General features: G+C 40.6%; 12 protein-coding genes and 1 long non-coding RNA gene across 23 annotated transcripts; 7 read left to right on the top strand and 6 right to left on the bottom strand.

Annotated features, from left to right (window-relative positions):
- Positions 1 to 5110: 5110 nt before the first annotated feature.
- On the top strand, positions 5111 to 6281 carry LOC126774511 (TAR DNA-binding protein 43-like). The gene has a single exon (XM_050496073.1). It carries the CDS (start codon positions 5290 to 5292, stop codon positions 6190 to 6192), a length of 903 nt encoding a protein of 300 aa, XP_050352030.1. The 5' UTR covers positions 5111 to 5289; the 3' UTR covers positions 6193 to 6281.
- A 1676-nt stretch (positions 6282 to 7957) lies between these two features.
- LOC126774269 (serine/threonine-protein kinase MAK) lies at positions 7958 to 10036 on the bottom strand. Of its 2 annotated transcripts, none has more exons than XM_050495703.1 (6): positions 9886 to 10036; positions 8927 to 9791; positions 8792 to 8854; positions 8472 to 8579; positions 8183 to 8397; positions 7958 to 8092 (listed from the first exon to the last, which is right to left on the bottom strand). In XM_050495703.1, exons 2-6 carry the CDS (start codon positions 9763 to 9765, stop codon positions 8031 to 8033), a joined length of 1287 nt encoding a protein of 428 aa, XP_050351660.1. In that variant the 5' UTR covers positions 9766 to 9791; positions 9886 to 10036; the 3' UTR covers positions 7958 to 8030. The 2 variants fall into 2 exon arrangements, with proteins under 2 accessions (XP_050351660.1, XP_050351661.1); XM_050495704.1 differs by having other exon boundaries at positions 7989 to 8103.
- A 1306-nt stretch (positions 10037 to 11342) lies between these two features.
- On the top strand, positions 11343 to 13979 carry LOC126774442 (uncharacterized). 2 transcript variants are annotated; one of them, XM_050495971.1, is made up of 3 exons: positions 11343 to 11818; positions 12941 to 13058; positions 13606 to 13979. In XM_050495971.1, the coding sequence occupies exons 1-3, from the start codon at positions 11606 to 11608 to the stop codon at positions 13929 to 13931; spliced, it is 657 nt and encodes a 218-aa protein (XP_050351928.1). In that variant the 5' UTR covers positions 11343 to 11605; the 3' UTR covers positions 13932 to 13979. The 2 variants fall into 2 exon arrangements, with proteins under 2 accessions (XP_050351928.1, XP_050351929.1); XM_050495972.1 differs by having other exon boundaries at positions 12941 to 13040.
- LOC126774441 (tryptophan--tRNA ligase, mitochondrial) lies at positions 13973 to 17108 on the bottom strand. Its single transcript, XM_050495970.1, has 6 exons — positions 16925 to 17108; positions 16649 to 16849; positions 16326 to 16565; positions 16018 to 16162; positions 15720 to 15871; positions 13973 to 14399 (listed from the first exon to the last, which is right to left on the bottom strand). Exons 1-6 carry the CDS (start codon positions 17048 to 17050, stop codon positions 14052 to 14054), a joined length of 1212 nt encoding a protein of 403 aa, XP_050351927.1. The 5' UTR covers positions 17051 to 17108; the 3' UTR covers positions 13973 to 14051.
- A 298-nt stretch (positions 17109 to 17406) lies between these two features.
- Positions 17407 to 21499, top strand: LOC126774103 (reticulon-4-interacting protein 1, mitochondrial). Of its 2 annotated transcripts, none has more exons than XM_050495432.1 (7): positions 17407 to 17526; positions 17919 to 18109; positions 19553 to 19761; positions 19840 to 20040; positions 20115 to 20227; positions 20309 to 20600; positions 21135 to 21499. In XM_050495432.1, exons 2-7 carry the CDS (start codon positions 17932 to 17934, stop codon positions 21348 to 21350), a joined length of 1209 nt encoding a protein of 402 aa, XP_050351389.1. In that variant the 5' UTR covers positions 17407 to 17526; positions 17919 to 17931; the 3' UTR covers positions 21351 to 21499. The 2 variants fall into 2 exon arrangements, with proteins under 2 accessions (XP_050351389.1, XP_050351390.1); XM_050495433.1 differs by having other exon boundaries at positions 21147 to 21499.
- On the bottom strand, positions 20506 to 31291 carry LOC126774108 (uncharacterized). Its single transcript, XR_007669791.1, has 3 exons — positions 31039 to 31291; positions 21645 to 21726; positions 20506 to 20631 (listed from the first exon to the last, which is right to left on the bottom strand). It is a non-coding gene; the product is annotated as an uncharacterized LOC126774108 (long non-coding RNA).
- Positions 31292 to 31401: 110 nt separating this feature from the next.
- On the top strand, positions 31402 to 53031 carry LOC126774097 (fatty acid synthase). Of its 3 annotated transcripts, none has more exons than XM_050495417.1 (23): positions 31402 to 31656; positions 37570 to 37772; positions 40531 to 41297; positions 41488 to 41718; positions 41905 to 42222; positions 42302 to 42611; positions 42682 to 42875; positions 42949 to 43177; positions 43359 to 43840; positions 44596 to 45543; positions 45630 to 46247; positions 46322 to 46531; positions 48290 to 48423; positions 48642 to 49062; positions 49143 to 49330; positions 49403 to 49545; positions 49618 to 49738; positions 49822 to 50021; positions 50154 to 50561; positions 50644 to 50972; positions 51065 to 51295; positions 51720 to 51884; positions 51977 to 53031. In XM_050495417.1, exons 2-23 carry the CDS (start codon positions 37607 to 37609, stop codon positions 52331 to 52333), a joined length of 7170 nt encoding a protein of 2389 aa, XP_050351374.1. In that variant the 5' UTR covers positions 31402 to 31656; positions 37570 to 37606; the 3' UTR covers positions 52334 to 53031. The 3 variants fall into 3 exon arrangements, with proteins under 3 accessions (XP_050351374.1, XP_050351373.1, XP_050351375.1); XM_050495416.1 differs by lacking the exon at positions 31402 to 31656 and adding an exon at positions 37336 to 37473; XM_050495418.1 differs by lacking the exon at positions 31402 to 31656 and adding an exon at positions 37348 to 37479.
- A 4069-nt stretch (positions 53032 to 57100) lies between these two features.
- LOC126774099 (unconventional myosin-IXa) lies at positions 57101 to 75903 on the top strand. 5 transcript variants are annotated; one of them, XM_050495421.1, is made up of 16 exons: positions 57101 to 57668; positions 57738 to 57841; positions 69892 to 70149; positions 70392 to 70570; positions 70655 to 70820; positions 70932 to 71104; positions 71358 to 71557; positions 73068 to 73257; positions 73334 to 73591; positions 73671 to 73907; positions 74019 to 74203; positions 74317 to 74518; positions 74622 to 74891; positions 75004 to 75267; positions 75340 to 75558; positions 75634 to 75903. In XM_050495421.1, the coding sequence occupies exons 1-16, from the start codon at positions 57505 to 57507 to the stop codon at positions 75901 to 75903; spliced, it is 3339 nt and encodes a 1112-aa protein (XP_050351378.1). In that variant the 5' UTR covers positions 57101 to 57504. The 5 variants fall into 5 exon arrangements, with proteins under 5 accessions (XP_050351378.1, XP_050351382.1, XP_050351379.1 ...); XM_050495425.1 differs by lacking the exons at positions 57101 to 57668; positions 57738 to 57841 and adding an exon at positions 59126 to 59545; XM_050495422.1 differs by lacking the exons at positions 57101 to 57668; positions 57738 to 57841 and adding an exon at positions 61376 to 61886.
- A 2091-nt stretch (positions 75904 to 77994) lies between these two features.
- Positions 77995 to 98257, bottom strand: LOC126774105 (uncharacterized). The gene is made up of 4 exons (XM_050495435.1): positions 97933 to 98257; positions 96865 to 97109; positions 81203 to 81299; positions 77995 to 80987 (listed from the first exon to the last, which is right to left on the bottom strand). Exons 1-4 carry the CDS (start codon positions 98084 to 98086, stop codon positions 80785 to 80787), a joined length of 699 nt encoding a protein of 232 aa, XP_050351392.1. The 5' UTR covers positions 98087 to 98257; the 3' UTR covers positions 77995 to 80784.
- Positions 98258 to 99284: 1027 nt separating this feature from the next.
- LOC126774104 (proteasome subunit alpha type-6-like) lies at positions 99285 to 101180 on the top strand. The gene is made up of 5 exons (XM_050495434.1): positions 99285 to 99531; positions 99635 to 99811; positions 100027 to 100182; positions 100616 to 100889; positions 101068 to 101180. The coding sequence occupies exons 1-5, from the start codon at positions 99456 to 99458 to the stop codon at positions 101123 to 101125; spliced, it is 741 nt and encodes a 246-aa protein (XP_050351391.1). The 5' UTR covers positions 99285 to 99455; the 3' UTR covers positions 101126 to 101180.
- On the bottom strand, positions 101176 to 103469 carry LOC126774102 (uncharacterized). Of its 2 annotated transcripts, XM_050495431.1 has the most exons (4): positions 103307 to 103469; positions 102437 to 102513; positions 102260 to 102328; positions 101176 to 102108 (listed from the first exon to the last, which is right to left on the bottom strand). In XM_050495431.1, exons 1-4 carry the CDS (start codon positions 103368 to 103370, stop codon positions 101218 to 101220), a joined length of 1101 nt encoding a protein of 366 aa, XP_050351388.1. In that variant the 5' UTR covers positions 103371 to 103469; the 3' UTR covers positions 101176 to 101217. The 2 variants fall into 2 exon arrangements, with proteins under 2 accessions (XP_050351388.1, XP_050351387.1); XM_050495430.1 differs by having other exon boundaries at positions 102260 to 102513.
- Positions 103470 to 106380: 2911 nt separating this feature from the next.
- On the bottom strand, positions 106381 to 110560 carry LOC126774106 (ras-related protein Rab-10). The gene is made up of 4 exons (XM_050495436.1): positions 110355 to 110560; positions 109944 to 110143; positions 109770 to 109859; positions 106381 to 107789 (listed from the first exon to the last, which is right to left on the bottom strand). Exons 1-4 carry the CDS (start codon positions 110479 to 110481, stop codon positions 107595 to 107597), a joined length of 612 nt encoding a protein of 203 aa, XP_050351393.1. The 5' UTR covers positions 110482 to 110560; the 3' UTR covers positions 106381 to 107594.
- Positions 110561 to 111008: 448 nt separating this feature from the next.
- LOC126774098 (cohesin subunit SA-1) lies at positions 111009 to 121155 on the top strand. Its single transcript, XM_050495419.1, has 13 exons — positions 111009 to 111732; positions 113161 to 113331; positions 113877 to 114081; positions 114158 to 114383; positions 114458 to 114581; positions 114652 to 114830; positions 115395 to 115866; positions 115952 to 116110; positions 116186 to 116870; positions 118068 to 118198; positions 118267 to 118626; positions 118703 to 118838; positions 118920 to 121155. The coding sequence occupies exons 1-13, from the start codon at positions 111253 to 111255 to the stop codon at positions 118979 to 118981; spliced, it is 3390 nt and encodes a 1129-aa protein (XP_050351376.1). The 5' UTR covers positions 111009 to 111252; the 3' UTR covers positions 118982 to 121155.
- Positions 121156 to 121896: the final 741 nt, after the last annotated feature.

A 121896-nucleotide genomic window follows, 5' to 3' on the forward strand; every position in this document is an offset into this window, starting at 1 on the left:
ATACTTGGCTCTTGATATTTGACACTTGACACTTGACACTTGGTGCCAAGCTGAGCCCAGGCGAGCCGAGCCGAGCTGAGTCGAGTCGAGTTGAGCCAAGTTTAGCTGAGCTCAGCTGAGCTAAGCACATATCAAAAAAAAAAAAAAAAATGTAGTTTCTGATGGTCAAAAGCTTATAGGGCATTATTCGAAATTATTGAAAATATATTAAGGACCTTATGTGTCAAAAGTATGTAAGGCAAAATTCGAAAAAATATAAGTTGTATTAAACTTGACTCGATTTGACACTTGACACTTGATACCTGACAATTGGCACTTGACACTAGATACTTGGCACTTCGCACTCGACACTTGGCACTTTCAGCTGAGTTTAGACGTGTCGCGCTGTGCCAAGCTGAGCCGAGCTGAATTGACCTGAGCTGTACAAATAGTATATAAGGCATTATTCCTTATGTACAAAAAAGTATGTCTGCTGAGGTGGTACCCTTCAGGCTCTAGATTTGATCGAAAGGCGCTAGGAGGCTAATAGAAAACGACACATTGGTCAAGTCCAGGCTCCAAAGTCTCTACATCGTCATATATATAATACAACAAAGATATATAAAACAACAAAAAATACAAAATACCCAAAAAAATAATAAACAAATAACAGGATCTCATCACACTATTTTGATGATGGACTCGCTGACAAAAAGTACTCCATGAGCTTTTTTTTAAAAGTAATTAAGCTGTCATGAAAGATGTCAATGCCATATAATTATAACTTTTGTCAATTCATTATGTCGACCACATAATATGCGCGCTATCGGAGCCAGTTTTCCATGACGACTTTTCGTGATATGGAATATTTTAGTTATGAAGCTTCAGGGATGTTTGCGAGGAACAGTAAAAGATATTCGATAAATTTGGTCGCTGCACTAACCTTATTGTGAATAATTTTATGCAAAAAACATTGATCAAGAATATCCCGCCTATTGCAAAGAGACCTTAATTTATATTCAGCTAGTCGCTGATTATATGGCTGGCTGTGTGAGAAACCGCTGGCTAGGAAGGATAAATATCTAGTAAAAGTACGTTGTATTCCTTCAACACGTTGAGAGTTTGAGCTGTAAAAAGGATTCCAGATGATGCTGGCGAATTCAAGATGTCTTCTTACGAAAGCGTTATATAAATATATAAAATTTTAGTCCTGGACCAAAAATCCTTTAAATTGCGTTTAATGAATCAAGCAAGAACTTTGCAGCTTTGTCAACAATATTATTTATGTATGATTTGAAATTAAATTTTTTGTCAATAGTAACTCCTAAGTCTCTTATCTCAGATAACTCTTTTAGGGTCACATTATCAATAAAATAACTGGAGACAAGCGGTTTTTTCTTTCTATTATTTTATTTTAATCACTCAATCAATCAATTATTTATATGGAAGCACTTGTTAGTATTAAGAGCCATACTATTGACTTTATATCAGTTAGTAACAATATTAAGGTCATCCTGTATTCATTAATTTCCTGAACTAATTTTACTGTTTGCTCCCTTGTTGAGCTCCCTTTTGGAGATCCAATGTTTTGATTCGCTTAATAACATCCTTTTTTAATTTGTTGAGCTGTATGATGTTATAATTTTGTTGAAGGTTCGCTGGTGTGAAATTTATCATTTCAGTATAGATGGATAAAAAATGATTAGCAAAAAAATTAGCTATTTCAGTCCCAGTGCTTGCAACGTCACTGCCCAGTTTCATAGATACTGGTAGAGGATTCGTTTTTATTTTTCTGTTTAAAATATTTACAAAAAGCTTTTGGGTTTTTGTAAATATTATTATTAACAATATAAATTCCAAAACTACCCACATGTTTTCATTATCAGTTTCCCAATTCACAATACGAGAGGATGAAATCTCTCGTCAGACTGCAATGAGAACACCGCCATCTGTTTTCGGCGTAGAGCACATTCGATTCTTCCTGCAAACTATATATCGTGAATCAAAAATCTCGTTATCAAATATGTTACGAATAAGCCATGTCTCAGAGAATACAACAACTTTGTAGTTCGAAGTCAAGATGTTCTTAAGCACATCATTGGTCCTTAGTTCTAATCAGCGCACATTCTGGTGATAAATTTCTAACACAGTGCGGATTAAAGAACTACAACATTTACCATTTAGCTGTAACAAAATTAGGTTATAAGCTTAAGACTATCTTCATTTTTAATGACTAGGGCTTGACTAAATTCGTCTTAACGAACATAGATTTTGCCATTTCTGATCCATGTGAAGCGGTATTTCATTTCCTTAGCCTTGATGCGCGTAGCAGTATGTAGGGATTTGTTGGTTGCAGTTAGATAATGAGCTTCGTTAATAGGTACTCGAGATCCTTCAATTCCCAGATGTTGAGAGCTCAATCTATCTTCAGGGTTCTTTTTGTTGAATTGAGCTACTGCCGCTAGAATAGCGTCTCTGTGCTTTATTGTACGCAGCTTGACAATGGCAGACCGCGGTTTTACAGCGCTTTTGTTAAGCTTAGCAACTCGAGTGACGTAATGAATTTATCCTCTGACAGAGGTTTTTAACTGCTTGACTTAGTTTTACTATGGTTTTGACCAAGTTTTCTGATTTATATTCAGGAATACCCCTAACTTCAACATTACATTCTCTCATGTGCGGTTCGAATATATTAAGTCTGGTTGTAAGGTCTTTAACAGACTTTTATTCCTCTGCAGCTTTGATTTCTTCAAATTGCGATTTTATAAATGTCATGGACTTAAAAAATCCCGCTATTTGTTCATTAATTGTATTCTGCCGCTTTAGCCAAGTTGACATTCTACAATCGTAATCGCTAATAGAAAACTAATCAAATGTATGGGCATGACGTCATCTCAACGTTAAGTCACGTGGTCAAAACAAACGAATAGAAAAGTCGTATGCAAGTTGACAATCATTCAAAGTGATAAAATGGAATGTAATCGTTTCTACAATGATAATCGCTAACTCCATATAAATGGTAGCCAAGTTATAGTTTTGACAAAACGCTGACGAAGTTTTGAGCGATCACTAAGCGATCTCGGAGACTCAAGAGTTAACGCTAAAAAAATTATGTCGTATATGATGACCGAGAAGTGTTTTGTTTATTTAACATAATTTTGGACTATATTTACCATTTAAAATGCATACTTTAAATGTGTTGTGGTGCGCTCATAATGAAGAAGTGTGGCTTAGGCACTGTAAATGTACTTAGCTAATAAATTATTAATAAAACAACTTTATTATTATCGGCCTCGTTATATCGCCATGATTAGAAAAAGTTAAAACTATATCAGAGAAACAAAGGGTCTATTGATTAAGTAAAGAATCAAACACAATTATTGTTTTGTTTGTTTCGTAAATAGTAATATTAGTTCACGTCGCGTCATTCATCACGTCATTGTTTATGTTTCAAACTTTCAAGTGCCAGAGTATGATAGATTTACAAATAACAAAGGAAGATATTTACGAAATAACAAATAATTTACGTATCTTTCTATGAATTCCAATAAAGCTACAAATTGTTCTGGACTTGCTCGAGATTTATATTCCATTCTATAAAAGTTATCACATCATTTAAGGTATCCTTAAAATTACATTGCGCTCTGTGATATTATTATAAACCAATTACAAGAAGAACGTGTATTTCATTTACTTACTTTTTTTATCACTTAATACAAATATTCTTCCAACTTCAATACAAACCAAAAGTTCGGCCTGCGCATAAACTACACAACTAACACAACTGCGACTTTGACAACACAAACACTGCACACTCACGATCGTACTTTGAATTGCATATCGAACAACTGACAAATTTGTGTAACTCACGACAGTTTTGATTTTTTTGGGGACTAATAAACGGTTATATCTTTCTAGTTGTTTTATCAGAACTTTTGAAGAGATAAATTTAACAAGGTTTTAGATGTTGTTGTTAAGTTTTTCAAATCCACTTTTATCTATAAATCACTAGATTGGTTTTCACAATAATGTTTACACTTAACTATTGCACATTAATAAACGATTTTATAATACTTTTATGAGATATTGAGCACTTTAATAACTTTATAGCACGGAGCTAAAAGTTTTGTTTGTTGACATGACGAGTGACAGTGACAGTAATAAGTTTTTAGTTTAAGGATCAAACATTTAATTTTTACAAGCTAGTTATAGGATATCGTTTAATATAAACATAATTCAGAATGTTTGTAATAACGGCCTTGATACATAGAACACCGACAGTGTTGTCATAAGAGTTTGTATCGATGAAAAATGCATTTCAACTTAAATTTTAAGTTTATTGTTAATCTTGAAGATGATTTGTGAAAAACATCGTATCACCAAAGACATAAGTAAAAAATTCTAAATGACTGTGATCCATTAAAATTGATTTGTACCATATTATGTTTCTTTGAAAGGGAAATAAGTAGTCTAATAAATTACACCTGATGTAAATGAAATCAAATAATTCTTTATTCATATAGGCTTATATAGTCACTTTTAAATCGACATGTTACAGTATTGAATTAAATATAAAGCTACCACCGGTAATCTTCTAGTTTACCTGACTCACCGATGGGCTGAAGCAGTTGAGTAAGTTTGGACATAGAGAAAGCCTTTGATCGCGTATGGCATGGAGCGCTTTTTTCGAAGCTTTGTTTTTATGGGCTTCCCATCATCCTAAATATAGTACATTATATTTACAAATACAATAAGAATTGTCCAATAAGCATAGTGTTTATAATATGTATTTACTTTCTTTTTTTAAATGAAATGACGATGATGATTAAATGAAATAGCCAAATGCCAACAATTAGATAGAACTTTTATTCTTTTATATATATTTTATACTTAATACATATTTATTCACTCGAATTTTCAAAATAGTGGCAATGACATAAGATAATCAATAATTAAAATATGTTAATCAAATTAGTCATTCTTAAAAATAGCGTTTTAGAAATATATTATTATGAAATATATTTATAGGCTGTTTGACTAAGATCATAAGCATAATTTTGACTTCGTGTAGGTAGGTACCTATATTTTTATAAAGTAAAACTATTTTTATCCCTCAGAAAAACGTCACGGTCACGTCATACGTCAAACGTCATTTGAATACTAAATACTATCACAAGTCAGAAATACAAAATAAGTTAATTTTACACAGAAAACGCAAAATCATTTTTTCAGGACGACTATTGTCCCCTTACGATTGATAATGTTAACAACGATGATGTGTACGACGGTCGGTGACTTTCGGTGAGCGCGATGTCGATAGAGTACGTGGTAGTAAGCGAGGGCGAGCAAGACGAGCCCATTGAGTTGCCTACTGAAGAAGACGGCTCATTGCTTCTAAGTACAATATCGGCTCAGTTTGCAGGAGCCAGTGGTCTCAAATACCGAGCTGGTGGAAGATTACGCGGACTTCGCCTGGCAGACGATAGAGTCCTTCCACCTGCTGAAGGCTGGGCGACCCACCATTATTTTTGTGCTTTTCCTAGAACTGATGCTCCAACACCCACACCACGTCCACGCTGCTCTGATCTAATTGTGCTCGGATTACCTTGGAAGACTGGAGAAGAGGCTGTCCGTGACTATTTTGCTGCATTTGGTGAATTACTCATGGTACAAGTGAAACGTGACGCTAAAACCGGTTTATCTAAGGGATTTGGTTTCATAAAGTTTGCGGACTATGATGCGCAGTTGCGTGCCCTAGGCCGCAGACATATGATAGATGGCCGCTGGTGTGATGTACGCATCCCTAATAGTAAAGATGGTGGCTCAGCAGCACACAGAAAGGTATTCGTCGGCCGGTGCACTGAAAGCCTCACTGCAGATGATTTGCGAGAGTACTTTGGAGCATTCGGTCAGGTGACAGATGTGTTTGTACCAAAACCATTTCGTGCATTCAGTTTTGTCACATTTTTGGACCCAGAAGTGGCTCAGTCACTTTGTGGACAAGATCATATTATTAAAGGTGTGTCAGTTAATATCTCAACAGCATCACCTAAACGTGAGCGTGGGGCACGATCACAATTGCTGGGATGGGGTCTACTGGAAGGTGGTGCTCCCCGTGTGTACAGTTGGCCGCCAGATGCCTGGCAACACTCTGCCCACTCTGCACATTCAACTGCACCACCTGATGCCAAGCCTTACCTCAAATATGAATAACAACCCCATTGCCCTCCTTGTTAATAACTCACAGATTTTATATGAAAATAAATGTAAATAATAATATAATATAGAATGATAAAGTTGTTGATTGGAGTTTTCATTCAATTTTCTTTAATGTCTAGACTCAAATATATAAATATAAAGGTGGTACAATTTCAAGCAAAAAAAAGTGTAACAGTTGTTTTATATAACATTCTTTATAATAATGTTTCTGGTTACTCATCTCAGTTCCATTACCAGTTTCTTTCATTCTTTAACAGATAAATATGGTGAGTAGGGAGTAGTAACATTTAATCCAAAAAATACATTTATGCCAAAGCATAAATTTAAATTATTGAAACTGTTTATTTTATTCACTGTTTTACTGAAACCTTCAGTCCTAATTTTAATTGGAAAAGTCAATTCAACAAATTTTTTTTTTATTAATTATATTAACTTGGTCCATTTTTGCGTGTGGAAATCTTGACTTGCCATAGTTTTTTATTTTGGTAATGTAGATTGTATTTTTCAGACATCTTATAAGTATACTTAGGTTGTTTTTAGAAGATTTTGTTGAATTATTAAGTACTGTAGTAAACTTGGTGGTACTTTGAACAATAATCGTTTGATTTGACTTATTTAAGTAAAATTTAATTCATATCAAAATTTATAAAATATATCATAACATGCTAGGGAAGATTGCAAAAATATATCACCGCTTTACTATATTTAGTAAGTAGTATTATTTTGTATAACTTTTATTTTCTCTCTAGTCAACTTTTCGGGATAAAACAAGATAATAAATTTCAATTGTAAATTTCGACAAATATCTTGATAATTTTTATTAAACAAAGTGGCCCATGTGCTTTTTTGCGACTGTGTCCGGCTTCAATAAACGATTATCTTGGGGATAAGTTACCGAAAACTCATTTCTTGAATCGTTATAGGCTACAGATTTGCATAATGCAGTAACTTTTGATCGCACATCTGATCTGTATGGACATATGTACCAATTAATCTCAGACTTCTTGATTGCACTTCATTGACATTTTCTTTATGTTCTTTATGTAACTTAGCAACTAAGCGACGATGCCCTGGTGAATGTATATTATTATGTTGTATGAGTTTCTTAGTAATCGTCGCTGAATTACAGTTGGTTTGTATTTATAGTACAAGACGGGTATAACATATTCGGGTGGCGTATTCGGATTATATATATTTTTTATGGTATTGGTGGCAGACGAGCATGGGCAAATTTGTATTCATAATTCATCTCGTGCTTTACGGTGAAGGCAAACACCGTGAGGAAACCTGCATGTATCTAATTTCACTGATTTTCTGCTACGTGTATTCCACCTACCCGCGCTGGAGCAGCGTGGTTAAATAAGCCCCAAACCTTCTCAAAAAAAGGGAGAGGAGGCCTCTAGCCCAGTGGTGGGACATTCACAGGCTGTAACGGTACGGTGACGGGCAAATGAGCCACCTGATGTTAAGTGGTCGCCATAGATATTGACGATGTAAGAAATATTAACCATTCCTTACATCGCCAATGCGCCACCAACCTTGGAAACGAATTTGTTATGTGCGCGTAGTTACACCGGCTCACTCACCATTCCTGCCGGAACGCAACTATATTGTGTGTGGCTGTTTAGCGGTAGAATATCTGATGAATGGGTGAAACCTACCCAGATGTACAAATATTAAATACACTTCAAATTTACCATGTGTTTTAAAACACTATTATAAATAAATATTACATATTTTTCACTTATTCTCTTTATTATAATCGTCTCGTACAAACAAAATTTTGCCTAGGGCATGCTATTTACATTAAATAACTAATGCTTCTAACGTCACTAACGCAGATATTTAGCCGCCCAGTCCACTCTCGCGGCTCCGCTACCCACCGCGGTCGTCTCTGTAATCATTCTAATCGTATTAACGCCATCACGCTGTCTATGGATAATATTAAGCACTTCTTAAATTGAAATTAGATTGAAAACCATACCTCTATGCGTCCGGAACGCGAGTGGATGAAAAAGCGCGGTATCAATCCTAGCACCGGCTACATAGCGCGACGTGCCGAGGTAGGCGGCCGCCGCTCCCGCGCCCGGGCGCGTGTCGTCTGGCGCGGCGCCGGCATGCAGCGCCGCCAACACGCTGCGCCCGCGTGCTGCTCCTCCACCGGCACGCGAGCGTCGTGCCGAGTGCACCACCTCACCTCTTTTATGATAAAGTGGTAATGTAGAAATCCAATTTTGGAATAAAAAATAAATATATACTAGTTAAGGAGATACCCTAAAATGTCGGCAAAACGATCATGTAGAGGCGTCGGAACCGTCGGTTGCGTCGTTGAATTAATCGCTGAAGGAACTACGTTTTCCACCTCGGCGCGAATTCCGCTCCTTTATTGGAATAATTGTATGTAGGTATATTACGTAGTAGGTTAAAATTCGCGTGCTCTAACCACTAGGTAGATGGCTACTTTATAAAAGATTATAATTATTTTGATAAATCTATTTATGAAGATAGCCCGCCATATGAGTAGAGACACTTTATATTAGAAAATAAGAGGTCCCTAAAATAGCAGATACTTTGTCTGTCTAAAAATACAAACCGACGTGTTCTTGATGCCGGTGGTGGAAGAACGAGCGTGGCGCCGACCGCAAAATAAGGGAATCTGATGAGAAGTAAATCATATTGATATTTGCAATTGTTATTTCCAACTTTTCGTACTTATTACATTTCCTACCTAAGAGCTTGGGGCGCTGTTGGACGATCGCGTGGTGGATATCGCAGCAAGGCTGCAAGGAGAGCCAGTGCAGGGGGCGAAGCCGTCGGTACTACGCGTGTTAGAGCCACGCCTGCACACGTCGGAAAACGAAAGCGTAAAGTTTCTGCAAGCGTGTAACCATCAGGCCACTCTTCGCGTGATGGTGTCCCTAATACTGCGCTGATTTTATACAGTTGATCGATTTCTGAATTTCCAGGAAACAAGGGACGACAAGTATACAATTCCGCCATAATGCAGCCGACTGCCCAGAGATCAATAGGAGCACCGTAATGTGTATCGTGCAGTAAGACTTCAGGTGCACGATACCATCTAGTTGACACATAATCAGTATAAGGCGGCCTTGATCGCACTTCACGAGCAAGTCCTAAATCTGCTATTTTTACTAACTCTGGTCCCGCGCACAATAAATTCTCAGGTTTTAGATCTCGATGAAAGAAGCCATGCCGATGCATGTGAGTCAAACCTTGAAGCACTTGGTACAATATGTTACGCAGAATTGGCTCTGCGAACGGCCTCTCGGCGTCACGTATCAACTGATAGAGATTTCCACGCATATACTCAAACACAAAATATAAAGTATCATTTTCTCGAATAACTTCACGTAATTTAACAATGTTAGCATGGTTAAGTTTCTTGAGCGATTTAACCTCTCGTAAATTCATAGCTTCGTCCCAAGAATAATATTTTCGTTTCATTCTTTTTATGGCAACTTTTTCACCAGTGTCCCGGCGCTGCGCCAGTGCGACTGAACCGTAAGTGCCATCACCGAGTTGTTGCAGTACCACATATCGGTTCATTTCACCAGCCCCTAATAATTGCTCGTCTATATTCATCACAAAAAAAAAAGTAAAAGCTGCTTAATAGTATTAGTTACTTACATATATTATGGCATGTGTATTTTATTAACAATTTCTTACCTTCCTTGCAATTACAATGTTTATTCAAGAATTCTCTGCAAGATCACATAACATCAGAAATGTTGATGTATTGTACTTTGCATAATACATACAATATGTGGCATGTAGCAAAAGATATTTTTAAAGTTTTACTTTTTATTTGTACAATTTATTTAGCTACAATTGAAATTAAAATTGAGCAATATATGTATATTTTATTGTAAATTCGAAGCAGTCAGTGTTTCCATGGTGATTTACTACCAAATAATGATTGCTTTAAAATAAAGCTCGACTACACGCTACTACCAATTAACAATGCTTTATATGTTCAGTTGAGCTAATTTAAAGGACAGTAAAAAATAAGCTACATTAATTTATTGGGCAGCCAGTCTTAAATTGATAGATGCGAATCACATTGTTTTTTTATGCAGAGTAAATCTTAGAATTTTATCTCTCCAAATAAGCAAAAATTATCTTTATGTATAAAAAGGATTCCTCCAAACAAATATTGCCCACTTTACATTCGCGACATTCCTCAGTCGGTGTCGATTTTTAGTCCCGAGACAAAAGATTCGCAATGGATTGAACTATTTTTCTGTAAGCGTTAGGTGTAAGTTCTCGGCCGTTAAGTGTAAAGCCGGCTTATGAAATATATATTATACATTGGCGCTGATGGAACGAGAGGAATTTAACTGAACACGCTAATACTTGATAAAATGGGAAAAGAGAGAGAAAATTAAATATTCTTCTTCAAAAGCTGCTATTTTCAAATTATTATCTTGAATCAAATTTATAAAATTCAATTAACAAACTCGTCAGTAGACCAAAATATACAAACAATTGTTTTGCATCTAAGGTTAAATAACAATAATTAATTTAGAAATCACAGGCAGGGCAATTATTAATACAAATGTAATAAATAAGTTTATTATAATAAGATTGTCAAAATTTAGAAAAAAAGCAAATATTATGTCACAATAAATAATTTTATTAAGAGATTTTTATATCATAAATAATAAAAAAACATAATAACAATCTTGTTATGTTTTGTGACAACTGATTTACTGGTGGTAGGGCTTTGTGCAAGCTCGTCTCGGTAGGTATCACCCACTCATCAGATATTCTACCGCAAATCAGGAGGTATTGTTGTGTTCCGGTTTAAAGGGTAAGAGTGTTTTATTACAGGCACAAGGAACATAACATCTTAGTTCCCAACGTTAGTGGCGCATTGGCGATGTAAGCGATGGTTAACATTTCTTACAATGCCAATGTCTATGGGCGTTGGTGACCACTTACCATGAGGTGGTCTACTTGAGCGTCAACCTACCTATACAAAAAATTTTAAAAAAATATGATATGAAGAAATTGTAACATTATAGATATATGTTTACACAACAATTTCCAAAGACAAACATTACACTTTTTTATAATCTATTAATGCCAATAATTGACATAATAAAATACAAATATGACAATAGGTACCGAGCCATTGGCTTGCAAATCAAAATACTTGTGACTCCTAACCTACTATTGTGTCGTATTTTACAAGATTAGCATGAAAACATTAAATTTCATTATATTTAGTTCGTGCGTTATGTAAAGTTTTGTAACTGACAAGACTATTAATGTTACAAACTAATAAATTATGGTGTACACTTAATTTAATAAGAATCTCGAAAACAAAATATTTGGTTACTGTATACTAGAAAAATTTTAGAACACCGCGATATGCATCACAGAGATGAGTGGCGTGTTAACTAGGTGCAGAGTTAGCTCGGAGCAACTGCATCTCCTTCTATCGTTTATGGAAGAACACCGCGATTTCGCAGCCGGAAAACAATCCATATACTCCAGATTCAGTGCATGTAAATTGTGGCGGCTATTAGCTGAAAGGCTTAACGCGGCTGCTGAAGAGTCAGGTGGCGCTCGAAAATCACCTGACAAGTGGTGTCGGGTCAGTGATCTTTAAAATTTGTCATATTTTTTATCCTGTTATAATTATAACTATCAACTCCAGACAGATACTGGACTCAGACAGTGCTATTAATTATTATAGTTATGAATTAATTAAAAAAAACCACACATTCTATTGGCTAGTGTTCGATTGTGAGCTAGTTGTTATTATGTAAGACATAATTGAAAGATATTATATTGACTGCCTCATTAGTCTAGTGGCTTGATATAAGGCCGCAGACCCGGAGGTCCTGGGTTCAATTCCCAGGTCGGGCCAATAAAAAGTTATTGGGTTTTTCTGTCAGAAAATTCTCAGTAGCAGCCCGGAGTGTGGAAGTTTGGAAGTGTGTACACTCCCGTGCCTCGGAAAGCACGTAAAGCCATTGGTCCTGCGCCTCAACTCTTTCTGGTCGTGTCGGATTGCCGTCCCATTGGATTATGAGAGTTAGGGAATAGAGAGTGCACCTGTGTTTGCGCACACACTTGTGCACTATAATATCTCCTGCGTAGTTGGCTAATCTCTCTTGAGATTTGCCGCCGTGGCCGAAATCGGTCTGGAGGACATTATTATTATGTAAGGGAAACAATAGTCATACTAATGGTCAATAAATATTTATAATAGATTTGTGATGAATTCACAACACACTAAAGCCATCATACAACTTTAAATTATTAAAAGTTGGGGATATATATTAATATATTTTAAATTGGACATGACCGCATTCTACTGCAGTTGAACAATCATTGAGAAATGTAATATAAGTAGTCTGCAACACAGATAAAGCTCGTCAAAGCCGAAATTAGCTGATTGTCTCTTCAAAGATTGTTTTGCATTATTTATTGATGGGTACTATAATACCATACCAGTTAAATTTCTACAGCTTTTAGCACATTTATTTTAAGTAATTTTTTTTCTTAAGAAAAAACTTGAAGTTAAATTGAATTTTTGAAAAAAAGATTAACTCTTAAGACATTTTATCTTTTCATTTCAAGTTATTAATTAATTTCTGTTTATATTAATTAAAGTTTTAATTTAGTCTGTCGGTCTAATATATTAAAAAAAAGGATTGCTGAAAACTACTTAGTTTATAAAAAAATAATTATATTAATTGGCACATTTCAGTTTTGGGCAGATATAAAATATAAAGCACGTAAGAAGTCAGCTGCTGGAGGAGCTCTTGGTGATTTATCCAGTGTTGAAGAACGCTTACAGAATCTTCTTGGTACTAAATCAAGTGATAGTTAGTATTTTCTATTTGTGAATTTGTATTTTATTTTGAAGACTTTCTGTATATTCTTCTACCAGAGCCAAGCTATCCTGCATGACAAGTGTATGTAGTGATAGTTACAAGGGACAGTGTGCATACTTTTAGCATCCGATTTATCTGCAAATAATTATCTGTTTGATGCATGTTTGTAAAAATTATTAATATAAGAGCATTACCTACTTACTAATAAATGAATGTGTAAAATCTACTCAGTTTTTCTGAAAGGATCACATAACATAAATTTCTTGAAAAATTAAAATAAACTGCCTAATCAGTCTAGTAGCAAGATTATAGATTGCTGTCCCATGGGGATATGAGATTGAAAAATATACACTGTAGCTCATACATACTCTTGCATATTCCTTGTAGTTGATTTATTAATATACTAAAAAATTGCTGCATTATATACTACATATAAATAGTACATTTTTATTTGTATTAAATAAATTGCCTTTCTTTATTTATTAACTATATTTCTGTATTAGTTTATAACTTAACATGACAAGTAATGGTATGACAGCTGGTGCGGGCACTCGCGGCGGTAGTCACTCGGACGAGGAGCGCAAGCCGGCACTGGACGAGGACATGTACTCGGAGGGGTCTGGTGCAGGCGCAGCGGACGCTCCGCGACTCGCCACCGAAGAGCTGCTAGCCGAGGCAGCCATGCGCAGCGCACTTGCAGCGGAGAAACAGGCCGAGGCCGTAGCCCAGGCCGTGGAACTGTTGCGCGACCTCGTCGTGCTCCTGCGCGAACGCACCGCGCCCGTCGCGCCGTCCCACGCGCCACACGCGCCGCCCGCTCCCGACCACGCACTCGCCATGCAGCACCACCACCATCGACTCTGATCTATGTAGTTACACGCGATCGGTATAAATATAGCCGTTTAACGAATAGCTGTGTAGTTTTCATTAATGTCCCACGTCACACGAACTAAATCAGGTATACTAAAGCAGTCATCATCTCGACTACGCGAGGCGGAGAGCGTGAGTGAGCACTCGCGGTTCGGGGGCGACGGGTGCCAGGCCCAGCCTGTCGGCGACGTCCGCGTAGACGACGTCGGCGCGCCGGCGCGCGCGCGCGGCGCCGTGGCGCAGCACGTCGCGCAGCGCGGCCGGCCGCGCGCGCAGCTCGCGTGCGCGCTCCCGCACGGGCGCCAGCGCCTCGCACAGCGCGTCGCCCACCACGCTCTTGTAGCGCGCGGTGGTGAGACCGTCCGCCTCCTCCACCGCCTCCTCGACGGTCTTGTCGGAAGCGAGGCAGTGCAGAGTCACGAGGTTAGAAACGCCCGGCCGCGCATCAGGATCGAACGTTACCTGCAGGCGGAAAATAAAAATTCATATTTAATACTTTATTTTACATAATTCACTTCTGCCTGATATATAATATATTTATATTTATGCTGTCTGATTGTTCTAGTGCGAAATGCAACAAAAAATAGAACAGTACTCAAACTCAAAAATAGAACTATTTTATTAAGACATAAAAAAATCCTAGGCAGGCTGTAAAGTGAAAAAAAATTATAGTTTATTTTTGGGGTTGCCTGGACCTTAAGGTTCACTTTACACCACGTTATTTTTTAATGCCGTCTACGAGCGTCAACAGCGCGAGTAAAAGTCGTCTTCATACTACAATTTTACGAATGAGTGAAGAGGTAAATTTGTTGCGATAACGTCGCGTTCGTAATGCGTTAGTTGAGTGAAACGCGCGTCGACGGCGCCTTTTTTTTTAATAGAATAGGGAGGTGGACGAGCATATGGGCCACCTGATGATAAGTGGTCACCAAACGCCCTTAGACATTGGCATTGTAGGAAATGTCAACCATCGCTTATAGCCAATGCGCCACCAACCTTGGAACTAAGATTTTATGTCCCTTGTGCCTGTAATTACACTGGCTCACTCACCCTTCAAACCGAAACACAACAATATCAAGTATTGCTGTTTTGCGGTAGAATATCTGATGAGTGGGTGATACCTACCCAGACGAGCTTGCACAAAGCCCTACCACCAGTAAAAGCCACAGTAAAAGCCTTAAAAAAACGTGTTAATGAGCCCTAACTGCAACTTTGAAATAGAGACAATTGTGGTAATGAAAGTAAATGTACTTAATGTTTTCTATGTTTGTCTTTTATTGGTCACTCCATTGGACCACACAATATTTATTAAGACCACGAATCGCAACGAAATACTGTTTCCTGTTCTTTAACTTACATGTATTTCATTATCTATCTACGTGACGGCTTCCTAACCGATTTATTTGAGCCACGGTGGCTTGAGAGACAAGAGAGATTAGCCAACTGCATATATATTATAGTGCAGAAATGTGTGTGCAAACACGGATGCACTTTCTATTCTCCCACTCTCATAAGCCGATGGGACGGCAATTCCGACACGACCGAAAGTAGTTCAAGCACAGGACCAATGGCTTTACATGCTTTCCGAAGCACGGGTGTGTGTAGTATACACTTCTAAACTGCTGGCTGCTTCTGAGAATTTTCGACTGAAAAACCTTATAACTTTTTATCGGTCTGACCTGGGGTTTGAACACAAGGCAATCACAAGAGTTGTAGAGACTTGACTGATCAACAAAAACTCCATCAATATAATAATTATCCTTATTGGAATGGAGATTTTACCTGTGGTGTGAAGTCTGTTACAGCTTTCCTTATTTTCAATTTAATTATTTCATCGGAATCACTTAATAATATTCTAGACTTTGCATCTGAATCAGATTTCGACATTTTCTTAGTTGGATCTCGCAGACTTCTAACCCGATCACTTCCATCATCTGTACAAGATCAAGTAAAAGTACAAATCTGTCACCAGCCACTACTTTCACACTGTACAAAATAATGACAAATTATAATTAATATTATTAAATACTTTATAAATTTATCTCATTAATGACAAATTTTAAATCTGAAACACTATTACCTGGTAGGATGGGACGGGGTGTGGGGAAAAGTTTTCCAAAGCGGTGGTGAAAGGTTCGCACAAGCTGTGAGGCTACCTGCAGATGTTGTATCTGATCTACTCCTACAGGCACATGAGTACCTCGATAAACTAACACATCTGCGGCCTGCAATACATAAAATATAAATCAAACAGTCTTTTGATTGCTTCAAATTAAAGTGAAATAAATATCACAATAATTGGAATTCATTAGAGTAATTTAAAAAGAGAATACTTTAATATTATAGTGTTTAAGTGAGTTAAGTTTTTCAAATCAGTTTATACTAAACCTGAAGCACAGGATAGAGCAACAAGCCAAGTGGAACTTCTTTCATATTAGCAGACTTCTCTTTAAACTGTGGCAGGTGAGCAAGACGTGCATGTGTAGCGAGGCATGCCAGTAGCCAACAGAGCTCTGCATGCCGAGGCACAGCTGACTGTGCAAATAGAACAGTTCTTTCGGGATCAACCCCACTGGCCAGCAAAAATGCAGTGAGTTCTAGAGAGTTTTCTTGAACTGTAACCGGATCCTAATAAGCAGATGAGAAATTCATTTAATTATAAAGGAAACTTGATAACCATTTTTAATATGTTTTCTATCCTAAATATATACCTGTGGAATTGTATGTGCATGAAGATCAGCAATGAATAACATGAGATCATCTCCTTGATCCTGTAGACGGACACAGCGACGCACAACGCCGAAGTAGTTGCCGACATGTAAAGCTCCCGTCGGTTGCAATCCCGAAACAACTCGCCGATTCCAGACTTTTGATTCTATTTCCTTACTATCTGTTTTACTACTTTGACAGTCCTAAAAAGTCCGTATTCCATATTCTACTGATTTCAAAAATATATCTTTTCATGAAACATTTCTCTAATAACTAACCTTAACCTGATAACTTATATCAGATACACTACGAAATTCCCATTTTAAACGTCTTTTACAATATACAAACCCGTTTCTTGCGAATGCCATAGTATTTTTAAAATTAAAATGATTGTAAATAATCATTTAATATTTTTTTATTCAGTTCTACTGTTAATAAATCTTATTTTCTTAAAATTTTCAATACAATTTAACTTTAATATTAGACATTTGACAACTTGACAAGATGAAATTACGGCTGGATGCCAGTTCAAAAAATAAGAAATATATTATATAATTTTAACTATCCACATCACATCATTAAAATGTAATAAAATATATGGACCAAATTGTTATTGAATTATAGTTACGATCTAGGGATAGCTGTGTAAAAATTATACAGAGTTATTCATAATTCTGTTTAAAATACAGATTGTTTCTAAGTTGGAAATATTCTTATTTTATTCACTTCATCTACATGTTAAAATGACAATCAGGGACAGGCATCAGCTGTTTAAACGTCAAAGTTTGACGAAATACAAATGCAATCAGAAAAAAAGTATTTTTAACACCAATTTCTAATCGAACTTATATTAAATTTAGCGGTATAGAATATAGAAAAGGTAAGAGATACCTGTGGCTCTATCTAATAATGAATTGTCTAAATTATTAACGACATCAATAAGGTGTGATATGATTACTATAGTTATGTTGAAACTAAGTATAACTCGTGTTTATATTCTAATAATAATATAATAATAACTACTATTTCAGACCATAGTCCATAAATAAGTTGGTAATTTTTTTTATTTGTTTCCTTTTAAAAAGAATGAAATGACATTAATATTTTGGTTAAGTAAATTAAAATTCCTCTTATGCCTTTAGCCGTGCTTTATCTTCACTTGACACAAAACGAAGAAACCTAAAATTTAAAGGAGGCTGACAGAAAACTTTCTGAATTTGCATTTGAACCTAAATAAACAAAAACTAGTGTCTATTAAAATATTTTTAATAGAATACACTAGGAAATGTCTGGTTGGACCCGCGGCATTAGCGCCGGCCGCATGCGAGCCTGGCGTGTGCACGCGTATGGCCCCGGCGAGTTGCGGCTGGAGACGGCGCGCGTGCCGACACTGCGTGCGCCCGACGACGTACTCGTGCGCGTGCGAGCCGCGTCGATCAATCCTCTCGACCTCGGCATGATCGGTAATTTTTTAAATTGAAGACCAAAATTGAATAACTATAATCAAACTGTACACTACCACATTAACAAAGTCGCATGTCCTTTTTCCAAAAACTGTCTGAAAGAGATCTCTCACTTAGCCATCAGCTATTAAGACCACCTTTTGTGAAACCAGTAATTTTGTTGTTTATAACTGTATTTATATTTTAGTCTTTTGGAGTACAATAAATCATATTTTATTCTGTTCAAAGCCAGTAATGTTTTGTTTATATGTATATATATATATATTATAAATAGTAAGGGTAAGTGAGCTAGTGTAATTACAGGCACAAATGGCATAACATCTTAGTTCCCAAGGTTGGTGGCTCATTGGTGATGTAAGCAAACATGTGATCCACGAAAGAACTCTTAATGTTCTTTACTATAACATTAACTAACTTTATACATATAAATAAACCAAGTTATAATTAGTTTATATCTTCTCAAGACACATGTGTGTAAAATATTTTAGAAAGCAATGTTAATTTGAGTTATAGGCAATACATTAATAATTATCATAATCATATCAATTTAAGGAGCTATATTCAATAAGACACTTGTATAAATAAAAATCTATATACAAATACTACTGAACTTCTAATATGAATCGGCTTATATTTTTTCACTTCATCGATATCTGTTCATAAGGTACATTTTGGCACTGATCATTGTGCTACACTTTTATTACCTTTAACACTATAAACACGAGTCACACCTTCAATACCTTACTCCTGAACCAGGTGTGTTCTTTTTTTGCAATTCACACAGATTCAATTCAGAACGATCAAATTCACAACTTTAGGTTAAGAGTTTCTTTGTTTCTTCCTTTCACATGTTTTCTACTTTTTATTCGCTTGTTGTGTTTAGATAATATGTTTGTATTAATTAATTTTATAAATGTATAAGTGAAGTGATCGTAAGTAAATTGTAAGTAAAATAAATAAAATAAAACATATCTGGGTGCTTGTTTAAGGTGCGACCTGGCAAAACACCACTTAGCATAGTTATTGTGACCTTCCAATTTAGATACAATTATTAAATCAAAATAGTACCAAAAATAGGTCTTCAATTTTTAGCGGACTGTAAATACACATGTGTGTTGACAATGTGTTTTATTTTGTGAAAACAGAGAACAGCATTGTTTTAACAGAGATTGCACTATTATTCTGCTGTTCATTTGTCGCTTGACTATTTCTTGTATATTTTTCAATTTGATTTTTGTAACTGTGTTGAGCTCTTAAAACGTGAACAGAGTGAAACCTTAATATACAAGCTTAGTGGTGACAACGAACTGAATATTATATAGTTATAAGCAGAACATGATTTCTTAAATATTAATAATAACTAAAAGAACGTGTTAAAAATGTCCCTATGTTTTGATACTAGGCATAACAAAAGTTATGTAACTAAATAGTTCAATATTATAGGAGGTTACGGTGCTCGCGTTTTGAATACTCTACGAAAACTGGAGGGTGCCGACGTCGAGTTTCCTCTTGTGGTGGGACGTGACTTCGTGGGAGAAGTGGAGCTCGCTGGTGCAGAGACAAGTCTCCGTCCAGGCGACCGCGTGTGGGGAGTGGTGCCACCGCACTGGCAAGGGGCTCATGCACAGTACGTCCTCGTCAAGAACCGTTGGGTGAGTGTACCACAATTCAAAGCCCGAAAACATTACGTTTCGGTGGATCGGACAATTTAATGGATGTTTAATCGACAGGTTGGTCCGGCGCCGCGCGCTCTGAGCGACTCTGAGGCCGGCGGCGCGCTGTACGCGGCGCTGTCGGCGTGCGCGGCGCTGCGCGCGGCGGGGCTGGAGCCCGCGCGCCGCCGCCCGCGCCGCGCCGCGCGCGTGCTGCTGCTCGGCCTGGGCGGCGTCGGCCACGCCGCCCTGCAGCTGCTCGTCTGCAGCGGCGCGCAGGTCGTCGCGCCGATTCATCTCAAATTTTCCTGTGAATTCGAAACGAAGACATAAAGCGACACATCTCGATGCAGGTCGTCGTAGGATGTTCCGACGATCTTCGCGCGAGAGCCACGGAGTTGGGCGCGGTGGCCGCACTCGACAGAAATTCACCAGATTACGATCGTCTGCTCGAGGAGTCCGGCCCGTGAGTCATTTCATCTGCTGCGCGAAAATAGCAGAAGTCCACCTCGGTCTTTCCTGACTTTCGTATCCGAACATCTCGCAGGTTCGAGGTGATCCTGGACTGCGCGGGTGTGGGCGGGGCGGAGGCGGGTGCGCGGCGCTGGCGGTTCTCGCGCTTCGTGACGCTGAGCTCGCCGCTGCTGCTTGAGACGGACGCGCACGGCATGCTAGCGGGCGGGCTGCGGGCGGCGGGCGCGCTGGCGGAGCAGTGCGCGGGCGTAGCGCGGGCCGGTCCGGCGCCGGACGGGTCGTGTCCGCCGCATGTGCGCTGGGCTTACTTCATGCCCTCCGCCGAGCACATAGAGATGCTGAGGCGACTGGCCGAAAGGGGAAAGGTTCGTTTTCTTTTATTTCACCGATAACCTCCTAAACATACATAATATAGTTAATTTTGACTACTTCGTTGATCTAGTAGGTAGATGTAAGGCCGTAAACCCAGAGGTCCTGGGTTCAATTCCCAGGTCGGGCCAATTAAAAGTTACTGGGGTTTTCTGTCGAAAATTCTCAGTAGCGGCCTGGAGTCTGGAAGTTCGAATTGTGTATACTCCCGAGCCTCGGAAAGCACACAAAGCCGTCGGTCCTGCGCCTGAACTCTTTCCGGTCGTGTCGGATAGTCGTTCCATCGGATTATGAGAGTTAGGGAATAGAGAGTGCACCTGTGTTTCGCACACACTTGTGCACAATATGTAATATGCATATATGTCCTGCACAGTTGACTAATCTCTTGAGATTGGCCGCAGTGGCGAAGACCGGTTCGGAGGCCGTTATTATTATAGTTAATTTAATATAAGATCATTTACATCTAATTAATTTAATTTCGTACGTACTATGCACGTCGATCAATGAGTACGTTTCGAGCCGGAGCACAGTTCTCAGTGCAGGTGGCGCGCTCGTACCCGTGGTGGGAGGGCGGCGCCGCCTACGAGCGCGCGGCCGCGCCCCACGCGCGCGGCAAGCTGCTCATTGACTTCGCCGCCTCGCCGACACCCTCGCCGACACCCTCGCCGACACCCTCGCCGACACCCTCGCCGACACCCTCGCCGACAGACTCGCCGACGATCTCGACGAACCCACGTGTTATGTGATACGAACTGACGCCCTGACCGATTAGTTTAATGTTTAGTAATTTTAATATTCGTATATAAGATGTGACGCAATCGTATAATGGCCGGTGCAGCTGTAGGTTTCATTGTGCCGTGACGAAGAGCTTGCATTAAACGACACTTGGAGATGTGATTGTTTTTTACTGATGTATTAATAGTCCCCATGTCACATATCGTTACATTCATGGCAGCGATCTCAATTGTTTGGCTCTGGAAGCCAAGTCAAGTGATTCAATTGTCAGTGGGTAAGAGCAAATTTAAAAGTAACTTACTAACTCAAGGTTTGACGCAGAGTTGACGCAAGGTCTAACATTGGTGACCTGACGGTCTGATTCACCTACGCCTGTAGACATTTGCACTGTAAGTAGCCCAACAAACAAATAAACAGTACAAATAAAATAAATATATACATACTTTCTTTCTATTTAAAACATAGTTTTCATTTATAAACTCTTATCATATCAAAGAGAAATAATGTTTTCTGGTTTTCTTATACCATTTTAATTAATAATTTGAATTCAATTTTGAGGCAAAAATTAACGCCTTATTGATAGTTTAATAAGTTCTATAATAAGTGAAAAATCATTTAGTTAATAAATATAATAAAATTCAATTTAAATTCATAAAACATTTATTTACATTGTATGCGAGAATAAGAAATTAATACATTTTAATCTTAAAACGTTTAATTAAAATCGAAACTACACTAACAGCCCTTGAATGTCCCACTGCTGGGCTAAGGCCTCCTCTCCTTTTTTTTTTTGAGGATAAGATTTTAAAATAGACTTTATACATAATTAACGGTTCGAATTATGGTAATAAAAATACACGTTACTGGATGTTTAGTTTCTTCAATATTTTTGGAAGTTTATTATATAATTTAACACTTTAAAATGTGATTTTTTTTCCATAGTTAGTCTTTGATGAGTGAGCGTAGTATTTTTCGCGGTAACTGCCTCGTTGGCCTAGTGGCTATATGTAAGGCCGCGGACCCAGAGGTCCTGGTTTCAAATCCCAGGTCGGGCCAATAAAAAGTTATTAAGATTTTCTGTCGAAAATTCTCAGTAGCAGCCCGGAGTCTGGAAGTTGGAAGTGTGTACACTCCCGTGCCTCGGAAAGCACGTAAAGCCGTTGGTCCTGCGCCTGAACTCTGTCCGGTTTCGGATTTTGAGAGTTATGGAGTAGAGAGTGTACCTGTGTTTGCGCACACACTTGTGCACTATAATATATACTGCGCAGTTGGCTGATTTCTCTTGACATTGGCCGCCGTGGCCGAAATCGGTCTGGAGGAATATTATTATTCGATTATTTATTGCTAATACTTATTGGTATAAATGATGTCAATTACCACATTGTTTCGATTTTCGTTTAGGTTTTCCTATAAGCTATGAGTAAAGCCCTATTATAGTTACAGAGATAAGGAAGAGAGGATGAACCGATTTCCGTATACATGTTTACTTAATTATATTTTAAATTTATTTGCTTTTCTCATAATAAGCCTTTAATTTTTTATGCGTTTTTAATAAAGCGTTTTTGAATTATTATTATTTTTAAAAATGAACCTGCAAAATCAGTGTTCGGTTATTCTTTTTTATGTAAGAGGACATAACCTCTTACATAAAAAAGAAAAAAAAGGGCGGCTAACCTGATGTAAAGTGACTACTACTGCCCATGGACATATGCAACATCGGAAGGCCAGCAGATGCGTTTCCGTTTCTTCTTGAAGATTTCCAATTCATATATGTTTAGAAACCGCCAGCGAAAGGCCTTAAAAGCGAGCTTTTTTTGGATGTCCAGATATCAAGGTGGCGTGGATGGATTTGGAATTTTGACGCGATATCCGATAGTGAATTTCAATGGTCGGGATGAATTCAAACAATTCCTCGGAACACTCGAACTGACTCGAGAGAGATCCTAAAAGGGTTCAGTTTTCGGAGTCTACATAGCCCTAAAAATAAAAATTTACATTATTCAAGTAGGTTCTTATAAGACAAATGATTTTTTGAGGATGGTATAATTTGGTGTAAGTGATCGAATTGCGTGATTTTGTATACGTTTTAGATATGCGTAACAGATAGATGCAAATAATAAGGTATATGATTAGGTTTACGAGAGCAGTTGGTTGCAACGTTTTTCTTCATTTCATGTACTGCACTCTACTACGATCCCGTCCAACTTGATTATGGAAATACGTACATATATTACATTACTTTATTTATGATTAAAGGGATCGGCCGCAGAGCCTTTTTAGCATATAAATAAAATCTATCGTGTGTCCTATTATTTTTATTTTTTTATGATATAGGCAGGTGGACGAGCAAAAGGGACACCTAATGGTAAGTGGCCACCACCGCCGATAGACACTAGCGATATAAGAAATAATAAGCATTCCTTACATCGCCAATGCGCCATCAACCTTGGGTACTAAGATGTTATGTCCATTGTGCCTGTAGTCACTTACTCAAACCGGAACGTAAAAATACTAAGTCTTGCTGCTTAACGGCAGAATATCTGATGAGTGGGTGGTTCTCACCCAGACCGGCCTTGCTCTATCACCGGGGGATCCTATGGTTACAAATACTCACTTGGTTACAACCTTAACAATAAATTTATCAACCAGAAATTTCTGGTTGATAAAGTTAAATCGCGCGTGTTTGTACGTTAATGTGATTAAAACAAAATACAGTTAAGGTTCATACCTGCTTCTGCAGGTTTTCATTTCAATCATCGGTAATACTTAGTGTTGATACTTCTCAACCGTCGGTAATATTTCTAAACAAACGTAATAATAATAAAAGCAGTAATGTGATATAAAATTATTGTTTTTTTTTTATATGCGCCGGGATAGCAAATGACTACTCCACCTGATGGTAAGTGGTAGTAGAGTCCAAACGCGACAACGGCCAGTACAGTCGGGAAGAATGTTCTGTACTAGCCGTCCCCGCCTTGCCGGCCCGCAAGATCACGCCTCGTTTGAAGGAACCCGAAATAATATAATTATTATACCGTTACACGGCATTATCTATATTAATAAATTATTCGTACTTTAAAATGTAAATTATAATTGAAATGTAAATTATTTCGAACAAAAACTGTATTGATTATTTTAAAAACAAAAGTGAAATCTAGTTTATTAATTTAGTAGATATTGTATGCGTATTCTACTTCTGGCGATGTTTCCTTAAGGTCATCGCAATGTCAAATTCCACCATTTAAGAGTCGCTTTCTTTCATCAATGAATTTAGTGAACACTTGTAATATAAACGGTTATTTTATTCAGAATATCCTAAAAAAAGAGGTAATTTTGATAATGACCCACTGCTGGCCTAAAGTCTCCTCTCAGCAGAATTTTATTAGGCACATACAGGGTTAATCCCGTTCACGAGGTGAATAATTATAAGCACAAATGAAGGACATAAAACTTATCGTTAGTGGTGCTTGCCCGGATTTGTAACTACGTTCAGTAAATGTACGTGACATGGTCACTGGGTCTTCTCGGATTTGAAGGATAATTACTATAACTATAAATAATATTGGATAACATATATAACTACAAATAATGATTTAGATAACAATATGAATGACCTCGACCTCGACCTCGACCGGACAACTGTCACTTGATAAGTTAGGAAAATAAATTTGCTCCACTATTAAGTTTTACATGTCTGTTTTTTAATTAGATGTCACCCCTCGTGTATTACATGCAGTACCTTAATATATATTAAATATATTTATCAATTTTTTTTTTGTAAAATATATTTAATTAATCAAAGTATGCACCGCACATGCCAAAGTATGCATAGATAACAATCTATGCACTTTTGCCATCTCATAGGTAGTTCATTGATCCCTTTACTAAAAAAACCATGGGGGCGAGAATCAATAAATTCTTTGAAGGCGGTTTGGACTGCCGCATCGGAGTTGAATTTTTGTCCTTGTAAGAAGTTTTCCAAATTCCGCAAAAAATGGTAATCTGTTGGAGCAAGGTCTGGGGAGTACGGTGGATGTCGCAGACATTCCAATTGTAGTTCATCTAACTTAGTGGTTGTTTGTTGTGCAGTGTGTGGTCTTGCATTGTCGTGAAGCAGCAGTGGCCTAGAGCCATTGACTAATCTCGGTTGTTTAGCAGCTAGTTCTCCCTTCATGGCTTGCAGTTGCTGACTGATAGATATCTGCCGTAATTGTTTGGGTAGATTTTAGAAAGCTGTAGTAAACGACACCGGCGCTAGTCCACCAAACACTCACAAGTAACTTTTTCTGACTCAATTTTCGTCTAGAGCAGGATTTGGCTGGGTCTCCAGGGTTCAGCCATTGCGACGAGCGCTTCCGATTATCGTACAGTATCCACTTTTCATCACAAGTAATGATTCGATTTAAAATCCCTTCATTATTGTGTCGGTTGAGCAAAGTAGCACAGCAGTCGACGCGTGTTTGCAAGTTCGATTCACTCAAATGAGGTACCCATCGTTCAAGTTTTTTTACTTTCCCGATTTTCTTTAAGTGGATTAATAGAGTTTTATCACTTACCCCGAAGTCTGCAGCTATCTCTGAAGTGCTTTGTGATGGATCCGCTTTCACAATAGCCTTTAATTCTTCATTTTCCACTTTGGTCTCCGGCCGTCCACGGGGTTGGTTCTGAAGGTCGAAATTTCCAGAACGAAAATGTTGAAACAAAAAACGTACCGTGCTTTCTTTTGCGACACCAGCGCCGTACACATCAATAATCCTTCGAGCTGTTTCTGCAGCACTGGTGCCACGGTAGAACTTGTACTCGTAAATATACCGATATTTCATGTTTTCCATTGTGCGGTAATAAGCGACGCCAAAGAAAAAAATTAAGGGGGAAAAAACAAATGAATGATTGTTTTTAAAACTCAAATGTACCATGTAAATGAATTATAAATTTGAATATATATATATATATATATATAGATAATGAGATAAAATACAAGAGAAGGAAAGGGAAGATAATATAAACTAACAGATAAACGATATGCTAAAACGCCTACTCTTAGCTGCAACATCAAATGGATGTCGAGACAGCATTCCTAAATTGTAAAGTTGTGTCTGAAGTTCATGTACGACGGTTACGAAGATGGTACTAACATTTTATAAATTAAATAAATCATTCTATTATTTGAATGTATGAATGTGAATGTATTAAAACTTTTTGGTAACCCTTAAATATCGCAGAAGTAAAAACGACTTGTCTGTGTGTTAAAAAGGAAAATGACTGGACTGTTTACATTTTATTATTAATTTGCTGTAAAATTTAACAAGTTATAGGCTGACATGAAACACAAATTATCTGACAAGTTTAAAACGAAAGACATAGGTAGGGTAAAACTACTTTGATATTGAATATGTTTATCGTCAAGATAATGTCTCAACTCTTAGTCTTTAGCTAAACGTTATAATATTGAAAATGCGAAATTGTATAAGACACCTACGTAAATAAATGAAAAACTGTAACAATGTTAATATACGAGTATGTGAGGATATGAAGTATATGCATTTTATTAGTACTGGTACTAGATCATATCTTTCAGCGTAAATTATTTAAGCAGATTCCAAAATTGCTACGATGATACATATTTCAAATATGCTCTGCGAGTTCTATAGTATGTGTACTTGACAAGAGACCTAAATTAAAAAAATATATCAAAATAATAATGTTATAAATTTTAAATTTCGTCGTGGACGATTACTGGACAGAAGACATTCTAGAGAGGAACACTACTACAGGATTATGTTATTAGACTGTTTGGAAATATTGTTAGTTGGAAACCAAACGAACAGAACATTGCAACAAAGTCTTCTATAATTGCCGAGTACATTGCCTTATCGGAAGCCGTAACAGAGACAATTTTTCTTATTTTCTTCTTCTCGGTAGAATCTACAGTTTTTTTACCATCGAAAGGCCAGGCAAACGCGACCATAGGTACACAGTGGAAATTCCCAGAAAAGAATATCGCAGATATATTTACAAAAGCATTAGGAAATGTAGTTCATTAAATTCAAAGAAATGTTAAATGTACAAGAATAAAATAAGATGTATCAAGTTAAGACATGTTATAAATAGTTTTGCCAAGTTGGACTGCAATGTTACTGTACTGTACTGTAATTAATTTGTGTTGTGTTGCAATATTAACCACATCTTACATGTGTAAGTTATAGTACATTTATATTGGCAACCTTTTATCCAACTGTAGAAATGTATGTATTACAGCGGTAAGTAGTTTCTGCATCTATCAAACGCCCAATGGCGAATGAATTATACGCAAACGTATAGACAGTGCTTTTATTGTGACCCAGTATAATGGACCAACGTCGGCCGAACACGCTGGCCTAACTTGTACAATTCTTGTACAAGTGACACGATTTTTTACCAGATTATCAGTTATTCGAAGATATTTTTGTATCAATTTTTTTGTCAGATTTAGAAAGATAGAGAAAATCTTTTACAAGAACTACTTGAACTAACTACGAATATGAACGTTTTTTCCTATCTATAAAAATATACAGATCATATTGTGTAGGCCCCTATTTTGTGGGGGCCCCGGGGCTAGAGCCGCTATTGCCCTCCCCTAAATCAGGCCTGAATTTCAGTCTCATTGTTGATGTGATACATAATATGTTTTTTTAATGAATATCATCACTATTCTGATGTATTAAAACACTTCCCACGTATTTTTGTATTTTATATGTACTTTTGTTGGAGTTCCTTATTGATAAGTAAATAAATTATAATTTGTATTATATATTTCGGTATAGTTCAGGCAATGCTCGCTAAATAAATATTTCCGGAAAGATTTTGCTATAAACGATTACGATTTTTTATATTTCTTCTTAGCATAAGTTATGCGAACTGTGTCAACCATGTTCAATAAATAAAATATTCAAATAATAAAACAACTCTCGATCCATCAAACCAAATATTTACTTCAAACAAATAGTAGGTACTTCAAAACTTTACCTTCGATATATCTATGTATAATATTAGAACATGGTTTAAACTGTCGTACATACAAATGTGTGTATATTCATGTATGTATGTATATGATATTGATAATGTTATTACATACATAATTATGGCGGAGTCTTTTTTGATACGCAGCAGCAATGACTTTCTATAGATTAAGATTTTATATTAATCTTCGTCTAAACTTCGTACAGGTAAAATTACATTACCCGGTAAAACCGGGTGCTTTTGTAAATAATAATTTCAGAATCAGATTAATATTATTTACGTAAGAGTAAATATGTCCCTGTGTTCATTACCTCATGTCTCCGTCTGCAGGGAAAACACATCAATAACCACACATATACAACTTCCGCCGTATGAAACGCAGACCGCAGCTGGTGATGACATACCAACAGACGTCACGATAAATCTACGCTACGCTCTCCACCCGTCCGACCACGACCTCAGACGAAAGCGTTTTCATGACCACGGTAGCCTGCGCAAGCGATCCCGTGGCGCTTCTCGTTAAGACGGAAAGGGTACAGCTGGTTTTTTAGTGGATTCCAACATTCGGGGCGCACTCGGCGCCTTGGACACCGGCGAGCTTCCTTCCGGCGGGCTTGCCGTGAAATTGTGCAAATACATCGTTGTCGACGGTGCATGCTCTGACTTAAGATTCGTCCATTCTGGTGTTCCACAAGGCTGTGTGCTATCTTTTTTTTATTATAGAATAGGAAGGCGGACGAGCAATAGGACCACCTGATGGTAAGTGGTCACCAACGCCCTCAGACATTGGCATTGTAAGAAATGTCAACCATCGCTTACATATCCAATGCGCCACCAACCTCGGGAACTAAGATTTTATGTCCCTTGTGCCTGTAATTACACTGGCTCACTCACCCTTCAAACCGGAACACAACAATATCAAGTATTGCTGTTTTGCGGTAGAATATCTGATGAGTGGGTGGTACCTACCCAGACGAGCTTGCACAAAGCCCTACCACCAGTAAATATCGCCTACTCTGTTTCTTCTGCATATCAACGATGCACTGCTATGCAGATAACAGCACTGTGGACGCCTTGTACACCGACCGAGCTAATATTTCTCGGGAACACGTCGACGAATATCGGAACAAACTTATGTCTAAAATCGAGTCTTTATTAGCCAAAGTCTCGGACTGGGGACGTCAAAACTTAGTCCAATTCAACCCTAATAAGACTCAAGTTTGCGCGTTAACCGCTAAAAAGTCACCTTTTGTCATATCTCCTCATCTTCAGAATACGCCCCTCGCTGCCTCAGCCAGTATCGCGATATTTGGCGTCGAGATTTCGAACGTTGTTCAGTTCCGCGGTCAATTGGAAGATAAAGCCAAATTGGCTTCTTTAAAGCTTGGTGTGCTGAACAAGGCGAGACAGACAATTCAAGTCGGCTCATTGACTAAAACTCAAGCCTAAAACAAGCCCTCGGGTGAGGCAGGTGTTCATAGGCGGTGGTAGTCACTTTTCTTCAGGCGCGCTTCCAGCTCCGCTCTTATATAAAATAACTAACGAGTAACGACGAGGAACAGAGTGAGTAACGAGACGTCGCAAAAAATCTCGTAATATATATTTTTAATGAAAAGGTATAAACACTTCATTTTCCCTGCAATCGATGCTTTTTCTGTAGCTATTAAGGATTTTTCAAATACTGTACAACATTATCTAAAATTTCAAATAAAATGACTGACAACGCAACGCGGCTTACACCGCTGGGGCCAGAAGCGTGAAGCACAGAAACAAAGCGAAACTCTTATATACCGCAGGTAAGTAAAAGTTTTTTGAAAATTTTATGCAGAAACATGTTTGAATGGAAGTTTCTCAATTATGAAAACTATGACATTGTGTTTTTTTTTACAAGAAAATGATTTTATATTATGGATTAATGTTTGTATGTGTAGATGGAAGCTTCATGGACCTTTAAATAGTATTGTATTGTATGTGTAGGCAGAGCTAATTGCTTACCTAAAAAGGGGTGCAAAAGTAGACATAGGCTAAAACTCACATTTGAGGTAAATCGGATCGTTACAGGTATGTTACCGATGGGAAACGTCATGAGGAAAATGTTATAAATACTAGACAAAAATAATTATTATATTCAGGCATTTAGTACTTTGTAGAACATTCCAGTTAAGTATATAATATATGTATGTTTATAAGTTTGGTAAGTATCTATTACTGTCGAACGTGTCAAATTATGTTGTAGCGCTTGACGATTTACAAGTACTTGTAAGTCCATTTGAATCAAAATAATTTGATTTGAACCTTAAGTTAATTTGCATTTACGTTCAAAGTTCAGTATACGGTTTCAGGGAGGTGTGGCTAATCGATGTCCAAAGGTGCCGTTATAAGTGCTTTGCTTTATTATTTAAATTTTATAGTCAATAATATTCATTAAGAGATTCATTAAGATTAACTTAAACGAAATATGGTGGGACTAATTCTTTTCCAAGTGGTTAACTTGTGGGTAACCTACTATGCATTTATATACAACGCAAAAAGCTTTTATTTCTTCCCAAGTGTTTTGCAGTGCGCACACGCTATATGTATAATAACAATTAACTGAAAAAAAAACCATTATATAATCTTATTATAACATATACAGCCACACATACACTTTTTATTTGTAATAAAAAAACTATCGTTGATACAGTTAGAGGCATAATTAACAAAAGTTCATACTGTCGATGTCATTAGTAGAGTGACAAGTGCATGTCGCCAGCGTGCAAGCTGTTTTGCGAACACGGTGACCGATCGTCTCGTGAGGCCGGAGAGGCCTACTATTCCGTACAGTCCGACCGGTCAGCCGCGGCGCAGGTGATGCGTCACTAGTCTCGGACGACCGCCGCGAGCGACTCGGTGAGCGTCGAGCAATGCGACACGACGGCGCGGCGTGGCCGGCGCGGGGCGCGCGAGCCGCGGAGTTCCGTCGCCTGCCATTGGCCGCGTGCACGTGGCCTGATCTCGCACCATAGCAACGTGCCTCGCCCCGGCCCCGCACGCCCCTCGTTAGATATTCGCGCAAGGAACCGTCTCCTGACTCACAGTCGTGCCGCAGTTCCGCGCTGCTTTGACGTTTCGTTTGATAATTTATACTTCGTATAATAAAAGATCGACTGCCGGTCGATAAATACGAATCCTTACAGCGCCGGCTACGCTATTACATTGTTTACTTTTATTACAAGTGTTAATTGGTAGTTGCTTGAATTCCCATAGCATATAATTGTTTCATTCTGCTGAAGAGCTGAGGTCTAAGACCGCATTCAGTGGCATTTTTGTAATTATTGAGTAAGTAGTTCCAATTTTTATTTAATATTTCATCATAAAATGTGTTTAAAAATATGGTATCAAATAAGCAAGTATTATCTTCGGATTCGGTATAATTGTTAACATTCTAGTCTAATGCAAACTTTTAAGTTTATAATATAAATTAAACCACGCCATTGTTGTAATGAATAATTTGTATTCCTTTCCTTTCAAATTATTTAGTATCTATCTTTAATAACAAATCAATATTTCAGTCTTAAGTACCTTTTTATTTTTATTACTTTCTAGAAACAAATATGTTTTAAAAAAACGTCTCGAGTTGTGTAGTAAGGAAAATATTTCAAACGAAAATATTGTCTTAGTTTCTTTTGTTGTCAAAGCAAAAAATAAATTATAATAATGAAATATGATTTAATATAAGAAAGCCATGGTTCTAACGAAGTTGAATAGTGCCAACCCAACCCGTGGGTGTCGTAAAAGCTTGACTAACGATAAGAGAATTTTGAAGGATTATTGAGCATGTAAGTTCCTTAAATACCACTATGGTGGCGGTGAATCAACGCACCAGCAAAATAATTTCGAGGGAGGGTTCAGGGTTCGTCTTAGGCAGAAGGCAGAATGCTGTAATTTTTTTTAAAGTAGCGTAGACACCGCCCCGACTCCAAATAATTTGTTAAAGCTAGCGAATAGTTTGACCATCTAATGTTCCATCTATGTACTTTAGATGGTGTAATCATTATACTTATACTCACAGAATATCAATATAGTTAGCAATATTGTAGTAACTTGATTTAATAATATTTAGTTATTCACTTGGTTTATTAATATGCCATCCGAAAGATTATTTTACAATTTGTCACAGTAAATTAACAGTAACTCTTGTTTTTGTTACATTATTCCAATCTTTATCTGTGATTTATATACTTACAAACATAAACAGCTGATTGCGTACAGATGCCGGCTTCGGCCGGCGCAACTCGCTACTCGGCCGTAAAGTAGAGCTAGACAACTGCAACTAACAATACATTTCACACGAGTTCATTGCTTTTTGGAGCACAAGTATACATTTCTTTTTTTAAAAAATTAAAAGATTGTCCAGTCAAACAACCGGAAAGAGAACGGATGATAAAAAATGTTTGATAGATAATGCTCGTGGTATTATGTTTGGCGGTTCGCGGCGCGTAGATCAGGTGGAGTGACGTCATCGACCAGCTGACAGACTATCGTCTCTAGCGACTTGGATTTAATTGCTAATAAGCTTGTAATTCTTTGATTTTCAGTGAAACGCAACAGGTGTATTCTTATCCAATCAATCTTATCTAGAAAACAAACGCAAGTTCCTCGTTATGTTTTTGTAATATTAGTACAATATCGCGACTGCTCGACGCTTCGCTGACTTACGAGTAGATTAGTCGAGAAAGCTAACCTTTACATTGAGCGTGTTTTGATATTGATAATTCTCATATTTAGTAAACATAAATGTACAAAAATAAATTAAAATAAATTTTTGAACAAAGATGCAATTAATGCTTTAACTATATTTATTCAATTATTTGTTCAGTTCTAGTATTATAACTATACGACTAACGGTGCGATTTCAAATGTGAGAAAAGAAAATTAATAAAAAATGGATATAATGAAAAATAAATATATTTTTTAAACGAATGAATCGTTCAAACAAGTTGTCAGGTCTATCGATGATATCGTTGTTTTTATATAAGGCTCTGTAGTTGCACCATATACCAATGTTCAAGCGTGCAAATTGTTCTTAGATTAGGGCACTTAAGCTACGACAATTTATTGCAAGTATACGTTCTATATGGTTTGCAATTTTTATTTTGTATTTTAATTAAAAATGGTTAGGATAATGTATTTTATATTTCAAATACGTGTGAAATATTATATTGGTTGATTTTAATTGAAGCAAAGCATGTATTTTGCTCAATTCTGATAATATGAAAAAATATACAATCCGATTGAGTAAATTTAGTTTTAAGAAGTTATAATAAGGATGAAGTCGTTATTTATAAATCGGTTAATATACTTAAAAAATATATACATATACTCAATATTTTCAGTTCAAATACACTTTCAATGCATATTTGTATACTAAACTTAAGTAAAATAAGAGTAGCACTATCTGTAAAATATCTGTGATAGTAAAAATCCTACTAACATGAATGTATTTTTATATTATATTGTATCGTATATTTTAATTGTACAGAAACGTATGAAACGAAGTTGTGCGTATCTTGGTTTAGTAGTTAATTCAGTGAGGGACGTATCGCAACCCATCGCACGTATACGTATCCTCTTTTGTTAGTGTACATTAATAGGCCATACAACTAATAGATACGTTATTTAATACACATATAGTTACTAAATGTTAATTTTTTGAACTCTTCATGTAGTTACATTTTATAAAAGTAATAATAGTAATTATACGATAACAATGGAAACTGAAACACTAAAAAAATAACAATTTAATTATTCGCATGCCCATTCGCATGGTTAAATCGTAGACAGAGAAACAAATAGACCAAGGTGCCGTAAAACCGCGATTGAGACAGAGATATTTTGTCAATGTGTGCGTATAATGTTGCCATAGTAAATGCATTCCCTGTTTTGGGAAATAAAAAAATTCAGAATTTAATTAAAACAAATTAAGATTATTACATTTTACTTTTTAATATTTATAGATTTTTTTAATTAAAATATTTTTTTGTCGTCCGTTTCCGTTATCAATAGTACTTCAGCATCTTTATATGGTACTGAATTAGCATTCTCCTCAGATGAATTTACTGGTTTATTTAAAGATTTACTGGTGGTAGAGCTTTGTGCAAGCTCGTCTGGGTAGGTACCACCCACACATCAGATATTCTACCGCAAAACAGCAGTACTTGTTATTGTTGTGTTCCGGTTTGAAGGGTGAGTGAGCCAGTGTAATTACAGGCACAAGGGACATAAAATCTTAGTTCCCAAGGTTGGTGGCGCATTGGCTGTATAAGCGATGGTTGACATTTCTTACAATGCCAATGTCTAAGGGCGTTTGGTGACCACTTCCCATCAGGTATATGCTCGTCCGCCTTCCTATTCTATATAAAAAAAAATATGTTGAAATCTAAAACACACAATTAAATTATTAATAAAGAATGGTTGCGACATATATTTCTATGTTTACCTCTTGACTCGGAATCTAATTATATTATAAATTCATGAAGAATGTTAAATAATATTGTCGTTAGGAAATTATAAATAGGAGAACGAATAAATTAAAATAACATATTTACATATAACGAAGCACTTTAGGTTATTATTAGTCTCTGTATTTATTTGTTTACAGTGTCGACGAGTCAACATTTTTTATCGAAAATTTTTTAGCTGACGCTGGCAGCACTTACATGATAAATAATTATAGGTAATGAATGATAAAAACTGGAAAATCCTATTATCTTTAGGATTTTAATGCAATATAAGGTTCCGTCACGCTATGGCATAAATAAACATAACTGAGAAACTATATTTAGGGAATTGTAAAGAGTGTGTTTTCACGCGCCGGCAATTTTCTTCTTGATATCGCTTTAACATGAAATAATACGACAATGCACCATTGTATAACCTTTGATATTATATAAGGATTGTTTCACGGCTTTTCACTGGATTAGAATCGTTTTCTAATATAAAAATAACTTATCCTAAATAATATATATACATATATTATTTACGGCAAGGGCAATTAAACATTAGCGATATGCAATTTGTGCAGACATAACAATTTTACCAAGTCGTGTTCGCGACTGCATCGAGTTTGATTATGAAGGCAGTTTTCCGTAGTCGGTTTATCTGACATACTATCTTGTAATATCTATCTGTCGAACTAACAATGAGAGCTAGTTACGACTGCTATGAATCAGCGATGGAGTAGATTTACGTTAAATTGCAAGTGTGGAGAAAATCCAGTACTTAAACTGTTAGACGTTTTACAGAGATCTATGATTGAAATATCTCAAAATGAAGCAAACATTGATGAATCTCTTTAGAGGATGATTGGAGTAATTAAATAAAACGTAGAATGTCACAAATAGGTACCATAGAGTCCAACAGCAGCTATCGGCGGTAAGGTGTGGTGCGCCGCGACTCTAACCCCACGATCTCTGCTATCACTGATAAGGGTGACCTTTCCAAGTGCAAACACGCGCGGAGAGTCAGCGTCATTACAATTATGCAACTTATTCCGACTCTCGAGGACCAATTCTATGTAATTTTATCTACAAAATCGTAATACTATTTTGCCGTTTATAATTTAGCTTTATATTTTTAGTATCTTGGGAAATAGACTAGAAATAGACGCGGTAAAAGTATTAATAATAGAATAGCGAATAGATTAGCTTATAAGAACGTCAACGGTGTTTTATACCTTTATAGTTCTTCTAAAAACAATACTCCAAAACAGATTAAATATCTGTAGGTTTCCTTATGAGTTTCCTTCGTTGGATTTTCCATGAAAGATTGCTTAATAATATGAGGTAGAAGTGTTGTTTCTGTTTTCAACAATTTGTCCTCTTATTTATCCACTTGAAGCTCAACCTAAAATGGATTGTGGTTTTGTTGTAATCAAACTCTTAATATGTGTATGTATAGCGTTACTAGCGAATCGTAGTAAGTTAGTACCCGATGTACGAAAAAATAACAACGCGTTTGTGTTGTGTATGACGTCATTAAATTAAATGTAGAATTGCCCCAATGTAGCGCAGTCTTACGTCCCCGTCACGACATTCTTAATACAATAAATATTGATAGTCCTTTGTAATGAACAATAAAAGCATAATTACATTAAACCTGAGTGTGTGAGGACATTCCTAAAATTGTATCAAACAGTTTTGCTATCTTAAACTTTTAAAATAATTTTAGTTATATAATACCAATTGTTTATATAATATTTTATATAAACAATTGGTATTATATAATATTTTAACTAAAAACCTTTTATTTACATATTAAAACAACACAGCTAAGACGTCACGGATAAAGTACCTACTGCCTACTGCGCATATTCTAGAGACTATGTTAGTCACTACAAAGTAGAATCAATGTGATAAATATAATATTTGCGTTATATCTAGATAAAGTCTATCAACTACTTATATAAGTTGTATCATAATTGCAAGACTGAAATAATTCTTATAAAAATTCACCGATTGATACATACAGACATATTCAGATCCATGAAACTTGTAGAAACAGGCAAGCGAAGCCAACGACGAGCCTCTTTGGGTCGCGTCAATTGGCGCACAAAGAGCGCTATTGTAACCACCGCCGCTCCTTCTGTCCCACTTTGCTCTTTCATGTAACGGGAAGCAGTCGGCGGTACCCTGCAATGATATCGTACCCGCCACATGTTGGTATGTCGTGTGCGATTGACAGACAATAATGTTACGAAATGCGTCGGTAATTGAGGGGTCAAAAGTCTTATTGTCGTCGGCGATATCGAACGAAGGTCGAATCGGACATTGCTTACCTCCAAATTTAGAATACATAATCTCATCTTACGCTTAGCAAGTAGAAGTTTGGCGGAGGAGGAGTTCGACTAAGAAGAATCATCGACCTTCGTCGTCCTTGCGAGATGATAAGACAGTCAGGGTCTCATGGAAACGTAAGTCGGGTCGCGACCCCACTATCGCGCCCTTTTAACCGTACGCCGCGCCGCCGCAGCTTCATTTTACGCGTGCACTTCCTTGCGTGCGGCTCGACGTCCGCTCGCTGCCCCGCCATCCGTCGCTTTTTATTCGTTTTGAGTACCAACAGCTTCCACGGTTAAACATACCGGCTTCCAAACCGGTGAGAGTATGTCAAATTGCAGAAGATGTTACGCGATGTAACTTTATGCCCTTCATTTTGACCAGTTCTTATAGCCGAGTGTTTGTTTGATTACAGATTATTAGCACGGTGAATATCACATCACAAGGTGAAAATGCCGGGTGCGGTGATGAACGGAAGTCGAGCAGGAAAATCGGACGACATCGTGTTGACTGGATTGTCGGGTCGCCTCCCTGAGTCCAATAATATCGAGGAGTTTGCACAGCAGCTTTTTGATGGGGTCGACCTCGTTACAGCCGATGACCGACGCTGGACTCCCGGTATGTGTATTTTTTACTCTAAGAATTAACACGAAAGTTAAATTGTAACTACGGAAAACCAAAACTCAATGTTGGAGAACCGAGGGTTCATACCTTGTTGATGTCGTCATAGTAATAGCAGCTGTTCGGAATCGGATGGCTGCGATGTGTATTGTGGTGTAATTCAGCCGACGGTTTGTGAACGCGAGCCAATGTTCTCAGCATAATAAGGGCTTCTCTTATTCAATTTATTTTCGTCATTGTTCGTTAATTGGCAAGATTCTATATTAATAGGACTAACACTTACGTACGTATTTAAGGTTTATTGTTCAATTGCAATTGAAAACAATGTATCTCAATTGTTTGCGTTGGTTTTCATTCTTTCCGAAAACCGTTTTTATGGATCATTTATGAACTACCTCCACGTCGTCCTTTAAGAAAAACATCGAACCCTTTAACATTTATGTATTCATATTTTTAAATAATATTGCCTAAATACAAAGGACATCTCTATCTTCAAACCTTTTTGAAGAGTCCTTATTTTTTGAGCTTCATCCCTTATTTTACTGCATTTAAAAAAACCTTGAAATCAATATTTGTTATTTATACCGGAAAGCATAAATATTATCGTTCACACTTCTATCTTGAAAAACTACGTAGACACCGTATAGGGGCCTACTATTTTTCATCCCCTTCTATTACTACCGTTATACAACTGGAATTTCTAAAAACTCGCCAACTTTTATAACTTTATTTAAATGCTACACACAAACCGTCATCTCCCATTTTACACCAAATCATTATTGTCATAGTAGCCTTTGTCTTTTCTTGGTTTGTGCCAAACTTAATCAAAAACTGTTCTTTGGTCTGTTTTTTGGTGTCAAATTTGTATATACGTACAGAGTCTATTTCGCATGTATAACAATAGTTTGGATGAAATCGATTTTGACTACGAGTTAGTGTTAGTTTAGTGAGCAGCACATTTCGATTTCGTTAAGAAAATTACGCTAAATAGTTTGTGGCGGAATCACCCCTTGAACCGCTAACGCGGACAATAAATATATAGGGATGCGTCAATAAAAATCCAGACCTATTTATTCATCGAACTATCCTTAAATTGTTTTCCTTAAACTGCGAGGAAAAAAACAATAGTTAATTTTGTATGAGGATACTTTAAATTGCGTCATCTTTTAGAAATATGAAAAGCAAAACAAATGGATGTCTCTTGCGCTGAGATTACTGCAGGAAAAGTGTTATTTACGCCATTCTGAGAGTTCTGTCTCACATTACTATGTCACTCCGATTCAAACAAAACAAGCCCACCCTTCACAGGTTTTGCTACAATATTGTTGGTAGCCTACAAAAGGTTCATGCACTGTTGTGGTCGTCGTCAATCTATGTATATTTGTATGTTTGTTTAGAACACATCATCATTAGCATTCATCCTTAACAGTTTCAGTTTTTGATGGGTAACATACAAGTTTATATATTATTGTCACAATAAGCCTCAAGTCCAATTAGAGACATTAAGATGATCCAATAGATTTACTACTTCTTAGCGAGTTCGACAAATTCCTAACAATACGAAAATACACTCGTAAAAAGAGCAAGTTCTGGCTTATGTAATATGCGTAGTTGGTGTATATGGAAACATAACGATCGCGTTGCAGACCGAAGTAGAGTTATGTTATGTACTCGTACGACATACTCAGGTACTTGTGATCGGAACGCATTTGTTTATTTTTTCATATAGAATTATTGATCCTCCCCGCCTGCATTGCACTTGACAATCGTCTACATAACACTTCGCGGCGTCACCCATTGCGTGGCGCAACAGCTTACATTAGCATGCAACTATTATAATATTGCTAGAACATTTTATTCTGATATTCATTCAATTTCAAAATAAAAAAACTCGACTTTATAACATGTAAAAAATGTTATTTTATGTTAACAATGGATGTTTTATATTTTTATTATTTTATGTTATACCTTGAATACATAATGAATATATAAATAATTTATAGGAGGCGTGTAGTTAGTTATCGCAGTAATATCACGTAAGAAATATCTGACCTTGGTAATTAATAATTAAACAAAAAAGCATGGGAAAGGAATATAAGGAAGTCTAATAATATCTTGTCAAAGATATTGATCTATTGACGAATATAATCATTTGTCGTGTATGACGTAAAGTAGATTTGCTTCATGAGAATCATTGTTTATTAAGCCATAAAAACAAACACTGTATTATAATTTTTAAATATTTTTTTTATTGTTATTATACAATTACTGAGTTTATGGATGATAGCACACCGCGCCTGCTGGCTATTTTTATACTGAAAATTTGGTTTCCTTCCTAATAGTTTCTTATTTGACAATCAACAAGTAATGCTCTTATTTATGTATGCATATACTACATCTATATGTAGAAAGTAAAGTTAAAAATAATTATTTTTTAAAAGGTGCCGCGTATGTAGATTACTATTAATTACCGATGCGTTATACAACCAACCTAAATAAGTGTAAGTAGGTTCTACGTACGCACGTACGAGGATAACGTTATCAATGTTGTACTTATAAATAAATTAAAATAATAAACATGTTGAATTATTAAAATATGATAAATAAATTTAAAAAAATCCGCTGAGTTTCTGTCGCCGATTCTTCTCAGGACTGGTTGTTTCTTTTCCGAACCGGTGATAGGTTTCTAGTTTGACTATCAATAAGCAAGTGTAATGCTTCAATGTTGAGTAAAGTATTTGATTTTATTCGGTAGGCTTACATGGTTTACCGGAGCGCAATGGTAAACTAAAGGACCTCGCCCACTTCGATGCCACATTTTTTGGCGTGCACGCAAAACAAGCACATCTGATGGACCCGCAGCTGCGGCTGCTGCTAGAGTTGACGCACGAGGTGATCATCGACGCGGGCCTCAATCCTTCCGAGCTGCGCGGCTCGCGCACCGGCGTATACGTCGGCGTGTCCAATTCGGAGACCGAAGAGTTATGGACGGCCGACCCGGATAAGATCAACGGCTACGCGCTCACCGGCTGCTGTCGAGCTATGTTTCCCAATCGCATATCGTACACTTTCGATCTGAAGGGTCCCTCCTACGCCATCGACACCGCTTGCTCGAGCTCGATGTTCGCGTTGGCGCAGGCCGTGAACGCGATGCGCACGGGCCAGTGCGACGCGGCCGTGGTCGCCGGTACCAACCTGTGCCTTAAGCCAGCCAACTCGCTCAACTTCCATCGCCTGAGCATGCTGTCACCGGAGGGTCGCTGCGCGGCGTTCGACGCCAGCGGGCGCGGCTACGTGCGCTCGGAGGCGGCCGTGGCCGTGCTACTTCAGCGTCGCGGAGCCGCCCGGCGCGTATACGCCACCGTTCGCGGTGCGCGAATGAACACCGATGGCAGCAAGGTCCAGGGTATCACCTTCCCCTCGGGCGACATGCAGCGTCAACTCGCCACGGAGACTTTCGCGGAGGCGGGCCTGCGACCTCAAGACGTAGTCTATGTCGAAGCCCACGGGACTGGCACGAAGGTACGGGTGTATTTACATTTTAAATTAATTCATTTTATATTAAACTTTATTTTGTAGTCAGGCCGTTGGATTTACAAAAAGTAAAATAGTTTAAAAAGTTACGAAAATTTAGCTTAATGTAAATTATGATTACGACTGCGCGAGCTAATAGGTTAGTAAAATTGAACAGTTAAATGGTCGTTGGTTTTAGGTGGGCGACCCGCAAGAAGTTAATGCAATCGCAGAGTTGTTCTGTAAGGACCGCAAAGGCCCCTTATTGTTGGGCTCGGTTAAATCTAACATGGGCCACTCGGAACCCGCCTCCGGTCTATGTTCCATTGCCAAAGTGGTGGTTGCCATGGAGCGCAGTAGTATCCCGGCCAACCTGCACTACAAGGAGCCTAACGCCGACATACCGGCGCTCAGCGACGGCCGCATTAAGGTAAATAGACTACTCGTCGTTATGTCACAATGTGTCGCCATCGTTTCTGAAGCCTATAAAGTAATCAGAATAGAATAAAAAAACTTAATTGCAAACAAGTTAACTATCTATTATTATAATGTGATTCAGCTTAATATTGTTTCGGCGCACGAAAGGACGAACGATAATCGAAACCGTCCCCGGCAGGTCGTGGACCGCAACACGCCTTTCGAGGGCGGGCTCGTGGCGGTGAACTCGTTCGGCTTCGGCGGCGCCAATGCGCACATCATCCTGGAGTCCGAGCGCGCCGGCCGGCCCGCGCCCGCCAGCTACGCCTCGCCGCGCCTCGTGCTGGCCTCGGGCCGCACCGAGGACGCCGTGCGCGACCTGCTGGCGCTGGCCGCCGAGCACCCGCGCGACGCCGAGCTGCACGCGCTGCTGGACGCCGTGCACGCGCACAACGTGCCCGGACACGCGCATCGCGGCTTCCGTCTGCTCGCCGACGCGCCCATGGAGGAGATCTCGGTGAGTGTCGACGCCGCTGGCGACGTGCGGACGAATCGATCGGAAACTCGTCACTAACATTGCGTTTGTCGTCGCGCAGGAAGTGGAGAGCGGCGAGCCTCGCCCGATCTGGTTCGTGTTTTCGGGCATGGGCTCGCAGTGGGCCGGCATGGCGCGCACGTTGCTGCGCCTGCCCGTGTTCGCGAACAGCGTGCAGCGCTCGGCCGCGGCGCTCAAGCCGCACGGCATCGACTTGCTGCACGTGCTGTCCGACGCGCCGGAGTCCGCCTTCGACGACGTCGTCATGTCCTTCGTGTCCATCGCAGCCGTGCAGGTCGCCCTCGTCGACGTTCTGCGCGCTGTCGGAATCCGACCGGACGGCATCGTCGGTCATTCCGTGGGCGAAATCGGTAAACGATCACGGCCGATCGACATCCGTTTAAAATCGAATTCCTGTACTAAACGGATGCTTTGCGCTAGGTTGCGCGTATGCGGACGAGACCCTGACAGCGGAACAGGCCGTGCTCGCGGCATTTTGGCGAGGTCGCAGCATCGTGGACGCGAAACTGCCTCCCGGCGCCATGGCGGCGGTCGGGCTCTCATGGGAGCAGTGCGTGGCGCGCTGCCCCTCCGACATAGTGCCCGCTTGCCATAACGCTGCAGACAGCGTCACGGTACGTCTCGCTACTCGTAATCGAAGCTAAACTAATTGAATACGTCGATTTAAAATACTGGTGCGTCGGACAGATATCGGGGCCGGTGGAGTCGATCGAGAAGTTCGTGGCGACGCTGGCGGCCGAGGGCGTGTTCGCGCGGCGCGTCAACAGCTCGGGCGTGGCGTTCCACAGCAAGTACATCGCGGCCGCCGCCCCGCAGCTGCGCCGCAGTCTCGAGCGCGTCATCCCCAGCCCCAAGCCGCGCTCCGCGCGCTGGCTGTCTTCCTCGCTGCCCAAGGATCAATGGAATTCCGAAATAGGTTAGACTAACTAAATTATGTGAATTTAATCCGAACCGATCTGCCTGAAAAGAGAAATAGAACCGGAAACCTATTTAATAAGAATAGGTTTCTCGTCCTCGGTACAATAGAGACTAGTTGCTGCCATTCATTCAATCGGTCTTTTGCGAATAAGAGTAAATAGCACGAACGGGTGTTACAGCCAAACTGAGCGACGCCGCGTACCACGTGAACAACCTGCTGTCGCCCGTGCGCTTCGCCGAGGCCGTGCGCGAGGTGCCCGAGCGCGCCGTGCTGGTGGAGGTGGCGCCGCACGCGCTGCTGCAGGCCGTGCTCAAGCGCGCCCGCCCCGCGCCCGCCGCCGCGCACGTGCCGCTCGTGCGCCGCGACGCGCCCGACGCCTGCGCGCACCTGCTGGCCGCGCTGGGCCGCCTGTACGCCGCCGGCGCGCAGCCGCGGCCCGGCGCGCTGTACCCGCCCGTGGCGTGGCCCGTGTCGCGCGGCACGCCGGGGCTGGCGTCGCGCGTGCGCTGGGACCACTCGGTGGAGTGGAGCGTGGCGCACTACGGCGCCGCGCGCTCCGGAGAGAACGTCATCGAGTACGACCTCTCCAAGAACGACGACTCCTTCGTCGCCGGCCACAACATCGACGGCAGGATTCTGTTCCCCGCCACGGGATACCTGGTAAACTATGTAGCCCTTCTCCTTGTTGAATCGAGTTATATTTGATATAATAATAATAATAATTTATTTATTTAAGTAACAAGACTCATACAAAATGACAAAAAAAATAAAATAAACACTACTATCTACTACCTATACAATTTACTGGTCCAGCCGAAACTTTACAACAGCGGTTTATAAATAAACAGTCTAGTCTGTTAGCTACCATGATTAGAATTTTGTTAGAGCTGGCCCGGACCCTGTGAACCAAGGATGCACACTTTTTTCGCATTAATGCGTAAAAACAGTCTATATTCAATTCAGCGAACATCCCTGAAGCACTACAGAAGCGAGGCAAACCCATCGGCAAACTAAAGGCGTTATTGTACTGGACACGAAGAGCATTGTATGATTTTAATGTATAATTAGCCCACAAACTACAAGTATAAAAAGAGCTACAGTAAGCGCGGAATAATGTTTTTTACAGCTCTTGAAGCACGCCCAAATCTTCTGACAATCATGTTAGCTTTTATTGACAATGCTCTCCTCTCCCTTTCGATGTCATTATCATCCTTGAGACTGGTGGTTAGTATATGTCCAAGGTGTTTAAATTGGAAAACTTGAGCCAAGCTCAGATTATTAATTTCACCTATATATAATATATATATAGGTAATGTATAGTTATATATAGGACGTTATGTTAGATGTAGGACGCAATATGTAGTCTTGTTTTTCCTCGATAATACCTGTTACACATTCGTACATTCTTATTACAGACTTTGGTTTGGAGAACTATGGCGAAACTGCATAACAAAAAACTTGAAGAAACCCCGGTGATACTTGAAAACGTTCAGTTTAAGCGCGCGACGATCATGTCCCGCGACGCGCCGGTCCGCTTCCTCATAAACATTCTGGAGGGCACGGGCGAGTTCGAGGTGTGCGAGGGCGGCGCCGTGGCCGTGACGGGCAGCGTGCGCGTGCCGGCCGCGCCCGCCGCCGAGCGCCTGCCCGCCGCCGCCGAGCCCGCGCGCGCCGAGCCCGACCTGCTGCCGCTCGTCACCGACGACATCTACAAGGAGCTGCGCCTCCGCGGCTACAACTACGGCGGCATATTCCGCGGCATCCGCACCTCCGACCCGCGCGGCACCGCCGGCACGCTCGCCTGGGACGACAACTGGATCTCATTCATGGACACCATGCTCCAGTTCGGTATCATCGGCGTCGACACGAGGGAGCTGTACCTGCCCACGCGGCTGCAACGCGCCGTCATCGATCCGACAGCGCAGGCGGCCGCCGTCGCCGCCGCCGCCGATGGATGCATACCGGTGCGCATGCGTCGCGACATCGACACCATATCCGCCGGCGGGGTCGAGTTCCGCGGCGTGAAGACCAGCCTGGCGCCGCGGCGCGCCAACGCGCAGGCCGCGCCGAAGATCGAGAAGTACGTGTTCCTGCCGTACGACAACGCCACCGTGGGCACGGAGGACACGTCGCGGTCGAAGCGCGACGCGCTCACGGTGAGCCTGCAGCTCGTGCTGGAGAACGTGGGCGCGCTGCGCCTCAAGCTGGCCGAGGCGGCGCTGGAGCGCGCGGCCGAGGCGCTGCTGGCGCCGCTGGCGCTGGCCGTGCTGGAGGGCGAGCCGCAGGTGCGCGTGGAGAGCGCGCTGGCCGCCGGCGCGCAGGCCGCGCCCTACGCCGCCGCCATGCAGCCGCACGGCATCAAGGTACGATATGTTTAGCGACTGTGGACAATATCCGTGCTCTTCGAAGAACTCCATACTAAAATTTTACATTTTTGCGTCGTTTTCAGGTGACGACCAAGGATGCTCGCAATGGTCCGCCAGATTCGGACTGCCATCTAGTTATAGCGGCGGACGTTCTGTCTCGACACGGCGCGCCGGTGCTCGCGAATCTTACCGGTGCGCTGGGTGAGGCCGGTCTCATACTTCTCGAGGAGCCGCACGGCTCGCTCGACGAGCGAGGAGCCGCCAAGATGATCGAAGAGGCCGGGCTCGGCGTAGTGTCGCGCCAAGTAGCCGCCAATTGCGAGTACGTGTTGCTACGGCGCCTCCCCGCGCTGCCCAAGGGGCGCGTCGTGGTGGAGATCGGTGAGGACGGCAAGTACGCGTGGGTGGAAACACTGCGCGAGGCCATGCAGCGCGCGGAGAGCGAGCCGTTGCGCGTGTACGCGGTGTCGCGCTCGGCCAGCGCCGGCGTGCTCGGCCTGGCTACGTGTCTTCGCGGTGAGGCCGGCGGGCGCTCCTTGCGCGTGTTCTTCCTCCCTAACGCAAAAGAACCCTTCGCGCCCGAAGCGCCAGCCTACGCGTCGCAGGTGCGCAAGGACATCGCAGTCAACGTGTTGCGCGCCGGTGTCTGGGGCTCCTACAGGCACCTGCCGCTAGCGGACACGACCGACGCTCAACTGCAGGTATCGACATCGGTCATCGACAACATTCCGAGCGTTGTCATAAGACGTGCGTTGATGCGACCCCTTCGGCCCAGGTCGAGCACGCCTACGTCAACACGCTGACCCGCGGAGACCTGTCGTCTCTGCGCTGGATAGAGAGCGAGCTGCGCTTCGCGCACGCGCGGCCGACGCCGGCGCGCTCGGAGCTGTGCCGCGTGTACTACGCGCCGCTCAACTTCAGGGACATCATGTTGGCCACCGGCAAGCTGCCGCCGGACGCCTTGCCCGGCGACCTCGCCGGACAGGTGAATCTTTCAATATCACTGAGGCACAGCTGCAGACAATTGTTCCTTCCACCTGGTAGAAAGCGAACCACTACGTGGATATAATTTCACTCAGGTTTTCTCTTACTTATATATATGTCAACACTGCACTACTTGAATAAAATACATATTCTTCGAAACTCAAAACTCAATTTATTACAAAACCACATTTCATTGACACAATAAAATAAAAACCTAACCATCGCGATTCAGAAATGCTCGATACCACAACCAGCGCCATCCAGTGACGAAGCGTCCGAATCATACGTGACAACAATTCTATTCTACTCGTTATTTAAATACATTCTTAACATTTCGCCCACCAAGAACTTGTTCTTTAATATAATTTAAATTTCGATCGTCCACCATGATAAAGTAAATTAAACTAATATATTAATAAGAAAAAGAAAGAATAAATTTCTTTCTTTTTCTTATTAAAAGCACTAACAAAAATATAAATAAATAATCTCAAACTTTATTACCATTCAGGGATTCAAATTAAGGCAAAAAACAAAGTTTATTGCAAGGTCTTTTAAGAAGACCGTTCTTAGTTTTAATTGTAACCACCCGAGTGATTTTGTCTTTTCCTGGGTGTTTTTCTTCAATCTTGCCAAGCAACCATTTGGCTTGTGGTAGATTCTGGTCTTGGAAAATGACATCACCAAATTCTGGTTCGGCATTCTTTACAGACCACTTGTAACGTTGGTTTAACGTTACTAAATAGTCGGCTGACCATCTTTTCCAAAAATAATATAGCGTCTTTTGTAATAGTTTCCAAAGCTTATCTTATCCCAGTGATCTGACCTTTAGAGAAATCTTCATCGGGTATGGTTATAAGTGACTCTCCGATAAGAAAATGACCCGGTGTAAGTGGCAATGGGTCATCTGAAATATCACTCAATTGAAATATTGGCCTAGAATTCAGCCTCTATCTGGGTTAGTAAAGTAGAAAGCTCCTCATATGTTAGAGTACTATCACCTATGACTCTTTTTAGATGACTCTTTGTTTGGCGAACACCAGCCTGCCAAAGTCCTCTAAAATTAGGTGCTTGAGGCGGTATATAGAACCACGTAGTACCTTCATTGGCCAGCAAAGCGCTGACCTCTTTAGGGAAGTCAGACGTCGCTTTATCAAACATCCTTCTCAATTCCAGCACCCACAAAATATGTAGCGTTATCTGAGTACAGATCTTTACAATAGCCTACGGAGTCTCAAGTCTATCTACGGAAGGTTTCATAGCTTTCAGCTATGAAACCGGCAGACGGCTTTTAACTGAACGCCTCGAGTAGCCATACAGATAAACACACAAATATAGCCTTTGTAAGATTTCGAACCACGACCAGGCGAGAATCTAAGTTTAATGAAACCGGTAAAATCCACTCCTGTAGATTTGAGCATTCAAATCTATGATGTCAATCTAACAGCAGGGAGTTGTCCCATAAATGGATTTCTTTTCTGATGTAAATATCTGAGGCATTATATACAATCTCGATAGGATTTTTTGACATGATCTCTTGCCCTTAATATCCAAACCTTGACCTCAAATAGTTTAACATTACTAATGGGCCACCATGTATCCATGTCTTTATATGTGCATCAAGAATGAGAAGTTTTGTAAGGTGATTTGTGACACGGTTTTGATTCGCCAGTTCTGCCCACAAGATCATCTCGACTTAATCTATTTTATCGTAGTTCTTACTCAAATATTAGCTTGTTTATTTATCGATTGCAATTTACAGGAGTGCATTCTGGGTCTGGAGTTCAGCGGTCGGTCGACAGACGGAAAACGAGTAATGGGTATGGTTGCAGCGCGAGGTCTCGCGACGACGGTCATGGCCGATCGAGGCTTTCTGTGGGAAGTGCCGGCAACTTGGTGAGCACTGGAACTTAACTAGTTTCTACGTTTATAGTTAAGATAATGAGATCTACATAGTTGTATAAATTATTACAATTTTTTTATCACACAAACTTACAAAGCTAGAATTATAAAATATACACAAAAAGCTCCAATAAAAATATTCCTACTAAAAATATAAAATGCACGCATGAGACTAAAGCGAGAGCGCCCCGTTGATGTGAGTGCGCGCGCAGGTCGCTGGAGGAGGCGGCCACGGTGCCGGTGGCGTACGCCACGGCGTACTACGCGCTGGCGGTGCGCGGGCGCATGCGGCGCGGCGACGCCGTGCTCGTGCACGCGGGCTCGGGCGGCGTGGGGCAGGCCGCCATCGCCATCGCGCTGCACGCCGGCTGCAGCGTGTTCACCACGGTGGGCACGCCCGACAAGCGCGCCTTCCTGCGCTCGCGCTTCCCCGCGCTGCCCGACGAGAACATCGGCAACTCGCGCGACACGTCGTTCGAGCAGCTCGTGCAGCGCCGCACGCGCGGCCGCGGCGTCGACCTCGTGCTCAACTCGCTCGCCGGAGACAAGCTGCTGGCCTCCGTGCGCTGTCTGGCCAACGGCGGCCGCTTCCTCGAGATCGGCAAACTCGATCTGTCAAATAACACGGCGCTGGTGAGCGATCGCATCTCCGTCTCCACGATACGAGATTCGGGGTTAGATATCGTTTTAATGCGACCCGTTGTCGGCGATAGGGCATGGCGATCTTCCTGAAAAATACGACCTTCCACGGCATCCTCCTGGACGCGCTGTTCGACGCGACTTCCGAGAACGAAGAGAAACAGGCGGTCATGCGTTGCGTGACGGAGGGTATAGCAAACGGTGCCGTGCGTCCGCTGCCTTCCACCGCTTACACCGACCAGCAGCTGGAACAGGCCTTCAGGTAACCACCGCTTCGACCCACTCGAAATGACGTTTAAAGACGAGATGTTTACGGATAGACCTCTTGCCGCAGATACATGGCCACGGGCAAGCACATCGGCAAAGTGCTGCTGCGCGTGCGCGAGGAGGAGGCGGGCGGGGCGCGCCCGGCGCACAAGCTGGTGTCCGCCATCCCGCGCACCTACCTGCATCCCGCGCGCAGCTACGTACTCGTCGGTAGGCATCCTTCCTGCATATTCGGCTGGTGTACTTATAAAATACTTTACGTAATTTATTTTCTCGATTTAGGCGGTCTGGGCGGCTTCGGTCTGGAACTCGGGCAGTGGTTAGTGATGCGCGGTGCTACCGTGCTCGTCTTCAACTCGCGCAGCGGCGTTCGCACCGGATACCAGTCTTGGTGCATCCGCAGGTACGCCTTCCGACGTTCCGGACGAGGGTCCGCGAGTATCGTGACGTGCGTTCTGGAGACACTCATCGATCGATCGGTCGCAGATGGCGCGAGAAGGGCGTGAAGGTGGCCGTGTCGACGGCGGACGCGACCACGCCGAGCGGCGCGCGCGCGCTGCTGCGCGAGGCGGCGGCGCTGGCGCCCGTGGGCGGCGTGTTCAACCTGGCCGCCGTGCTGCGCGACGCCTTCCTCGAGAACCTCACGCCGGACGACTTCCGGGCCGTCGCCAGGCCCAAGATCGATGGTGACTGCTCCGTCCTCGTTTAATTCACATGATCTAGTCAACTTAGAATCAGTACTTACACGTAAAGAATAAAGAAAAACCTATATTAATAATATAAAACAATCTTATATCGTTACTCTTTGCAATTCGTAGGAACGAAAGCGTTGGACGCGGCAACGCGCGAGTTGACTCCGGAACTCGACTACTTCGTTGTGTTCTCGTCGGTGTCTTGCGGGCGCGGTAACCCCGGACAGAGCAATTACGGACTCGCGAATTCCGCTATGGAACGAATCGTGGAGCAGCGGCAGGCGGACGGGCTGCCCGGCCTGGCCGTGCAGTGGGGCGCCATAGGCGAGGTGGGCCTGATCGTGGAGACCATGGGGGGTGACGAAGCGGTGGTGGGCGGAACCGTCCCGCAGCGTATCGCTTCCTGCATGGAAGCGCTGGGAGCGCTACTGGCGCGCCCGCACGCGGTTGCCGCTTCCATGGTGCTGGCCGACAAGCGACGAGCCGCCGCCACGCCGCAGCAGGACCTCTTGCATGCCGTCGCCAACATCCTCGGTACGTGAATTGTATTCGACTCACGTGCTCGTTTCAATGCACTGCACGGGGACGCCACTCATTTCTTTCACTCGATCGACAGGTATCAAAGACCCCAGCAAAGTGTCCGACTCGGCGAACCTCGCGGAACTCGGCATGGACTCGCTGATGGGTGCGGAAATAAAGCAAACGCTGGAGCGGGGATACGACGTAGTGCTGGGTGTGCAGGAGATCAGAGGGCTCACGTTCGCGAAACTGCGCGCCCTCGGCGGCGGCGACGGCGACGCAGGAGCGGGGGCCGCGCCGCCTGCAGCCGAGCCGGCCGCCACCGAGCTGGTGCAGTTCGCCGCGCACGGGGAACTCATGCCCAAGCAGGTCGTCGTCAAACTGCCGAGCGCCTCTACCTCGGACGACGCGCTGCCCGTATTCATGGTGAGTTTGCCCGGTTCGAGCGAGAGAATATAAAGTATATTTCGAACCATCGAAAGTAAATTAAAAGTCAATTTGCGGTCGGGACTTTGCAGGTGCACCCGATCGAGGGAGTGGTGGACTCGCTGCGCGGGCTGGCGGCCGGCGTGCGCGGGCCGGTGTACGGGCTGCAGTGCACGGGGGCGGCGCCGCTCAGCGACATGGCGGCGCTGGCGCGCTTCTACGTCACGCACATGCGCGCGCTGCAGCCGCAGCCGCCATACACGCTGCTCGGGTACTCCTTCGGAGCGGGGGTCGCCTTTGAGATGGCCTTGCAGCTCGAACAGGTAAATGCTGCTAGTAGTTTGTATTTGACTTACGAGCCTACTCAAAAAAGAATATAGGTTAACTAGATGTTCCAAATTAACTGAAATTCTGACGAGCTGGTTGGCGTAGTTGGTAGATACTTGCCTTTCACGCCGAAGGTTGTGGGTTTGTGTTTTTTTTTTTTTTTTGTTTTTATTTGTGTGCATGAACATGTCTGTTTGTCCTGAGTCTGGGTGTAATTATCTATATAAGTATGTATTTACAAAAGAAAAGTAGTATATGTAGTATATCAGTTGTCTGGTTTCCATAGCACAAGCTTTGTATAAGCTTAATTTGGGATCAGATGGCCGTGTGTGAAAAATGACCCAGGATATTATTATTAATTCTTACATAAATAAAATTTTATATACTTTATAAAAATTTAAAAATCGATAAAAATTACAGGCGGGTTGCGAGACGCGCCTGGTTCTGGTTGATGGCTCCCCGGCATACGTCGCCACGCATACGACGCGCGGTAAAAAGAAGAGAGCGACGCGAACCGCACAGAGCGACGAGGCCGATGCGCTCGCTTATTTCGTTCAACTTTTCAAGGACGTCGACGCCGTCAAGGTTGGTATTTGCAGTTTAGTTGGCTACCTATAGTCGACCGAGTGGTAAATGAGTACGGAATTCGAGATACGACGTTATCGGTCGGTCGGCAGGTGTCGTCGGAACTGGAGCGGCTCGGCAGCTGGGAGGAGCGCGTAAAGCGCACGACCGCGCTCGTATCTGGCGCCACCACACACGACGTGGACGCGCTGTCAGCCGCCGCTGCTGCCTTCTACCGCAAGCTGGTGGTGGGAGACGCGTACCGGCCGGCCGGCAAGCTCGGCGCGCCCGTCACCCTCTTCACGGCCAGCGATAACTACGTGGCGCTAGACGAGGACTACGGGTTGGGTGCCGTGTGCTCCGGCGCGCTAGCCACGCACCGGTTGCCCGGCAACCACCGCTCCATCCTGGCCGGCACCGCGGCCGCCGCTATCGCCGACCACCTGTCTGGCATGCTCGCCAAGCACTAGTGCGGCTCGATGTGTACGCGGCGACCGTCTCTCGGCGGAGTAGTGATTGTAAACATAGAACACACATAACACGTCTTGACGGAAGCCAATTTCGAATAATTATCTCTACGTAAATGTAAACATGATCTGTCGGGTCGGTCGTGGCTTGTTTTATATACGCACTGTATGGAGTACATAAGACTATGTATCGAAACATATCTCTGCACGACGTCTCGAAAACTTAAACATTGTACGTAGATATAGAAAAATATATTTCGTGGAAGTGTCAACCTTTTATAAGTAAAAAAATCATATTAAATTCGATAAAGCGATGGTCGTGAGAATGACGTCCTTCCGTTGGGTATGACAAAGGATGTTTTATGTATTTAATATAGTTTAAGTGCAATAGCCTCTCTATTTAACTATGCGGGGTAATTAGTAGAATTTGTAATTATAGATTAAATTACTACACAGTAGAGCTTGGCTCGCCGCTTGTGATACGATATTCCGATACATTCCGACACGGCGCGCTCGCTCCGCCGCGACAGTCGCGCCACAGTCGCGCGACTGTCGCGGCGCCAGAGCGACCGCGCTTGGCGCCCTTAGTATATAATAAGTAGGTGTAAGTAGTTAGTTCCTGTGTGTGGTTGTTGTGGTAATTTATTTATAGCAGAACTAGCGCAAGTGCTCTGTGATTAAAAATGCATTATTTTTGATAATCTTGTTTTATTTAACCTCTATATGATGTACTCCTTATATATAAATAACTAAACTTTGTGTTTTACGTTTTTGTTAAAATTACGATAAAGAAGTAAGGTGCAGAATTACTGAGGATCGCCGAGTTTCTTTCGCCGGTTCTTCTCAGGTCTGAGGTGTTTATTTCCGAACCGGTGGTAGATTTATGACAATCAATAAGTAAGTGTAACGCTTCTATATTGAATAAAGATTTTTACTTTTTTTTTCACTGCCTAGAGTAGACGAGAGACACGGTAGACAGGCGACTGTTGACTTCACAGATACGACGTATACGCGAGTCCCGACAGTTCGCGAGAGGCGCTCGCCGACGACGGCCGACACGCGCAGTAGTCGCGAGTGACTAATGTTCGTCTTACGATATTATTTTTCCACATTATACTATTATCAAGTTGGGTGTACCGACACATTATATTTTAATATGTGAAAGGTTTACGTCGTAGTTATCGAGTGATTCAATATTTATTATATTTTAAATCCTTGACTCTTTTATTATTAAAAACTTATTTTGGTTCATAAAAACGAACTTATTGATAATTCGTTGTACTCGGAGGCTAAAGGGAACAAGCAAGTTATTGCATTCAGATTTGAAAATTATAACTTAAAAAAAAAACATATTTTTAATTATAAAATATTTAGTCATATTATAAAATTGAAAACGGATTTAAAATGTCGATATAAATAAATAGCGAGTAATGTTGAGTCGCGCTCGTGTGTGGTCTGCGCGAGCTGGCAGATCGGATGGTCGCAGAGTCACCGCAGGAATTTACAAGCCCGTGTTAGTATCACTACAATTAAATCTATTGCCTCACTAGTCGGTAGCGAACAGATCTTCTCCCGATATCTTGCGACGTTTTTACAGTTCACGTACATTAATTGGTACCTTTCGTTTTACTGCTCTGCTTTAACTTTCTGCAACGTGATGAAAACTGAAAACTTGAGTTGCTTAAAGGGAACGAGGCTTAAACTCGAAGTACGCATCGTAATAATAAGGCTCATACAATTGTCATCTGCATCCCCTTTATAAATACTCGAGGCCTGGAACCCGGCAAAAGCTATGTAGAATTAACGTAGTAATTTAAGTATAGTTTTTTTTAGAAATAAAACTTATTAGTGGAAACTCTTAATGAATTTCTTCTTTATATTAAAACTAGAGAAAGCTGAGTGAAATCTGTCTCATTATACAAAGTCAGCAAGGTCGCCGATGGGAAATTCAGAGCAGAGGTCGCGAAGTTCGCTCGACAATAGAGACCAGCGCTGATACAAATAAACAACATGCGCGCGACGTTTTTTAAGAATATAATAAAAGAACTTTGATTAGTATTTCGATCGGACTCGATCTCCCAATGATGCTTTACACTTGTTGATTTACTGAGCTACGCATCTCTTTGAATTTTTGTTTTGTAATTGCAAAGTAATTTAAATTGAGTCTCAAATATCAGCAGCGTAGCTGTGTGGATAAGGGCCCAGGTGCGTGGCGCTCTATTTGCACATGGCTTCAACTTACATCAGCCCTTAAACTAATAAGAATACAGTGCCCATGTCTATGAGTGGGGGTTTAGCTTGCTCGTCCGCCTAACTTTTTAAAAAAGCTTAGCTTAGGGGCCATAGTACACCGCAAAATTCTTCAGATTATTTCATGACTTATTTTACCCTTGAATATATAAGTATATACTCGTGCATAACTATAAAAAGGCACACCAAGCTTTTAAGAAAGGTGTATATTTTATATTAAGTAAAGTATAAATAAACGCAAACTACGTAATTTTTTCTACAGAATGAACTTTCGTTCATTTTTACTTCAAAGATCCTACAGGTATACCTTGCAATTCACCGCTAGTGTCTATTAAAATCATAGGAGTATCGCAAGATTGACTCAACTAGTATTCAAGTCACATTGGCTACATAAATGTTAACCTGGGCGGCATTATAGATATACCAGTTTCGACGGCCACCGTTGCGGCTTGTCCAGGAAAAAATCTCAATGACTTTACTGAGCAGTCGGGTCGTGTCCGTCGTGTCTGTGAACTATGACGTGTGAATGATAAAATGACAGCCCTGTTTTAAAAAAATATTATTCAAATCGAATTTGCCCACTTCGACATAACGATCTTTCCAATTCATACCATATAATTGTACTTGTTTAATTAATAATTTTACTATTTATATTATATCTAGAGACTTTACGATTTAACTAAATAAATCATGAAATTAAGAAGCCTGATAAATTTCCGTTCAATCTTACAACAATCATGTAACATACCTATATAAAAAAATCATTATATATATTACATTTTTTTGTGTAAAGCATAGTTTTCTTTTTACATGTCCAAGTATGTTGTGGGTCAAGTGCATCATTTTAGAGACGAAGTCAAGACACCGCGCGGCGGGACGCGGTGACGCGTGTGACGCGATGTGACAGCCTAGCGCGAGCGCGGAGCAGCGGCCGACCGCGTCCCGACACACACGCCACAAAAAATATAGAGCGCCTTGACAGTTATTTACTTCGTAGCCGCATGCAGTGTAGAGCAGATCACTCGCACATAGGCGTCGTCCCGCATCGTTCGTCGTGGACACCGATCGTAATGCGTTTACAGAGAAAGAAACAGTAAATACACTATAATAAACCTAAACAATTATTTTTTCGATAATTCTACTATTTATATTATTGCAATTAAAGTCAAAAATCCAAAATCTTCATTCAATATAAAAGCGTTACACTTACTTATTTATTGCCATAAATCTACCACGTGCCATGAAACTGAGCATTGGGTATAATATCAACTTAATCAGATATATACGCCGTTCAACATAAACTTGGGGATATTTTATCCTACGAAATGTCAGGTCTAATTATAAAAACTTGGTACATTAAAATGAACACTAGACTTCAAATGAATTGTTTTCAAAAGGCAAAAAATATTGGTAAGACAATAAATAATATGAAGTGAGTAATTCTTTCAAGTAACACCAACATAGACAAATTTAATTATATATTTTGTCCAAATATAAAGTTAGTATAAATGTTCTTGGTGCAGTGTACTCTCGTCGATGCTGGCGGCGTTCGCGTCGGGCGCGGGATTAAAATTTATAATGTGACGAGTTCACTCGCGCGGCTTTTTCTGAGATGTCTCTTGTTTTGGGAACCAGATGCGCGTTGCAATTCTATACGTGTATGTGTAAATACTTAAAATAATGGCGAATGCATCGTATCTCGCAAAAGACTCTTGTCGTAAGAGTCGATCGACCGAACATGTTGCAACATATTTGTAAAGAAACATGTTAGTAGCCATGGGCTTCGATGATCCGATGGACGCCTAAGTGATGTGATGGTTGTGTACTAAATGCGGCACGGCTTCCAAATGAGGAGGTCGTTTCACGTACATTTTGTCCGCGCCGCTCTCACCAGCGGCGGTGGGACATAGCGAACTGCGCGCGCGCTGACCGACTGCTCCACTGCACTGCGGCACAGCGTCCTGCGCCGTCGGCGCGGCCTCTCGTCTCGTGCTACACGTGCTAACGATGTCATCGTCACGTGTGCACCGCAAATACGCGAATCTTCAAACTTCAAATTTTAACCTTCTCTTTTATTGTTTAATGTCTGAATCACCTTTATAATTAACATTTATGCGTCACCGTCACGAAATGTGATTGTTGAGTGTTTGTTTGTTTATATTTATAAAAACGGGCAGAGTAGTTTCGTGTAAACAGTGCAGTGGATTGTGTTTCACAGTCTTAAGCGGTGCGATGCGGTGCCGAATCCTAGCAAAAAGCACGAGCGCGGCTGTCGCCCTCCCCGCTCTCCACAAGCTGTCTGCCGCTGTGATTATTTGAGCTAACGAGTATCATTCTCACAGACCAACTTTAATTTAATAATGATTATTGAACCTAAACGATTTTACCGTAACTAAGTTTAGTTGTTATTGTTTGGAGGAAGAAAAATTCTTGGGATTTTGGTTTGAACCATTTGTGCCGACTCACCGCACGTAATGAATACTCACTGAACAGCTAAGTCTTTACAACTCACACTTTAATACTTCAAAAATACCTTTTATTGTATTCTTAAAGATTTTAAGTGTTATAAAAGCCTGCGATGAAGTTTTATTAGGGAATATTGATAATATTTCATCAGAGAAAAACTAATCGACGGAGGATTGGACTGTCGTAAGAATCGATATCGAAAGTATCGTAGAACAAGCCAAGTTTGATTACTTAAGATTTGAACATATGTCTAGGGAGAAACCCACAAAAACAACGCCTCGAACTAAATAAATGCACGCGACAATATTGGATTAATTAAAACGCAATCACTATATGTGATAAACTCTTCTCAGTGTACGGGGTAAACACAGTACACAGTGAGGTATTGAGGAAGGCGCAAGACTGTCTCCGGTCGCAGTGCGGTGGAGGCGGTGCAGACGAGCCGCCATGCTTGCGGTATGTTGCTGCCGGACCAGACGTACGAGGGCGCCTCGGCTTCCACCACCTCCCCCGTCCCCACCGCCACCCCCGAGTTGGTCCCGCTGGCCGCGCTGCTTCGTTCGCATCACGTACGCCCAGACTTCTTCTGCACGTATCGTTCTCGACAGATTCACAGACACAGGTATATTCACTATACCAGCTGATTAAGTTACTATAATAGTCATTGCACCGTGACTAAATTTGTCTGCAGACAGACGTCGGTGGATCAAGAGAAGAAAGAGGAGACGCTGGAGGAGCTCGCTGAGCGGCAGCAGACGTCACACCGACCGCGTCGCGTGCGCTCTCAACGACTGGGTTTGTACTGGCTTATTATAATTATAACAGGGCGTTAAGTTAAAAGTGCAGCGACTAAAGATAACAGTGCATTTAAGATGCACTCGATAGCATTTGTCTAATTTAATTATATTCTCTCAACTCAAGATGATATACAAAAGAGAGCTTTTAAAGATTATATTAACATATAATATATAGACCAAGTGTTGTGATAATGAATATAACGTATAAAAATTAAAAACAAATTAAAACCAAAATAATGCGTTATCCTAGGTAGTAGCGCAATATATCACAATCATTACGGCGTTGCTTAGCGCTATCGAGACGGTGCACAGGCGGTGCACGGCGCTGGCGGAGTGTCGCGTGTGTTGTGTTGCCCTGAGGCGTAATTGGCCCTAGACCATTGTTCTTCTGATATGAAACGTAACCGACGTCACGTATTGCCTTTTTATGTGCGATATGTCGGTACATATTTTTAAATTGAAAAGCAAACCGTGGCTAAAATGTTTATTTCTATTTCTTGATTTTTACACATCTTGCTATATTTGTTTTTGTTATTATTAATTTTAAAACGATTTGTGTTACATTTATGATAGGAATTTTCATTTTAAAAGCTACTTTAATATTTTGAATTGATATAAATTATTACTGCTATTGTTATAATTTACAAATATTTGTAATATTTGTATTGTAGAATGTTGTAAACTCTCTTTAAAATGAACAGAACTATTCGTTTTCTATTGACCCTCAATTCGAAGTCAAGAATTAAATACGACATACAAAATCAATCATTATAAAATATTATGAATTCTATACTTTTATATAGATACCTGCTCGTATATTATGCATAGTTAAGAATACAAGCACTCGAAAAGACAAAGAGCTCGTATAGAAGATACCAATTAATTTCTTGCTCAGACAAAAACCACTTGAAGCTATTTGATTGCTATTTGATTTATTGTTTGAGCATCATCGTTACACTATCATTACAAATTACCAACTTATATAATATTGTGTTATATCTGTGCCAGTGCAATGCATTGTGCAGTGTGCTTTATGAATCAATTAAATATGAAACCCATCGCTACTGGATCACATTAAAGCTCTGCAATAGCGATAACACACGAGAATCGCAGACCTTCTCCAATATAATAGTACTATAATATATGTATGTAGTGGTGACTGCCGACTAATCAATCGGAGAGCTAATGCGCTCGATTACAGGAGGCCGGTCAGTGGTCACTGGCGTGTGCTAACAGTCGTGCGGACAGCGCTGCCGCTGCTCGGCAGCCCGTTTAGCGCGTGTCGTCGCAGCAGGCGCATGTCGCGTATGGAGTTGTTACACTGCATTACTTACGCGAGCAATTGTACATGCGCTACAAAAACTCGTTACGATTAGCCTACACCAGTGTAATTATTGTCGTTAATAGGATTCCTTTTTGTACAAGTTATTCGGCTGAGTCGCGTCATGCGTAAAACTTCGATCGGCTCGTTACCGATGTGTTATCGAATGTAGCTTAGCGTGGTTCGTGATAATAAGTGTCGGAGTCGATTATTTGAAGATGTAACTGTACACATTTCGAAATCCGTTTAGTCTTAAGCCAGCTGGAGTCAGATGTCGCGATCGTTCTTCAACGGTTACAACTACCGACGAAAGATTTTTCATTTCGAATCAATATTTAGTGTTTTAATGCACGTGCGCTAATTCGAGTTTAATGTTTTTAGGTAAGAAATATATCAATTATATTTTTCTGCAGATTTAATACGTCGTCGACTTGACATTAATTTATAAGTGTAATAATTGAAAAAAGTTTTAAAATCTAGACTTTATTTTGTCAAACGACAATTTCAAGATTTTCATTTACAACACATATTTAAAATAAATTCGCGAAGAAGATAAACGCTATAAGTTCTGTACTTCTTTACTCACCAAAACTTTACAGGACTTGGAACTTACGGGAAAAAAATATAATTAATTTGAGTTCCATTTAGGCGACATCTATAACTAACAATAAAGTACATTCACTTTATTATTCGTTTTTTAATAAACATAAAATAATAATAATATTATAAAGAAATGTTTAGTTTTTATTATGTAGTAGCTTTTGCGAGGTTGAATTTTACTTAACCTGTCTGTATGTATTTGTCTGTGTGTGTAGCAAATCTTACAACAAACAAATGGTGAATCCTCTGCTGTAATTTTTTCTTTTCTAATTTATTTAAAATAGGGATTGCCTAATGTGAAATATATTCCCTATTGTATAAATAGATTCATTAATATTGGTTTAAAGTGGAAGATATCGAATAATATGTGATTAACACAGAACAAGAGACAAATTCAGATATTCAATAGATTTCTATCGCTTTTACAAATAGTTTTTAAAACAATTACCCTCGAGATACAATATAAGAATCATCAAACTGCAAAGCTATCGAATGACATAAAATATTGACGATTTGAGAATCGCCTATTTGAAGTTCCAGGAGTATTTTTGAATACGAAAGAGATTCACTTTAATTCGTCACGTTGGTGACATGCAAGCGACATGATGAGCATCTTCGATACAACTCGCGACCCCTGGCGAGTTGTGGCGGCTCTACGTGAGGATATGCGAGCTCGATCGGCTCTAACTATCTCGGCGAACAAACTAGAGTGGTGCGTACAACACAGATGGCGCGCGCTTAGAAGTTACGTTATCGGTTGAATAATGAGAAGTTAATCATATTTATATCGAGTACGTAATATCTAAATTCATATTTAATTTATTTATTTACAAGATTCATCCAATTTAGTATAACGACGACGGAAAAAAATGTGACACAATATCTTAAATATCCATATTTTAGTATAAAGATTTATATTGAATATTTTATTTATAAAATTATTAGCCACCGGTCCCGGCTTCGCGCGGGGACCGTAAGGGTGTACGTAAAACGTTTTAAATATCGTAATACATACGGATTGCTGTCCCATCGGATTATGAGAGTTAGGGAATAGAGAGTGTACCTGTGTTTACGCACACACTTGTGCACTATAATATCTCCTGCGTAGTTGGCTAATCTCTCTTGAGATTGGCCGCCGTGGCCGAAATCGGTCTGGAGGACATTATTATTCAAGTTGTTTGTACACAAAAAATGAATTTATGCTCTGTGAAGAGTACAAAGTTGGTGGAATTATTTAAAAATCGTTCACGTTTGAAAGATCTGCGCTCTGTAACGGCGCTGCCGTTAATACTCGATCAAAAAGCGAGATTTACGTTCGACATTCGGTTACGCAAAAAGTGTTGCTAGTACATGTGGCCTCGATAGGTCCGCAGGTGGCGACCCGAGGAGGTGAGTGTGGCTCAGGCCGCAGTCCCGTAGGTCTAGAGTCGTTCGGCGCTGTGCGGGCGTGGTTCGACCGATGAACGTAGCTTTCGGCACTCGTGCTTACAAACAAACAAACCAGTCCCCGGCCGGCCCTCCGCGCCCTCGCAACCTCCGCCTCACTTGCTGCTCACGCAGTCGTTTTTAATCTTAAATTCATAAAATCTACTGAGATCACATTGAAATCAAATGAAACTTACCGTTTGTGAATATAGTTTTGAGTAAATAGGCGCTTCTGACTCCGACCGTAGGCTGAGCTTGAAATATTTGTACAGTTGCCTCGGTTTATTGTTATAGTATTTGTTAACATTCATTTTGCGGATACTTAGTGCGTATTTATTAAAACAGGAATAGGTCTAATAAAGGGTTGATTGCGAAGGCTTTGTGGGCGCGTGGCGGAGGATCTGTACGCGGGGAGGGGAAGTGCGCCACAGAGAGCGAAGCGGCCGGCAGTCCGCGAGGAGACGCGCGTGAGAGTAGTCGCCGCTGTCGGCAAAGAGCGGCGCGACCGCGAAGTGTGATGCGAGCGCGCCGCCTGTCATGGCCACTCTCGGCCTGTCCAAGGTGTTCATACTCGACAAGTACTTCACCGAGCTGCAAAAGTTTTGGGAGACGGAGAAGAAGCTGCAAGGTGAGCGAGAGCCGCCCCCGCGTCCCGACCGCAGCCCGACGACGCTGCGCGAGCGCCGGCCGCGAGATTGTGATCATTTTATTACTACTTATACTGTGTCAGAAAGTTGAAGGCATTCAAATTTCATGTGTGGTTAATAACGTTATTTAAGTTATTATTAATATTCCGGCTCGAAGGACCACTGAGTAGGTTCATGGAGTACCTAGGTCATCGATATAATATTGTTTGTGACCGCCGCGCCTGTTTTGTAGATCGTTAGTGACGTTGAGTCACGAGAAGGTTCGTTTAGTTTGTAATGAGTGATAGGTGTTGTGGTCGACAATGCTGGGTTTCTTTGTCACTGCCTAAGGTATTTATCGCTATTGTATTCTGATATTAACTAAACAAAGACGCATTCACCCTTTTGGGCAACAAAATATATGCACATTTCGGTGTTTTTTTGTAACATTTAAGCATAGCTGTCTGATATTTCGATTACAATCAACTTTATTTCAAACGAACGTATAATTACAAATATAAGAATATATAGATATGTAGAAGAATGGACTTGTTTAAGCCCATCCTGCCGGGCGTATTAATTTAAATTATTAGTATATATAAAAATAAAGACATATGTATAAAAATATAGACGAATGCAAAAGATCAGGGAGGCTGCGTATGCTCAAACGACTAACGGCGTAGCTCATAGACAGTGAGCCAGGCCGCGGGCGGGGTCAAGTGGAGCCGCGCGGGGAGAGAGGCACAGGTATCTAAGTAAATTCGGGCCCTTTCGAGAGCGCCGTGAGTTTCTCGGCAGGTTCCCGCGAGCAACAAGAAATACTATCACCGTGAATCATAACGTTGCTGCTAGAGTTGAGTGAGTGAGTTAGCTTTTACGAGTAAATGTAAAGATACCAGAGACCGAAAAAAGTTTACGACATAATATAAAGGCGCATACTGTCACCTTATTCCAGCCCAAATACTATGATCGCTTTCATGATTTCACCATTTTATTTTGATGAAAATCAGCTCAATTTCAGTAAAATGAAATGTAAAAACTGTGCGCTATATAAATACGCTGTTTCATACATACCTCACTAATTCTCGTGATCACCTCCAAAGCCTTGTGTTGCTTGTGCGCGTGTTGCGTGTGACTGCAATTACACGCGCTCTCGGTGCACTCGCAGTTTTTGTGTCCTTCGAGCTAATGCTACGGTATTATGTAAAGCGATGCACCGAGCTTGAGCCATGTCCGTATGGAGAGTAGATTTATAAATAAACACAATGAACAGCCATTGAGTACAGCACGACAGACGACGCGCTGCCGCAAAAAGCGGCAAATCACGAATGAATGTATCATGCCATAGATCAGTAACGCATTATGAGAAGCACATACTAATTTACTTTAACGTGACACACGCGCGGCACTGTCAGGCGGCTAGACCGAAACAAGTTGATTTCGCGTAACTTCACTTTCAATAAATGACACCGTTCTTTAAAGAATAATAAGGAGTAACTAAATGAGTCATATATATCAATATAACAATCTTTTTATAAGCGGGTATCGAACCTACCGATCGGTAACAAATGACTGTCACGGTTCCATCGCACACTGTTACGCGGCGTGCCAACGCAAGTGTCCCTGCAGAAAAGATTTAAACGCGCACACGACCGCCGTGCACGATGCGTCCCAGGACTACGACCACAGTAGAACTTCGATTTAAACTTTATCTCTGAATTCTGTTCTAAAATCTTCGAAATACAATATATAATTATTGTGGCTCTTAACGTCTACTGGCGTTATTTATTGATATAGTCTGCTAAGTATAATATAGGATGTTTTCTTAACATATGACCTTTCCTTGATAGATGCATCCATACATAATATGTTATGTTCTGTATTGTAGGTTATTAATAAAATTGATCAAGGGAATGTTACAACTAGCTCATTTGTCTCTAAGCGATTGCGACATCTGCATGACTTGACAAACAAAATTATTATTGCAAAACGTTAGTATCATCAGTAAACAGAAACAATCCCTATCTCGGAAACTAACATATGTTCCCGTGCATCAACATTGGTCACATTACAAATAAATATAGAAAATATTCAACGAAGGCAAAACCGACGAATTGTGCGTTGTCATCACCAAAAACACCAAGACATTAGTAAATAATGACATTTCATTTATATGCATAATTATAAATTGACAAGTTTATCTTAATGTGACGATAGGTTGGCTCGAAGTGATTAGGTTTGTTGATGAGTGTGTGAGAAACTCTGCACACACATGTGCAGAGTTTCGGGTTATCTTGATCAACCATAAAGAGATAATCAAAAATGTTAAATAAAATATCAATTATAGCGCTGGTATTTCCTACAAATTCACATAAATGCGTATATTTTCTTATTTTTATTTACTAATTCCCTTGTGAACTATTTAATATTTTATTTAAAAAAATATTTGCAATTATTGAGATATCTACATTTTGCTTTTTAACCAACTTCAAAAAAGGAAGAACGTTATATATTTTCAATTATATTACAAAAACGGTAGGTTATAGTTAATTTGCACCTTTAACTCAAACTTAAAAGTCGTTCAAGTTATCTTTAAGGGTAGGCGTACAATTCCCTCAAAGCCAACGAATAATCATTTAATCTCACTCCAAAATACTGATTTACTGGGTGATATACAAAACGAACAAATCGATTGTTTTTAGAATATATATAATCATTAAGAAACACAATTACTTGTTAAAATGATTGCGTATAGTTGTTTTCATAAGTCTATGATCCCTTGGCCGCGGCGTCGACGATGCTATCTATCCGCGGCGCACGACGCGCGCCTCTCACCGGCCACTCCCTCCGTAAATATCCTTACCTCCTCGCATTACGGCCTGTGGCTCCGACAATCGCGTTGAATAATCAGTCACTCTGTCGTCACGAGCTATCGCGATTGGAAGCGAGACGTCTCAGTCTAGTTCTAGAACACGTGCTATTGACGACGTATGTGATACTGACTGCACACATCGTTCTACATGATAGATAATATAAGGATATATGTTTGTTTACACTTCCAGCTCAAACTATTTACCGTAATAAAACTTGGCAAACGTTTATAGAAGTGGAATTCTTCGGCCTCAACTACGAAAAAAATTGAGAAATGTATTCATGAAATGTTGTTAATAATATAAAACGAGATTAATTGGATGGTATAGGTCACCGCTCTGTCGCTTCCATATTAACGTGATTAGATCATTTCATTGATTACATTCCGGTTCTAAAAATTTATTCGTTAATAATTTTACATAAAATATGTTATTACTTCGCAATAAAATCTACATTACGTTTCGAATTAATTATTAATTATATTTTTATTAAATGCTAAATCCCAGATAACTAGATTAAATAAAAAGATACGTGACACTCCACGCCAGATGCGTGCGTCATATTCAAAGTCTAAACTTTCGTAAACGACGTTTGGGATGGCTCAAGTAAAGTCTTCGTGACCATAACGCGCATTTTACAAGCCAAGACCATCTGCGAGAAGGAATCTGACGCGATGTCGTTTAATGAGAAAATTCCTCGCGACACATCGATGGCATCTGCGAGTTGATTAGCACGTGTGCGCGGTGACGGCTGCCGACTGCCGGCCCACAAAAGGTTTTTGCGCTCAGTCCGCGTGATTACATAGGTGCCAATACGCCTTAGCCTCGGTCCAGTTCTAGTTTATCCGCTTACCCCATTGTGTAGACCTCGCTTCAAACCGCCGCGCCGCTAGACTCGTATCGGTCGATGACCTTATAACTTATTAGAAAACATTTTTACAGATCAAATATTATGCATAAATTAATATGTAATAAAATCTGCCACATGTGTATTCCACCAACCCGCATTGGAGGAGCGTGGTGAAATAAGCTCCAAACCTTTTCCTCAAAAACTGAGAGGAGGCCTTAGCCCAGCAGTGGGACATTCATAGGCTGTTACTATACTACTATAATATGTTTAGCTATTTTTACCTGAAATTATTAAGCGTAATCAAATAAACATTCTATAAATGCATGTAATAGTTAAAAGTATAGTAAAGTATCTAACATTACCAGGGCAGCGCGGTTATAGAAGCGTTTGTACGGCAGGTAAGTGATGAGATTCTTGCGCACGCGCATCGCCGCCGACCAATAACACACGCATTTTTTGCACGTTTCTGATGCCATTAGAAATCTTATAGCAGCTAGTCAGCCATAAAAGGTAGTGATATCGTTAACATTCCCTTTACAGTGCTCTATATACATAAGACTATTTAAAAAGGAATAAGTCATCACTCAACTTCTGACTGACTCTTTATCTCTGATGTGAATAGCTCGTCTGTGGCGACTTTTTTAGTATCATATTTAAATGTAATTTATATACTCATCGATTTACATACCCACACAAGGTCGGTATATTTTGTCGTAGTGTTTATTTTATTGGAACACTGATTTAAGTGAAGGAAAACATCGAGAGGAAACCTGCATGTGTATAATTTCACTGAAATTCTGCCACATGTGTATTTCACCAACCCGCATTGAATAAGCTCCAAACCTTCTCCTCAAAAAGTGAGAGGAGGCCTTAGTCCAGCAGTGGGACATTAACAGGCTGTTACTGATACTTCTCCTTAAAAAATGAGAGGAGACCTTAGCCCAGCACTACTACGTTACTGCTGTATCTCGTGTCGTGTGTTTCTGTACTTCGCGACACAAATAAGCTTAAAAAAATCCGACTGTTACTTATTTATAGTCACTTAATAGTAGGTAATAATATGAGTACTTGTGTGATTGTGATCATTACTTAGGTGCTTCAAGTTTCTTTGGAAAAATCAAATTAAAAAGCAACGAAAAATGGATAACAATTATGGACGGCACCTAGGCTGCCGCCCCGGGCACGTGCCCCCTTGGCCAACGGGTAAACGCGTCACTGAGAGACGCCGGGACTGCTGGCGACGACGAAAACGCTTTAGGCTTACATATTGATCCCTGTCCGTGTACCGCTTTCCCTTATTATTTAAATTTAAAAACAAATAAACTAAACTTGTAATTTTTTTATTATAATTGAAATAAAAACCACAGACCACGCACGGTAGTAAAAAGAAGTAAAGTTAATCAATGAGGGAGTGCTTCAGGTAAGTTTGTCTGCACTTGTATGGATAAGTCGTGCGGTCGGAAGTAGCGCGGTTTTTTTCTGATCATAGCGATCAATTAACTTCTGCAGAGTTATGAAGTGCTCAATGACTTGAACCTGTTTCTGCTCAGTATAAATAAAATTATTTTGTTCATCCATTAGAATGAACTACGTGTTTGGATTGTAAAGAAGTCCATCGACGGAAAGTAAAAGCTTCATAAGGTGCGTGCTTACATTTACAATGAAACACAGTAAACTAAATTATTAGAAGAAAAACTAGAACTAGTTCCTTCTACTGACATCAGTTGAATGTCGTCGTCACGTCATGCGGGCGCCATTCATAAAAGTTTAGTTTCAGTTTCGTACTGAGATTTTATTAAATATAATAAATAAGTATAATAATAACTTACTTATTATTTATTAGTGTAGAGATTATGATAAAACTTTTTATTAATTATATTACAATGGCTTTTAAACTTTCCAGATCCCATTGTTTTTTTTTTGCAAGATTTCACGTCAACGACAATTAAACAGAATTAATTACGCGAAAAGTTTATACCGTTTTATACGTAAGTACCTGCATAGAGAATTAAAAACATATCATATTTAGGGAAATATGGTATATTACGTAGGGACGTAATATACCATATTATGATACTGATTTCCATTCTTTAGCTAAACGATAAACATTAATAATCATTATTTTGTATTAAAGAAATTATTTTTTTTTGGTAACGATGTACAATACGAGTACATACGTAGCAGTTTGTTCTGAAATAGTATTAGGTAATCATTAAACAGCAAGAATTTTTAAAGTTTAATTGAAATAATTGAAGCAATAATAGCTCAGTCAGTAGGAGTAAGTGACGAAGCGAACGCAGAGATACACACAAATTATACTGAATTAGAAATAAAGTACTGAATAATCGTTACTGCTTTAGTACCGACTTGTATTATGACTTGAACAAACAACCAAACGCAACTGTGTACTGCGTGCAATTGCCTACGAGGTGTAACATAAATGCGTTACCAGTTGCTTGAGCTCTTAGTGTTGCTCTTAACGTTGTTGAAATTCCCATACCATGTTACATTATTAAAATAAATATTAAGATTTATTAGATAAACGTAGTACTACGCAACTATCGATAAAGCCGTTAGCATCTGACAATGGTGATGGAAAACGCTGTACTGTTTCTAAACATTAGATTAATCGATAGTCGTCGTGCGGCGTTTTCGTTGCGACCGGACACAACCGGACACGCCGCGCGCCCCGACATTCCGCGGCCGCCGAGAACACAATTAACCGATCGACCCACTCGCAATTAAGTCCGCTTATTTTCTCATCACCTCAGACCCGCCTGTGAGGAAAACCTCTTCAAGACGTGTTTCAATATTATTTACGTCGACGTTGGTACCGTTAGTTCCTCGTGTTTGACACACGCAATCTATAATAGAGCATTATAAAAACTATATTTTTTCTCTTATCTTTATATATTATTAATATCTTATTTAAATACAAGTATTTGAAACATCTTGTTAGGAGCTTGTACAAATTTCAGTAATTTGCTGTGAGATAATTCAGAAGAATGTTACAAAACTTGTACATCGTGTGAGAGAGTCAGGCTATGTACGTTAAGAACGAGCACCTTTAGTAGTTACTTGCGTAATATCAACCTGACAAAATTTCTGTACGATTTTCACGAACTCCAAGCGGTTTCTCTTGCATCAACAAAAGCTGCATCAAATATTCGAGGCCGCGTTGAAGGCGGCCGGGATGGCGGTGTCCTTCGATTACGCACTAATAAAAAGGTTTTTGACGCGGCGTGTGTTCCTAATTTGAAACAAATTCTAATTCGATAGTCGCAAGGTCGAATTTTCAGGACGTGGCACGAGTCCGGAATACGACTGAGGCCACTGCGCCTGGACAACCGGTTGTCTCCCCCCCTTGCTCGAGTTCCACGGCGCTCGCGCACTACCACGTCGAGTCGCCAGGTCGATAGAACTGCGTGCCCCTCGCACTAATAATATACCTTCTACGTTACAACAATCAAATTGTACAATCATTATAAAATGGAACTCCAAAAGGGAAAATGACATAATTTGTATTTATATCATAACGTGTCCATTAAAATAAATCGGTTATTCTTTAACAATTGAATATGGACAGTTGTTGTCCATATTATGTTGTTATAGTTTTTGGGTCGTTGTCTAGTCGCTAACAACTTGTAATAATCCATGTAACGACCCTTCACAAGGTACCTGCGGGCTTCGAGTACAGAAGCTAATATACTTTCTTTCTGTGCGTGTGTTTTTTTTATTATACTGGTATTTTTATTTTGGACATAATAAATGTTTTCACCGTGCCAGTCTTTGGAAACCTTTACATAGTTTTATAAAAGAACCATTACTTCCCCTTTGGCATTCCCTAGTTATGTCATTTATCTGTATGTATCTAATTAAAACCTAGCTCATTTGATGTTTTTGACCTGCCATTGCTAGGAGTGTATACTAAAATTAGATCTAACGATATGCGAAGGGAAAAAACAAAAATATGTGTTACGGTCAACATAAACACGCTATACATAACAACATATACGTTTAAACACGCTATTTTAATTTTAATTATGTGGCATAGAAACTAATTTGTCGCTGGGGTCAGAAGTGGTCGAAATGCTTTTTGTTTGGTTATTATTGTGATAAAGCTATAAAGTATCCATACTATCTTCTACCACTCGATTCATTGACTCTGATGACAGCTCGATGGTTCGTTCGGTTTCGTTGAATATATAACAGTTAGGCTTGTATAATAAAATTAACAAATTGAGATCAGAAGAACAAATTATTCGTACGAAAAAGTCAATTCTATTTTTTATACAATTTGAAGTCAATGCGGAAGACATATACAAGATTTATCATAGTAAGTTGTTTGTCAAGCAGACGCATCTTCGTCAAATGAAGCGGTGCACCTCCAGCGGCGGCTGCTAAGCCTTAGTTCGGAGTTGGTCACCCTCCGCAATCACCTACACGTTGGCGGAGCGAGCGGTGGAGCGGGCGCCGCGGGAGCCGTTGGTGCCAGCGGTGCAACTTCGTCCAGCGGCTCTCAGCCCGCGGTGCCCCCACGCGCCCCACTGCTTCTTCCACCACCTGCACCTGCGCCACCATTACAGCCTCATCACCCTCCGCCGCCCCCACCAGGTTGCTCACTATGGCTACGTACTTTCCGTAAATTTAAAGTAAACCCGTTCCCTCAATTCAATTACATTTAAGTAACTTTCGAATGTATTTATACATTCGAATGTCAGTCACGGGCCGACACCGGTTTAGACATCGGAATGTTGTTTTAACCGAGAAGAACGATCAAGAATCTCGCTTCTAAAATATATTAATATATCGAGCGATCGCTTTAGTACATTGTGAATATTTTAAATGTGTCATAGAGGCGAGATGGCGAGCGGGCAGCGGAAGCGGAACCGCTACGGCGAACGTATGCGCGAGCGCGACCGCAGGAGCGGGCGCAGGTACGGACGTGGACGACCTCATCCATCTCCGCGGCCCGCTCACCGAAGACGCCGTAGTACGAGCACTTCAGGCACGATTCTATCATAATAAATTCTACGTAAGTGATGTTTTTCTTTACAAAGAAACCTATCTACTTAGAAACGATATCTGAAGTACCTATAACGGATACTATCGCCCGCAGACGTCCGTGGGGCCGATACTCATAGCCATGAACGCGTACACGGACGCCGGCAACGCGCTGACGCCGGGCGCGGCGCGCGCGCAGCGGCCTGAGCTGGCGCGCCTCGTGCACGACGCCGTGCGCCACCAGGCCGACACCGGCTGTCCGCAGGCCATCATACTTTCAGGTGTTGACCGATTTTTATTCGTATCTGCCTATTCCCACTCTAAATAAATTTCGGCATCGTTTACCGCTTCTACGTGGGACGATTAGTAACATGTCCCGTATGCGGCGCCAGGTGTATCCGGGTCGGGCAAGACGTACGCGTCCATGGTGCTGCTAAGAAGATTGTTCGACGTGGCGGGCGGCGGACCGGAGACCGACGCCTTCAAGCACCTGGCGGCCGCCTTCACCGTCCTGCGCTCGCTCGGCACCGCCGCCACACATGCTAACTCACATTCCAGTAGGATCGTGAGTCGCTTGTTGACTAAAATCTCGAATCAATATTCTTATGAAGCCAAATTTGTGACAAAATGTCAAATGTAATGGGAAATATTTTGCTTAGTAAATGCTATTTTAAAATCACAAGACAGAATTAATGCTTTTAAATTTTTAATTGCAGATGGCAGAAAATCCGCTTACATCTAATATTTCGTGGTCCCACATAAAACAGACATAAAGCAGTACAAAAGTACTATGCGTCTCATTTATGTTTTGTTTTCAGGGACATTTCATCGAGGTGCAGGTAACGGACGGCGCCCTGTACCGCACCAAGATCCACTGCTACTTCCTAGATCAGACGCGCGTGGTGCGACCGCCGGCGGGCGAACGCAACTATCACATCTTCTACCAGATGCTGGCCGGCCTCACGACCGACGAACGCTCTCAACTACATCTTGACGGATATACGGCAAACGATCTGCGGTATGCGGTATCTTTGGAATGCTTTTATCTTGTTTTATTTATAAATATTTTAGTAACAGTAGTGGATAACATACTCATTGTTACCTATATACTTACGATATAGAATAAAATATGAATAGAATAGAATATGCTTTATTGTACACCAAGAGAGTTACAGAACCATTTTAAACATAAACACAAAAGAAACGAATACTATTTTGTACAAAAGGCGGTCTTATCGCTAAAAGAGCGATCTCTTCCAGACAACCTTTGGGTGAAGGACATGAAATAAATAAATATATAAAGCGGTAAGGAGGTGTACTAATCATCTGAATTTTTATTTTTTAAATAAATATATATATATATATACACAGTACTATAGATAAATATACATACATATAAATAAATAATATGTACATTAACATAAATATATAATATATAAAACAAAAATTACAAAAAAAATATGTAATTATGATAATTATAATAAATAGTAATAAAGTGCGGCAGATAATTAAAACAACACTCCCTGATAAATTATAAAGATAAATAATACGCCTTGAGTCGGATTTTAAATGTGTTAATAGTTTGAGATTGTCTTAAGTGGAGTGGTAAAGAATTCCATAGGCGAACTGCTTGGACAGAGAAAGAATTGGTATAAAAAGAAGAAGAGTGAGAAGGAATTTTAAGAATTAGACTATCGTCAGATCGTAGTGTGGCCATGCGAGTCCTTAAGGAATTCAAAACGGTGTTTAAGATAGTGACGAGAATTTGGATGAAAAATTATACAGTAAAGAAGAGAAAGATATATGAGTATTCCTGCGAAGACCGATTGGGAGCCACTCGAGTTTTTTGCGAAATTCAGAAATGTGGTCAAATTTGCAGAATCCGAATATAAACCGAATACAGATATTTTGAATACGCTCGAGTTTATTTATTTACACCTCTCTTAGGTCAAGATAGCAGGTGTCAGCGTAATCAAGGATGGGCAGGAGGATGGCTTGAGCTAACGCAATTTTGGTAGGAATAGGTAGAAAATTACGTAATCTACGAATGGACCGAATTGAGTGAAACATTTTCCAACTCACTTCACTTATTTGTGACAACCCTGAGAAATTTTGATCTATATATATTCCTAAATTTTTAACTTTGCTGCTTAATGGGATTACAGTATTGTTAAAGACAACAGGTGGCAAACAAGAATAGTCTACATGAGGTAATAATTTATAACTGCCAATTATAATAGCCTGGCTTTTAATAGGATTTACTCTGAGACCAAAAGAAAGACTCCACTTTAAAATTTTGTCTAAGTCAGAATTAATTAATTGAATAGTATGTGTTAGGTCAGTAATTTTGGAATGGGCATAAATTTGGAGATCGACGGCATACAGGTGGTAGAAAAAAGAGATATGTATATATATCAATTAGTATCGCTGCCATTGTGTTATATATGTATATGTTTTGAATTTTTAAAGGCCTTTGTAAGTCGGGCGTAGCCCGAATTTTACTATAAAACTATTGTCACGTTTAACAGTTATTTGGCATCATCTCATCCACGACGACCCGAACCCGAGGACGGGGCGCGATTCCACGCCTGGAAGAGCTGTCTCGGAGTCCTCGGTATACCTTTCCTGGATGTTCTGAGAGTGCTGGCAGCGGTGCTGTTGCTCGGTAACGTGCACTTCACCGACAACGCCGAGGGCACGGCGGAACCGAACGGAGAGGTAGGTGACCTGGAGATTTATAAGTGGAGATATCCCGTCAGTCCCGACGGTGTGTCACCCGTGACCCGTCTTCAAGGCGGAGTTGGTGGCGGCCGGCTCGCTGCTGGGCGTGGGCGCGGCGGCGCTGATGCGCGGGCTCGGCACGCGCTGCGCGCCGCGCGGCTCGCGGGCGCCGGCGCGCGCGCCCGCCAGCGCCGCCGCCGCCGCCGCCGCGCGCGACGCGCTGGCCAAGGCGCTGTACTGCCGCACCGTCGCCACCATCGTGCGCCGCGCCAACTCGCTCAAGCGCCTCGGCTCCACGCTGGGCACGTTGTCGTCGGACTCCAACGAATCCGTAAGTGGACGCTATCGAGTCGCATGCTCGTGCGCCCGACCGTCTCGTAGCGAGTGAGTCCCGTCGTGCACGCCGCCAGGTGCACCAGGACGCGGCGTCGCGGCGCGCGTCGACGGCGGGCGGCGGCGCGCGCGGGCGGGCCGGCGCTCGCTCCATGGCGGCGCTCAACGACGCCGTGCGCCACGCCACCGACGGCTTCGTTGGCATCCTCGACATGTTCGGCTTCGAGGACGCCGGCCCGAGTCGCCTCGAACACCTCTGCGCCAATCTTTGCGCCGAAACCATGCAACATTTTTACAACACGCACGTTTTCAAGGTATCCATAGATTCCATTCGACATCACATCGTTTGATCGGTATTTATTGATGTGTGAGTATATCTTGAATCCGTGTCATATTCCTATTCATTGAAAGTCTCGCATTTTTAGTCTTCGGCGGAGTCTTGTCGAGAGGAAGGAGTAACCGGCGCGCTGGAAGTGGAGTACGTGGATAACGTGCCTTGCATCGACCTGGTGTCGTCGCTCCGCACGGGGCTGCTCGCCGCGCTCGATGTGGAATGCGCCGCACGCAATACGGCCGAGCAATACGTCGCTCGCATTAAATCCGCTCATAGGTAATGTGTAACAGTCGTTAAACGGAACTGGGGAATAATATAAATTTGATGCTGACGTCATGGATTTACTTTCAAATTGATGCTATGAAATAATTTAACACTTTTTTTCGCAGAGGTCATCCCAGATTGGCGGAACCGAAACCGCCTCACCCTCGGCGCTTTGCAGTCAGACACTACGCGGGCGAGGTGACCTACGACGCTAGCGATTTCCTCGACGCGAATCGCGACGCTGTGCCCGACGAGTTACTAGCCGCTTTTGATACGAGGACTTGCGAGTTCGGTTTTGCGACGCACCTCTTCGGTGCCGAACTCAAGGTGAACGGAGTCCCAATAGTTGGAATCGATACCAACGCACGGCACGTCGGCGCCGATCGGTTATAGGACAAAATATTGAATCTCGGCCGTATCCGTGTCGCAGGCGCTGGCGGCGGCGGGCGGGCCGGCGGGCGCGCAGTTCCGCGCGTCGCCCACGGCGGGCGGCGCGGCGGTGGCGGCGGGCGCGCTGGGCGCCCCCCCCGCGCCCTGCTCCCCCGCCGCGCCCGCCTCCACGCTCACGCAGGACTTCCACACGCGCCTCGACAACTTGTTGCGCACACTCGTCCATGCGCGCCCGCATTTCGTTCGCTGTCTGCGCGCAAACTCGACGGAGACCCCCATGCATTTCGATCGCGTCACGGTCGCACGGCAGGTGACCAATTTCGTTTTTCGCTCGAGGCGCATAGTCCGTTCGGTTTCATCTCGCTGAGTATGCGTCATCATTCATGTTATTATTTTTTTTAAATGACTCTCGTCTGTCGTAGGTGCGCGCTTTACAAATTCTGGAAACCGTCCAACTCATGGCTAGCGGATATCCGCATCGTATGCGGTTTCGGGCGTTCAGCGGTCGGTACCGCGCGCTGTGGCGACGCAGCCCCAGCGGCGTCGACCGCGAGTCCGGCGCGGGCTGCGCGCGCGTGCTGCGCTCCGTGGCCGCCGCCGCCGCGCCGCCCGCCCCCGCCTCGCCCGCCGCCGTCCGCTGGGCGCTCGGCAAGCGACACGTCTTCCTCAGCGAGGGTATGCGACAGGTATGACGTCTCTATCGTCGTGCCGTAATCGTTTCGATTCAAAGTAAACACCAATTCCCTCCACACCTGTAGGTATTGGAGCGCATGAGGCGTGCTCGCCGGCAGGCGGCAGCCGAGCGCATTCAAGCGGCGTGGCGGGCTCAGCGCGCGCGCGTCGTCCGGGGAGCCCGGCCGGCCCCTCCCGCGCGGCGCCGCCCGGCGCCCATAGCCGGCACGCCGCCACCCGACCCCGCCGACAAGTGCGACCCCCAGCTCGTCAAACGCACTTGCTCACTCTTCGGACTCGACCTGGTAAGCGGTCCGGTCTGCCGTCGTCGTAGCCTCCCCCCTCCCGCCAGTCGCTCACCGACAGCGCTCGCGTCACAGGAGCGGCCGCCGCCGCTGCCGCCGTCGCGCGCGTACACGGTGGCGAACGGCGTGAAGCTGGGCTACCCGCAGCAGCGCACCGTGGCGGCGGACTGGGACGAGGCGGGCGTGCGGCTGCGCGTGGGCGACTGCGTGCTGGCGCTGGGCGCGGCGCGGCGCGGGCACGTGTCGGTGCGCGCGCGCGGCCGCACGGTGCCCGTGCCGCACGCCGTGCTGGCGCCGCCGCGCGCGCCGCGCCCCGCGCCGCCGCCGCCGCCCGCGCCCGCCTGAGCGCCGCCGCCTCGGCGCGCGGGGTCGCTGCGGAGCGGGCGGTGCCTTCTAAATTTAGTTGTACATAGTAGTTAGGTATTTATGGGGGTCGAAAGCTCGCCGCGCCCTCGCGTAGGGAGCAGTATTACTTCGTATTAGCTTAGATGTAAGAGAATTGATCCGCTCCGCTGTCACCTGGGCCTCTCTGCTGTGTCGTATCCTCTGTGGCGTTCGAACGAATCGCGTAAATCCGAGCGAGCACCTCTCTGTAAATACTGCGAGCGCCGATCTGTCCGAATCTGAATTTCATTTCTTGATAGAATTACACAATCGACGACGACGTGTCTTCCGTATTATTTGCTTATATATTTTACATAATATTTGAAAGCTATTTATAACGAAATCATTTCTGTTACCATTTTACGTACATACGTACATACGGCATGTTTTAAAGTTATCTCTTAAATTAAATATAAGATACTATAAATGTCAATAGGAACAAATTCACAGTTTGGATTCAGAGCTTAAAGCCGAGATGGCGTCGTGGCTAGAAATGTAAATCTAAATTAAATATCGCAGGTTCGAGGCCGGCCTATCTGTTTGCTTGTATTTATAATTCTCGTTTTCGATAATAAATAATATGTTGCATAAAGTGACACACACACCCTTCTAAACAGAAATGAGAAATTGACGGCTATTACTTTAGTTTCGCTAGAGCTTAACTTGAACTCGTAAATCATACAACATATTGAACGACAACCGAAATATATCACCCTGAAGACATAATTTAATTATATTGTTGAGGAGATAACAGACTATTGTATTAGCTAGGTTGGTTTAAGATTTTTTTAAGTGTATATATATATTACGCACCCGACACTCGTGGGCGACGGGTGCGGGTCGAGTGGGAGCCCGCCTCGGCGAGGGAATGCTATTTTCCAATGGAAGGAGGAGTATATATAAACAATCCTTAGATTTACACATCTCATGCGATATCGGCTGCATTTCGCACTACAAACAGTTCTTGATGAATATTCATTACTATTATTTACGATACAACCTTATTCGCTGACATTCAAAATGACATTTTCACACGAATGTGGTGTATTTTCGATAATTGTTTAGATCTCGACCTGAGCTATGTAACGTAATTGGAGATCAAAGTTGTTTATATTTGAACACCTGCCATAAGAATCAGCTGTACATAATGCCATTATATTCAAAAATACTCAGTAGTTTTTTCTAGATTGAATTTTTATACGATTTAAATGAGTAGATAAATGTGAACTTGTTAATATCAATCTAACGTGCTGTAGTAACGGTTCTTGTATAAGTATCATAAATGTTCTTGACAACTCGGTCGGCTCGGGTCTCCTACGAACTTGCCAATATGAGTCTGATACCTTTATGTATTTGAGATCGATATTGAATGACTATGTTAATGTAAGATGAGAAATAAACAAATTCATTAAAATACTTTTTTTATTTATATTTGCTGTATTCATAATCAATACATAAAATACATTTGGAATGTGAGGAAGCAGTAGACGAGCGCTCCTCGGAGCCGCGACCAGTTCGCGTTCACGCAGCGAAGACCAGCGCCGCTGTGTTTTACACGAACCACTATTGTCTAATCCGTAAAATACAAAAGTTTACAATTTTAACAATTCATATCAAGAACAAACACTTAAGAATTTATATAAAATGTCATCCAACACGGTTACAGTTACAATATTCGAGCTACTCTCTGTACAATACAACGGTAGAATAAACGATTTAGTCGAAAAAAGCAATAAAAGATTAACAGCTAGTCATTAAAATATTTCGTATGACGCGTCACACAACAAGAGCAACAACCGGGTCTCGATAAACATTCAATGTTCACTAATGTGAGTGAATATAACAACATGCACCTCGGCCGGGCGTCGATATCGAGAGTAGTACACTCTCGATATACGAGATACGCGACTCCAACAACTACAACATTTCATATATATTAAAAATACTTCGTATGTATCCAAATTCGGAGCCGACACAAGGCTCCCTTAAATTACAGCGTACGTGAGTACGGTTCCTTTCAATACAATGCGTACAAAGATTCGAGCGGCCAATTAAACAAACACTATGTTACGTACATAGTATACAGGAAGGCCCAGTATTAATTAATTTAAACATATATGTACTATACTTTGCACGAATTCTATGGAAATGAACTTTACATAATACTTAAATATATTTAGCTCATACACTCCCTCGCTGACACAGAGACGCGGGAAGCGAGACGGCGTTCACTCGTCAATATCTTAAAATACAGAGGTAGATATCACACGACATCGAGACTATCCCGAATAGCTAATGAAAATTTGGCCACCGTCATATACACCGTACCTATTATAATAAATGACATTTATTGCAATTGAAAAATGCTCTTTTACATACACAATGGCGATTGTCTTCTTACCGATTCATTAATGTCTCACATTATTCAGTTCAAGTAAAATAAGACACGAAAGTAAACATTTCAAAGTGCACAGCGAACAGCAGCGATCGACGCGGGAAGGCGGAGTGCATCGCTAATGATCATTTATAATTAAAACTTTAAAAGTAAAAGCAAGCGTTTAATTAAACCATTACAATAACATTCAAAATTCCAGGAAGTATTACGTCCGAACCAAGAGTAGGCAATATACCAGTTCGGTGTGTGCAAAAGAGAACTTGCTGCGTAGATAAAGTAAAAATGACACACACACAGAAATTCACACCAAGGCAAATTGTGGACACGCGACGTGTGTAGCGCGTCAACATGTAGTTTAAAACGATTAACGATTCAAACATTCACCCAAAACTTCAAATTCATTATATAAATCGAACAGCTACTCGTATTTCAACCACATAACGTATGTATGCCCTAAATGTAATATCGAAGGCAATGCGCGCGAATAACTTACTTATCAGATATATAGAAGACTATAATAATAATGTCCTCCAGACCGATTCCGGCCACGGCGGCCAATCTCAAGAGATTAGCCAACTACGCAGGAGATATTATAGTGCACAAGTGTGTGCGCAAACACAGGTGCACTCTTTATTCCCTAACTCTCACAATCCGATGGGACGACAATCCGACAAGACCGGAAAGAGTTCAGGCGCAGGACCAACGGCTTGAACTTTAAGACTCCGGGCTGCTACTGAGAATTTTCTGACAGAAAAACCTAATAACTTTCTATTGGCCCGACCTGGGAATTGAACCCAGGACCTCCGGGTCTGCGGCCTTACATCAAGCCACTAGACCAACGAGGCAGTCAGGAGATTATAATACATTTAATATAAGTTGTGAACCGTTCTACCGCCCGGTGCGGGGCGGCCCGGCGCGAACGTAACAATATATTGCGAGTTTTTCCATTTTATGTTTCGCTTTGAAAATACGTACATATTTATATAGTTATAATATATTTTTTACAATTTGTAATATACAATTTTTAACTAATGTAACAGGTCATTCGAAAATTGTTATATGAAAGATTTTCCTTGTACACGCCTCCTAACGGCACAATAGTGAGCATGAATAAGTGTTTTAATAAAAAAAGCTTAACATCAGAACGATATTCGATACTTACATGACAATACGCAAGTTTGTATGGTTTCGTAGACAGCGATGAAACAGAACTGAATACTACGACATGCAATTTCTAAACGTAACGTACACAATGATCGCTCGTGGCTCGGCTGCTCAACATCAGCGTGCGCGCCAAAGGCAGCGGTTACATCAACTACAATCGCTCATACGACACAAAAGCACGAGTACGTTTGATTAGGATAAATGCGTATAAGAGTAATATAAAATATTTAAAAACACTATCGAGGCAAAAGTATCAAAGACACCTGCGACCGCTATATCTATGAATTATATAATATAAAGATACAAACGATATATTCGGCAGTTTGCGCGAATTGAACACACGTGATAAGGCAGTGGAGTAACACCTCTTTGTACGTCCGTCATCCAAACCTCGGTCCGGGCGAATCTTCGTGCATTGGTTTATAACTATGACGTCCTAGCGACTAAAAGCTTCGATACGATACGATACAAGTGGCGACTATAATGTGCTTTCGACTCAAGCTTCGAACGAGAATTATATTTATTTCAAGTATTCCCAACGCCACCCGTCCGAGTCATCGTCGTTTTAAGCACGAGACGCCGTCAACGGAACGCAGGCGTACGGGTTGAGACATATAAATGATTACATTATAGAAAAACGTAACCACTCACTCGTAAAGGTATACTGTGATTAATTAAGGTTTTTCTATAAGTCGTCTGAGCGGAAACGAAACATTCCCGGAGAGAAACCCGACTCGCGGCCACTTCGTCAGCCACTACGTTTACTCGGAAACTCGACACCGCAGATGTCTCGCGAGACGGAGTGTCGCGACGCGGGAACTCTGCACGTCTCTATAAATATTATTCGCTCATGTCCAGATATAACCCGATAATTTATTTCTTAAACGATTCCGATACATTTGCACACTATGGGTTTTGATCGTTGAACGTGTCGCGTCGACGTCGACGTCGACGTCGCTCGCAGGCACACAGACACGCTCCTCGCCCGGCTACAATATCTTGTCGTCGAACTGATCGTCGAGGCGGCGGTCGAGACCTCTCGCGACATCACTTCGGAATCGATTCGATCGTCGACACTCGAGAGTTATCGATGCTCGTAATATAATTATTAATTCATAAAAAGTTTTCAGTCGGCCCGACCAGACGATCTGATTACAGAATTGATGATGATGATTTTAGAGCGAGAGTAAGTTTGTAGAACGAGTGTGGGCGGGGCACAGCGCACAGCACAGCGCGGCGAGGGTCGGGCGCGCAGGCGGCGGGGGCGGAGGCGGGGGCGGGGGCTAGTCGCGTGCGATGGGAGTACTGCAGGCCGCGGAAAGCACGCGTCGGCCGACGGGCGAACGCGCCGCTTGCGTCTCCTCCGCATCCGCTGCAGCCTCCGCGCCCGCTTCGCCCTCGGCCACTGCTCCGCTCGCACTCGCACCACACAGTGATGTGAACACGCTACTCGCTGACACCTCGCGCACGCATCGCTTTTGCTCCGCTGCAATTTTATTTTATTAAAAATTGAACGTGCCTGTCCTCGACAGCCGATTGGTCACAGAAGTAGATACTATTGAAATTCATAAGACATTGTTACATTCGTTCTTAAATGGACAAGTGATAAATTACTTTTTGAATAACTTACAATGGTCAGTAAAAGGAAGACGTTAGCCATGATTTTCCTCTTCATAAAATATCATAATGCGTTTAGCTCACCAATAAGATTTTGCACGTTGTCTATGACCACCTCCGTGTTGTACGTGGCATCGACGGCGCGCTGCAGGAACGCTGTCCATGTGCTGAGCTCTGCCTCCTGCGACACACAATACATAGTAGCCATAACATTATATTACGATGGTAGGTTGTGAAAGTTATATAACTATCGGGTTAGTAGTTTTTGAGTGAATCCGTAAAGACGAACTAAGCAGACACACGTCTTTATAATATTAGTGTTTGGTTTATATTTAGTTCCATTACAAGCGTAAGAGCTGTACACGAGGGCTCAGCAGTAACTGAGTAGTAGTAGTTATTGTTGTTATTAATGTTCGCGTTCTTTTGTTTATATTGTCCGATTCAAAGAATCCGCACAAGTTTAACGCGTTTCCTAATGCGGAAGTCATGACTGTTTATCGGGAGTACATAATGTCTGTGCGTACAATTAGCGTGTTGTAGCTGAATGGAGCCTCGGCCGCGTCAGACACACCGGCAACGATCCTAAAATAAAATATGACATCTGCCGTCGGCCACCAGCGCGCTCGTCTCCCAGTAACACGTCTTTATCGAACATTTTGATATCATAGGAAACTACGACACGACGATTTTATTTTATTTTGCTTTTAACGTGATATTATTACGTCCATAATATAATAACCGAATAATTAAAATACTGTTGTACAACAAATATTTCAATTTTAAAAGCTTTAATGAGGTTTTGGCCTAATGTAACGTATTAACGGGGGTGGCCCCTTAATTTTCCACTGCTAACCAAGGCCACCACTCCCTCGAGGTTCTCCTGAGATTCTTAGGGCTGGAGTTGGTGGATACATGTGTGGTAGAGTGATATCCGACACGTACAGGTTTCCTCGCGAAATTTTTCTTTACCGTTAAGCACGAGATGAAATGTAAGGTAATATATAGTAAAAATATAATCTATATGTAACCTAAATGGCACAGATAGGAGGCACGTGTGTCGCGTATCGAGCGAGCGACGTGGGCCGAGGGCCCGCGGTGGTCGCGAAGCCGCACGACCACGAGCACCTCCCGGTGTCGCGTTACACGACTCCCTTCCCCGGCGTCGGTGTTGTCGGACACCACAAATCAGGTCAACGCTGACTTTAGTCACACTACAAATAATCTTGGTTAATTAAAACGAGTCTACGAAGTAACTTTAACATAAGCAAACATATTCCTATGTTTGTATTTTTGTGTAAAGTATTAGTTTAATATGAAGATCGTTTCAATTAAAAGTGTTTTCGATTATAAATAAACGGAACTATCTGAGAAATATTATGTTAGCGAAAACAAAAGTACTTATTGGTCGCTATAGAAAATGAAACATTATAAACTAACCGTACAATACAAATTGGCATTGCAATCATATTAATCCACATAAAACGCCCCATGAGGGATATTAATATAATTATTTATCATTGAAAAATCCCTCTTTGTTAAGGTTCCTCACCTTAAAAAAATTAATTAATCATTCCAGTCGACGACCTCACAAAATATATTTAGTAATTAATCAAGTTTTTATTGAAAATAATTTGTCTTTCACGTGTACCTACTACGTTAAAATTAAAATGAACATTATCATTAAAATTAAAAGATATGGAATAACTTAATATAATAATTATTTTTTGAATAGATACTCATATAAATGAATTATGAGTGAGGTCAAGCTCGTTCTGCATGAAATAATTGATGGTACACAGTTGTTACTAATACAATAAAAGTAAGCGCAATTAAACAGTTACACAGTTTTCGTATTTTGATAATTTCTTTTCATCTCCTAAATAAGGTTGAATGTTTGCTTTATCTTTCCAAAAATGCACAAAAAGATACCGAAATAGATTTAAAAAGACTAAATAGTGTAAAAGCTGCGCGCGGAATACTTCCTGTTACGCGGCATGCGTAACCAGTTGCGCGCGGCGCGTGCGCGTGCGCGTATAAATAGCTGTGACGGTCAGGGCCGCGATGCGCGGTCGCTGCACTATTTCGGCTGCGCTAGGCTGATGTCATCTCGATGATACTATGATGATGGATTAATTGACATTTCTTTAACCCACATTTTAAAGAAACCATAAAGAAATAATAATCCATTGATTGATACATGAGAGTACGTGAGGTAAGTTTGGGACGTGCACTTAAGACTCGATTACTCGAATGGTGCCGTTATTTACCTTCACTTGTATTTGTTTTTATAAAAATCAAAGTTACTCAGACATTAAATAAGTGTAGAAAGAACCATAAGAGCCTTAGCAGTGGGTCAATCGGTCAGGCCGCGACGCGATCCTGTTACTATGACCGATATAACGATGACGCTGATCAAATTTAGACATTCAATGAATCCATCCTTCTCGCCTCCCAGCTAAACAACATGCGATTCGCTAACGTTTAAACGAAATATTCTGTAGATATCTGGTAGTATGAATATTAGTAGCAGTAGTAGTAGTTTGGTAGTATAGTAGTAATATATAATAGTATATTTGGTAGTATGAATTAAAGCTAATTAAATTGATATCCATGCTTTGCTCTCTTAAGACCTATTTTGGCAATTTTTTTAATTTTACTTTATTTTAGTATTATTTTAATCAGCATGGTGTGTCCCGCCGCTGCTTGGCGTAGGCTTCTCAACTGTTTTTCCATAATATAATGCTTCCTATATTTTTTGAATACGTACAAGACCAATCGTTTTAAAAGAAGACTTGTTTAGAAGTTTTCGGAGTTTAACAGGATAAAACCGCGTACTTGACAGAACACAAACAGAACCTAGCAGAAGCAGATTGTTTTATTTTTATTTTACTGCTGATTTCATCTATATTTTTTACAAGTTACTTTATAATTATTACACACTACACTGACTATTTTCCTCTAGAATGTGGAACTTTGCTGCACCGTTCAATGTACAATGACAAGTCACCGGCAAAATGTGTTGCCGACTTCTATCTGTAAAACATCAGAAAACCTTCAAGAAGAAATCTTTTTGATTTCTTTGAACCGTCAAATTTGCCGCCCCAAAACTCTGCCGCCCTAGGCTGAAGCCTACTCAGCCTGTTGGTAAATCCGCCACTGTGTTTATGGTATATTAATTAGTAATAAGGCTTCCTCACGGAGTTTCATTTACAGAAACCGAAAAATGTCTCGACTAATAAAAAGAGGTCACCGACGGATCTGAATATTAATATACGGCCGTTCAAGCAGAGCGCACAAACAGAACAATAAACTATGACATAAGGATCTCAACACAGGCGTTCGGATTGAATGGCTTCAAACGTTAACCTCAATAACGAGTTCGGAAGATTATATGTGTATAAAGATGAGGATGCAGCATGTACCTCTGCGCGAGAAGTAACATGCTCGAAACAAAACAGGTTAAGCACCCAGTGCTGCGAATGAGCGTTAGTGTTAGTTAGCACAATAGTCAGGACCCCCACGCGTGACGGAACACAAACAACAGGCGACGTCACGAGCGCCACGCTCCCGCTCCCTCTCACATTACACGGAGAACACGGGGCACCCACTAAACGTGCGGGCACAAAATTATTATTGGGAAAATTTGAATTAAAAAACATTTTTATTTGTCGAGGAGCATTTTTTTGATGATGATTCAAACAAAGTCTCGCATGTAGAATTATTTATTTCAAGCGGGTTAGTGTTCGTTTTAGTATCTATATTGCATTTGTCGTAGCTGAAATATATTTTACTATTAAAACGATTACGACGAAACAATCTTGTTAGTAGCGATCTAATATTGTATTTTGTAACAAATGGAACATTTGCTAATCCGAAGATTAATTTACTTTTAATTAATCTTGTAAAATTATGATTTAAAAGTTTTTGTAACATTCTCATTGGATAAAATTACCTAATTTCATTTGATGTAAATGCAAAATTTCGTGGCCGTCATGTGACGGAGAAAATTGGGTCAGCGTCGGAGCAAGGTTAAGGACCATCGAACTGTGTCGCGCGTCTCCCCCGTCCCCCCCCCCCCTCACACCTCCACGCATGTTCCATCTGTGATTAAGAGCTTTTGAAATATTCTTACAACTACGTTTAAACCGTTTCAGGTAATTATTTTGTCCCAATACGCGATTTTACAAAAATATGTATTTTGTTTAAATAATTCATTTAAACTTGCAAAATGTATCACGGCGCGTGTTGACCTCTTAATTAACCTCGAACTGGCAGGCTGGCTCGGCTCTTTGATCCTATAATAATTTGACCTCACTGTATTAACTTTTAAGATATTATAATAGTGTGTGATGATCCGGTTATTATATGACAACTATATTAAAGTGTTTAGTCATTCCCCATTAAATTTTATGTTATACTAACTCGTGAAGTCATGACTGATGAAATGCGAAGGAAGCGACCAATTGAATGTATATTATTTATGTAGCTTATGTTATTCTTCTAAAATAACCATATTGTATACATACGTTTTCAAAAGTAATTGTAGTGATTAATTAAGAAACAAAGATAACCAAAATAATGTAATCACTAATCGCAAGTAAACCCAAAACAGATACACAATAGCACGCGACACTGACCGAATCAGTCGTGTGGACAAACATGTTTATCACGAGATTGCGAATTCAGGAGAGATACGGCGCGACCCACTTTTATTTATCAGACACTGTACTGTTCTAGTACGGTAACAGAGACATAATGTAATCTTTAATTTCGATCTAGCAGATTTATCAACAAGAATAATTAAAAGTAAGAAAATGGAAGTAACGTCCACAGAAATCGCCACTGCAGGGATGCGGGCCACTCCTGGCACCGTCGCCGCGCCCGTGCCGCTAACGTGAGTCCTAAGACGTCATACTACTTGTGCCCGTTGTTAGGGCGCACTCGCCATTTAAATCGAAATACAGTGTGTCTAGCGGTGATTGATGACGAGCCTCAACCATCCACAACCTACCAGCCCCACCACCGGGTAGAGATATTCGAATGTATTCTTTAAAAGTAATAGGTTATTTATTATGGATCTATATGTACATATAAATTCATATACAATTCAAAAACTCGCGTGTCTATAAAGGATTCTGTCGTCACATCTATTTAAAATCTTAAAAATCTGTTAAAGGAAAACCCCTGCTTTATTATTATATTCTGTCTCGTATATAATATCACATAGACGTACCTCTTCCCAGACTAACGTCTATACGTTCTGAAAACGTTATAATACACATCATAAGGCAGCGGTCTAGTAATAATAACACTCATATGGTCTCAGACAAACAAACTTTCTAGGTAGAAACTTTTCTATGTATAATATATTGGCATGACTTTCACCAAACCACAGGAAAACGCGTCTAATATCAGATGATGCGCAAAACATGTTCTCGTTACATGAACATTCATTGTTATATGTTTATTTGACTTCATATTAAAAAAAAAATCGTACAATCGTTAAGAAGTAACATTTAACATGTAAAAATAGTACGATCCGAGGGGCGAAGTTCCCGCGAGTCCGGGACGCAGCGGAGGCCGTCCTGTGCTTTCACCGATTAGGCGAACAATGCCTCCGCACGACGCGCCGCCCGCGCCGTTAGAAAGGTAATTTCCGTATACATGCAAATCCCATGCACGAGATATTACAATTGCCATCATATTTGATTGTAACGCTGTTTTGCTTTTACCGTCGCCTTTAACAGAGCGTATCCGTTGTGTCGAACGACTGTTACACGTCGACACGTTAATCCGACCCGAAACGCGGATACATCTTTCGGACCTTAACGGTATATTATGAAAGTTAATACATATGAGTCACTCCTACCTTTAATTCGATCGTAATGGAGATGAAACGACAGTATTTGTCGAGTCGCTAAATGACGAATGAATCTAAATCACGCAAATGGATTTCACTCGCTGCTTTTCTTTTCTGCTGCTACAATTTTATAATGCAATGTTGATTTAATTAAATTCACAAAGAAACGTTGACGCAGTCATTAAACGGCGGACACTGGACTTCACACGCGCTTGCTTTGCATTTAAAAGTGACAGTGCAAGGTTGCGTCGACGCATTTTAATCGGGATCGGCTATTGATACTGATGCTATCTAATTGAATCCTTTTCTATTACTGAAGGTGTGAAAGTGTAACACGGTCTGCAACGGTTACAGACTTTCCCACCCACGTACGTTTGCAATTATTATTTGAACAAATTTAAATTACCATCAAACACTACTACATTGATATCAACATTATTATTTTTATTATGGGACGAACCGGTTGGCGTGGTTGGTAGATACTTGCCTTTCACGCCGTAGGTTGTGGGTTCAATTCCTACCCAGGATAGACATTTGTGTGCATGAACATGTATGTTTGTCCTGAGTCTGGGTGAAATTACCTATATAAGTATGTATTTACAAAAGAAAAGTAGTATATGTAGTATATCAGTTGTCTGGTTTCCATAACACAAGCTTTGTACAAGCTTAATTTGGGACCAGATGGCCGTGTGTGAAAAATGTCCCAGGATTATATTATTATTATGTTCGAATCGACCAGCAACAGTTTAAAGTGAAGTCAAAGCTACGTGAAGAATTTTACAAGGCCGCGATACATCAACAATTGACCCCGGTTTAGTCGACCCGATCAGATAGTGACCGTGGAATGATTGATGTCGACACCTCGGGGTCGCTAACCTGTTGAACAGTCTATACTAACGATCCGAGTGATGACAATGAGTTCCGTATCACTGTCTCTGTTTTAATTAAACTCGATGCGATAACAGATAAAATCGCGTTATCGTTGGATTAGTAATGTTTACAGTTGACCGTGAGATATCTTATTGAGAACGTTTGTATCTGGCGCTTCGTAAACGACGCGAAGGTGGGTGAACTGTTTGTGTGTTTGCATGTCGAACATCAGTGAGTGTAACCGTGTTATTTATATTAGTAAGTACTGTTTAATCGATTATCGTATCAAATTTCTTATTTTGTATTGAGCTATCAGCGCGGTAATCAAATTTAAATTTGTCTCCAATAAAGGCAACCGGATCGATTACTCTTTAACCACTACAACATAGAAACTAAAGGACTAGAAAGGTTTGTAAGACTTCACTTGTGTTCCACGAAAGTTTTTAATAAGAATAAATAGTCTAGTGTCGGAAAATTAAAGAAAAACAACGTAACATACAAAAAATGAAAAAGATCACGAGAGGAAAATGTTAATAGGAAATAATATAAAGAATGAACAAAAGGCCGAAAAAGTCGGTATAGTTCCTGAGCAATAAATTACAAAGTTTCGCTCCGAGAACATAATTGCGTACATAAGATGGCCAAAACTACGCGCGGCGGATTATGTTTCAGACAATCATATCTGTCTTGTTTCTACATACTTAGCTACAAATGAGATAATGGTAATTCATACGCATTCAATTTAAAATGCAATTTTGAGATGTGCAATATGAAATCAGACTACGGCTAGACGTGTCTCGTCGAGACTCGGAGACAACAAAGTCCTGGCGCGACGGTCGACGACTCCCCGAGTGTTGGCACTTGGCACCGGTCGCGGCCGGAGCGGCACCAGCCTCTACCATTAAACAGACAATAAATGACTTCATTGAGCTCTAATCAACGACGTCAAAGCCGAAATATCACTTCCATGTAACAAACATCGGCCTGTAATTTGTGTAACTATATGAAACTACGTGTTTTTTTAAATAAGATCGCTAAAACAAACCACGTCCCACGTCTCGCTATTAGACTATTTATCGTAAGTATTTTATTATTTTCTATTATTAGCATGTATTTTATGTAGAATATATTGAAATTTGTATAATATATATTTTTGTTGGTACAATGTAATAGCATGAGCCACCTGTCTCGTGTCACGTGTCAGCGATCAATCAGTCGCTCCAGCGCGACGGCGGCGGCGAGCGTGAGACATTATCGTGTTAACGGCATAATTGCTGTCGACTCAATTGCCCGCACGCTTAATTGGCGAACGCATGTGATTTCATCGCTCACCCTACATCCTCGATGACCGTTGCCCTCCACGAGGCGACACTGAGGGGTCCCGCTCCCGCAGACTCGCAAATCGTTCTGTCTACATCCTAATTGAAAATAAACAATATATCCAAAACATCAATGTTAATGAATATATAAAGCAGGTATAGGTATGTCACATGCGTAAAAAAATGTGTACATCGATAATTTTACGAGGAGTAAATAATTTGCCTCTCGCCGCTGTCGCGCCGGAGCCGACGTTCAGTATACATTAACCACTACACTAGTTTTCATATTTCCTTTTGAAAATTGCTCTACTTAATGTTCGGTATTATTCAAGCCGAACGAGATTATGCAATAACGTTACAATGAATATTTGTTAAATAAGTTTTGTCAAAGCTAAGATTTTAACAAAAACTACAAGAAAATGCGACAAGCAAATAAGTTGATTAAGTCTTGAAAAAGTTTTTCAATTGTAGCAGAAACTGTTACAACTATTGAAACAATATTTAAAATTTATATACTGGCTAAGCGTATCGCTGTATTCGATACCGGTTAGTGCGCATTCTTTACCGGGACAGTAAAACTAAATTATAACGAAGAAAACGAAATGCGAACATTACGTAGGATTGTTATAATCACTGAGACATAACTTATTTATAAAATTTATTACTGCTCCCCGCTCGCCGGTTTGCTAGGCGTATATAAAGATGGGACAATTATTTCATCAAAACAAAAAAATAAATATATACTAAATATATCCCATACATATTTTTTTATATAAATTTTTTTAGTTTGCAGGCGGGCGAATGATAATGGCCGCCTTAAGGAATATTACCATTCCTCACATCGCCAATGTGCCACCAACTTTGGGAGCTGTAGTTACACTGCCACTTTAAGCCGTAACATAACAACACTAAGTAAATCAAATCCACCGACCACCAACTATATCCTATCATACCTATGTAGGTGTGATAGTGAGACAGCGGTAGTTTTACATCTTTTCAAGTCATCATTTTAAGTCTTACAAGTTATTGGTACCGATTATCTTAACCAAGTTTTGGTGTATTTGTGTCAATCGGTAATGAAACTATGCGATACCGTCTGTGAGGACGCAAATCATCACTTATTCTACTTTATATGTACAAATGTTTCCCGTAACCACGGCCACTGAGCACATGCTAAATTAACTAATTTAGTGTTGACTTCGCATTCACGATGTGAGGACGGTTATATTTTATTATATTGACGGGACATATGAGCGTTAGAAAATCTTACATTAGCATCTGTCATTTAATGTTTGATTTAACAACCAGTTCACTCCAGTGTAAGCAATCGTAACACATTGATATATGTACCAGAAATTGTCCCCTTGACCACAATACCAATAATGACCAATGCTATGATCACTGTTAAGTGTCCAGTGCGCAGTGCCAGCGTTTATAATGTGCTAAGCGCTTAATAGTTTTAATCTTCGACGCGATCTTGAAACGGTCACGAGCTACTGGTGAACGATCACGTTCCGTTCGCAATATACGCTTGAATTATAACCATTAGAACAAATTAACGATGTAATTACCGTTTTCAATTTTTACTGGAGAATCGTTAACTGTTTATATTTAGTATTACGAGATATTTTCCGAGTCTGTTTTAACCTCAGTACAAGACCTATATTCGTCCTTTAAGCTCAAAATTTTTACTTATTCAAATAGAAAATTAAATGTGGACTTGAATCTTTTAAAGAAACTCCATGTTAATACACACCGTCTGACTTTTTATTCTCTTAATATCTGATAACGCTTTACATAGGACATAACATAATAGAATGTTCCAGACATAATCTGCAATCTCGTATCTGCCTCGTTGGTTTAGTAGCCAATTTATAAGGCTGTAGATCCCGATTAGGTTTAAGCACCTTTCTTTCGAAAAATTCAGTGGCAGACTGGAATCTAAAAGTGTACAGAGATAATGCTCCCATGCTTCGGAAAGTACGTAACGACGATAGTCTTGTTTCTCAACTCATTTTGGTTGGGTCAGATTTGTTGTCCTATCATTGAGTGAACTTGTGTTAAACATGTTCAGCGAGGTTGGCTAGTCTCGCCTAAAGATGGCTGCCGTAAACAAAATCGGACCGGAGGACATTACCGTTTCATATAAAATTAAAGAAATACAAAAAAGTCCTCACGTTTATTGAAATATTGACGTTAGAAGACTTACAAAAAGCGTTCGATGATTTGCAATACGTTTGTAGTGCTTAGAATTTTGCAACGACCTTAAGTCGCAACGCGGTCCATTTCAAAGAAGCTGATGAAACATCGCAAATACAATTACAGCAACATGCGTCCGTGAATGAGGTGTAATCGTGAGCAATGAAGGCGAATGATTTAAGTGAGTGAGTGTGAAAAATTGTATGCGCGGGCGAGGATAATCAAGTGATTCCGCGGGAGTAATGAGGGTCGTCGCCCTCGGGCTAGCGGCGCAGCGGGGCCAGCACTGGAAGCCGATGGAACCCGCAACCGTGCTTACCGGCCTAGTATCTAGTACACTCCGATTTAAACTAGCTAAAGCAAATAAAAATAGGAAATAACATATATTTTTATTTATTTTTTAACAAAACACAAATTATAAATACGTTTATGTTTGTTTATGGAGAGATCGATCGATATTTCTTACATCTTCGTTCAGAAACAAGGTATTCTGTGGTGACGAAAACTATTAGACTGCACTTATTACATAAATTAATAACGAAGTTTAAAGGACAATTCTTACGTCATTACTTTCATACTTTTTACTTTATTTCTATTTGGATATATTCCATCAATGAATAACATAGTATGTTACAACTACGCCGAGCGGTACTAACGTGCACGTAATATTGACTGCGATGTCGTAACTCGTAACACGCGGCGTACTTGCTCGTATTGCAAAAACTAACGTGTTGAAGGAAACTCGGCGGCTCGTGCTCTTGTGAGAAAATAGAAATATTTGATGGCATGTTATTGCGAATGAGGCCAACGCTTAGTGTAGTTTTAAAGCTGCTAATTTTTTTAAACTAAAAAAGCTGATAAATAGATTTAAAAAAAAAACAATACACAATATATTGTACCTTCATGCCTGGTAAAAAATAAATACAAATAAAATTTAATGTGTTCAGGTTGTTTAAAAACAGGTTTTATATATGTTAAAGTTAACACAGTTAAACAAATAGCACCAAATGACATAGCTTAGTTTAACAAAAGAGAACAGCGAGTACACAGTAATGCAATGGTTATAAAATTACAAGTAAGTGCGTAGTAACTCTCGTACTAATGTGCACATAAATGCTACGTCGATGTTGATCCGACTATTGAACTCGGTTGCATGAAGAAAAAATACAAACGAGATCGTATCATTGATATGGATTTTAAAGTAAATTCCGACATATTAATAAATTCAATAGTCAAATAGAACATTTATGTATGTTTTCATGCAATCCGGGTGCGTTATTTTTTCAAAGTCATCGTAAGCGCGTTGTGCGTAATATAAAAAAACTCACAAAAATAGTCTTAAATAGGTGCGCGACAAAAAACCGACGTAAACTATTAACAATGCGATTTCCATCAGTAACCGTGTGGGAAAAAATAGTAAAAACTAATGGAGCCAGTTTTTACAGCGGTAGTGCTTCAAGGCAACGACCGCCAATTATGTATCAACAAAACAATGTTACAAGTAATTTGTTATCGTCACACATCTCTAAATCACTCCACACTACACTTTACAGAACTAACACGACCGAGCACCTGTTAACGAACTGAATTCAATAGATTAATCCCCCGTCGGTCTTGCTTGATAACATTTGAAGAAAACACGCATCAAAATAGCGATTAAAGTTAGTAGGTTTTCAAGTTTGCAGAATGCAGTAACTTAGCTCGCATTATGAACAAAGTGATTTGATGAAGTAATTGTTATGAACGTGGAAGTAAACCTTACACAACGATTACTCGTGCAGTGTAAAGGCATTTCATTAAACAGCCAGCTGACATTAAGGACGCGCGATCTTACAAACAAAAAGATTCAATAGTGAGAACGCTTAACAATACCACTTTGTTAAAACATCATTTACAGTTCGTTGCTATAACGTGGGAACATTTCGTATGATTCTGATTCATTTATTTATTTACACGCAGTGGGACCTCCAGGTGTCCGCGTGCTCGCTAATATCGATATTATCGCAGTATCGAATTTAATCTTTCTTCGAGCTATCATTTAACTTGCAATGTTTGTTATTTCTTTAAGATCAAGTTTTGCTTCCTCTTATCCTATGGAGTTGAAATTTTACATGTTGGTTCAGTTCCGGTGACAATGCATTCATATGGTAAGCATGATCCGATTCTTCATCTAGGATTGGCTCCAGACTCCTTAACGGTCAACAGCATAGACATGAAATTTTGTATATAAAACCTTGTTTTTATGAATGTGATTTATTGCAAGCTTATATAGCTTCACAAGTGGCGATCAAATATTGCAATTGCGTTTTAAAGTAGTACTACATACGATAAGAGTTTAGCTTTTAATCTTTTTTAATGATCTATTATAATTACTTTGTTATTTGGGAATAGTACTACACATACACACATACTTTTAGTATGTATGTGTAGTTGAAGTAAATAAAACCTAGTACGAGTGGAATACCACTTCCATAGTAGAAAGTTAGTTAATCGATTTATGGGAAGTCTAGAAACAATCCGAACGAGTTTCTATACAGACAGATCAGAAAGGCTAACATGTAGAACAAATAAAAAAAAACATTAATTTTCAGAAGCATATTGCGACAATTTGAAACCGAAGCTTTTGGGTTGAAAATGATAATGTGGAATCAATTGACGTGTTAGAAAATAATGGATAAAAATCAAAGCACAACAAAGTGTTCATTGTGCTCGAGTTGATGTACAGACTGTCTGCCGTGAGACGAGGATGAGACTTAAGTATTTAGATCTTTAGAAGCGACCGACTTAAGTAAGTGCCACGCTTAGGCAACTATTACGACTTCTCCACTAATGAGTGTTTCAAAACCGTGTTATAAAATTAAAACATGAATAATAGTATTCTTATTTATTATTGTTATTTAACGTAAATTTTGATTACATAATATTGTTGTAAATGCTGCGAAGCAAATTTAGGTTCTTCTTTTGTCACTTTGTCTAAACATCTCAAAAAACGTTTTAGAGTTCCAAGATTAAAATTATCTATAATAGATTTCTTTCGTCTTCGTCGTCTTTCGTCTTTGACGAAAGTCTTCAACCAATGCGTCTTACCTGCCATGACATACGGTGCCGAAACGTGGACACTAACTGATGATAAGATCAGAAATGAGATTATCCGGAAAAGAACCGGAGTCACCGACATAGCTTGCAAAATTAGCAATACAAGACTCAGACTCAATAACCAGCTGGTTACCAGCTGGTTATTGAGTCTGCACAAACCCCGGATGTAAATATAGATCGCTATATTTAAATTATATTAGAAGATGACTTTCCTGCAAATATAATAAGTAACGAAACGTAATAATTCGGGCATATATAAAATACGACCCCATGTATATGAATTATGAACGAATTAGGACTTCGCAACAAGCAAGTGCCGCAATTGACACTCGTGCGTGTGCGATGTTTTAGATCCATATAAATCTTAGTGTCATTCGAAACTTTTAGATATATTTTTGTAAATATATAATAAATACATTGCGCTTCTTGAGATGGTATTTAAATTTTAATGTGGATCTTCGAGTCTAGACACAAACCAACCTACACCTGAACAACAATACAGATATGATAAAGCGGTAAGTCGCCGGTCCGTGCGCGGTTTTCAAGTGAATGTTGCCGAAACTACAACAGATACGCGGTAGGTAGTTGTAAAATTTGGACTAGTAGTTTTAGAGATAGTTACATACTAGTATACACTCTTGTATGTATTCATGAAATATTTCAATGAACACCTGAAAAAGACTGTACGAAAGTGGAGAGGTACAGTCCACGTACATACGAGCAGCTTAGCTCGAACAGTAGTAACAGTATTATAATATTTGTTTATATTATTATTTATTACTATTTATTGATAAAATCTTGTAAGTTCGGATGCCATTCGGAAATAAAAAGCGACAATAGATGCAAACATTAACTATATAAGTAGATTACACGACGAATGCGACTCTCGCAATCACAATCGTCACCTAAAACAAATGAACATGACGTGACAAAGGAGACTTTCTCTCGCTAACTTCTCGCTTCATCACATGAATCATTTTCCTCCAATTTTTATGACACGAAATGATGCGACACTTGTCAAATCGATTTTTAATGTTCTTGATAAATATGTTTTATCAATTTGTATGAAGTGTGAATTGCACTTTAAAGTAAACAAAACTCATTTATATTGTTATATGCAGCTGATCGCTCTTGCAGGATGTAAGCTTTCTTAGAAAGTCTACAAAAAGTATTTGGTTTCACCAAACTTGGGCCATTCGTTTTTATGATAAGCGATAACGTAAAAACAAATGAATATATAAATAGATAGTATAATAACAAATATAGGTACAAAAAAGCAACTGTTTTTTTTATTAGGTCGATTTTTTTTATTGTACCTACCATCTATTAATATTGATTTTCTTGTAATATTGTACCACCCTTGATGAAATTAAAGCTCAGATCTATGCCTACAACTATACGTATAATTATATACCGATTATAAGTAAAGGAATAAACTGAATTACAATCGTATGTATAATTATAATTATAAATTTTTCGAGCTTATACGGAAACATTTAGATTCGACCTTATACGTTTATTTTATTATAATGTGTTATAAAGATTTATTCATTATCTTAAACACGAACGAAGTTATATGAATAACTTTTGTCCGCCTACAAATATCAGATGACTGAACAAGAGCATATTATTTAATTCGATCTAATACGGCATGTGTCACATTCAATATTTTAGTCTAATTATATGAACTGTATTCGTCTGAATGACTTATGTAAATGAATTATGAACAGAGTAAAACATAATTAAATTGTTTTTGTGGAATACATTTGAAACAAGATTACTTTAAGGTATTTTTAATTCTTTGAACATAATACATTGTCGTACCTCCGCCCTTCTGTAATAAATATATAAGCTGCGTAAATTATTTACTCTACCGCAGATTTTACTTTGTTTTCTTTTAAAACATTCTTATATACAGACAGTTATGTCTGTTTGTATGTAGTTTGAGTTTCTAAGGCGTCAATATCGCAGTGGTTTACGGGCCACCCAGCTATGTAAAAGTCATAGGTTCGATCCTAACCCTTTGGACAATTTCGCGGTGAAGTAATTACTTCAACTAGGACCAATGCCACCTTGTTTTAAACTAATGTACACGGCTCTTACATGAAAGTAGTGAGTTTAAATCCGGTGAGATTCAAATTACCTTCAGGGATGTAGGAATAATCTTATAATCAATGTCTTAATAGCTAAGAAAGTGTTACCAAGAAATGGGATTGTCATTATTTTGACTTTACATTTATCTTGGTTCAATATTTCAATCTGTTTTGTCAAAATTCCGCTTTTAAAATTGCTATCCTTTGTCATTGTAAATTTTTTTATATATATAGTTTTCATTTTATTTTGATAATTTTTCAGTATGTATAAGTCACATGGATGTGACCTTTTGGATCAAACAAACTTACCATTTTAGCGAGCATGGTGTCCATCTGAGGCTGGTGCGCGGCTGTGAGCAGGTGTCGGATGCGGGACGCGTTGGCCACGCACTGCGCCATGCAGCGCTGCAGCGCGGCCGCTTGGCGGACCAACGCCGCCGAGAGCGGTACGCCCTCTCCTGAAGCGCTGCGCAGCACAGACTCCAGCACGTGTGCGTGCTGTGACACATAATCTAGGCACCGCCGCAATTCCACTGCATCACGTTGTTGGCGGTCTGAGAAGGTACACTAAGTAAAGTCATCATAATAATTTTTTGTAGTACAGATTGCAGCTCCTCCCCATTACACAAGTCAAAGAAGATATGTATCTATATAATCCTATGCCGCTTCCAAAACACTTTAAATGACTCCTAAGTTCATTGTAATTTACCTGTGGCAAGAAAATGTTATTGAAGCATTATTATCATATACATCTAGCCAGCCAACCGCACACTCAGTACTGCAACAGCAACACTCAGTATCACTGTGATTCAGTTTAAAGGGTGAATGAGACTGAGCTAGTATAACTAGAGCCAAAAGCTACATGACTACTTAATTTCCAAGATTAGTGGTGCATTTAAAATTTAAGGATTAGTCAATATTTCTTACAGCACCAGTGTCTTTGCACGACGGTGACCACTTACCATCCGATGGCCTATTTTCTTATCAGCTTACCTATTTCATAAAAAAAAAAAATATAAGACAGACATGACATGACATATTTATTACAGAAATTCAATAAACATTAGTGACCAGTAACATTTAAATAACTACATAATAAACAAACAAAATTTTTAATATACATATATATATATATGTATAAGAAATAATATAACTAGTACTTGTTAAAATTTTAGGTTTTTGCCAACAACAAATAATAATAAAAAATATTTTTTTTAAAAATTGAAATGCCTAATATAGAGGAGGATTACTCTTTTTCATTAGTAAAGTTAATACTGCGATTTTACTCAGATTTATTAATTTCACATTGCATTCTAATGACAACAAATTTAAAAAACATAGTTTATAAAGAGCAGTTTTGTATTTTATTGTATTTACCATGAAAATCGTAAATTCTTTGTGTTCTTCTCTGATATTTTTCCTCTTGTATTTGTCTATCAGCTTGAGCTTGCTTTTCTCGGGCTTCGAGGACTTCCAAGAAAGAAGAAAATAAAGATTTCCTCTCGTTTGTATTTGTAACGGTTTCTTGCATCTTTGCTGTTTGTAATTTTCAGAAGATAATAACACGGATGGTTGGATATAAAACAATTATATAAAGCAAACCTTTTGAATTAATTATTATTCAATTCATAAAAGGTCTGATAACCAAGAAAGACGAAACTAAACTAAAATAAATTTAAAATCACACAACCACTCTCAAATATACACGGACAGCAACTGTCAAGTGACAACTGTATCAGTGACGCCAACTCCTACGGAATATTCCCCCGAGGACCATCTTCAAATTCCTCTAAATATCGATTAGGAATCCCTACATTTTTGTTGTACACTCGGTTTGAGAGGTAATTTCAAATATAAATTAAGAATACATTCAAGTAGTATAAAATAGCTTTTGTATTCATACGGGTGCACTTTACACATTTATATACATTAATTAATAACCTAATAATATTAATGATGATAACAATGAAATTAAACGATTTTTATTTTCCATTCAGTGGCCAGAAATCGAAGCCCGGATCTCCTACGTTTTGCACAAGCACGCTGTCTGTTGAGCTGATTATTTCAATCTCAATATATTATAGTTTTTTGATATTTCAATTTGCCACGCTTGGAGTTTATATTTGGTTTAGTTTGTTGGTTGCGTTCGAGGCTTAACATAAATTGTAGAGTCGTACGTTTTTTAAGGTAAAAAAATCTTGAATAATAGCCCCCTTAAATAAATGTACCCCCTAAAAAAATTCACTTGAACATCTTGACTCCCCCCAAATTTGGGGGTAGAACCCCCATGTTGGCATCACTAAACGGGATACCTAACTGATAAGTCGAAATTTTGACATTGACAGTTTGTCTTGATAACTACTTATTCATATTTTGTAATAAATAAGATTTAAGAATAGGAAAAAAAGTGTAAGATGGTCGTCGCACTAAAAGCCGTATAATAATGGAGTGAATTCTAACATAACTAATAAAAACTCTGTTTTATATAACTAGTTTATAATAATATGCATAATTAGCTTGTCGTTATAATTAAATTAAAATATTTTTTTTATCATATCCAACCTGATCTGAGATATTATAGTACAATGATGAAAAAGTATAATTTAATTTCATTTAAATTTATATTGTTTTCAGTATAAGGCCGAATGATTTCGTTCTTTGCCCCTATAATAAAAGGCTTATTTCAAAGTTCTTTTCACTATAATGTGATTGGTAGTAAAGTATGACTGGGAATATACAGATACTATGATTGGTTAGAATTAGCGTGATATGACTACAAGAACATACCTAACATGAGTGTTGAAAATTGAAATAATTTAGCATTTCTGTCAATCATTGTGCGGCTGTCATATTTTCAGCTTTATAAATTTAAAATATTGTTACATTAAAAACTAATTAAAATGGCCCGTGAAAGTAGCGCAGGATTCGACAGGCATATAACTATATTTTCGCCTGAAGGCAGATTATATCAAGTCGGTAAGGATAAAAGTTGTTTCATTAAACATCTAAAAGTTTAGTTAGTACTTCTCACAATCTTATAAGGTGCACACTTTATATATATTATGTTATGTGACTACAGAATACGCTTTAAAAGCTATCAATCAAGGCGGCCTAACATCGGTTGCACTTCGAGGAGCTGATGGTGCTGTAGTTGCAGCGCAACGCAAAGTGCCCGATCGCCTGCTAGACCCTGCTTCTGTCACTCATCTCTTCCGCCTTACAGATCGCATAGGATGTGTGATGACGGGCATGACTGGTAAAAACAATTTATGCATTATTTATAAGTTACAGTTCTAACAGGTTAAATTTTTATCTCATATTATTAAAACATTATAACTAATGAATAATCTGAAATGTTTACTATAGACTTAATATAACCTAAATGTATCTTAGATTGCAGTCTGTTTTAGATTATTTGGTAAAAATATGATGGTGTTGCATTTCAATATATGTACCAACACATTGTTACAGCTGACAGCAGGTCGCAAGTGCAGAGGGCTCGTTATGAAGCAGCAAACTGGACTTACAAGTATGGGACAGAAATACCCGTCCACATTCTATGCCGACGCATCGCTGATATTTCTCAAGTATATACACAGAATGCTGAGATGCGCCCGCTTGGTTGCAGTAAGTTTTAAAGAGCTATCGACACAAATGGCTTACTGTTACCTTATTGAGGATATTTAAATATGAGCGTCACTATAGCACACGCAAACAATCCCATGGCAATCCTCGTTAAGATTGATAAGGAATGGTTGATTGATTTTTAGTGGGTATTCCGATGTTCGAGGCGCACTCGGTGCCTTGGACACCGGCGAGCTCCACATATACCCCTACTGTTTCTGTGGGGGAAACGCATGATGCTTTTTACCAGTGTTAAAAAAAAGGATATTCAAATATCAAATAATTATTTGTATGTTTTTTCTATTTATTTGCACGTAAAATAAATATTGTGTTGACTTGATTAGATGCTGTGATACAATTTTTTAAATTACCACATTGAATTCTACTGTAAAATGTTAATATGTCATTGTTACTACAGTACTTTGTATTTTTGAAGGTATGATGCTCATTGCATATGACGATGAAACTGGGCCCAACGTGTACAAGACTGACCCATCGGGCTACTATTGCTCTTACAAAGCAGTGGCCGCAGGTTCCAAGGCAACCGACGCAAATGCTTATCTTGAGAAAAAACTTAAGAAACGTGCCGACTTATCTTCAGATGATGCCATACAACTAGCCATCTCATGTCTCTCACAAGTGCTCTCTGTTGATTTCAAGTCTTCAGAGATTGAAGTTGGGGTAGTCTCAAAGGAAAATCCAAAATTCAGGTAAAATTTTTGATATCAGCGGGCAAAACGTGTTTGAGGTGCCCCATTTTTATAGTTATATGTTAATATTATTAAGTTGATGCTTTGAATTTTTGAAATAGTAAATATTAAATTTCGTTACTGATAGTCAAACTAAAAATTAGGTAAACAACTTTCCAATTTATCTTTCGTATTTCAGAGTATTGCCAGAAAGTGAAATTGACAGACACCTAACTGCTATAGCCGAAAAGGATTGAAGCAGTCCACTACGATAAATGCTACAATTTTTTTTTAAATAAAAAATGTATTTCACATCGTAGTTTTATTGTATGATATTAACAGAATTTTACTACAAGTCTGTGAGCAAGCCCTCGCGCCCGGCCGGCACGTCGGCCAGCAGCGCGGCCGGCAGCTCGGTCACGACGCTCGCGAAGTCGTGCACGCTGCAGCAGAAGGCCAGGCCGTACAGCGGGCTCTCGTAGTTGCGGTGGCGTCGCAGCGCGGACAGCCACGACACGTGCGCGCACGCGCTCTCGCAGAACACGACCTCGCGGATCTCGCTCACCGCCACGAACGGGTCGTTCAGCACCACCACTGCCAGCGCGCGCTTGTTCACCTTGTCGTGGACGACCGTCCAGATGTACTTCGGCACGGGGAACCGCGAGGCCCGCAGGAAGATTTCCTTGCGAGTGTGCCCCGTCCGGAGCGCCATGTCGCCGTGCGTGCCCGCGTACACGTCCACGGTCGCGTGCGGGCGCGTCATCCTTGCGAACTTGGCGACGTCGCGCTGCATGTGGTCGAGGTTGCCCGTCGCGACGCTCCCCCACACCGCCACCTTGTTCGACACGAACTCCGCGACTCGCATGTTCTGGTCGTCGAAGTAGTGCGCGCTCAACAACCCGGCCGAGGTGAGGTTCTGTCCCGCGAAAGAGAACTTCTCGTGCTTGAACAGCTCGCGGACGCGTCTGTTCAATCTGTCGTCGTCTGAGTACAGCTTCTCGGCGACGCTCCTGGTGTTGGAGTCGAACATGTTGTTGAAGTTGCCGAAGAGCGTGAGCGGCGCGCGCTGCTCGGAGTGCGGCGGCATGCGCAGCACGTTGGCGGGGGCGTTGCTCACGTGAGCGAACGTCGCGATGCCGCGGTCCTCGTCGAAGCAAAGCGTCGCCATGTGGCGAATGTTAGAATTTTCTTCTTGGAGCTGGTATGCGCGTCCCCTCAGCGGCGGGGAGCAATGCTCAACCTGACGAAAAGATATATCAATTACCATCTCACATAAATGTTACTCGACGAAAACTCATCCGACACCGGCATCTCGACCGAGATGCCAGTGATACTCGTTAGAAGTTGAAAAGTCGAAACTACCGACGGCAGCGAAGGCGACGATAACTTACCGTATGCAAGACGTCCTCGAAGACGTTCTCCTGGCAGCCCAGCTCGAGCAGGTGTCGCAGCGAGCCGTCGAGCGGCACGCGGTAGCGGCCCGCCTCGCAGCGCGCCACGACGGCCGAGCGCAGCGGGAAGGCGAGCAGGCGGCCGGCGCCGCACGACAGCGCCACCTCGTCGCCGTGCGCCGCGCGCTGCGACGTCACCAGCGGCATGTTGTCCGGCACGCACTCCGCGCACTGCAGCTCGATCACGCATGGCGCTGTACATACGCCCAATGGAAAAACCTCACTTCTTTTACCCTATTACATGGATCCCTTTCTAGAATTGGCGAACTGTCTTAACTTAAGCCGACTTTGACTGAAGTGACACAGCCATCAACGAAAACAATGGAATCTATACATTTATACTCTATTTCAATGAAAGAAGAATTGGTTTGATAATAGTTCTGCTATATTATGCACAAAAAAACAGTTTCAGATTAATATACCTTTATTTATAATACAATACTATTCCATTTTTCTATTTATTACGTTATACTTTATACGTTTACGTTATACTATATATATATATATATATATATATAGTAGGAATATAGTCTTTTTTTTGTAAAATATAAATAAATATATATATATATATATATATATATATATATATATATATATATATATATATATATAGTATATATTACTTTTAACTTCCAAATTTCCGATTAAAACATCGCGGATATTAAAAACGCCGTTTTCTCACGAATCCACAGTGAATATCACAGATTGTTCAAGATCTCCGCCAATGATATCGCGACTCGCGTCAATTCTATGTCAAAGTTGTTTATTTGTCTTTACTTTTACTCCTCTTGTGTTAGAATAGGCAATATTGTATCTTAGCTCTTGCAATTAAGTAGAAATTTTCTGGTTTAACTAATTAACTTATAGCAGAGTACACTAAGAGTTTTGTCAATGTATGTTGTAGTTGTAAAAGTAATATTAATAATACTCACATTACATACTTTTCATAGTATAGTATAGTAAAAACAATAATATGAAATGACTTACGTTCTGTTGATATCACAAAGTGACAAAAACAGGATAGTAGTAAGAGACACTGTGTCCAGACCATTGTTAAGCGAGTACTGGCTCTGGGTCGAGACGACGGAGCTTTAAGATAGCAGCCCCTTGACTCGTGACCGCGCGATAACCCCTAAGACTATACCCGCCATAAGACGCCGGATTGTTTTCAACAATATTTGTAGTGAAAACGACTAAAAGTCAAATCTTCAAACTCGACATTTCGTAGTCATCTTCGTAATCGAAGCGAGGGCTTCAATCTGATCAATCGTTTATGTTAATGGTCATTCGTTCCGAAATTGTATTTAAAGCCTGACTATTCTGTTTTTTCCCTTTTTCAATAGCATGCAGTCAAACGTTAAACCATTCCTCTACAATTATGGCATGAAACCAACTGTTATTATAGCATTCATATTCATCGTGCCTATCGTTTGTGACGTCTCTTTTCACTTACCGTTATATAGTAGGTCCTTACATATGAAATTGGCGTTTTGTACGGGAGGAATATAGTCTTTTTTTTTTGTAAAATATATTTAATTAATCAAAGTATGCACCGTTGTTATCTATGCACTTTAACCATCTCATAGGTAGTTCATTTATCCCTTTACTAAAAAAACCATGGGGGCGAGAATCAATAAACTCTTTGAAGGTGGTTTGGACTGCCGCATGTTGAATTTTTTTCCGTGTACGAAGTTGTCCAAATTCCGGAAAAAATAGTAATCTGTTGAAGCAAGGTCCGGGGAGTACGGTAGATGTCGCAGACATTTCAATTGTAGCTCATCTAACTTAGTGGTTGTTTGTTGTGCAGTGTGTGCTCTTGCGTTGTCGTGAAGCAGCAGTGGCCTAGAGCGATTGACCAATCTCAGTTGTTTAGCAGCTAGTTCTCCCTTCATGGCTTGCAGTTGCTGATTAATAGATATCTGCCGTAATCGTTTGGCCAGATTTTAGAAAGCTGTAGTGAACGACACCGGCGCTAATCCACCAAACACTCACAAGTAACTTTTTCTGACTCAATTTTCGTCTAGGGCAGGATTTGGCTGGGTCTCCAGGGTTCAGCCATTGCGACGAGCGCTTCCGATTATCGTACAGTATCCACTTTTCATCACAAGTAATGATTCGATTTAAAATTCCTTCATTATTGTGTCGGTTGAGCAAAGTAACACAGCAGTCGACGCGTGTTTGCAAGTTCGATTCATTCAATTCATGAGGTACCCATCGTTCAAGTTTTTTTACTTTCCCGATTTTCTTCAAGTGGATTAATACAGTTTTATCACTTACCCCGAAGCCTGCAGCTATCTCTGAAGTGCCTTGTGATGGATCCGCTTCCACAATAGCCTTTAATTCTTCATTTTCCACTTTGGTCTCCGGCCGTCCACGGGGTTGGTTCTGAAGGTCGAAATTTCCAGAACGAAAATGTTGAAACAAAAAACATACCGTGCTTTCTTTTGCGACACCAGCGCCGTACACATCAATAATCCTTCGAGCTGTTTCTGCAGCACTGGTGCCACGGTAGAACTTGTACTCGTAAATATACCGATATTTCATGTTTTCCATTGTGCGGTAATAAGCGACACCAGATGAGCCGAGATGGCCTAGTGGTAAGAACGCGTGAATCCTAACCGACGATCGTGGGTTCGAACCCGGGCAAGCACCACTGAATTTTCATGTGCTTAATTTGCGATTATAATTCATCTCGTGCTTTACGGTGAAGGAAAACATCGTGAGGAAACCTGCATGTGTCTAATTTCACTGAAATTCTGCCACATGTGTATTCCACCAACCCGCATTGGAGCAGCGTGGTGGAATAAGCTCCAAACCTTCTCCTCAAAAAGAGGAGAGGAGGCCTTTAGCCCAGCAGTGGGACATTCACAGGCTGTTACTTTAAGCGACACCAAAGAAAAAAATAATGAGGAAAAAACAAAGGAATGACTGTTTTCAAAACTCAAATGTACCAGCTAAATGAATTTATAAATTTGAATTTGGATTTCTTAACAAAAGAGGAGAGTAAAATCCCCATCATATAAACTATAAATTAAAATCATTAATTATTAAATATATTATAATATACGAACAGTATAAAATGCTGGTAAACCTGCAACGAAGATTTTATAATAATATTTTTTTTTTGTATTTAATTTAGGCTTTATTTAATATTGCAGATCAAAGTGATCAGTACGACAAAACGCTAATTTCATATGTAAGGACAAGGATCCATACAATGGCGTTGTGAAAAAAAAACGCGCGCTAATTTAAAAGCGCCATTTTGCTGGTGGACTGAAAGGTAAAGTAATTAATTCATTATTGTCGCGACTTGTAGAATGTGTTCAATTGTGTTATTTGTATTTTTAACAGTATTTACATCAATTTATATGATTTGGTGTTTTATTTTTAAAAAGTCTAATTCGAGGTTTTTGTAAAATCTGTTTCACTTTTGGATACTAATAAATATAAATTCTAATTATTTTATGTATTACAGTTACTATTACTAATTAGATTAAAATAATAATAATATAAATATAATATAATAATAATATAAACAAAATGACACTTTTCATACATAAGCGAGAGTTTGAAACATGGAAGCTAGTGCAAACTGGCACAAACTCGAAAACGTCTCGAAGCTAATTTATTTTTATGAAGCTCTAGGGTCCGTTCACACAGACCGGCTCGGAGAGCATCGGCCTGCTTTTTTCTTTTCACACAGACCGGGTCGTATACGCTTGGAATTGGCCGGAGCGGAGCCGCCAACTATTTCACATCGACCGGCTGGAAGAGATCTGAAAGCGGGTGCGAGCGAGAAAGAGCACGCAAGCGGAGCCGGTCAGCTCCTTTTATTACTTCACACGAAGCGCGTTCAGGCATTTTTAATGACAAAAAAGGTGCAAATGCAAAAATAAACTTTACTACAATCACTCAAAACACTGTTTCCAACGTGATAAAAATCTGCTCTCCTCTCCGAGCCGGTCTGTGTGAACGGACCCTTATAGGGTGTCTTTAATGTGCAAAACATTAATATAGAGTTGGGAAGGGAAAGTTGACGTGAGTGAAATAAAACAATGGCGTACCATAGGTTGTTTATTATGAACATAATATACAATGCCGATGTTTATTTATAAAAGCGGGTAAAAACCGACGACGAGACACATACACCGTACGATAAAATAGTATTTTTTCATCCATCATCATGTACGTTACATTATAATAAAGTATAAGTTCACTTAAATAATTACCTAAGTATCGTTAGTCTAATTTAGTAAAACCTCTTCACTCGCGGAATAAACTTTAATTTCGGAGTTTAATTTGCTAAGTGCCTTCAACTTACCAGACTCCACATAGGAAGTTTACTTACATACACTTTAAACAAGTTTAAGTACTGTCGACACGAACAATGAAATCGACAACGAAAATAAACAATATGATCGGAAGAGCGATCACTAAATTAAACTATGATTATATGTAAGTTATAGTGTATTATTAAAGATGGTGCCATAAATATTGGCAGAAGTATAGTAAAGTAATTTAAGTAAACCGATTGCTTCCGAGCATATGTCGCTGTTCATAGCTATACTGCGTTTTATATGGTTTTAGATCTAACTAAGCGTGTAGCCTTCGATCCTCAATATAAATCTTCATATGAAACCTTCCACTTTATATTATGGGAGTTGTTAAGTAAACGATTAGTCATCTACTATTCTTGAATTTCCAGCAGACACGTGATTAATTACAGAAGAATAATAAAAATATTTCATTGATGATTACTTTATGTTGAACACAGTCGTTGTTTATTGCACACGCGTTACACTTACACCTACAGCGAGTGGTGGCTGCCGTCGCGGCACGACTACTGGCAGTACCGCCAGCTGGCGGCCGACGGCGAAGCTCTACACAACAGTTACGATCACCGACATATATAAGAGACATCATAACAAATAAGTAACATGTACTAAAGAAGCGAGGATTAAGTTGAAATACAACAAGACCGACTACAGCGATAAGCTAAAGACCAGACGCGTACATCGTGACTTCGAAGATAACCTAACTTTTGAAAAGCGATCGACGCAAACATGTCCTTCGTTAGTTACGGAGCCAAATGCGAAGAGTTCATGACGACTAGACGAACGACGGTTACACGAAAACGAAACATCGAGTGCGTGCGTTCCGAAGCACAGTGATCGTCGGCTACATCACAAAAGCCAGGCGAATCATTTTATCTACATTCGAAACGGTTATATACATAAAATAAATAAAAATCGGGCGTGTCATCTCCCGGGCACGTCTAGGAGCAGCACACGCGCGCGGGCGGCGCTCGCGACGGCCGGCGCTCGACTGCGATGCGCGCGTGGTCCGCGTCCGCCTCGCGCCCCGCCGACTTGTCCAGGATGGCCTCCGCCAGCTCGGAGAAGGCGCGGTCGATGTTGATGTTGGACTTCGCCGACGTCTCCATGAAGCGGATCCCGTGCTCGTGCGCTATCTGAAATGTCGCGGACATACACGAATGCGCGATCAATTTCGTAACTTTACACATAAATAAATGGGGTCAATGTCCTGTCAGTACACAAACTTTCACTTTATATTACAACACAATACAATTGGCAAAAAGGTGATTTGATATTTCATACGACAAGAATATCATATCAAATAATTCAGTTTATAAAATAATTACCTGATTCATTTCCATTTTACAAATATTGTTTTACAAGCAATTAATTTCTTATACATATCATTTCGTAAAACAATCTTAAGAATGAAAATGTTTTTTCTATTGCATTATAAGACAACTTTCTTAACATAAAATAGAAAAAACTACTTATCATTAGTATACTACAAATTAAATTGGTCAGGTTAGAACTATAATCACAAAGCACAAGCCGAGTAAGCTAAATGAGCATAGTTTAACAAAATTATACAAAACATTCGTATTGTGGTGATTAGTGAGTGATTTGTTTAAAATACATTATCTTTAAAATGGCTAAAAATGGCAAATTGAAATAATTGAATGATTATAAGTAGTATTTCAATTAATCCTTAAATACTAGAATAATAATAATCGCACTAATATCATAAAAACGAAAAGTCGTGTGTATTGTTAATATTTGTAACTTCTTCATGCTTTATCAAAGCTAAAATATGACAATTTACAGGTTTTGGCCTTTTTATCCCGTTTACCTGGAATTTCGATTATGACGCGGGTGAAGGTGCGCTAGTAATCAAATATAAACCAAATTATTTTTAAAGAGCAAAGATTGCTCAATATGTTTGTAAAATGAAACATTTTGGACCAAGTTGTTTTGTACATGAATACTATATGAAACTTTGGTTGAAAACTATATTTATTATTAAAAACTTTAAATAACAATTATAATATTAAAGGTAATTATTTATTGAGCAAAACTAATGATAAGTTAAAAAATTAATAAATAATTGTCGATGGAGAGTTTAATTAACTTAGGTGCGTTTGTTATGTTCAGACACTTTTTACATAAAAACAAACTCAATAGTAATTTGTTTAAAGGCTACATTGAAACAAATGATGAGTGAATGTTAAAAATAGCTCGACAATCAATAAAAATATGAGTCATGTTCGAGTTTGCAACAGTAATCATTGGTAATTATTACAAGTTTCTAACAATACACCATGCAAATTTTACAATTTGTTTTTATATGACAAAGGAGAGCTATATATAATATAATAATGTCCTCCAGATCGATTTCGGCCATGGTGGCCAATCTAAAGAGAGATTAGACGACTATGCAGGAGATATTATAGTGCACAAGTGTGTGCGCAAAAACACAGGTGCACTCTCTATTCCCTAACTCATAATCTGATGGGACGGCAATCCGACACGATCGGAAAGAGTTCAGGAGCAAGACCAACGGCTTTACATGCTTTGAAAAACTCAATAACTTTTTTTATTGGCCCGACCTGGGAATTGAACCCAGGACCTCTGGGTCTACGGTCTTGCATCAAGCCACTAGACCAACGAGGCAGTATATATAATATAGGAGAGTTTAATAAAGATGCATATTGGAATTAACTTTGATATTTAAAATACAACATGGATTTTTTTATAATTATAATCATATGCAAATGCATATTGATTTGATTAAATGAACTTACTACTGTACTGAATGAAATAATATAATAAACTCAATATTAACAATATTTTATATATTTTTTTAATGACAATACGCAAATTTTGTTATAATAATCTTATGATACAAAATTAGCTCATAATAATCTTATGATACAAAATGGGCAATTATTGTATATGACTCTAATGATTCGGCTTAATTTGATATCTGTACAGGCATCTTTCCTAAAAAAATTTTTCACAAAAATACCACTTAGATAATTATTAGCAAAGCAAAAATTGTACACCCAGGTAATTATAAGGTAAATTACATTATGAGAAATACAAGTATTTATTTGTTAAATAAAATTGAAACTCACTGCTTCTCCTCGTTCTTTGCTGACAACTCGCTTCTCTTCCATGTCACACTTGTTACCAAGTATCATTTTTTCCACATCCTCATTTGCGTGCTGTAAAGACAAATTAAGGACAATATAATTAACTTTATCATCGTTGATTAAACATAAAAACAAACCGAGAAGTGTTTAACAAACCTCATCTATATTTCGTAACCACTTGACAATGTCATCAAATGTTTTTTCATTTGTTATATCGTACACCAACATTATCCCCATCGCCCCACGGTAGTAGGAAGTCGTGATAGTGTGGAATCTTTCCTGTCCTGCTGTGTCCCAAATTTGGAGTTTGATTTTTTTACCACGAAGTTCTACTGTTTTGATTTTGAAATCTATACCTGAAAAAAACACGAAAGTTTCATAAAATCAAATTTTGTATAAAACTAAGATAATTAATGCCACTGAAATATAATCCTTAAAATGATTTTTTGTGTTATTTTCAAAATAAGTTTAAATTGGGTTTCACTTAACAATGAAATATATTAATTACTATAGATACAATAAAATACTGCACGGACACAAAATTGCAAAGATGGTTCAGTTTCATACCAATAGTGGAAATAAATGTCGTTGTGAAGTGGTTATCTGAAAATCTAAACAGTATACAAGTTTTGCCAACACCAGAATCACCAATAAGGAGCAGTTTAAATAACAGATCATAAGTTTTCTTAGCCATTTTATTATTTTTATGGAAAAAAACGAAGCTATTTTATATCAAAAATCATTCAATCAGAAATGTGACAGCTAAGACTTCAGCTATGTAATATAATTGCTACACATAAAAATACATCAACGTTTTTATGCAAGGCTACATTAGAAAATGAAGTGACCTACTACAAAAATAATACAAAGCTCAACAAAGCTTACTCTTCTACATACAGAGGCACTTTCTATTTTAAAATTCATTAAAATATACCTAACGTTCTGATATAAAATATACATATTACATCTGCTGTTTAAAATTGTTTTGCTAGTCATATAAAATCAAAAAAGTGTTTGATGTGCAAAATAACTAGCAAATTATTTTCCCTATTTGCTAATCCGTAGACGATGTACGTGATGCGTACTTACAATCAAAACTAAATATTAATCACTTAGACCCATCAGCTACCATGGCTATATAATATGTAGACTTGACCATAATCTGTGTTCAATAGACACTAGTCTGATTTCGTCTCTGTCATAAGCGGCGCGAATTCGTATCTTTTACTTCGTTCATTCGTTCTGTTTTTCGCTGTGTTACATCGCGTCGTTTGCATTTGTTTCTGACATTGTGTACTCATTTATTGATTAAGTTTACATAGGGGAAGAGAATCAATACCATACAGTCCTGCGTACCTACTCCTTATTTTAAAACGATACTTAAATAGTCATGTATTCAATGAGAAAATCTAAAACCAAGTTTTAAATGTTTAATATTACGAGTAGGTTGTAATTAAACATCAAAATGCATCGACGAGGCGGGAAACGCATTCGGATGGATGATCCTCCACCGGAGTATGTTAACCCTATGACTCCAGCAACCCCTATGACTGACTATGGCGGGCAGTCTGTACATGAACCAGAAACACCCAATGTAAATTATTCTGGTTTTAATGTGGGCGCCGTCGCAAATTCTACCATAGCAGAAGCACCTAGAGAAGAAAGTGAAGATCAGACAGAGGAAGAGACGAGATCACCATCACCGGCCCCAACAAAACGAATAACACGAAGCCGAGGACGAGGTGGTGATGGTGGATATGTCGGCAGATTAGCAGAGTCTCCTCCTCCTCCGCCTCTTCGACGACGTGGGCGCGGTGGCAGAGGACGAGGTCGGGGAAGAGGTGCTGCCCCACCGCCAGCATACTCGCCGCCGCCCGTTCTACTGCCTGGGGATGATGAAAACAGTCTCTACAATATACTTCGCTTTAACAAAACAGCAATAAATGTAAGTTATATTATGTATCACTTAGATTTATTTAAAAGAAAAAATATCTACAAAAGAAAAATGATTCTGTATTTCACTACTCTATTCTTTTCTAACATATTAAGGTATTAAAATAAATATAAAAAATACTTTAAATATAATATACACAAACTAAGTAAGTCTTACTGAAGTTGGCTTTCATGCTTGCTCCAAACATTTTTTTTTATACAATCAGACTAAAATTTTATCTTATGGTATACAATAAAAAAGTTTTGAAAACCAGAAAAATATAGCATTAAAGTTTTCTCAGCTTCATTAATGTACCTTTAAGCAATTATTACAGTGAAGTTTGACTAATAAAATTTATTTGACAATACAAATCACTTAATTTAAGAATTATAGTTTTTATTAGAACAAAGTTACTAAAATTATAATTATAAGAACTGCAAGGTTTTGTTAATCCAGAAAGTCAATGTTTTTTTGAAAGTGCAGTTTGTACATTTGTAGATCAAAACTTTATCATTGATATTATTTTGTTCAACTATAAGACAATGAATATAGTAATGACTAGGAGTAATAGCATTTTATGGATTTGGAAAAATAAATAACTGATTAAATATTGGCCTCCTAACCGATTTTAGCCACCACAACCAATCTCCAGGAGTGAGATTTGCCAACTGAGCAAGACATGTTATAGTGCACAAGTGTGGTGCAATCGCAGATGCACTCTATTCCTTTACTGCCATAATCCAATGAGAATGTAATCCAACACGTCTGGATAGAGTTTAGCAGTTCAGTTTCTGATGTGAGTGCATGTGAGTGTACACACTTCCAACTTCCATATTCCGTGGCTGCTACTGAGATTCTTCGATAGAAAAACCCAATAACTTTTTTGACCTGACGTGGGGATTGAACTCACGATTTCAACTTTATTTCTAGCCCTAGACCAACAAAGCAGTCATTAAATAAAAAAATATTAAAGTAAATTATACATAATAATACACTTAAAAAAAAAACTACATTTTTTTTGTGCATAATATTCAGGAATTATGTAATATTCAACTGACTGCTTCATTGGTCTAGTGGCTATATGTAAGGCCGCAGACTCGGAGGTCCTGGGTTCAATTCCCAGGTCAGGCTAATAAATACTTATTGAGTTTTTCTCTCAGAAAATTCTCAGTAGCAGCCCAAAGTCTCGGAAAGTACATAAAAGTCGTTGGTCCTGTGCCTGAACTCTTTCCGGTCGTGTTGGATTGCCGTCCGATTGTAAGAGTTAGTAGTAGGGAGTAGAGAGTGCACCTGTGTTTGCACACACACTTGTGCTTTATAATATATCCTGCGCAGTTGGTTAATCTCTCTTGAGATTGGCCGCCGTGGCCGAAATCGGTCTGGAGGACATTATTATTATTAATATTTAACTAAGCATCTAATAGAATATAATATTTGTAGCAAGTAGTGGACATGTGGATAGAGGAGTACAAGAGCAACAGGGAGAGTGCTCTGGTGCAGTTGATGCAGTTCTTTATCAACTCATCTGGTTGTCGCGGCAAAGTCACCCCCGATATGGCGCAAATGGACCACACACTTATTATTAAGAAGATGACACAAGAATTTGATGAGGTATTTGTAGTTTCATTATATATCTATATATTCTAATATACTTCTTGGAGTATCTTTTTCGATCTGACAGGTGATGATGATTCATTTATTGACTTAAATAGAAACAAATTTCAGGTATAAGTGGAAGCCTATCTGGGTAGATACCACCCTTTCATCCCATATTCTACCACCAAACAGTAATATTTAGTAGTAGTAGAAGGGTGAGTGGGCTAGTGTGACTTAAGGGACATAACATCTTGGCAGTAAAGTTGGTGGTATTGATGATGTTTGTGGATTGCTAATTTTTGCAATGTATATAGGTGGTGGTGACCACTTACCATTAGACGACCGATTTCCCAGTTTGACGTAGGTTTTGTCCCTTAAGAAGAAGGCTTGTAACTAACTGTAAATCAATCACCTGTAAAACCATATGTTCGGCATGTTTTAATAACAAATGTAACTAATTGCTATAATGATTATATTATTATAAATAAATGTTTCTTTGTGTCGGCGTATTTTACAGATATCGAAAAAAAATCATACAAAATGTAATTATTTGTCAACAGGAAAGTGGGGAATATCCTCTCATAATGACAGGACAGACATGGAAGAAATTCCGCTCCAATTTTTGCGAGTTTATACAGACACTGGTGAAAATGTGTCAGTACTCAATTATTTACGATCAGTACCTGATGGACAACATCATCTCCCTGCTCACCGGCCTCTCAGACTCGCAAGTGAGAGCTTTCAGACACACCGCGACACTTGCCGGTAACCTTTTGTATAGTTTAGCTCATATGTATATCGAGAACAAGACCGTATAGCTCGTGTTGCCCGCCCACCGCAGTGATGAAGCTGATGACGGCGTTGGTGGACGTGGCGCTGTTGACGAGCGTGAACTGCGACAACTGCCTGCGCCAGTACGAGGCCGAGCGGCTCAAGGCGCGGGACAAGCGCGCCAGCGAGCGCCTCGAGGTGCTGGTCGCCAAGCGCCAGGAGCTGGAGGAGAACATGGAGGAGATCAAGAACATGCTCTCCTACATGTTCAAATCCGTGTTCGTGCACCGATACAGGTCCCTACTTATTAGCCAAAGTTTGAATTCATTGGAAGCATTGTCTACTAATTTGCTTATTTATTTGTGTACAGGGATACTCTGCCCGATATCAGAGCCATTACGATGTCAGAAATTGGCATTTGGATGGAGAAGTTCCCTGCGCACTTTCTCGACGATTTGTATCTTAAATATATCGGGTGGACACTTCACGACAAAGTTAGTGAACCTTATCATTCAGTTTGTTGGTTTGATTTGATATTTTAAAATGTTGACATGTTCGTCTCAGGTCGGCGAAGTCCGGCTGCGATGTCTGCAGGCGTTGCAGCCGCTTTACGAGTGCGAGGAGCTGAAGGGCAAGCTGGAGCTCTTTACGTCCAAGTTCAAAGACCGCATCGTGTCCATGTCACTGGACAAGGAGACCGAGGTCGCCGTGCATGCCGTGCGGCTCGTCATTGCCATCCTCAAGTGAGTGGGGTCGGGGGGGATGGTCACTGCACCATCGGGGTAAAAATTAACAAAAATGTTGTTGTTTTAGTTAATGTAAAAGCTAAACAATAATTAAAGTACATAAAAAAACCCAAAAAAATGGTATACAGCTTTTAGATCATCATTTCGTAACAATACATTTCTTTTTAAATAATTTTGTCCAAATTTTGTGTATAATTTATATTTTATAATTTTTGATCAATTCTTTGACCCAGTACGCTTATTGTATTACTAGGAGTAAGGAGTAAGTTTTTATAATTTTATCATAAAAAACAATAATTGATACCAACAGAAGAATATATAGATGATAACAAAGGCTGACATCCATACAGTACATCAGTCGACTAAATGTTTCATTTGAAATAAAGAGTAATTACTGAGTTTCTCGTCGATTCCTCTCGGCAGCATTACGTACATTTTGAATCTTACATAATGACTTTATTCTCGTAACATGAAATACTCAAAACGTTTTCCTACTATACAACGAAAGCTAAGCAGCGGTGACGTCAGAAGGAAGGTGTCAAGTGAGCGATACGCCCGCAGGATGCACCCCGACGTGCTGACGGACAAGGACTGCGAGAACGTGTACGAGCTGGTGTACTCGTCGTGGCGCGGCGTGGCGGCGGCGGCGGGCGAGTTCCTCAACGTGCGGCTGTTCCGCGCCGACGACGCGCCGCCGCCCGCGCGCTCGCGCCGCGGCAAGGCGCGCCTGCCCAACACGCCGCTCGTGCGCGACCTCGTGCAGTTCTTCATCGAGTCCGAGCTGCACGAGCACGGCGCCTACCTCGTCGACTCGCTCATCGAGTCCAACCCCATGATGAAGGACTGGGAGTGCATGACCGACCTGCTGCTCGAGGAGGCGGGTGCCGGCGAGGAGGCGCTGGACAACCGGCAGGAGTCGTCGCTCATCGAGCTGATGGTGTGCTGCGTGCGACAGGCCAGCACCGGCGAGCCGCCCGTCGGCCGCGGCGCCTCGCGCAAGCACCACCACATGCTGTCCAAGGAGCAGGCCAAGGTACCGCCGGCCGAGTTCCGCGCTCAAATTACGATTTGAACCGTTCCGAAGGCTGACACTTCTAAAATATGACTACGACACGCAGATGGTGAGCGACGACCGCGCCAAGATGACGACGCACTTCATGGTGACGCTGCCGGCGCTGCTCGACAAGTTCGGCGCCGACCCCGAGAAGCTCACCAACCTAGTGGCAATCCCGCAGTACTTCGACCTCGAGCTGTACACCACGCAACGGCAGGAGGGCGTACGTATTCGACCCCGCCCGTTCCTCCGCGGTCCGCCCCCGACACACCCGTGATGCTGACGTTGCTCTGTGCAGAACCTGACGCTGCTGCTGAACAAGATCCGCGAGATCGTGAAGGTGCAGACGGAGGCGGAGGTGCTGGAGACGTGCGGGCGCACGCTGGAGGTGCTGTGCGGCGAGCAGCACGCCGTGTACACGCGCTGCAACGTGGCGCGCGCCACCGTCACCGACATGTGCGTCAACCGCTACAAGGAGGCCATCGACGACTACCGCAGCCTCGTCGAGGGCGGCGAGACGCCCGACGCCGACGAGCTGTTCAACGTCATCAACTCGCTGCGCAAGGTGTCCATCATGTACATGTGCCACAACCTCAACGACACCAACATCTGGGACTCGCTGTTCGAGGACCTGCCCAAGTGCGTGGGCGACGCCGACTCGGGTATGCCGGCGCAGGCGCTGGTGTACGTGGTGCGCGCGTGCTTCTACTCCGTGCTGTGGTCGCTGCACGAGTTGGAGGAGCGCGGCGAGGGCGGGCCGCTGCGCGAGCGGCTGGCGGCCTACGCCGCGCTGTGCCGCGACGTGGTGGCGCGCGGGCGCTCGGCCGAGCTGCGCGAGGAGGCGTACAGCAGCCTGTGCGACCTGCTCATCTTCTTCGCCGAGCAGCCCGGCGCGCGCCGCCCCGCGCTCGAGCCCGACGCGCCGCTCTGCGACCTGCTCAACGACTTCGTGCAGGAGTTCGTCTTCGTGCACCACAACTACGGTACCGGCTCGGCCCCGTCCTATGCCCTCTCGGTGCACTACGGTGTACCGCGCTCACTGAATAGTTCCGATAGCGGCGTCGCCGTTTATTTGTTATTTAACGAGTATGGCGTTTAGGATGACAACCTTGGTAAAGGTCTGCCGCGATCGGGAGGAGGGATGATTTCTGGTTTAATTTTTCTACTTATTTATTATTCCATACGAAGTTGTAGGTTATCGCTTGGTTATGTCACACTCGCGTACACCCAGTTCCAGCACACATGGACCCCAAATACGTACAAACACCACATTCGCCCATCACACCCACAAACACGAGCACGCTTAAACGCGTACACGTTGACACGCGCTCACTCGAGCACCGTTTTTGTAATAACGAATTCCTATGGAATTTCTTTCATCCCGAACGCCATACTGCCTAATAGAATCGGACCTGTAACGATGAGAAAAAAATATGCATTATTTCGTTACAAATAATCGATCGGAAGCGAAACGACATAAGACATAACGTAACGCGCTGTGTCTGCTTGCATGTCTCGCTCCGTGCGGCGCGCCGCGGCCCCCGGTAAGCCCCCGGCGCCCCTTGCCTTAGTAATGCCGCCCCGCGCCCCGCGCGCCGCGCCCCCCGCGACCATAATGCATATTTTTGTCTCTGCCGCGCCGCGCCCGCGACATTACTAAGGGAAATGGTCGCGCCCGCTCCTTGCATGCCGCTTTTTGTTGTGTACTCGGCGGTAGACTCGCCTCCATGCATGACCCGTACGTCCAATAGTCTAGTGACATGCGACGACGAGGCTTGCGATTGTCGCTCGACTTACGTTGCTTGTTTCATGACGCACCTCGAACTGGTTCCTAGAAGACGATCACGACACGATAATGCCTAAAACCATAATCACGTTCTGGTTTGATCAAATTAAAAAGTTACTAATTACATAAGTAGGTAGTAGCTAACACTTGCTTGATGACTAGGAACCAGAAGTTAATATTATAGAAATTGCCGTCACAGAGCCTTTTTTAGCTTTAGCTGCCTGTCCACTACAAACGTAACGCTACTGCTACTAAAACGACTACATGCGACTTATTTCGAAGATCTTTTATGAGTCTCGAAAACTTGAGATGTTTTTCGTCGCAGAGCGTTACGTTTTCAGCGAACGAAATTATAACAAAGGGAGTGGTCGTAAAGATCAGAGATTTGTTGCAGACGGTCAAGACGAGAGACGAATCGAGGAGCTACACAAGCGACGCAACTTTCTCGCCGCCTACTGCAAGCTCATCGTGTACAACGTGGCGCCCATCCGCCGCGCAGCCGACGTCTTCAAGCACTACATCAAGGTATGCGTCGGCAGACTCACCCGTCCCGGCCCCGCTTCGCCGCCCACCCATGACCCCTGTGTCCGCAGTGCTACAACGACTACGGAGACATCATCAAGGCCACGTTGAGCAAGGCGCGCGAGATCAACAAGCTGAGCTGCGCGCTGACCATGGAGCTGGCGATGCAGGCGCTGTACACCGAGCTCGTGCAGCGCCACGCGTCGCCGCACCGCCAACTGCCAGAGTTCCTCGAGCTCAAGGAGCTGGCCAAGCGCTTCTCAGTCATGTTCGGCCTGGACGCCGTCAAGAATCGCGAGGCGCTGACGGCGCTGCATCGCGCCGGAGTCTCCTTCGCCGCGCTCGACCCGCCGCGACACCTGTTATTCCTCGAGCCGCTCGCGGAGTTCTCCGGCAAGCTGCTGCGTCAGGACAAGCGCGCCGTGCTCAAGGTACCGATGACCCCCACCGCCTCCTAATACAAGTACTATGGGACGTAATCGAGCCTCGCGTTAACGTATTGTGCAGTTCGCCGAGTCGCGCTTCTCGACGATGCAGTGGGGCGAGGAGTGGGCGCCGCTGCTGGCCTACCGCAACTCGCTGCTGACGGACGTGCCCGACGAGCGGCCGCCGCCCGCGCGTCGCCACTACACGCGCCGCAACCGTGAGCACTGCCCCCCCTCCCCACGCGCTTGTGCTCCCTCGTCGCCAGCCCTGACGTGTGTGTGTGTGTGTGTGTGTGCAGGTGGTCAGAACGAGGAGGAGGAGGGCGATGACAACGCAGACTCGGACGCCGAGCCCGTGTGAGCCGAGTGTTACTACGCGTCTTGTAGCGTCGCTTCGGGTCGCCTCGTGTCGCCTCGGGTAGTCTGTCGTCTACTGTTTTCGGGGGTCGTCTTATGCCTTCTCGGGTAGTTTCGAGACGATACGCGATGATCGAAGTATCATCGTCGTTTTGGTTGTAAAAACATCTATATTTACATTATAACTTGTTCGCTTTGACTCCTGAATTTGTATAAAGCATCAAAATTAACAATACAATAAAATAAGTGCCAATGAATATTTATAAAACTATATTGCACGAAAATAAAAAGCGGGGCTACACCTGGTGTAGCCTAAAGTCTATATATAGTTCAATCCACGAAGACGCGCCCCACTATTTTTCGTGAGGGAACAGCGCACCCCGGTGCGGGGCATTCAAAAAGAGCACCCGTCAGACGGATGCTCTTTTTGAAAGCGGAGGTGTAGTCGCCTAGATTAGTTTACGCAGCGTCGAATCTTCAGTCATCAAGAAAGTAAGTACTTAAAAAAAAATAGTTTTTTTTAAATTTTACTAACATTATTCATATAATATACAAAAAAACGGAACATTTTTTTTTCTTAAAAACCAGGCATGAAAATAATATGAAGTTTTATGTATATTATTGGTAATTATAATGACAATTAAATGTAATTATTTTTTTCTAGCCAAGAGAAATGTTGAAAGTATATGATTTTGAAAAAATAATTAAATAATAATTATGCAGAAATAATTACCGATACTATAAATGTCTGTAATTCATCGGAAGCTAAACACACGTTTCTGAAGTGTCGATTCAGACTAATATGATTTTTTTAATTAATAATTATTAATAAAAATTTAATTTTTATAAAACCGTTATTAAGTTATGGACTTCGAGGATGTACTTCGTGTTAAGATATGGTGCCATCATCATAAATGGATTCTACGCAGGGCCCACTCGAAAGTTTAAATTGTAATTAAAACTACTTGTATTTAAAGATAAATATTATTAGCAAAAAAAAATATCACAAAATACTGAACATAGAATAAATTACATCGTTATTTAAAGTCGGTCATATATATTTATTTGGGAAACATACAGCATAATATAATACATAAACGTTTGGTAACAAAATGAGTCTCACATAAGCCAACAAAGTTTCCACTTTTACATTCAAACATGGAGTGAACCTAACAATAACAAGTTATTTAACAATTAATTAAATTTAAAAAGCAGAACAAATAAAAATATAGGAATATTAATCACAAATACAGTTTTAAGGCTTCTAAGAACTTAAATAAATAAAATGTATATACTCACCAAAAGGAATATATTTAATCGTTTAAAACTGATAGCGTCGGTAAGCGACCGGCGCCTGCTCGACGACCCAAAGGACCACCGAACGGCGAACAACGTAGTGCTGCCATCTCTCAAACAGCACAGATAATAAATGTCGAAACAATGAATGCCGATTCGATAACTGTAATTTATTTTATAAACCGATTAGATTTGGTAAAATAAATACAATATTTTAATAAAAATTAAAATATTGGAAAGTTAAAATTTTTAGGGTTACAGTTAATAAAGTAGTAGAGCAAGTTTCCAGTTGACTATGAACCTCTTCGTGATTTAAGTTGGTGTGCGCGCCGCGTCGCGACCGGCGCCGTCGTGGACTGGACTATACATATGTACATATTGTTTATATTTTAAATGTTTCTTTTAAAACATAAATAAACGTAAACTTTATGAACAACATTATATACAATAAAGTGTTTACTTTTAATAACATTTATTCTATTATATACAACAAATGTTGTTTATGTATAAATAGCAGCGCTCGTACTACCGACGAAGTCATTCCGTTCATAAAATATGTTTTTGAAAAAATGCCATCTTAATTCGATTCCAAAGCTTCCGCTTCGAGAGTGCGGAAACAGCATTCAAAATCAGCAATGTTTATTTTATTGTTATTGAGTCGGTTAATACTAATAATTACAACTAATCAATAATTCTGGTTTTAAATACATTATATGTAAAACCATGAGGCGACACGGGCAACTTTTAATTTGTTCGTGTTAAATTTAAGTGAAGAAAATGTTTCTTCTCGACGTGGTGCCGTCCCTCGACAGCACTGGTTGTCTCGTTGATGGTTTAGTTGTGTATAATATATTTTTATAATAAAGTTATTTAATAAACAAATTGTGTTTTTATTTAATATAACACTGACTACAGTTAAGAATCACTATGGGAATATTCATCAATTTCAAAATACTCTTTAGACTGACAGTTTTAGTAATTTAAAATAAGAGCAAACATTAACTTGCATTAAAACCTTTTAATTACAAGTAGTATAAATAAATAAGCTAAGTAGCCTATGTTTACGTAGTTATTTGCTTTTCCTCCTTAGATATTTATTACAAGTTTTTTTTATACACATCAACATATTGAATAATACAACACCAATGGAATTAGATTATTTTTGTAATGTATGACACATATACATATGTGACATATCTTTAACGATTTTCTTACGTAATTGATGAAAGCAAATCGTCAACCTTCTAAGTAGCAGCCCGGAGTCTGGATGTTGGAAGTGTCTACACTCCCGTGCCTCGGAAAGCACGTAAAGCCGTTAATCCTGCGCCTGAACTCTTTCCGATCGTGTCGGATTGCCGTCCCATCGGATTTTGAGAGTTTGCGCACGCATTTGTGCACTATCTATCACTATCTCGTGCGTAGTTGGCTAAACTCTTGAGATTGGCTGCCGTGGCCGAAATCAGTCTGGAGGACATTATTATTATTATTATGTGCAAAAACAAAGTGAGAAAGCACGCTTGTGGACATCCCGGGCCTTCGAGACTCTTCTAAATAGACATTTTTGATTAATTGTATTTAAATCCAAAATAACCATTTTGGTAATGCCTAATCGACATTTATTAA

The sequence above is a fragment of the Nymphalis io genome, chromosome 16 (genome assembly GCF_905147045.1).
Source record: "Nymphalis io chromosome 16, ilAglIoxx1.1, whole genome shotgun sequence".
Classification (NCBI taxonomy): domain Eukaryota; kingdom Metazoa; phylum Arthropoda; class Insecta; order Lepidoptera; family Nymphalidae; genus Nymphalis; species Nymphalis io.

What these genes read in the sequence shown, in the direction of transcription:
- LOC126774099 (XM_050495421.1), top strand. Translation starts at nt 57,505, where the DNA reads ATGTTGCTGCCGGACCAGACGTACGAGGGCGCCTCGGCTTCCACCACC. An exon ending in CGGCGGAACCGAACGGAGAG is followed by an intron (nt 73,258 to 73,333) that starts GTAGGTGACCTG and finishes CCCGTCTTCAAG; the next exon opens with GCGGAGTTGGTGGCGGCCGG. An exon ending in ACAACACGCACGTTTTCAAG is followed by an intron (nt 73,908 to 74,018) that starts GTATCCATAGAT and finishes TCGCATTTTTAG; the next exon opens with TCTTCGGCGGAGTCTTGTCG.
- LOC126774104 (XM_050495434.1), top strand. Translation starts at nt 99,456, where the DNA reads ATGGCCCGTGAAAGTAGCGCAGGATTCGACAGGCATATAACTATATTT. An exon ending in AGGCAGATTATATCAAGTCG is followed by an intron (nt 99,532 to 99,634) that starts GTAAGGATAAAA and finishes ATGTGACTACAG; the next exon opens with AATACGCTTTAAAAGCTATC. An exon ending in TGTGATGACGGGCATGACTG is followed by an intron (nt 99,812 to 100,026) that starts GTAAAAACAATT and finishes ACATTGTTACAG; the next exon opens with CTGACAGCAGGTCGCAAGTG.
- LOC126774511 (XM_050496073.1), top strand. Translation starts at nt 5,290, where the DNA reads ATGTCGATAGAGTACGTGGTAGTAAGCGAGGGCGAGCAAGACGAGCCC.
- LOC126774106 (XM_050495436.1), bottom strand. Translation starts at nt 110,481, where the DNA reads ATGGCTAAGAAAACTTATGATCTGTTATTTAAACTGCTCCTTATTGGT. An exon ending in GACATTTATTTCCACTATTG is followed by an intron (nt 110,144 to 110,354) that starts GTATGAAACTGA and finishes TGTTTTTTTCAG; the next exon opens with GTATAGATTTCAAAATCAAA. An exon ending in GGTTACGAAATATAGATGAG is followed by an intron (nt 109,860 to 109,943) that starts GTTTGTTAAACA and finishes TTGTCTTTACAG; the next exon opens with CACGCAAATGAGGATGTGGA.
- LOC126774442 (XM_050495971.1), top strand. Translation starts at nt 11,606, where the DNA reads ATGAGTGGCGTGTTAACTAGGTGCAGAGTTAGCTCGGAGCAACTGCAT. An exon ending in CACCTGACAAGTGGTGTCGG is followed by an intron (nt 11,819 to 12,940) that starts GTCAGTGATCTT and finishes GGCACATTTCAG; the next exon opens with TTTTGGGCAGATATAAAATA. An exon ending in TGGTACTAAATCAAGTGATA is followed by an intron (nt 13,059 to 13,605) that starts GTTAGTATTTTC and finishes ATGGTATGACAG; the next exon opens with CTGGTGCGGGCACTCGCGGC.
- LOC126774097 (XM_050495417.1), top strand. Translation starts at nt 37,607, where the DNA reads ATGCCGGGTGCGGTGATGAACGGAAGTCGAGCAGGAAAATCGGACGAC. An exon ending in TCCCCGCCACGGGATACCTG is followed by an intron (nt 43,841 to 44,595) that starts GTAAACTATGTA and finishes TTCTTATTACAG; the next exon opens with ACTTTGGTTTGGAGAACTAT. An exon ending in CGCCAGGCCCAAGATCGATG is followed by an intron (nt 50,022 to 50,153) that starts GTGACTGCTCCG and finishes TGCAATTCGTAG; the next exon opens with GAACGAAAGCGTTGGACGCG.
- LOC126774103 (XM_050495432.1), top strand. Translation starts at nt 17,932, where the DNA reads ATGTCTGGTTGGACCCGCGGCATTAGCGCCGGCCGCATGCGAGCCTGG. An exon ending in TCTCGACCTCGGCATGATCG is followed by an intron (nt 18,110 to 19,552) that starts GTAATTTTTTAA and finishes TCAATATTATAG; the next exon opens with GAGGTTACGGTGCTCGCGTT. An exon ending in CTGCTCGAGGAGTCCGGCCC is followed by an intron (nt 20,228 to 20,308) that starts GTGAGTCATTTC and finishes AACATCTCGCAG; the next exon opens with GTTCGAGGTGATCCTGGACT.
- LOC126774102 (XM_050495430.1), bottom strand. Translation starts at nt 103,370, where the DNA reads ATGGTCTGGACACAGTGTCTCTTACTACTATCCTGTTTTTGTCACTTT. An exon ending in CTTTGTGATATCAACAGAAC is followed by an intron (nt 102,514 to 103,306) that starts GTAAGTCATTTC and finishes GCGTATGTACAG; the next exon opens with CGCCATGCGTGATCGAGCTG. An exon ending in TCGAGGACGTCTTGCATACG is followed by an intron (nt 102,109 to 102,259) that starts GTAAGTTATCGT and finishes TCTTTTCGTCAG; the next exon opens with GTTGAGCATTGCTCCCCGCC.
- LOC126774105 (XM_050495435.1), bottom strand. Translation starts at nt 98,086, where the DNA reads ATGCAAGAAACCGTTACAAATACAAACGAGAGGAAATCTTTATTTTCT. An exon ending in AAGAATTTACGATTTTCATG is followed by an intron (nt 97,110 to 97,932) that starts GTAAATACAATA and finishes GTACCTTCTCAG; the next exon opens with ACCGCCAACAACGTGATGCA. An exon ending in ACACCATGCTCGCTAAAATG is followed by an intron (nt 81,300 to 96,864) that starts GTAAGTTTGTTT and finishes TGTGTGTCGCAG; the next exon opens with GAGGCAGAGCTCAGCACATG.
- LOC126774269 (XM_050495703.1), bottom strand. Translation starts at nt 9,765, where the DNA reads ATGAACCGATATGTGGTACTGCAACAACTCGGTGATGGCACTTACGGT. An exon ending in CCGGCATCAAGAACACGTCG is followed by an intron (nt 8,580 to 8,791) that starts GTTTGTATTTTT and finishes ATTCCAATAAAG; the next exon opens with GAGCGGAATTCGCGCCGAGG. An exon ending in CGCGTTCCGGACGCATAGAG is followed by an intron (nt 8,093 to 8,182) that starts GTATGGTTTTCA and finishes GAATGATTACAG; the next exon opens with AGACGACCGCGGTGGGTAGC.
- LOC126774441 (XM_050495970.1), bottom strand. Translation starts at nt 17,050, where the DNA reads ATGATTATTTACAATCATTTTAATTTTAAAAATACTATGGCATTCGCA. An exon ending in ATGCACATACAATTCCACAG is followed by an intron (nt 16,566 to 16,648) that starts GTATATATTTAG and finishes TCTGCTTATTAG; the next exon opens with GATCCGGTTACAGTTCAAGA. An exon ending in ACCCCGTCCCATCCTACCAG is followed by an intron (nt 15,872 to 16,017) that starts GTAATAGTGTTT and finishes GATCTTGTACAG; the next exon opens with ATGATGGAAGTGATCGGGTT.
- LOC126774098 (XM_050495419.1), top strand. Translation starts at nt 111,253, where the DNA reads ATGCATCGACGAGGCGGGAAACGCATTCGGATGGATGATCCTCCACCG. An exon ending in TTAACAAAACAGCAATAAAT is followed by an intron (nt 111,733 to 113,160) that starts GTAAGTTATATT and finishes TAATATTTGTAG; the next exon opens with CAAGTAGTGGACATGTGGAT. An exon ending in TGACACAAGAATTTGATGAG is followed by an intron (nt 113,332 to 113,876) that starts GTATTTGTAGTT and finishes ATTTGTCAACAG; the next exon opens with GAAAGTGGGGAATATCCTCT.